The 144,179-nt window shown below is 36.5% G+C and overlaps 1 protein-coding gene, 1 long non-coding RNA gene and 1 pseudogene across 3 annotated transcripts; 1 reads left to right on the forward strand and 2 right to left on the reverse strand.

Annotated features, from left to right (window-relative positions):
• Window positions 1-4,122: 4,122 nt before the first annotated feature.
• On the reverse strand, window positions 4,123-4,833 carry Ppp1r2c (PPP1R2 family member C). Its single transcript, XM_090327082.1, has one exon. The coding sequence runs from the start codon at window positions 4,831-4,833 to the stop codon at window positions 4,123-4,125; it is 711 nt and encodes a 236-aa protein (XP_090183208.1).
• Window positions 4,834-4,907: 74 nt separating this feature from the next.
• LOC150040612 (uncharacterized) lies at window positions 4,908-120,491 on the forward strand. Of its 2 annotated transcripts, XR_016533844.1 has the most exons (4): window positions 4,908-5,024; window positions 95,884-95,958; window positions 96,123-96,171; window positions 120,363-120,491. It is a non-coding gene; the product is annotated as an uncharacterized LOC150040612 (long non-coding RNA). The 2 variants fall into 2 exon arrangements; XR_016533845.1 differs by lacking the exon at window positions 120,363-120,491 and having other exon boundaries at window positions 96,123-96,271.
• On the reverse strand, window positions 89,421-90,033 carry LOC150040613 (large ribosomal subunit protein eL29 pseudogene; annotated as a pseudogene).
• Window positions 120,492-144,179: the final 23,688 nt, after the last annotated feature.

Here is a 144,179-nt window from a genome sequence, read left to right on the forward strand (position 1 = left end):
TCTGAGAATTAGATTCAAAGATAGCCTGGGAAGTCCATGAGACTCGTATCACCAAGTAATCACTAGACAACTGGAAATGGAACTGTGGCTCAAAGTGTTAGAGTACTAGTCTTGTGCACCAAAGCTCAGGGACAGCATCCAGGTCGTGAGTTCAAGCACCATGACCAACAAAAAAGAGAGAGTTTAAGGTAAGATTTAAATGGAATATCAAAGACTGAGAAGGCTCTTAAGAAAAACAGGAAGACATATATTATAGCAAATAACATAGACTTATGTGCTGGGTGCTGGTTGTTCACACCTGTAATCCTAATTCTTCAGAAGGCTGACATCTGAGGCTGGTAGAGTGACATCCTTGAACAAATCAGCCAATTAAAAGCTTGAGTTCAAGCCTCAGTACTGACACAAAAATTGGGAAATGAAAGAAAAAGAAATAAGTTTCAGCAAAGCTGGAGATTTTGAAAAATCCTGAGATTGTATGTTAGCATTGGAATGCCCCCACACCAATGTATGAATAGCATGGGGTACTGGTAGCAGAGGATGAACAAATATGGAAATCATTTCATAGAGAGATATTAAGTATATCTGTGAACTCAATGTGGCAGCATACCTGTGAAAAATCCCTAGCAACACTATGTGCAGTCCTAAAATTCAATGTGATGAATTTTGCAAAATTGTGTGCATATTATAAACACAGAGAGGAATAGTGAGAACTATCTCACAGGGCTGAGTTTGGCTAATTAAAAAGTTGCATTATAGAGCAGTGGATCTTCAACTTGAGCATCCAGCAGAATCCCCTGAGAAGCTTATTAAAGTGCAGATTGCTGGGCTCCATTCCTGAGAAGTAGGTTTGAGGTACGACTCCAGAATTTGGATTTCTAACTAGCTTCTGGGGGATGGCAGAGTGGTGTGACTTGGCTATGAGTACAAGGTAAAGGCATTTGCCCTTAAATTTTACCATCTTTTTTTTTTTTGCCAGTTCTGGGCTTGAGCTCAGGGCCTGAGCACTGTCCTTGGACTTTCTCAAGGCTAGAGCTCTACCACTTGAGCCTCAGTACCACTTCCAGCTTTTTTCTATGTATGTGGTACCGAGGAATCGAACCCGGGTCTTCATGCATGCTAGGCAAGCACTTTAACCACTAGGCCAAACTCCCGGCCCCAAATTTTACCATCTTTACCTACCCACAATCGATGTCACATGGTTTTATTACCTTCAGTTTTGTCCTTCCCACTCTGTTTGGTTCAAGGCCTTAACTTCAGCCATAATAATCTCTGAAAAACATTAAGTCTAGAGGTCAAGCTTCTGTTAAGTGGTAGAATAATTACATAGCCAAGCTCAAGGCTCTGGGTTCCATCCCCAGCACTAAAAAAAATCTAACTAGGCCAATCTCTTGCTTAAAAATATCACTGGCTCCCTTTGCCTTTGTTTAATGTGAATGCTTTCCTAGCTCTTTATTTCGCAATCAGACACCCTTATGGGTAACCTTGAAACCGCCTGAACAAGTCACATGGTCTCTTATCTACATGTGGAATTACACCTGGAAGACATGTCTTCCTAGGACCACCTATCTTCACCTGGTTAAATTGTATTTCTATTTCAGACATTATCCTCAAAATCAAGTTTAAAGGAAGCACTTAAATTTTGGCCAATGACCAGTGACCCTCAAGAACCCTTGCAGAACACTCGTGAAAAGGATATAAATGGCCTGGTATCATAACTGAACTCTAGTAAACTGCAATCTCCTTGAAGGTAGACATTCTCTTGGCACTCAGTGCATGAATAAATAATTTAATAAATTGTCACTGAATGGACCTGGCAAGAATGAACCATCTTTTCCTGGGTCAAAAGATAGATTACATGCTTTCTTTGATCTTCCATAGGAAAAGCTTATAAATAGGGTGAGAAAATGACAACATGCCATTAATAACCCAGAATAAGCTGCTTCTCTTCTTAGAACTTTTCTATCTGGGCATTACAAACCACAAAACAACCTTGTGTCTCCACAAAGAACATATTCTTTCACAGCACACTTTCCCAAAAGGACACTCCTTCATTGCATTTTGATCTATCCTGATGTAATTTACAGATTGAAGATGGGACCTTATCTATCCATGGCTGAACCATTGTCTCATAGAAATGCAGTTAGAAACTCATTAATAGGGTAGCCTGTATATTATAACTTGGAAGCTCTGGGTTATCACTGATGCTTGCAATTGCTATGGAAACCAGGTTCCTATGTACCTTTGAATAGTCTGCTTTAAAACAGGGGAAAAGATGAAGAAAAGGAAGGTTCCTTGGAAGAATTAGCTATTTAGTACCCAGCATGCATAGGCAGGCTCAGTGATGCAAAAGTGCTCTGCCTACACAATGATAAAAACAAATCTTTGTGTTTTTCAGGAGCTAATAATGTATAACCTTGTATTAGAGAATTGTGTTTATACTGGTAAGAAAGAGTACCTTAGGCAGTCATGCCCCTCCCTTCATGCCCACACATAGACTCACTATCACAGACACATGAACAAGATGTGCATCCAAAATTTTCAGTATCCTCAAGGTCTTTGCAGTCTGCATTCCTAAGTTCTCTGAAGTCTTCTGTACATATAACTTCAGTGCTAAGGCTCAAAAGCTGTGGGCACTGTTGGGCACTGTGCCTCACGCCTATAATCCTGGCTACTCAGTAGGATGAGATCTGAGGATCAAGGTTCAAAGCTATCCCAGGCACAAAAGTATCTGAGCCTCTTATCTCCAATTAACCTCTAGAAAATGGGAAGTGGGGCTTGGCTCAAGGGTAGGGCAGTATCCTTGAACTGGAGAGCTCAGGGACAATGCCTAAACCCAGGGGTAGGGCAGTAGCTTTGAGCCAAAGAGCTCAGGGATAGCGCCCAGGCCGAGTTCAAGCCCCAAGCCCCACAAAAATGTGTGGGAACTGGTGGAGAATTCAGTATTCTCTACATCTTGTTGCTTATGCACTGGGCTTTCCAGTTATACCATAGTAGTGCTACTTTGGTTACTTTTTTGTGTAAACAAATTTTAGGTCGCATTACTTGCTAAATTTGGAATTTTTCCCCATCCCTCTTCTCTCAAGCCATGTTTCTCCCTAACTCTCGAAGTATTGCACTGGGGAAAAATAATGTGAACATAATATGGTGGAAAAGGTCCTTCTAATTCTCACCCCAATATGTTATCTCTTTCAATGTTATCTCTCTGTACCTCCCCGTGTATGTGATTAAGATTTCCCTTTAATTCTTCTGCATCTTTCCCCCCCAATCCTAGCCACAGATGAGTTGATTCTCTTGGTTTTCTGACCAGGACCAAAAAATTGAGGTGAGCTCCCTTTGTTTTCACCTTCAGACAGAAGGAAATTCGACCAGCTCTCACCTTGAAAGCTAACACTCAGTGGTAATTATCTAAAAACCATGTATTCACATTCAAAAAGGTTTGTGATCCCAACTGGAACTCTTGCCCTTCTTTTAATATAGAGATCGTCTTCTCTAGGATCCCTTCATGAATACCATTTTAATGTCAAACAGCAATACACATCTCCCTCCCCTCCTACGATCTATCCATTCTCCTTCCTCCAGCCACTCCATTGTCTTCCTCCATCTCTGTTCCCCTATCAGCATCTACAATTCCCCATCTCTCCCTTCCCTTTCCCACCATCTCCCCTTGCCCATCCTTATCATCATCTACCCTCCCTTGTCCCTTCTATTATTCCCCTCCCAAGCCCTTTCACCATCTCCCTATTTCTCTTCTCCATGTCTTCCTCCAACCTCTCTCCCCCTCCCCTCCCACCAAACTCCCTCCCCAAGCCCTTCCACCTCTTCCCGCATTCCTCCTCCCTGTATCAAGTATTTTCCCATCACCACAACCCACATCCCCCTTCTTGCCCTAACACAAGCAACTGCTCCAAAGGAAAGAAGCACAAGCACATCTATTTTGCCATTCTCTAAGATCACCATTTATTTCCTGAAGAACAATGACACTCATAAGTATTTTGGTAGCTAAAGCACGACACCTAAAGAAGCAGGATATTAGTAATGAGGTTGTGATGGTGGCAGCAAACGCAGGTGTTGCAGGCGTTGGGCAGTTTATTTGGGGAACGTTCCTCTATAGTAGTGTTTTCATCATGAAGAAATGGTAGACAGTTGTGTTTCGTCTTCCTCAACTTCAGATTGAAGCTCCTCCCAAATCAGTTTTCTTGCTAACTGGATGTTAAATCCTTCACTGCAGTTAAGTTTTCTTCTCATCTCGAACTGCCGTTGTCTCTCTACTTTGGTCAGGAGGTGTTTGTTGGAATGTGCTCGGGTGTTCTCGGAATCTTTCTTCTGACAGCGGGTCCCAAAAGCGTTCATTGCGGCTAGATTTTCTGCTAATGTGTCTGGAGTCAAGGCTTCCGTTTCGTCTGCGTTCATTAGATCTTCCTCATCCTCTCGGATCTCAAGATAAGGATTAACTGGCTCGTTCACGTTCTTTAAGTTGTAGTCATGGTAAGATGGATTGCATGTTGCCAAGATGCTGGCCTCATCCCACTTCTGGGATTTCTTACATTGTACTTCCTTGGCATTATTCTCTCTGTATTGCTGAACTGGAGCCTCCACTGGACAAACTGATGGCACTTTATTCTTCAGAATCCCCTTGATGGGCCTATGGGAACCAGTGGAGGCTGACATTTCTGAGAAGCCAGGGGGCCGCACTAAGATTGGGCAGCGAAGCAGCTGACGAAGATAGGGCTGCAGAGCAGCTGCTTGCCGCGCTCCGGCCAGAAGCAACAGCTGATCAGTCTGAACCTCAACTGCCAACTTCCTGCTGGTAACATGAAGGGCCGGTAACGTCATAAAGGATCACATATACTACGCCACTAAGGGCTTTTCCTAGGTCACTGTTATCATCAGCACGTCATCGAGGCCCACTCTGGTAGCCGTTTTTCTTCCTTTGTAACGAAATAAGCTAGTGAGCATCCATTTGTAGCAAATGTAAAGGGCGGATGGACTGTTCTGTATCTTCTCTATTCCAGGTCGGCGTATAGGTAAGCTAGGATGCTATATGCAATATACTATTTGTATATATAATGTACTGGCCCTAGGGCTTGAACTCAGGGGCCTAGGCATCGTCCCTGAGCTGTGTGTGTATGTGTGTGTGTGTGTGTGTGTGTGTGTGTGTGTGTGTGTGTGTGTGTATGTGTGTGCCCGCGCACATGCACTCCAGTACTGGAACTTAAACTCGGCCTTGGAGCTGTCGCTGAGATTTTTTGCTCAGGGACAAGGCTAGCAGTCTACCATTTCAGCTACTACTCCACTTCTGGGTTTTGGTGTATAATTAGAGATAAAATCTTTCAGAATTTCCTGCCTGGGCTGGCTTTGGATTATAATACTCAGATCTTAGCCTCTTGAGTAGCTAGCACTAGAGTTATGTCCCAATAACACCAGGGTATAAATGTATTTCTTTTTTTTCTTGTCATAATGATTTTTTATTCTTTTTTTGTCACCCACCACCTCCTCTCTGTCTCTCCCTGTCTCTGTCTGTCTCTGTCTGTCTCTCTCTGTCTCTGTCTCTCTCTCTCTCTCTCTCTCTCTCTCTCTCTCTCTCTCTCTCTCTCTCTCTCTCTCTCTCTCTCTCTCTCTCTCTCTCTCTCTCTCTCTCTCTTTGAGACAGGCTCTCACTATGTAGCTCAGGATGGCCTTTTTCCTGTCCTAGCCTCTCCAGTGCCAGGTGGGCACTATGTCACTACACTCTTACTTGATTTCTTTACCAGTTTACTATTTCATAGTGTGTATGGACTCCATTTGATGGACATTTAGATTCTTATGAGTACTTTTCACAATCCATACTGTACCTAACATTGCTGTGTGAAATATTTGTATAAATCTACAATTTGGGGTAAAAACTATATTCCCCCCCCCAGAAAAGCCAAGTGGCACGTTTTCTAGCCCCACCTTCTTTTTTTTTTTTGAAATTTGATAGGGAAGGGGGGAAAATCACGACAGGGGATGGGGTGGGGGGAGGGTAATGGGTACCAAGACATGTGAAAGGGTATCAATGTATGTGAATTAATGCACCTTCTATCTGGCAAATATCATGTAACCCTTTTATTAATTAAAATAAAAAATATAAAAACATAAATAAATGTATTTCTTAAAAAGAAAATTTGAAAGATACTATTTCAGAGAGTCCCCCCTCTTCCAGCAGCCCTTGTATTAACTTGGAACCAGGAAGGGGTTTTCAGGTCATTCATACTATTCACTATAATCTATCCCTCTGGTGTTAGCCTTCACAATTACAGAAACTTCCACCTTGTTTCAAGTCACTATCATCACTTGTGCTGACTATGGCTGAAACTTTTGAACTGGTGTTTCTGTATGTATACGAATACACATTTATATCCATAAATATGTACACATGCACACACACACACATATATATACATATACATATATATATATATATATATATATATATATATATATATATAACCTAGACTGGAAAACCTTTCCTGGCTTGGTTTTTAACTCGGAACTACATGTTTCTGATTAATTCTTCTTCTCCAATCTGATGCCTTACTTTTTCAAAATCCACACTAACTAAATGTTTAGTCAGCCCTGACTTCTTCCTTTCATGCAGATATGGTTTTGCTGAATTAGAATAATTTGTAACTTTAGCCATCTCTGAGAAACCTGAGCTCCTCTAAGGGACTCATCGTACTTTCCCTTTTCATCACTTCCATTCTTCCTCTTACTATCTCCAGCCTTCTTTTCAGTTACCTTTAGTCCTTTATAATGTTCCATTTCTTACCTGCTTCAGTCTTCTGACTACCCCTGCTAGATCTTATCCTTCCCACTGCACTTCTTCAGCTCCATGGATCACTTCAATTTTAGGTTCCATGAAAGGCTCTCAAGAGACTCAGAAATCCTTGAAAGCAACCATCTAAGAGAGGGAATAATGCCGATTGGAAACAGGACATTTCATTTTTTCAAATGGACTTTGGAGACATTCAGATATTTACTTGATGTCCCTGAAGTCTCTTTAGATGAAAACCTGGATAAGATTCCACATCAGAGCAGAAAAAAAACTTGGAAGTTTTCCCCACAAAAATTGATTCAAGAAAACCCTCCAGCCCTTATTGAGTAGCAACCTCAATTTGTCCTTTATTGTTGTTAAAAAAATAGTTCAGATACAAATATAAAGTGGAGATAAACCAGTGGGTTTTGTATTATTGTGTTACCTAATTTGTGGCCAAAGTTCTAGTATTAAAGCTATAAGATTTGTTTGCATCTCTACGTTTATGTATATGTGCATACAAATGTGTATACATATCATATACTTGATATTTCTTTATCACTGATTGGTGTTAACAAGTTAATTTATAAAATCTATTAAAGTCTATCCAAATTTTTATAGAGATAAATAAAGCTAATATCTGTAAAACTTTCAGAAACAGAGGAACTAATGCAAATAGTTTTAAAGTTTACATGACTTGGGTACGTCTTCAGTAAATTAGACTGACAATAGTTCTGGTTTAATAAAACTGAAAATGTCTTCTCTCTTATTAGCATTAAATAGAATATGAGTATGCATTTTATTCTGCCTGGGTTACTAGTATATCTGCTAAATTATAAAAATACAAATACAACCTAAGGTAATAGTGTACTAATCACTGTAGCTTTGGATTTGTGTATAGCAAGTATTAACAGTTAAACAAAATCCCTTACATTTAAATTTTTAGCTTTGGCTTTTGTGATGCTTGATATCACAGGCTGTAAGACTAGCTAATGAGCATCTGCTGCGGTGGCATGTGCTTATAATTCCAGCACTTGGAAGGCTGAGGCAAAGGGATTGCAGTTTTGAGGCCAATCTGAGCCACACAGTAAGATTCTGTTACACACACACATACAAGCACACAAACACACAAACACACACACAAAACCAACCAAAAACAAACAAAAGCTATTAAGGAAATAACTTCACATGCTTTTTAGTCATGTGTGATGTTAAGTCAGCTTAAAAACAGCTTCCAAGCTGGGCCAGTGGCTGATGCTTATAATCCTAGCTACTCAGGAGGCAGAGATCTGAGTACTGAGGTTTGAGATTCCATTTTCAAAGTTAGCCTGGGCAATGAAGTCCATGAGACTTTTATCTTCAGTTATCCCACCATAAGCCAGAAGTGAAGCTGTGACTCAAGTGACAGAGCTCTAGCCTTGAGCAAAAAAAGCCCAGAGACAGTTCCTAGGCCCTGAGTCCAAGCCTTAGGACCAATATTTTGGTAGTGTGAAACCATGAAGGGAGGTCATGGACATTTAGAACATATACCAATTACTTCTGATTAAGATAAACTAATTACCAAGCATTAATGATTAAACTTAAGTTTAAGTTCATATACTTTTTGATATAATTTATAGAGAAAATAAAATATATGTGAACCTCTTAGTAAAGGCAAAAATGTATTATAATGAACTAGCATATACCAGTAAGAAATGTAAGATGATATGCATAAAATTTGCTGGTCTGCTTAAGTTGAATATAGTTATCTCCAATACACATTTCACCACTATCTACTTCCTAGTTTTCTCTGTAACGGAAGGGCTATTAGTAGTTTAAATTTGCTATCAAAATACAACATTAATCTTGTGGCTCATGCCTGCAATCCAATATACTCAGGAGGATGATATCTGAGGAATATGGTTTGAAACCAGTTCAGCATTAAAGTCCATGAGACTCTTATCTCCAATGAACTACAAAAAGGACAGTGAAGCTGTAGCTTAAGTGGAAGTGGTACAGTGCTAGTCTTCAACAAAAGAAGCTCAGGGAAAATGCTCAGGCTGTGAGTTCAAATCCCAGGACTGGCTCCCAAGGAAAAATTATGGCATTAACTTACTAGAAATAATGAAGATAATGTGAAACAACTTTGTAAAATATGCCAGGAAACTAAGGCATTTTTTTTAGTAAGGAAACATATACAATTAAGGGAAACTATATTTTCATTAAGAAACAAAAAGTTATTTTAACCTAAAGTAAAATGATTGTGGTTGTTTCCCAGCAAGAGAAAAGGGAATAGGATGGGCACTGAATGGATACAAGGAAATTGTAGAAGATTTGTGATAAAGGAATTTTATGTTTGGTCAAGCTGTTAAGATTGGACAGGTTTTTTTTTTTCAATTTCCAGATGTTTATTTTATCAGGGTGTTTGATCATTAAATGTATCTTCGTCTGCAGCTCTACCTGGTTTGTTGTTTTGTGTTCAGATGTGTGTGTTTGCTTTTATTGTATATTTGTTTTCTAAAAGTCTTGAATAATTTTCTGTGGATGCTCAAATTGCTATGATATGGGTCCTGAGACAGCTCAGTGCCACAAAATTTTGAGAATTTAAATGGGTTGGGGTTCTGTCTAGTTTTTTCATTGTTGAAATTTGTGTCTTTATTTGCAACAACTGACTTTTATTTTTCTATATCTTCTAAATCTAGAGTTTTGTTCTCCCTCCCCAATTCCTTGTTCACAGTTGAATGATTTTATCAGGAAAGGCTCCTTGATGAAAAGATCAGGATAGGAGCACTCATCATTTCTTAGTGTTTTTCCCAGATTGAAAAACAAAATAAAGCAAAACAAAAACAAAAACAAAACCCAAAACCTAAAGAGTGTCTTTCCAATTTTTTAAAAACATATTTCTTGTACAGCATTCATAGTGGATAGATAGATAGATAGATTTATTTATTTATTTATTTATTTATTTATTTATTTATTTATTTATGGTCAGTCCTACAGCTTGAGCTCAGGGCCTGAGCACTGTACTTGGATGGTCTCAATTCTAGATCTCTACCACTTGAGCTTCCGTACCACTTCCAGCTTTTTTTTTTGCCAGTCCTGGGGTTTGAACTCAGGGCCTGAGCACTGTCCTTGGGATTTCTCATGGCTAGAGCTCTACCACTTGAGCTACAGTACCACTTCTGACTTTTTATATGCATGTGGTACTGAGGAATAGAACCTGTGTCTTCATGCATGCAAGCAAGCATTCTACCACTAGGCCAAACTCCCAGCCCCTTATTTATTTATTTTTTAATAAATTTTATTTTATTGTCAGGGTGATGAATAGAAGGGTTACAGTTACATTTGTAGAGTATTGAGTACATTACTTCTTGAATATTATTACCCCCTCACAAGATTTTCTCCCACTCTCCCTCCCCCCACCCCCTCCCAGGTTGTAAAGTTCATTCCCAATGTATTGTCTCTTGAATACAACTATTATTTATGACATACTTTCCCTCTTTTTCTTTGTGGCCCATACTAGGTTTTGAACTCAGGGTATTGGTGCTATGCTTTTGCTCTCAACACTGGCACTCTGCCACTTGTGCCACAGGTCCACTTCAGTGTTTTGGTGGGTAATTGGAGATTAGAGACTCATGAACTTTTCTGTGATTAAACCACCATCCTCAGATCTCAGCCTTCTAAATAGCTAGAAAATTACAAGAGTGAGCTACTAGCATCCAGCCATATTTTGGGGGGGGGCTAGTACTGGGGCTAGAGCACAGGGTCTCACTCTCTTGTCTCTCTACCTCTTGAACCACACCTCCACTTCCTTTCTCTTTCTTTTTTTTCCAGTCCTGGGGTTTTAATTCAGGGCCTGGGTACTGTCCTTGAGCTTCTCCAGGCTAGCACTCTACCACTTGAGTCATAGCATCACTTCCAGATTTTTCTGTGTATGTGGTACCAAGGAATTGATCCCAGGGCTTCATGCATCCTAGCCAAATATTCTACCACTAGGACATAATCTCAGCTCACTCCATTTCTTTATAAAGAACTCAATAATTATTAATACACATTTACAGTTGGTTTGTGTCTCTGCCAAAAGGACAAAGTTTTCTCAGATTATTGTAAAAGGCTTGTTGTTTTCATTGAGTAGTTTGCCTAGGGAACAAATACCCTATGTCTTATGTAAATAATTTCCTTAAGTCTAGAAATCTATTTGCTTCCTTCTGGACTAAACAACTGAATTTCCATCCAGTAATCTCTGCTTTTTTGTTTTCATATAATTTCCTCTCAGTAAATGCCTTCCTGGCTGCTTATACCATCCTGCAATCCTCTACCAAGTGATTGAGGGCCTTAAATGATTTAAAGGAAACAGGAATGTTTCTCTCCCCTTTCCTTGAAAAACCAGAAAAATTGACCTAACTTTAATCAGGCTCCTTTTGACTATTAGTCAAATCTAATTTATTTTCTCCACCACAAGCTTCCATTGCTGGCAGTGAGTAAAGGAAGGGGTGACCTTGTCCAAAAAGAAATGCACTCATTACCTGACTTTAACTCTAACCCCTGTGTACATCACTTTCATAATAACAATAAATAATTTTTAAAAAGACTCTGTTGCTGGGGTCCTATAGCTATTGTGATGGATAGTCCTCTATTGAAAAGATTCTCCTTCAAAGTCTATGACAAATGTCATGAACAACATTTATTTCTTTAACAGCAGAATGCTCATTTTCCTTACTTCTGCCTCCATCTTTATGATACCTGCCTCTATCTTTATTTTTTTAAATGTTGAGAAAATTGCTAAGTTTATTTCTTTGTCAAAGGCAATGCAAAGACAAGTCACCTCTAGACTTCTAATGTTCTGTGAGTAACTGTTAAATGGTTCACGACCCTTGTGTGAAAATTCACCTGTCTATAACTTTATGACATGATGATCTGTCTGGAATGAAGTTGGTATAACAAAAGTAATCATTGGATGAATATTAAATAATAGATAGTAAAGAGCTGGGAGAATGAGATTTTGGGGGTGCGAAAAATGGAGCCCTAGAGCTTTTGAAGTTAAAATTTGTCCATTCCATCACATGAACATAAGTGGAATTTAGGATATGCTACAAAGACTGTCTTTGGAACATTTTTGTCCTTCACAGGCCTCATTTTTCATAGGCAGCAACATTCTTTGAAAAGCAAAAAGGAAATTAAGATCAAGTTTCATATTTTCCCCTCTAGGTAGCATTCACAAGGTTGTTTTTTCCCCATCTGATAACATTTTGCTTCCTCTTCTCTCCCTCAAGGTCTTTTTGCATTTTAGAACACAAAAGCAAAGCATGAAAGAACCATAAAACTTTTACAAAAGTCTTAACCACCTTAATTCAGGTTGTCCTATATTCTCCAAAGCCACCTAACTTCAGGGACTCTTCAATTACTTTCAAGCTCTATATTTCATCCTAGAAAAAGAATTCCCTGATACTGTAGTCTGAAAAAAAATGGAATTGCATGGTGAGGATAATCATGGATGTAAAAGCAGATATTCAAGGCTGTAGGAAAGACTATCAGTAAGGCAAATAAATAACCCCAAACCTCCATTATACAGAAGAAACTTTTCAAAGCAAAACAGAACTGCACTCAGTACTGGTGATCACATGGATAATCCTAGTTACTCAGGCGGCTAAGATCTGAGGATAGAGGATGAAACCAAGAGTAGATAGGAAAGTCTGAGTGACTTCACCTCCAATTAATCAGCTAAACATTGGACTGGAGTCATAATTAAACTGGTAAGGCACCAGCCCTAATCAAGAAAATCAAGCAAGAGCTTGAGGCGCTGAATCGAAGCCCTAGTACCTGAAAAAAAATTCCAAGGTATCTCAAAGAAGCATACACACATTTTGTCTTTCTGGATAGTAGGCCCAGCAGGTTTGTACATGTTTAGCTGAAAATAGGATGTTTAGAGATATGAGGATTTTAGTACACTAGAATTTTGCTTTTGTGTACACATAACACTCACTCCCATACATTGTGATCTTAATACACATAAGTTGCTAAGAATAGAGTAAGTCAGACATCCAATAGGTTTTCTATGTTCAGGGCTCATCATTCAATGACACAATGGTAATTTAGGTTACTGTATGAACCATGTGTTTTGTGACCAACTGGTCACAAATAAAATCATTTAAAAACAAAAGTCCTAGGCAATATGGATTTGGTCACACATGATTTTGCGAATAATCCCTTTCACCTACTGTTTGTAAATTTTCTGCATTAATTTTTTTTTTACCAGTCCTGGGCCTTGAACTCAGAGCCTGGGCATTTTGTCTCTGAACTTCTTTTGCTCAAAGTAAATAGTCTGCCTCTTGAGCCACAGTTCCATTTCTGACTTTTTTTCAATAATTTGTTGGAGATAATAGTCTCATGGAGTATCCTGCCTGCATTGGCTTTAAACCATAATTCTCAGATTTCAGGCTCCCAAGTAGCTAGGATTGTAGTCAGTGGCACCAGGCTGAAAGCTTTTTGTTGTTGTTGCTGTTTTTGTTGGTTTTTTTGTTGTTTTGTTTTGTTCTTAATCCCCTGGAAGGTGACATGAACTTCTGAGCATTAGCATGCCACATTTGATTTTCTGTGTGAGTGCTTGTTTCACTGACTGGAATTTGGTGACAGCTTTCCTGCCCCACCTCTATGGTTGTACAATAAATTTCAATTCTCCCTTTTTCTGAGGGGTTAATCTTTTCTTGGGAAGTTAAAGAAAGGAAACAATGTTATCGATGGGAAGATCTCTCAGGAGTTAGACAGAAAGTAATGTCAATGATATCAGTTTTCTTCCATCTTTGTAAAATGATAGTCACACATCTGTAAATCATGGATAGGAATATTTTTAATTACTCTGATTTTTAAGTGACATTAAATCTGTTACTCTTTGGGCTTGTGATTATTCTCCCTAATCAAAGGCAATTATAGCTACGTGCAATCTTCCCCATTTAAAACTTATTTCTATATTAGAATATTATTGTAAAAGACAGATGAAAAGCCAACAGACAGAAATTCTCCATATTTTAATGCTTAAATAGAAATTATCACAACCCGTCTGTGCAATTCATTCATGATAATTTTCATTCCCTTTCAGGTGCAACTTCTTCCTAGAAACAAAATAAAGATGACGACTGAAACATTGTCTTGTCTCCTTCTAGACTATGGTATGTGCATGAAGCCCAAATTCTGGGTGGTCAAAAGTAGGGATTTCATTGCTAGGAAGTTGATAAGACTTTCCTGCCTTGCCTCAAGGAAGGTGTGCTTAACCATCGCATGTTTTATATATGCAATGATATGCCATATTCTATCCCAAAGTATATACAACTGTTATATAACAATTAAAACTTCAACATTTGAAAATATATTTATGCATAGACAAATGTTCTGTTACATTCCATTTGACTTGCTAGGAAAGGAGCCATTTATGAATAGAACATGTTTTTGTTAAGTATATATTGTATATGCATTAATTTATATATAATGTATATATTACATTTTATATATATATATATTATTTAGATTCCAGAATATGTTATCTGGAGTTAGGGAGAATGATAGAGAATATGCCTAGCATACACAAGGCCCTGGATTTCAACCTTCTATTGCAATATATAATATAGGTAGAGACAGATATACAGACATGCACACAGAGACAAACATAAAGATACACACATACATACAGAGGAAGAGAAAGGTGAGGGGGGAGGGAGAGGGAGAGGGGAAGAGAACCAGAAGGAGGAAGGGAGGGAGAAAGAAAATATTTGACTTAAAAGCTAAATCATCCAAGTTGCTTATTGTCTAGCTGAGAAAATTGAGGACTGAGGAGAAGCCCTTCCAGAGAAATACTGCTAAAACTCAGGACCTTTGAAACATCTATAGCAGATTAGTCTTTTATTTTCTACAAATTCCATCAAATTGTAACTCATATTCAAATTAAATAGTTCCACAAGTACACAAGTTCAGGTACTATCCCTTCCTTATCTCTGCCTCATTGGCCCCAGTCATTCTACAATAGTACTGGTAGTTTGAAAGAAGAAAAATAAAGCCAGCCAAAGTACCAGTTTTCAGAAGGATTATAAACCTCAGTCTTGTATTTCATAAATAGCAAGTTAAAATATGAGATGTCAGATTGTAAGAGGCGTAAAGAGAAAAGTTTTGGAGGCAAGGAATCAATAGGCCAGCTGACCACATTTTCTAGTTTGGGATGAGCCATTGTCAAATTTGAAAAGCAATAATCCAATCCAGGGCAGCAAAAATAAAATTTTCTCAACAATACTGAGATTCCTCAAGGCCACCCTGTCTATAAGACAGGACTATTGCCTATGTATACAAATACAGCAAGAGAGAAAAACCATGCTGAAAGATAGAATGCCATGTATGATCTATTCTATTCAGGAGATAAATTCTCTTGTTAATATATACATATTTTTTAAAAAGAGCATTATAAAAACAGCAAGAGAGTATAATAGAAAAAGAAATGAAACACTACAAGTCTCCTTTTGATGGTGTTTCACACGTGAAAAGAAAAATATCTCATAGAATCGTCAGATTTCTTAGAAGATACAGTGAATATATTGTTAGTATCTCCGTGACTCACTAACAAGAGGTTGTCTGCTGGGAGGTGGGGCACAAAGCTGTCACCAAATTCCAGTCAATGGGGAGGTGGGGCACAAAGCTGTCACCAAATTCCAGTCAATGATTTATAGTATTTGTGATGACCACATGCAAAGAGTGTCAGCTGGCAATTTATTCTGCCTGATATAACCCGACAGACTTTTCTTACTGACAACCAGTCCAGTGAGCAAGGCTAACATGTTTAAGCTCTAATAAGCAGAGGTAAACCTAAACAGCAGAATGTGGGTCTTTCCAAGTTATGCCTACATGTTGGTTATGTTTAAACAGAGCCAGCAAAACAATTCATGGGAGCCACACAGATACTCTGACAGAAAGGAAGGAGTCAGTGAGAATACAACAATGGTTCTTAAACTTCAATGTGTCATCTGAATCCCCTTGCTAAAACTTAACTGTCTGGGTCTCCATTCACCCCAGTGACTTACATAGAAAGTCTGACTGGCTTATTTCTAAAAAGTTCCTGGGTGCTGTTGTTCTCTGACCGGGGATAATTGAGAACCACTGTAAAGAACACAGCACTAAAGCCAGGTGCAGTGGCTCATGACTGTAACCCTAGCTCCTCAGGAGGCTGAGATCTGAGGATCGCAGTTCAAAGCCAGCTAGGGCACTAAAGAACAAGAAACTGTTTGCTTGAAATATCGTCACTTCTCATTAAAGCCTGAATGATAGAAACATGTCACCATACCCAGCTTTTTTTTTCCCTAGAGGTATTCTCATAGACTTTTCTGACCAAGATGGGTTGGAATTATAGCCCTCTTGATCTCAGCCTCCTACATAGCTCAAATAGCAGACATGCCATCATACACAACAATCAGTCAAATAAGGAGTCTGGTGAATTTATCTGCTAGAGCTGGTCGAGCATAGCTACTCGAGCTATGATTCTCCCAATCTTAGTCTTCCAAGTAGCCAGGCTTATAGGCTGACAAATGGCCCTGCTAGAAGGTATCTTTTGAACTAGGTATTGAATGGGAAAAGATTCCTCTTTGGGGAGAAGGCTCAGGTAATAGTACTTCAGGCAGAGGAAAGGTGAAACTGATCTTGTGGCAGATGAGTATGAATGGTCTTTGGGGTTGATTGTTAGCACACTATAGTATTGTAAGGTAACTCAGATACAAATCCAATCAGAGAAGCCATATTTTAAGAGGTGGAATTGGGGATATTTATTGAAGGCTGGGAACTGCATGGTGGACTCCTGTCTCAAAAACAAGAAGGCCAGAATAGAGCTTTCACCAAACTTTTAAAGATGAAACCTACATGCTGGGGTAGAGACAAAGCCCCCATGTAATCAAAGGCACCAGGAGTAGGCTTTCTCTAGGGCTAAACAACATGGGATTTGCATCTACATTTTCTCTCTCTGGGGCCAAACAACATAGAAAATCTGCAATTCAAATGATGGCTTGTCTCACCTCTGGGCTTTGGAAGCTCTGGGCCTTCGCCTGTTTAGGTTCCAGGATGGACTTATTAGACCTACTCTTTCACTTAATTCAGTAGCAGCAGGATGGTGTTGAACCCTTTTACATCTACAGAAGTGAAGGTACTATTGGTCTTTTAAAATCCAACATTTAAGTTCACTACTCATGCTGAGTGAATAAGTAGAAAGAAAAGTGAAAGAACTTGGAAAGGTGATTCCCTAGTATGCAGTCAGAGTTGCTGTCTGTTGTTACCTGCTAATGCAGGGCATGAATAATCTGTCAAAGGCAGAATCAATTTTTCTTAGGTGGGAGATCTTTATTATGCCAGGAAGTTTGCTCATCTTTGTTTAAAATTATCAAGAGTCCACTAATGGTTGAGAGACAGCCTCAGTGTGGTAAAGAAAGCACCACTGGGTTCATATCCATGTTAAGTTACCACACGCAAATATCACAACCTCTTTGAGCCCCAATTACTCACCTATAACATGAAATAATATTTTAGTTCTGAGATAAGTTGCATGAGACAAAATAAGAAGGTTGATCATAAACTATAAAGGGCTGTATGTGATGCTAATACAGTAACTAGGCTTGTGCATTCATTTTGGCCTTTGAAGCCCAAAGACTTAGAAAATCTGCTTGAATGACTCATGGCTTTAAGAGCTGATTCTACCATGGGAGATTCTACAAAAACATGGAGTAAACAGTTCTGTAAATGTTTGTTCACAGCTGGGCTCTGGTGGCTCACAGCTGTAATCCTAGCTACTCAGGAGGCTCAGATCTGAGGATCATGGTTCAAAACCAGCCTGGGCAAGAGTCCTTGGATAAGAGTCCATGAGACTCTTCCAATTAATCACTAGAAAACCAGAAGTGGGGCTGTGGGTCAAGTGGTAAATCAATAGCCTTGAGCTGAAGAGCTCAGCAATAGCTCCCAGGGCCCAGAGTTCAAGCCACATTACTGACAAAAAATACTGTATCTGACTTTGTTACCTGGTATATTGTATGTTTATTTGAAATAGGAAAGGGAAGGGGGAAAACAAGATGATTGGGAGGGGGTGGGGGGAGGGAAACGAGGACAAAAACAAAAGGGGTATCAATATGCCAGAAATAATGCAACTACTACCTGAGGAATATAACTTTGACCCCTCTATACATTATCCTGACAATAAAAAACAAGAATAAAAAATTTAAAAATGTTCAAATGAAAACAAGCAAATGCATATATGTATATAATTTAAATTTCACACAGTCTTGTTTATTTCTTCTTAGTCTCCATCCATCCTCCCAATTTTAGGATTCCAATGTGTAGCTGGACATATTCTCACCTAGTAAAAGAAAGTATTGCATGTTCCATTCTTTTCATGTGTGGCCATGAAATTACATTCTGTCCTAAATGTCTCAAGAGGGACAGAGTCCTTAAAGAGAGCTAACTCAGCTGGGAAGGGTGATGATTTGTCTTCTCTCTTTTTTTTCTGATGCTTAGCCATATGTGGATGTAACATGTGGAGTGCCAATAGCCACCTTAGAAAACTATGAACTTTAAAATTAGGAGCTTTGCCTCGCACCATCTGTAATCCTAGCTACTCAGGAGGCTGAGATCTGCGAATCATAGGTTGAATGCCAGCTTGAGGAGGGAAGTCTGTGAGACCCATCACCAAAGAAGACCAGAGTCAGAAATGGAGTTGTATGATGTACATTGAATTTTTTCCATATATGTTTATTGTAATTAATAGAAGGGTTACATTATATTCACCAGATGGAAGGTGCCTTACTTCCCAAACATTGATACCCTTTCTCATGTCTTGGTCCCCAATTCCCTCTCCCCACCGCTGCCCCTCGTCTTGTTTCCCCCCCTTCCCTATCCGATTTCAAATAACCAAATAAACATATATACAATATATCAGATAACAAGGTGAAATACTGTAACAATATGAGATAACCAAGGAACAGCAAAAGAGATGAGAGATAACATAGTACATTAAGGACAACAATCACTCATTATATGGCTTTTCTTCTATATCCTGGAGGTCCTTTCATTTAGTGTCATACTATATGGCCTTATGTATCTAGGTTTTGTTCTATTGTAAATCTCTGCTAGGAAAGCCCAAGGTTCTAGTGATTATGACAAATGAAGGAAACCATTGCGCCTATATTTCTTTCGTGCCCAATCTCATTTGTGCACTGAATTTTTAAATGCATTCTTATCCCCTTCTCTCATTTATTTGTCTACTTTCATCTTCATGACCCTGCTTCCTTTCTATCTAACATATTCCTTTTCTTTTATTTGTGGCTGAGCTTCACATTATCTGATACACATGGCTTAAATTATCTATTGTTGGTAGTTACATGAGTCCCTTGTTATTGTCATACATGGTTCCTACTGTGACTCTATTGGCATCACATTTCCAAGCTTCACTATAACTATTTATAATGCAGGATATGCTAATTCTAGGCATAGAGAAGAGTTGTTGAGTCTCTTTTTCTGGTATTTAATCAGTCAGGTAATATTTTAGTCCTGGATTGAACATGTTTGTTTTTCTTTCCTTTCATTGCCCTTCCTAAAGATTCTTGAGAGAGTCAGCTGATTGCAGATAAGATGCTGCTCAAATCCCAATTATATTAACACTATTTAGTGTGATAACTTTCCCTGTGGCATTCTCATTGCAATAGGTCACATAGTTCTAAGAATATTTAATAGAAGATCATAGTAGTGGGATTTCAGGTATGTGAGAGTGGTTGTAGGACCTATTTATTTTGGATAGCCTGATGCTCTTAGCATTCGTGAAATCTCATCCTATCTCATAATTGGTTTGGTCATAATTGTTCGAGCATGTTTGATCCATGACATTCAATGGCAGTGATCTAACCTCTTGGCTCTGTCTTCAGAGACCCCAGTTGGACCTGTGAAAGAAAATACCTCCCAGATAGGGATTATGTTTCTTATGTCCTGATGTCTTTTGTTTCCTTAGTGCATCTTGATGTAAAAAAATAAATAAAACAAACCAGACTGGACCAATACTCTCATTAATAAACAGCTGCTGCATCTATCAAACAGCAATTATTTAGAACCATTGCAACAGATGGCTGTTTTAGCCCTAATACAAAATCCTGCAGTGAATAGGAAATGATTCTTCAAAGAAATAAGCCCCCATTAAAATCTAAAATGCTTTCTTTACCTACATCCTACCCTCTACTCTTCCTTGTAGATAAGCACTTGTACAATTTGAAAAATAAATGACTGTGTACAATAAAAAATAAAATGTTTTCTTTAGATAATTGTGCTCCAATTGATGCTTTATTACCCAGATTTTTGAAGAATATACACTTAAAAGGGACAAAACAGAATATTACTTCAAGGCTCAGGCAGTATATCTTTGTCTGTATTGTTTAAGTCTTATTAGGGTTGGTCATGCCCTAAATTATTTCATTTCCTATTGCTCCCAGCCATTAGCGTTTCAAACATACTTTAAAAAAACCTTGGTTTTTTTTTCATTTACTTTTTCCTTGGGGAAGTACTGAGTATGACAGGGACTGTCACCACCTAATGAGAAATAGCTTTTGGGCCACTTATGATTATTATTAAGATGACATTTTCCCCTCCAAGCATAAGCAAGGAACTGAGATACATGGGCATTTCAACAAAACAGTAAAGGACCACAGAGAAGATAATAGTCTAAGAAAAATGGAAGAATCCATTTGTATGAATTTAGGATTAAACTGGTAACATTTTCAAAGGTGTCACAAAAATTTTCCCTCAAAGAAAAATTAGAGAAAGGCAAAGAGACAGGAGGAAAGTGAGATTTGGCACATAATGGCATTTATTACTTTTCAACAGATTTCTTGCATTAGTGACCCAATCTTTTCACAAAGATACAAGTCCCTCTCATTGTCTCTTCATCAAAGAACCTGTAGTAGAGAAAGGTCAGCTCCAATCTGGCTCTGAACTACAGGAAGAATGAGTCATTAGTATGACATCCATGCATAAGTAATATAGTGGTGCACACTCAGCCTGTGATCACACTGCAGACAAGGAGTCATGCATTAGGAAGCCACTATAAAGTATCAAACACTTAAAAGCACTGGGTTTTCTTTCTTATTTTTTCCTGACAACATAATGAAACAATTGGAGCTCCTCTTGTCTTTCAACTCATGGTACCAGTTTATTTCGATGGTTTCATTTCTAACAGATCTTTAGATATAGTCTAAAAGTCTAAAAGTCTTGAAGATAAGGACTGGTATAAAGATGGAAACAAACTCAAAACTGTCACCAGTAATGCTTGGAATCTTGAAAGTTAGACCTGGGAATTGCAGGTTGGTGTGAAAACAATCTGTCAGTAACTTAATGCCTATTATCACGGCTGTTCTCCAGAAAAATGGCCTGTTTCCTTTGGTGGTATGTCTACGCTATATGGATGAAAGTTTATCCAAAGTTTGAGAGGCATCAAAGTAGGGGAACATGATCACACTTAATTGCAGGTACCTATGTCATATCTGGTTTTGTCGTGTGTGTGTGTGTGTGTGTGTGTGTGTGTGTGTGTGTGTGTGTGTGTGTGTATGTGTGTGTGTGTGTGTGTCTGTGTGTTCCTAAACTCAGGGCCTGAGCACTGTCCCTAAGCATTTTTGTGCAAGACTATTACTCTGCCACTTGAGCTACACCTCCATTTCCAGCTATTTTGGTTGGAGGTAAGAGTCTCAGCAGGCCTAAACTGGTGCCTGAAGATCTAGTAAGTTCTCAGGATAAAGTCTAGTGCTAGTCTTTGGAGCCCAATTTGACTAGTAATAGTGTCTTTTTTACTTATGGTGTTTAGACATCTCATTTCTTTATTGCCAGTACTGAGGTTTGAATTCAGAGCCTGGATGCTGTCCTTTAGTGTTTTTTGGTCCAAGCTAGTACTCTACTTCTTGAGCCTCAACTCCACTTTGGCTTTCTTTTGCTGACTAATTAGAAAAGAGTTTCATAGACTCTCCTAACCAGCTGGTTTTGAACTGAGATCCTCAGATTTTAACCTCATGAGGAACCAGAATTGAGGGCATGAACCACAGGTGTCCGGCTTACATTCCATTTTTAGTCATTATTTATGTTACATTTATTTTGTTCCTAATGCTACTTAAATCAGCAAAGTTTTCTTCCATTGTAATTGCACCCATGAGAGCTATGGCTACAATATAGTTCTATCTATATTATTGTATTGGTCACTATTTGCACCAGTATCACTGAATGGAATGAATTCAAGGTTATGTATTGTTATATTAATTTTACTCTCTTTGAAATCAAGCTCTGGACACACTATCACAACATGAGAGAAAAAGTAGATTCCTGCTAAGGAATCATACATAGAACTGATTAGAATATATTATATCTCTAAATGCCATCTTCCTTGAATGGAGAAAAGATTGGGAATCTAATCTAGTTCAGACTTCAGACTGAAGGTTTTATGTGCTTTATTGTATGCCTGATCTTTGCTTGAATACACTTAGATATGACAACATCCCCATTGGAAGTCAGTATAATGTATCTTCGTGAAACTTCAGGGGATAGAAAATACAATATAAACTGGGAGTGGTGATGCACACCTGTAATATCAGCACTAAAGAGACTGAGGAAGGAGAATCAGGAGTTCAAGGTCGACATTTTTGTTTTAACAAACAAAAAGCAAGTAACACTCTATATCATACTATTAAATCAACATATTGTACACTTGTCGCTATTTTTTAAGCTAAAAAGGATATGATACATATTTCTTTGTGGTAGATCATAAATTATCAGCTCTTAAACCTAGTTTCTTCAACTATAATACAAATGTGTAATGTAAATGGAATGGAATATAAGATAAACTTTTTCTGCTTCCTATATTTAGGCTTTTCAGGATCTTGTCTCTTCTCAAATTTAGTTTGTTTTTTGCCAGTCCTGTGGCTTGAACTCAGGGCCTGGGCATGGTCCTTGAGTTTCTCAAGGCTATCAATCTACCACTTGAGCCACTGCTCCACTTTCAGCCTTTTGAGTGCTTAATCAGAGATGAGTCTCATGGTCTTTCCTATTTCTTGGGTAGCTAGTATTATGGGTATGATCCATTGGCATCCAGTCATAATTTTCTTGTGTAGACAAGACAATTGCAATACATTTTATTGGTCAAATATCTATCTTAAGTGATTAAACAGTTCATATTAAAAGATATCATCATTGATTCTAGTGCTTTACTCTTTCATTCTCTAAGGATATTTGAAATTGCTTAGTGAAATAGCACATTCATTTTCAATTTTGCTATTGACAATTAGTCTTAGGTTGGGATTTAATAATTTTAACTCCTAAAACACTGTAGAGAAATGATTGTTTTCCATGATCTTGCTAGTTCAGTTTGTTATGAAAGTTTTAATTTCTGTCAAGTGAATGCGTAAAATATATGGTGATATAGTTCATTTTATATGTTTCATTGAGGTACCACAACTTCAACTCCATAAACATTCCATTACAAAGAACTTAAAACAGTCTAAAAATGTATAAATATATAGGTTTAATTTATATATGTTTTCTTGTTTCAAAGAAATTCATCTTGGATTTTTATGTCCTATAACCATTTTCATTAGAAGATTTGCTTTTTATTTTTTGTCTTTATTAATTTCTGACAGTGGTGGCAATTGTATGCTACTTTTTGTTGTTTGTGCCTATACTGTGGCTTGAACTGAAAACTTGAACACTCTCCCTTAGGTTTTCATTCAGTGCTGGCACTTTTCAACATGAGCAATAATTCCACTTCAAATCTTTGTTTTATTGATTTGAGAAAGGTCTTCATTTATTATATTTAATATTAATATATTAGCCCTATGACTATGACTTAGAAGAATTTTGTGGCTACTTGTCTTTTTGAATGACTGTTTTCTCTTTTCTATTTCATTTTAAGAAAATGTAGTCTAGCTTGACAGCAGTGGATCACACAACTAATCCTAGCTACTTACGTGGCTGAGATCTGATGATCATACTTTGAAGCAAGCAGAGGCACAAAATGTCTATGAGATTTACCTCCAATTAAGCTAAGAAGCTGAAAGTGGAACTGTAGCACAAGTGGTAGAGTATTAGCCTTGATCACAAATCTCAAGGACAATACCCAGAACCATATATATATATATATATATATATATAGTCTTCAAAATTTATTCATTATCAACTGATAACTATTTTATAGTAACTTAATTATTGATTTACTTGTACTTTGTCTCTGCCAAGAATGTACTTAACTATAAAAAATTTCAAGATGGTCTGAAGCTGTTCTAAAAGCATTTAAAATATAGACCATGTTTTTTTTTTTCTCCATGAGCTTGAAACGTCCAAGTTTTTCCTTTGTGTTTGCACCGGATTTCCTTATTTGACCCTGCTGATCTGCCTATCACATGCCAATGTGGATGACAAGAAAAAATATTGAATGATAAAAGACTAAAAAACAAACTTGCAAAATATAATAAATTTCAAAATATTCTTAAGGAACTCCAAAGAAAACTTGCACAAATGAAAAGCAATGCTATGTTCATGAAGAAGGACAATCAATACTGTGAAGACATTACCTCTTTTAAAAATAATCAATGAATTCATGGTTAATCTCATTACTGTATCTGACTTTGTTACTTGGTATATTGTATATATGGTTGTTTATTTATTTGAAATAGGAAAGGGAAGGGGAAAAACAAGATGACTGGGAGGAGGTGGGTTGAGGGAAATGTGGATAAAATCATGAGAAGGGATATCAATGGGTGAGAAGTAATGCACCCACTATCTGGTGAATGTAACTGTAACCCCTCTATACATGACCTCGATAATAAAAAATAAAATGGAACAAAATAATCAATGAATTCAATACAAACCAATAGGTTTTATGAAGGATAACCAGACAAATATCTTGAAGTTTATGTAGAAAAATAAATGAGTAAAAATAGGCAGGAAAATTCTAAACAATAAAGTATAATCACAAAGTATAATGACACAGTATGAATAGCTAGTTCTGACCAGTAGATACCGTAATGACAGATGAAGGATTGCTCTTGTGACAATACTTTTGCCCATGAGAACAAGAAGTGAATTTGACAGATATTATTAAGCTAAACAAGTCTTTTCCATCCTTTACTTTTAAGGGGCTTGAACTCAGGAGTTCATGCTCTGTCAGCATTGTGGCTCAAGTCTGAGATAAAAAAAAAGTCTTACAGACTTCACTGCCGGGACTGGCTTCAAACTGTGATCCTTAGATTTCAGCCTCCTATGTAATTAGGATTATAGGGCTAAGCCACCAGTGCCTAGCTAAAATGAAACTTTTTAAAAGTAAGCATAGCTATTGCTTTGCAATAAGGTTTTTATTTCCTATTTTGTCAGTCCTCACAAAATCACAGTCTTATTTGAAATATACTACCAAATTTTTTTTGGTCAGTCATGGAGCTTGAACTCAGGACCTGGGTGCTGTCCCAGGGTTATTTTTCTCAAAGCTAGCACTCTATGCCTTTGAGCCACTGCTCCAATTCCAGTTTTCTGGTGTTTTATTGGAGATAAGAGTTTCATGGACTTTCCTGCCTGGGCTAGCTTTGAACCATGATCCTCAGCTCTTAGCCTCCTGAGTAGCTAGGATTACAAGCGTGAGCCACCATGCCTGGCATAGAATAATTTTCTTGAACTTTTTTTTTTGTTTGTGATTCACCACCTACTTCTTACCAGTCCTGGGGCTTGAACTCTGGGCCTACACATTGCTCCCCAAGCTTTTATATTTAAAGCTAGTTCTATACCACTTGAGCCACAGCTCCAATTCTTACTTTTTGTACTTAATTGGAGATGAGAGTTTCAAAGACCTTCCCTCCTTGGCCGGATTGGATCACGAACTATTTTAATTAAGAGAAGGATCAACATCAGAGAGAGTATTTTCTTTGGACACTAGAATACAAGTGCTGGTGAAGGTCAATGTTTTGTGTGTGTGTGTGTGTGTGTGTGTGTGTGTGTGTGTGTGTGTGTGTGTGTGTGTGTGTGTGTGCTGGTTGGTCCTGAGACTTAAATTCGGGGCCTGGGTGCTGTTCTTGAGTTTTTTGCTCAAGGGTAGGGTTCTACCTCTTGAAATAAACTCCACTTCTGGCTTTTTGGTGGTCAATTGGAGATCACAGTCTCATGGACTTCACTTCCAGGGCTAGCTTCACACATTGATCTCCCTCATGTAGCTATGTGTGAGCAACTGATACCCTGTCACAGGTCAATTATTCTTACCTGGAACAGATATATCACAATGTACTACCACAGTGTTAGGAACTTTCTGGTAAATATCTAAGGAATTAACTTCAGCTAGTCTCAACAGAGCTGAGGATTAACAGGGAGACTAGAATAGGCTACCTGAGGAAAGGACACCCAATAACTATTAGATGCTTTTGGGAGCTAAAGACATGGGTTCCTTGAGAAATCCTTTCACCTCTGTCACCTCTGCCTGACCACACGAGGCTTTGGAAAACATAGTTCTCTAATCTTAGCTTTTGAAGCTAGAACAAAAGCTCATATAGCTTCAATTGCAAACCACACTCCTTCATGTAAAATGCGGAGTTGGCCACATCCTGTTGCTAGCCTTTCCTCTTTGCAACTGCTTATATTAAAAATTCACTGAACTACAATGTGGGCTGCTTCAGTCTCCAAAACATTTGGATGCTGACAGCCCACTTGGTCCAAATTTTCTCTGTTATGTGTGTGTCTTTTCCTCAGTGTTCTACCATCTTCCCCCAGAGACAGCTTGATTCAGCTACTCTGTGGAAAAACACTTGCTTTAGATATCATCTGGTAGAATTCAACTTGCTTGTTGTGTAAAATAGTTTATGACTAAATTTTTGTTTGATAGTGACATATAGAAAAATTGTTCTTGATCCTAGCAATGTGACAAAATAGTCACTTATTTTATTCACCTTTTTAATGTACTGAGATTAGCCTAAGGAGAGTAATTAATGTTTCTAATGGAGAACACTATGTAATTAACTAAATCCTGTCTTTTGATTTAGTGATATCCTATTTCCTTATCAAATGGCTCATAATATATGCAGAAATATATATATATTTATACGTGTGTAAGAATATATAATTTTTACTCAGTTCTTTTCAAACTTCAGAAGGTATTTATTCATTTAATGAATCTTTCTTTCCTTTCTTAAATCTTGTGGTGCGGGAATGGATCGCAGGGCTTTGCATATGATAGGCAAGTACTCACTCAATCACTCAACTACATTCTAAGAACCATCAAACACACATTGTATCATTAGCGCCAGAACCTATGGACCATATTTAGGTCATAGCAATACAATTGAAGTAAGGAAGCTGAATCTAAATAACTTCTTACAGCCATCCTGGTGCCTTGTTGGGTGGAGGGGGCTTTCCGTCTTGTTCTGAAAAGCCTAGAGGTAACAGAGGCCATACACTGAATTGTAGATGTCATGCTGTTTAGCCTTAGGAGAGTTTTGCCAATGCTCATCCTTGATTACCTCTCTAAATGATTTGATTCCTTTACCTCTGAGTATACTCCTTTATGGAAAGTCTAAGCTGACCCCTGAGCTACTTCCATAGATGGATAATTTTGCTGGTACCTGAGCTACTTCCTAATGTGGTCTTCCTCATATGGTTTGTTGGGTTTGAATGTCCCCACCTAAGCATGTGATTTTTGTCCTTGAAAGCTTGGTTGAAAGTCTGTACTGGGCTGCAAATCTTTGAGACAGGAGATGACCTGCAGACTCTGTCTCTCCAATACAGACTGTCAATTTGATCTCTGAAAATGTGGCTTCTTTGTTTCTCACAGACTGAGTTTTCTTACAACACTGTCCAAGTAGGAGCACAGGATGGAAGAAAAACAAAAACAAGAACCCTCAACTTTACCACAGTACTTGTTAGGAAAATGGAGGAGAAAGGAAAAAGCTGGACTTGATCTTCAATAGGCTTGGATTGTTTGTTGAAGCATGGCAAGGGGCATAATTTTCCCATAGAAATGAAGGTTGTGGATGGAGATGGGGTTGGAATTGGGTCCAAGCAAGGACAGAGAGGTTATTAAAAAGCCTACTGGGGGTGGGGAAGTGGCGGGGGGTTTTCGGTTAGGCCCACAATGGAATATTGATGGCCAGTCTTAAGTTGTATTGCCCTGCCTGCACATCATGCACGTGGAGCACACGTGGGATTTTGCCTGTATACACCTGGGAAGATAGGGTGAGGGTCAGTCTTTCATATTCGATCTTTAGATGGATAAGAATATTGGGACAAGTGAATCAATTTTTTGAGTTGTTGATATATTTTAGATATAAGGCCTTTGTCCGTTGTTTGGTTGGTGAAGATCTTCTCCCACTCTGTAGGCTTCCTGATTAATTTACTAGCTATGTCCTTTGCCATACAAAAGCTCTTCAGTTTAATGCAGTCCCACTTATCCAGCCTTTCTCTGATTTGTTGTGATTCTTGGTCCTTATTAAGAAAGTTTCGACCTGTGCCAAGGAGGCCTAGTGTATCTCCTATTCCTTCCTGTAAAGTTTTCAGTGTGTCAGCTTTTACCTCCAGGTCTTTGATCAATTTGGAGTTAATTCTAGTGCAAGGTGACAAAGAAGGATCCAACTTTAGTTTTCTGCAGGTGCTTAACCAGTTCTGCCCGTACAACTTGTTGAAGAGGCTGTCTTTCTTCCAGTCTATTTTCTTGGCTCCCTTGTCAAAGATTAGGTGGCCATAGGTCTGTGGTTCAATATCTGGGTCCTCAGTTCTATTCCATTGGTCTTCAGGCCTGTTCTTGTGCCAGTACCAAGCATGAAGAAATGCTTAACATCTCTGGTTATAAAAGAAGTGCAAATCAAAACAACTCTAAGATTCCACCTCACTCCAGTTAGAATGGCCAGGATCAGGAAAACGAATAACAACAGATGCTGGAGGGGATGTGGCCAGGAGGGATCACTACTACATTGTTGGTGGGAGTGCAAACTCGTTCAACCACTATGGAAAGCAGTGTGGCAGTGCCTCAAAAGGCTAAACATAGAACTCCCCTATGACCCAGCAATTCCACTACTTGGCATTTACCCAACCATCCAGAAACAAGGGCACACTAAATCCACTAGCACAACAATGTTCATTGCAGCACTATTCAACATAGCAAAGATATGGAACCAACCTAGATGTCCCTCAGTTGATGAGTGGATCAACAAGTTGTGGTATTTGTACACATTGGAATTCTATGCTTGTGTCAGAAAAAATGACATCGCCCCATTTGTTAGGAAATGGAAAGACTTAGAAAAAATCATATTAAGTGAAATAAGCCAGACTCAGAGGAACTTAGGCTCAATGGCTTCCCTCATTTGTCATAATCAGTAGAAACCTTGGGCTCTACTAGTAGAGATCTGCAATAGAGCAAAATCTTGATACATAAGGCCATATAGTATGAAGCTAATTGAAAGGACCTCCAGGATATTGAAACAAAAGCCATATAACGAATGATTGTTGTCCTTAATGTAATATGTTATTTATCATCTCCTTTGCTGTCCTTTGGGTATCTCATATTGTTACAGTATCTCACTTTGTTATCTGATATATTGAATTTATTGGTATTTGGTTATTTGAAATTGGATAGGGAAGGGGGGAAAACCAAGACGGGTGGGGGGGGGAGGGTAATGGGTACCAAGACATGTGAAAGGGTATCAATGTATGTGAATTAATGCACCTTCTATCTGGCAAATATCATGTAACCCTTTTATTAATTACAATAAAAATAATAAATAATAATAAAAAAAGAACTAAAAAAAGAACATTGGGTCAAGAGGGAAGAGATAAGTCCTTCACCTAGGGTCTTTGGAAGGATAAAAAGATTGGGCTGGAAGCGGAGACCTGGAAAGAGGTCAGATTTTTTGGGGGGAATTTCTTTGTCCTATTCTGCTTGGAGTTTACTGCCCAAATGGTTCTGTTTGTCAGATTTTATGGTAGAGGTTTCTTCCTGACACTAGCCATCTTGCTCTTTCAGATAAGGCCAAGAGTGAAGTTTCCCTGAGAACCAGGAAAGATCCCCAGGGGAGGGTGGTCAATGTGCCATGGGAGCAAAATGGAGTAATGACAACAAAGCAGAATCCCATTACTGGAAACCTTTATCACACACAAATTGCAAATAAGAGGAATCTGAGTACTCATTTTGAGAATCAGGAGAGAGTTGCCTGGCCTTGATTTGCACTGGTAACCTTTAACTGCACTTTTCTGTGGCCTTTGGATTCATCTAGGAACAAACCTCAAATCATTTCATTTTCAGAGGATCTTAGGACATCTAGAAGTCAGTCTGAAGTTGTTATGTAAAGGAAGGGCACAAAGATTTCTCTGCTTAGGAGGAATTGGTTTCAAAAATTCACTCATGCTTTGAACATGTTTAGATATAGTTCTTCACCTTTTAAGACACAATTCACCCAGATAAACGAGAGATTTGTTGAAAAATACTATGGGCTTTGGAAGTTAAATGAAAGGCCTATTTTCAAAATATGCCTTATGCAGTGTGGGTCAAATCAGGTAATCCTCTTTTTATGTTATTTGAACATAATAAAAGAAAATTCTAAGACACTGCTGTTTTATGAACAGAAATCAGTAAGGATGAAGGCCACATTCTAACAAGCATATCTGTAGCAAAAGATCTTTGTATATTAGAACATGTTATTTGGTCATTCAGAGCCTATTCTCCATTCACAAAATGAATAGATGCTCACATCTTTTTGCCAGAGTTGTAGAGAGGATCAATGAAATATTGTATGGAAACCTAGCAAGCACGTGGCACACAGCAATTGGTCAACAAGTTAGATAGCACAGCCACTTGCCACTTACCAATATTCTTACTGCTAATAATAAAATATGAAATAAAATAATAACAATAAAATAAAAATGAAGGCATGTCTTTTCTGCTCTAATATGACCAGCATTACAGTTTGCTAACATTTTGGTTACAACTTGAGGGCCAGAAAAATTGAAGAACATAGAAAAGTAAAGTAAATTATTTAACAATAGAATTTTTATATTCTCTAGCCTTGGGTCTGCTTGATTGTATATTATCAGAGTAGAACTAAAGCCATCCTGCGCCTTCATTGGTTCAAACATGGCTGTGAAGAATGGACTTGTATTAGCAACAAGCTCACTCTAAGTCATTACATTTTCTATAGTTAAGCAGTTTTGAAACACATTTTCTTTAATGGACAGATTATTTTAGCTCCTTTAGAGCCATTTCCACCTATGCTGAGCAATATTAATATTCAACTGTCATCAAATTAATATGTGTATGAATACATGTGTATTAGTAGTAGTAGAAACTGATATGAAGTATATGCGCTGAAGTTTTTGGTATAGAAAAACAAATAATCACGATCTCAAAATGTGACTATGTAGTTAGAAGGCATAGAATTTCTTTGTTGCTTTTTTTTCTGGAATTTGCAATACTGGAGATAAAACTCAAGGTCTAGCTCTTCCTATTTAGATGCTCCAGCATTTTAGTCATACTTCCAATCTCTTTTTCTACTGGTTATTTTATTTTTTGCCAGTCCTGGGCTTAAGCTCAGGGCCTGAACACTGTCCTTGGGGTTTCTCAAGGCTAGAACTCTACCACTTTGAGCCTCAGCACCAGTTCCGACTTTTTTCTAGATATGTGGTACCAAGGAATCGAACCCAGGACTTCGTGCATGCTAGGCAAGCACTCTACTACGAGGCCAAACTCCCAGCCCTCTACTGGTTATTTTTAAGGTAGAGTCTAACTTTCTGTCTCAGCCAGCCTGAGTAATTATCCTTCTACTGGGCTTTCCTCATGTCCTTGGGGATGATAGGGATGTGTCACTGCACCCAGTTATAGTGCTTCCTCCATAGCTAGGATCACAGGCTAGTGCCCCCCCCCCAACCAGCTATTGGTGGAGTTCCATGAACTTTTATGCTTGAGCTGGCCTCAGTCTACAATTTCCTATCACTGCCTCCTAGCATAGCATTATTGATGTTTAATTAAGTGCTCATGGGTTCAAATGTTCTTAAAGATAGCATAAGATTTTCATTTTATTTTCATCCTCCAACCAATTCTTGTCTTTCATTATTATAGGTCTTGCAAAAAGGGAATGAATTTGGCTTCCAACTCATTCTTTCTAGTCTTTCAGGCTAGGTCTTACATTAACCTGGAATAAATAATCAAATAAACAAAACCATGTTTGTAAAATAGAAATCAGATTGTGTTTGTTCCTTCTAACATCCATTTTCTAGGAAGAAGCCAAAATTCTCATTTCAAAAAGCAAAGCAGATTAGGTTATTTCCTTGTACAAAAGCTTCTATTGCCTTCTAATTAAGCCAGTAAAAGAATCTAAATTTCAGGGCTAGGACATGGCTTATATACTAGAACAATAGAATAATACAGTACTTGCTAGTCTGAGACCCTGAGTTCAAACTGAGTATGAATCTGGACAGGCCTTATATTATCTGGGTCCTGCTTCTCTTTTTATTCTCATCTACTACCTTCTCACTATCTTGCCATTCCTGAAAGGTACAGTTGGTTTTAATCATAGGGACTCTGTCTTCTGTCTGCTCCTAGTGCTCTGATTATTTACACTGAAAGACTTTCAGATTTCAATTCAATGGGTTCTTTCTTGGTGCTGCCTTCCTTGTCTATTTATTCAAAAGTAGCAACAACCTCCAAACACTACTACACCTGTGATTTTTTTTTGCCAATCCTGGGTTTGAGCTCAGGGCCATCACAGTCCTTGGACTTTCTCAAGGCTAGAGCTCTATCACTTGAGCCTCAGCACCAGTTCTGGCTTTTTTCTATGTATGTGGTACTGAGGAATTGAACCCGGGTTTTCGTGCATGCTAGGCAAGCACTCTACACTAGGCCAAACTCCCTGACTATACTTGTGATTGTTTTGTATTCCTTAAGGGTGTTAGGGTTTGAACCCAGGGTCTCACACCTACTAGGCAAGTGCTCTTGAGCTACGTCCTCAGCCCTTTACCTGTTATATGTATAACCTTTAATTCATCTCCAGCCCTGTATTTTCTTCTATTAGTTGTTTATAGGATAGGATACTGCTTTTTGCAAAGAGTCCATAACTATTTCAACCTACCTTAGGCTTTACCATGTTCAGCTTTCCTTCTGTGGATGTACAGTCTCATGGACTACTCTTCCTAGGCTGGCCAGAAATTTCAGTACTTCCAATCTCAGCCCCCCATATCCTTGAGATCACATGCCATTGCCCAGCTATCGGTTGAAAAGGGATATCTTGAACTTTTCTTCCAGGGCTTGTATCACACAATGATACTCTCCAATTCTTAGCCTTCCAAACAACTGGGATTTGCAGGCATGAGCCACTGCCATCCAGCTGGAACATCTCTATTTTTTAATATTTCGAAAAGACATAAAAATCTTATATTTTATTGATATCATTATATTCAGAGAGAATAAATACACGTTAATTTTCACTTTGTCAGGAGTATGGTTTCACTTTTTCTTATTAAATATTCATCAGAGTCTGAGATTTTCAAAATGCAAGTTAGTAGCAACACTTATACCCTTACTTCCTCAAATAGGAGAAAGCTGCATAATTCTTAACAGGAAGACTATAATCTTTGTTTTCTTTCCTTCATATATTTTTATTGTAATTAATAGAGGGGTTACAATTATATTCACCAGATAGAAAGTGCATTACTTCACAAACATTGATACCCTTTCTCATGTTTTTGTTCCCATTCCCTCTCCCCATCTCCCCTCATCTTGTTTTCCCCCTTCCTGTTCCTATTTCAAATAAACAAATAAATGTATGTACAATATACCAGATAACAAGGTAAGATATTGTAACAATATGAGAATAACCAAGGGACAACAAAAGAGAAGAGAAATAACACAGTACATTAAGAACAACAACCACACATTAAATAGCTCTTGTTTCGATATCCTGGAGGTTCTTTCATTTAAGGAAGACTAGAATCTTCATCAAGTCTATATAGCCTTGCATGGGCATGGCCTGGCCTCTAGCTTTCCTTTTTTCCATGTTAGTCCATGCTCATCTAGATCACTTTTCTTTTAGCACAGGTAATTTTTTTCTGATTCATCAAATAGATCCACTCTCTTTTGTCTTAAGATATTGGCAATGAACCCCTGTGTCTGTCTCCAGGATGAATAACTGCAGTCTTCCTTCTGATCTTAGCTCAGGTATCACTTTCTCATGAAACTTTTTCTAATTTGTTGACCAACTCAAGTCCCCGAGTTATGTGTATGACATAACATCATGTATCATCTTTCAGTTCTAGAGTGGATATTTGTCTTCCATATATTTTCCTCTTGGCAGGCTACTAGTCAATCTTTTCAGTCAGGAAATCCCTACTGTGGATATTCTGGATCAACATATTATGTAACAAACTAACAGCTAACTTGTTATAGATATATTTCAACTTGTGAGGACAAGATCACAGTAAATCCAGGAAAGGCTGTAACTCCCATTCGTAACAGAGATTTATACTGTCATAACAAATGATCGCCAAGTTGATGGATTAAAATGACACACTTAAATTTCTGGATATCAGAAATTTAAATTTTCACTAGGCCAAAATCCAGGAGGCTATATAGCCTTAATCTATAAAAGACAATAGAGGGATTTCTACTACTTTGACTTTTCTTCTAGAGCTACATTCCCTATATTAGTTGGTCTTGATCCCTGACTCCATTTTCTTTTTTTTCTTCTATGTATATGGTACCGAGGAATCGAACCTGGGCCTCTGTTCATGCTAGGCAAGCACTCTACCACTAGGCCAAACTCCCAGCCCCCCTGACTCCATTTTCAATACGAGCATAGAACCTTGTGTCTTGATCACACTGCCTTTGTCCTTTCATTTAGAAAGCACCCGTCTCTGCCTCCTTCTAGGATAATTGTGACATACTGGGCTTATCCAGAATAATTTCTCTATCCAAAATCCTCAGTCCTTATCCTTTTGCCTGCCCAAATTGCCAGCATCACAATTCTGATAATTTTGGGTGGTTAAATGTAATAGTCTATCTGATAACCAAAATAGCTACAAAGCAATCACCGAGGGAGTAACATATACAGCATGGCTATGCTATACATAAAGATGATTATATGTCCCAAAGGACAAAGCAGAAAGGTACACAGTTCTATCACAATTCAGCACAGCTTACAAATTATGGAACTCAGGAAAAGTTAGTTTTAATTTTTGTATCTTTTGTAAAATGGGGATCATTCTGCTTAAACATCTGTTCTTAAGGAATAAATTACACAGTAGAGGGAATCACACAATGTATCCAAGACACAAGTAAATGTTAGTGACTTGTCATTGACTTTATTAGTTGGCGAGATCATTATGCATTTGGATGCACGTTTTTTAGCTTTCTTCCCAGGCTGATAACTATACCAGCAAGAAAATTTCTGTGGAAGAGACTACCAAAGGATGATGCAATGTCATAAAAACTTGGGATCTTTTGGAATTCTTAAGAATAGATTTAACTAAATGCTGACCTCAGATTACTTGTAAGGACAAGAGCAGCTTATTTGCCTTGATAATTCCATATCAAAATAATTTATAGCTAATAGAAATAAGAGGCAATTATTTAGCAATTTGATTTTTACATTTAGTATTTATCAAGAAAAGCATCTTAGAGAACTTAGTTCTTTTTGTCCCCTGAGATTGAAAAGTCGTAATTCACTAATATTGAGTAAATGTCTCATCGCAGAGATGAATCATAAAAATGATAGCTTAGAGATTCCTGTCAGAAAGCCTCTTAATATTTATTCAACACAATGCAGAAGGAAAGAAAAGATCATGTACCCTGTGTAATCTAAAAAAATTGCCAACATCACTAATCTAAAATGGAAGAAATAAGGAGGTCTTTAAAGCGCTCATTGTAGACAAAGAAAAAAGTAAGTTTCCAGGCAATCAGATCTCAGGCACTAGGATACTTATATAATGCTATTCACTGTAGAATTATTTATAAAAGAAAAAATGTGGTGCATTCCAGCTGACCATTAGTAGATGATTGATTAGATAAACCATACTGTAGATTATGATACAACATTATACACACTGATATAGGTTCTAGTGTATACACAAAGTATACAGGTACAGTAATCACATGAGATTAATCATAAAGGGAAAAAAGAAAAGAAATAACTTCACATAGTGCATTAAGAACAACAATCACAAAAATAAACCTCTTGTTTTCATATCCTAAAGTTCATTTATTTTCTTCTTCATATTGTATATATGTTTATTTGAAATATGAAAGGGAAGGGGAAAACAAGATGATTGCAAGGGGGTGGGGGGAGGGAAAGGGGCACAAATACATGAGAAGGGTTATCAATGTTTGAGAAGTAATGTACCCACAACCTGAAACTGTAACTGTAACTCCTCTATACATTAGCCCGACAACAAAATACAATAAAAAAAACAGATGTGCTCCTAAATTGAAGTCTTTATTCAGAAACAAAATAGAATAATATTTATTTATATAAAATATCAAAACATACACATAGTATAATGGTAGAAGTAATTGTCTCTGCTTTTGTTCTAGGAAAAGTGCATCTGTGTTTCACTATAAATAACAAGAAGCAATTTTTAAATATAAAAGTGTTTGGTAGTTATTAACTAATTGTTACATTCTATTTTAGTTGGAATAGAATTGTAAGTTTCTTCTCAATATTTTAAGTTTACTCCATTATTCTGACATCCAGTGTGAATACTACATAAAAATTAAATTAACTTTTCTTATTAACATAACTTTTTTATTTCTGAAAAGTTTTGGAATTTTCACTCTTATTTCCCTAGTATTTTGAAATTCTGTACTGTTTTTAGTTAATCTGTCTGAAACTACACACTGCTTTTCTGTATCTCTAAAATATTTTTTCATGTAATTTACCTTATTCTTTAGAGTCAAATTTTCTGGGAAATCTTCTAGATTTTATTTATCAACTTATTCAATGCATTTTAATAATCATAAATGTAATTTCAGAGAGATATTAAATAATCTTAGAATGCTCCTTTACTGCTGAATCCAGTTTTGTTTATTGTATACAATAACACCATCAATTTCTCATGACATCTAGTGACTTTTAGAGGATCCTACTAAAGAAGGTGGCGGGAGCTAATGTTTTCATCCCAGCATACAGTGGGGTATTTCTGGATTAATGTTGCTTAGGGCTGACAGAGGAGGGAAAAAGGTTGTAGAGAATACATGGTTACCATGGGGCTGTCATACCCTAAAGTCAGGGTTAACAAAATAAATACCCATGTAAACAAATGGGAGAAGATTGCTAGAAGAGTATTCATTAAAGAGATGTTTCCTGTTCAGAAAGACAGTTCCCCACACACTCAGTAAAATATATTCAAATGGAAGTAATATAGCAAGGAACGTGTTGTGTGCTGCTGGCTGCGATGTTGATATACAAGAGATCCTCTGGGACAGTTGCTCCAAAAGGCTATGTATGTTCACACTGGCTGTATTAAACTCCTGTCCTACTAAACCTGTAATAAACTTCTAATTCATAGAGAAAACGTCAAGAAAGAGGCTGTGGATATAACTTGGTGGTAGTGCACTTACTGAGTATTCATGATGTACTAGATTCCATTTCCAACCTTATCCCATCCCCATATCCTTCCAGCACTACCACCATGACCACCACCACCCAAAGCAACAACAACAACACCTAAACAATAGAAACAATAACAATAGAAAGGACTATATAACAGAAAAGGTAGGCACTTGTATATTACAAATGGAAATAATTAAACGTTCTTCCCTTCACCTAGACAAATCCTAATTATCCACCAGATAAGCAGAGTAAGTTTGATCAATATCGGCAACGAGGACATTTCTACTATATTTCTTGTTGGAATCTACATCTAAGACAAATGACCAAAGTCAGTATCTCCATAGGCCTCTATAAAAATGCCTGATACAAATGTGAACTCCTCTGAATGTATGTCTCATGACTATTAGGGGAAGGAGGGAGGGGAAGACATTTTCTGGACGAAAATAGAAGACATACATTTCATATCATTTATATTGTCCATCAGTTCACCTGAAATTAATTCATTGACATGGAGATCACTGGGATTCATCAAATGCCTCTTTAGGCCCATTATTCATAGTTTCTTTCTATCAATAATATCAGAGAAGATATATCAGCAATGAAAATAATACAGTGCATGCACTTAAAGGCCCATCTACCTAAGAGGCCTCAATTATGATAAGATAACCACACATTTTGCTTTTGCTCTCCAATATTTGGCACAACAGTAATATTTGACAGCATAAGATTAACAGGAGAAACAAGAGGGGAAAGAAGCAGCTTAGGAAGAAGATTAAAATGAATTTTTCAGTCACTTACATGCTACGTGATTCAAAAGACAATGTTTTTATTCTTTCATTAAAATTTTAATAATTTACTAGAAGGATACAAAGATGAATTATGAACTTCTTCATAAAGGCAGCCTGGTCTCCTTTAGGCACAATTTTCTCTGTATTTCTATCTATTGTGTTTATGTCTCTACTACAGAATAGATTCAACTACCCTCTGAAAACTAAGAAATACATTATAAATATATACATATATAAAACATATACAGGCTTATATGTACCTATACACAAGTTGATTGAAGTATGGTATAAACAAGGAAGAATTCTAATGATATGACTCCTTTGAATAACTCACAGTTCAAAAAAAATGAATCCAAGGAAGCTAGAATTTGTGTGGTGTTAGGGGAGGTCTAGGGGCGATCCAGGCTAGATAATGGAGAAATGGGTGGGAAAATACAATAATCATATTTAATGGAGATAAGTGAAAATGGAACTAGGTAATTTGAAGGGATGGGTAGGGTTGGGAGAATAATGATGGAAGGGGTGACATTTATCTATATGCAGTCTAACTAGGCACTGGTGCCTCATGACTGAAATCCTAGGCAATCAGGAGGCTAAGAACTTTGGGTGGTGGTTTGAAGCCAGTTTGGGGAGAAATATCTGCCTCTTTAATAAATCACAAAAAAATGAAAATGGAAATATGGCTTAAAGTGAAAGCGTGCAACCTTTTGAGGAAAGAAAGATCAAGGACAATGTCTGGGCTCTGAGTTAAGTTCCCATGACCAACAACAAAATGATGTATTATGTCTAGAGACCTGTATAATATATCATGTCCCAGTGTACTTTTTAAATCATCCATTGTATTTACTAGATTTATAGGCACATTCTAGTTACTCCAGATGAGGGAAACCAGAAAACCTGTTTCTTTGTATGTGACTTATTTCGCTTAGTGTACTTTTCTAAGACTATCCATTTCCTTATAAATGGTACAATATCATTCTTTCTAATTGAAGAGGGGAATTCCATGGTTTGTATATTCCACATTTTCTTGATCCATTTGTCCACTGAGGGGCATCTGGGTTGATTCCATATCTTGGTTATGGTAAACAATGCTGCAATGAATATGCTTGTGTTGTTGGCTTTATTATGGCCTTGTTTGTGTTCCATTGGAAAAATGCCCAGGAGTGGAATTGCTGGATTATATGGAAACTCTGTGTTTAGTGTTCAGAAGAACCTCCATATTGCTTTCCAGAGTTGTTAAACAAGTTTACATTCTACCAACATTATAGTAACATTCTCTTTTGGTCATATCCCTGACAGCATTTGTTATTGTTAGTTTGCTTGATAATGACCATTCTAACTGTAGTGGATATGGTCATGTAATCATATAAAATAATTCTTTACAAAATGAACTCGAAGTAAACGAAACAAGAGATTTTTGTTATTGTTGCTGTTTTTGTTGTGTTTTCCTTTTGTCTTGTTTGTTTATTTGTCTTAGGGAGAGTAAGGGGAGGCACAAAAAAGGTGGAACAAAGTGTGAACAATAAAACAGTTGTATTCACTAGGCACTATGTGGAAAATGAACTGACCTTCTTGTGTATAGGGACAAGAAAACAAACTGGGAGAGAGCAGGAAGGGGGAAGGGTGAAATAGTTCAAAAAGAAATATGCTGATTACCAGACTTATGTAACTGTAACCCCTCTGTATACCATATCTATAATAACAATAAATATATTTTATAATACCTTTATAACAGAATTAGAAAAAAGATGCATTGTATTCAAACTGTCATGTTGAATTGAAAGCTCTTTGGTACATATACTTAAAGAAAGTCACTAAATAAATAAATACTGTGATATATTAGATTTCAGAATCAGTGTCCTATTCTTTATACTTGATCTAGCATTAGCATAGGAATGGGCACATTTGCTAGAGACACATTTGAATTAATTAGCTAAATACTTATTTTTAAGGAAAGCTTCCATTTTGTTACTAAGCTATTTTAGTAGACTGTGATGAGGTTGGATTTTTTAAAAGCACAAAATAAATTATTTTAGAATAAGAATATTTGTTCAAATATAATTAATAAAGATTATAAAATCCATTTCATTTAGTGAGAGAACTACTAGGAGACAAAAGACTGCATGAACGATAAGTGGGAATATATTAAGGTCAATGCTTATTTCCCAATCTAGGAAAACATACGACAATGATCAACTTACGTTACAATATATTTATCCTTCCAAACAAAAGACAATAGGGCTGCTTTAGTGGTTTAAGTAGTAGAATGTCTGCCTAGCAAGCATGATCATCAGAGGCCCTGAGTGTAAACTTCAGTAAATACAAAAAAAGGAAAGAAAACCCAGGTATGGAATCAGATGTAGTGGCACACACCTATAATCTTAGCACTAATGGGGATGAATGAAGAGGTTTATAGTTTTGAAGCCCACTTGAGCTATATAACAAGATATTGTCTTGAAGGAAGGAAGGTAGAAAGGGAGAGAAAGAGAGGAAGGGAAGAAGGAAGGAAGGAAGGAACGAAGGGAGGGAGGGAGGGAAGGAGGGAGGGAGGGAGGGAAAAAGAGAGAAGAGGGAAAGAGTTAGACAGAAAGAAAGAAAGAAAGAAAGAAAGAAAGAAAGAAAGAAAGAAAGAAAGAAAGAAAGAAAGAAAGAAAGAGAAAGAATTAAGGAGAGGGAAATGGGAAGGAAGGAAGGAAGGAAGGAAGGAAGGAAGGAAGGAAGGAAGGAAGGAAGGAAGGAAGGAAGGAAGGAAGGAAGGAAGGGAGGAAGGAAGAGATGAAGACAGAAAGGAATGACAGAACCCATCACAGAGACAGCAATGAGACTAGTCAAGTATATGAAAGTTTGGCAAGGACTAGATAGCGTGTGTCATGTTTAGGGTGCCTGTCCATATTGGTAATGCAGTAAAGAAAAAGGAAAACATTATGTGATAATAAACTGTACAGTAAGCAGGGACATGGAAAACAAGGTCTAATGAGCTCCAATTTAGGAAAGGACTGGGGGTGACTGTGGGGAATGAATGGATTCTATCCCAAGGGAAATTGAAGAAGAAAGACAAAGGAAACTTGGTGATAATAAAGAGAGATTGCCTAATAGCTTGTTGCTGCTGGCTCATTCATGTAATCCTAGCTCTTTGGGAGGCTGAGATTTGAGGATTAACATTTGGAACCAGCTCAGTCAGATGAAAACTAGAGATTCTTATTTTTCAATTAACCATGAAAAATGTTGGAAGTGGAAGTGTGACTCAATAGAGTGTTAGCCTTGAGTATAAAGACCAAGCAAAAGTGCAAGGCCCTTAATTCAGGCCTTAAGACTAAAAAATATGTAAGTGTGGGGAGTAATAATAATAGATGAAAGAAAGCCTATTCAATTTTCATTCTGTTGTCAATATTTCTCTAGAAGAATGTTCTTCAAGCAGGAAATGTAGAAAAAATAACTGACTCTGATATTTGAAGAAGCAGTAAACAATTTTCTATTTTAACTTATTCAGTGCACTAGGTCACAAGTAATGTGCTTGGACAAAATTGAAACTAATCCATTACCAAAACAGATAGGTAATTGAAAAACCAAAAATAAAAACCCACCAAATTTTATGCAGGGATTACTAAAAACCCTTTTATTTAGGTTTGTAGACAAGAGCTAATGGCTAAGCTTTGAAAGAATTCAATGAATTGCATTAAGAGGTCAAGTCCCTGTCATTGTAGTAAATGAAATAGCCTATGAACACAGATGTGGTGCCACATGACTGTAATTTCAGCACTTGGGAGACTGAGGCAAGAGGATTACAAATCCAAAGCCACCCTTAGCTATAGAGTCTGAAAGAGAGCCCCTATCTCAAAAAGACAATCCAAAATAAAACAGAAGTTGAATGGAATATAAAAATGATGTTATGAGCCACCCCACCCAACAGAGGCTCAGGGAAGAGACAACACCCAAACTTTTGGACTCTTACCCTTGGCTTTGAAACTTACATTCTTTGTTTCCATTTGTCTTCTGCAATTTCCACTTCTCTTGCCTTTGTTTTCCTTTTAAGTATTTCTGTAAGTTGTATTATTGGTAAGTTGTGTATTACATTAAAAATTAGTTTAATTGTTAACCTCTAATTGCTTCAAAAGCTTAACCTTTAATCACTTTAACCAATATAATTTTAACAGCTTTATTTGAGGTCTAATTTACATGCCATAAAGTTCATTTGCTTATAATGCACATTTTTACATTTTAGTATATTCATAATGTTGTAACTATCAGCCTAATGTAATTTTAGAACACTTTATTCACCCTCAAAATGAATCCCAAATTACTATGTCATTTCCAATCATTACTGCCTCACTCCCCATACAAATATTACATACAAATATTAAGCATGATGAAATTACTTTATGCTTCTATAAATTTGTTCATTCTACACACTTTACATAAATAGAAAAAGTAGATTATATAATATGCATTCTATTATCACTGGCTGTTTTTCTTAGTATAGGATTTTCAAGGTTAATCCCTTAGCATATTTCAGTAGCTTTTTCATGGGCAAATAATATTCTATATTTGTATATGGATATATCACAGTTGTTTATCTATTAATCATTTTTTCCTATTATGAGAACTGATGCTATATTTATTTATGCACTGTTTTTCTGTGGAATATATATAAGTTAATATATATTATGTATTATATAGAATATATATAGTTTTATATGTGATAGTATATAATATAACATATCATTGTACTATGTTTTTGTGAATCCTGGGTCTTGAAATCAGGGCCTGAACACTATCCCTGATCTATTTTCTCACTTGTGCCATCATTCCACTTCTGGTTTGTTTGTTTATGCTTAATTGGTGATAGGAGTTTCTTGGACTTTCTTGCTGTCACTGGCTTTGAACTAGCATCCTCAGATCTCAGTATCTTGACTAGCTAGGATTGCAGGCATGAGCCACCAATGCCTGGCCCTGTGGGTAATAGTTTTACATTGCATGAGTACCTAAGAAGTGAACTTTCTGGGTAATCCTACTCTGTGTTTTAACATTCATATAATATAAAGCTGTTTTCTGAAGTAGTTATACTAATTTACATCCCTATTAGTAATTTACAATAATTGTCTATCACTTCCTACACATGATACTGACAATGCATTTTATGCTATTGCTAATAGTTTTTGGGGGTCATGGAGCTTGAACTCTGGGCTTGGGTGCTGTCCATAAGCTCTTCAGCTCATGGCTACTGCTCTACCCCTGAGCCACAGCCCCACTTCCCATTTTCTTGATAGTAGTTGGAGATAAGAATCTCATGTTATTTAGTGCCCTGGCTGGCTTTGAACCATGATCATCAGCTCTCAGCCTCCTGAGTAGCTAGGATTAAAGGTGTGAGCCACCTCACCCAGCTCTTGCACTTTTTTTTAAAATCTTCAGTTTTCTTTCCTTTCATGTGTCTGGATTCAGTACTAAATGATTCTGGCTTTATGGAATAATTTAGGAAGTATTCTCTTTTCTTCTGTTTGTATCAGTTTGTAAAAGATCTGATGTTAATGTTAATTTTATTTCCATATCTAGTAGAATTCACATGTGTACTTATCTGGGGCTCTATTTAATTTTGTTGGCTGTGGGGCTTAACTCTCGGCATAGGTGTTGTCCCTGAACTACTAAGCTCAAGGCTAGCATTCTACCACATTGAACCACAGTTCCACTTCTGGGTTTTTGGTTGTTAATTGGAGATAAGAGTCTCATGGACTTTTGTGCCTGGGGTGGCTTTGAATGGCCATCCTCAGATCTCAGCCTCCTGAGTAGCTAGGATTAGAGGCATGAGCCACCAGTCCGTGGCTGGGGCTTTTGTTTTTAAGTTTGGTTATTATTGTTGTTAACTGATATATAACCTTTGTACAAACTGAAAATTACTATTCTACTTCTTTTCATGATTATAAATTTTCTTTCTTCTTGAGTGAGTTTCAGTAGATTGTGTTTTGCTTGGGATTTTCTCATCACATTATAAAGTTATTGATTTTATTGTCATACAGTTGTTTGCAGTGTGTTCTTATAATCATTTTTATTTATATTAAATCAATAATGATTTACATTCTTTATGCCTAATTTTATTCATTTGAGTTCTGTTTCTGTTTGTTGTTTGTTTATGATAGGGTCTCATTATGTAGCCTATGTTGGCCTTGAACTCACCAATCCTCCTCCCTCAGCATCTTGAGTAAATACAATTATAGATGTATATCACTGCATTGGGCTTAATAATTTGAATTTTATCTGTTGGTCAGTCTAGCAAAGGCCTTCTAAATGTTGTTGATCTTTTAAAAGAACTAGTTTTTGGTTTTGTTGTTCTCTATTGATTTTCTATTCTTTATTTCATTTGTATCTGTCATAATGTTTATTATTTCTCTCTTGCTTGCTTTAGGCTGCTTTCCTCTCTCACTAGAATTTCTTAAGGCAGAGCATAAGGTTATTGATTTGAGATTATCTTCTTCAATGTGGGCATTTAGAGATATAAATTTCCCTTGAAAACACTGCTTTGATGTTTTGCTCTGTTGACTTTTCATTTTTGTTCATTTCAAATTGTTATAGAATTAATCTTGTGAATTCATCTTTTCATTATTTGCTATTTAGGATTATGCTATTCAATTCCTACATATACGTTAATTTTTAAATTTTACTCCTATTATGTATTTCTATTGTGAAATTTCTTATAACTGCAGAACATTTTTTGTATATTTTCAGTCCTTCATGTGTGCATATGTGTGTTTGCCTGGGGGCTTGAACTAAAGGCCTGGGCACTGTCCCATAGCTTTTGTGCTCAAGGCTAACACTCTACCACTTGATCCACAGTTCCACTTTCAGCTCTTGAATGTTAATTGGAAATAGGAGTCTCAGAGATCTTCCTGCCTGCACTGGCTTTGAATTGTGATCCTCAGATCTTAGCCTCCTGAGTATCTAGCATTTCAGGCATGAGCCACTGGTATCCTAATGACTCAGTCCTTTGAAACTAATTGGGATTTCACACATAGCTTAAAAATAGTTGGTCCATGATGGTTCAGAAGAACATATTTCCTGTGAATGTTATTTATAGTGCTTTTCTGTAGTACTTTTTGAGGGATAGGCAAAGAAGTTCAAATAATAAGAATGTTCTGACAAGAGGGCATTATAAATACTTTATATCTAATTATTTTTATTTCCCCAATGGCTCCAAAACTGCTATTTTTCTCAGCTACCATGGTTATGAGGCTGTACATTTTCATAAATGGCATGGAACTGAGGACATTTGGGAAAGTGGGGATGAATTAAAATTCCTTGAAGACTTGTTTGCCAGACTGGAGGCATAGCTCAAGTGGTTTAGTGCCATCTGTGAAGAAACAAACTGAAAGAGTAAAAGGGTCTGAATTCAAGCCATGGTACTATAGTGCAAAAAGGCTGTTCTCACCAAAACTAAGACTGTTATTCTCAGCAATTTTTATTGAACTAATGGGTTTAAGGCTGGTATAAGCATTCAGTTAATTTTAAGAGTCATAAAAATTATTTTGATAAATTTCACAAGAATTATCAGTACTTATGTAGAGGAACAAATTTACAGAAGTCCTCAATTCCCTGATCCAAAAGTCCCGTTATTCCAAAAGGAATGTTTGGGTTTTTTTGTTGTTGGTTTGTTCATTTTAGCCATTTTTACTAATTATATTATGTGCCTTTTATATTTTCATTTTTCATCTTTGTATATTTTTGTCTTTTGTTTTAGGTGTTAACATTTTCTATCTGACTAGTACTGCTTTAATTTGGAATTTCTTTCTTTTTTATTTTTTATTGTTGGGATAATGTAAAGAGGGGTTACAGCTACATTGGTCAGGTAGTAGGTGCATTACTTCTCACAAACTGATACTCATTCTACTTTTTTTAGTAGTATTAAATTTTATTCAATTTAAGATAATTCATTTTCACTTTTTCTTGTTTCTTTTTCTTTTGTTGTATTTTTCATTTCTTTCTTTCCTCTTCTTTTCCATATTCAGTAATTTGGTTATTTGTGTTCTTAAGAGCTGGTGAAAGTTTAGTTGCACAGGTATCATTTCACAAACCTAGGCTATTGTTCTGTATTAGAGTATGCATGCTTATTTCCCCTCAGCTTTGCCATGTTGCAACAAAGCTGCTGTCAATTCAGGTCTGTGGGTAATGAGTTACCCTAGAAAATTAGAATCTCAGGCTTATCCTATGCAGTGTTAATTGGATGCATACACTGTATAAGTGTGAAGAAATTAACTTTAAATATCCTTTGTAACTTGTTGGAAAAGTGTGTTACTGATTTTCAGATACACAGGAAGCTATATCTAATAGTGGTGATAATTTTCTATGTCACTTACAATGAAGTATCATAAACTGGGTGGCTTAAAACATCAGAAATATATTTCATCACAAATTTGTAAGGTAGAAGTATGAAATCAAGGTAGAAATGGGAATGATTCCTCTGAATGTTCTATTAAGAACTATGTCCTCCCTCCTTCCCTCCCTCCCTCTCCCCCTCCCTCCCTCTCCCCCTCTCCCCCTCTCTCCCTCTCCCCCTCTCCCTCCCCTCCCCCCTCTCCCTCTCCCTCCCTCCTCCCTCCCTCTCTCTCTCTCTCTCTCTCTCTCTCTCTCTCTCTCTCTCTCTCTCTCTCTCTCTCTCTCTCTCTCTCTCTCTCTCTCTCTCTCTCTCTCTTCTCTCTCTCTCTCTCTCTCTCTCTCTCTCTCTCTCTCTCTCCCCCCCCCCCAGTCCTGAGGCTTGAACTCAGCGCCTCCACTTGAGACACAGCACCACTTCTGGCTTTTTCTGTGTATGTGGTACGGAGGAATCAAACCCAGGGCTTCGTGCATGCGAGGCAAGGCAAGCACTCTATCACTAAGCTACGCTCCTGGCCGACGACCTTTTTTTTTTTTTGGTGGGTCGTGGGACTTGAACTTGGCCTGGGCACTGTCCCTGAGCTCTTCAGCTCAAGGCTACCACCCTACCCTTGAACCAAGATCCAATTCCTGTTTTCTAAAGGTTAATTGGAAATAAGAGTCTCAGGTACTTTTGTGGCTGGGCTGGCTTTCAACCTTGATCTTTAGATCTCAGCCTCCTGAGTAACTGGGATTACACGAGTGAGCTACAGCGCTGGCCCGACTTCTCTCTTTTTTTAATCTCCTAGCTTCTGGTAGTTATTTGCTGTTTTTGATGCCCCTTGATTTATAAATGTAACTTTGATCTTCGTCTCCATTTTGCATAGTGTTTTTCCGTATTTGTATTTATATCTAGTGTGTGTGTGTGTGTGTGTGTGTGTGTGTGTGTGTGTGTATCCAAATATCCCTCATCTTAAAAGAACATCACTCATTTGGTTAGGGCTTACTGTAATGCAGTATGACCTCATCAGAACTAAGTCAAACTGCAAAGAACTTATTTCCAAATAAATTCACCTTCTGAAGCTCTGGGTGAACATGGATTTAGGAGACAGGATCTTACCTAATGCAATTGTCTTGATTAACCAAGAGCTCAGAGAGTTATTACCATAAATTCTACTTGCTAAAATTACTGGAAAATAAATTTAAGACAAAAAACAAATGAGCAAAATAATCATGGAGGAACAACTTTATAGTGAATACTAAATATATTCAACAGTAGAAGAAAGGATAAAAATACTTATAAAAATAAACTATGTGCTAAAATAAAACAGCTAGACATGATAACAATGGAAAAGTTAACTTTGTCACTGCAGGCTTTCCACTTCAGGTCCTTCTGACTCGCATCTATCAATACATGTATCTTTCTAATATTCAAGAAGTGGTAAGGAATTAAATCTCCCCAGGAGCTAGGCACTGCTAACCTTAGATATTCAGTGGGATCTGAGGATTCAAAGCCAGTCTATGCAGGACAGCCTGAGAGATTCTTAGCTTCAACTGACTAGCACAAAATAGAGCTTAGGAGATATACCACTAGCATTTAACATAAAACTAAGGGGCACCACGTAGGCCCTGAGTCCAAGCCCCAATATAGGAATACACCACACACACACACACACACAATTTTCCCCTTAGGAGAAGTCTTCAGTTAATAATAATTGATACTTGTTTGGAGTTGGTAAATAAATACCTTAGAGCCTTTGATTGTTGAAGAGATGATTCTCTGAGTTTTTTTTCACAACATTAACTATTAGTCACCCACAGAGCTAACTATCTTAATACCACTTTCATTGGTTGCTTTGTCTTTCTATGTATTTCCTTTCTTCCCCTTTCTTCCTTTTTCATCTTTCACCAAAAACAAAAACAGACTTAAATCATTGTTTCCTTGTCTGCCTGCCTCTGAGGGAACTGAATTTAAGATAATATAACCAGCCAAAATTGATTGAGAAAGATAAAGTAGGAGGTATTGTGCGTATCTAATTGCTTCATCTGTAATTGCTGTGAGTCCAATGAGATAATTTTAAGCTGTAAATGAAGTCATAGAGGCATGCATAAGCATAGTTAAATATAAATGGTAAACAAAAAGTAATATAATTAACTAAAATTGACTAGTAGAACTGAAGCAAGAAAAAGAAAATGAAAAAATAACTATCATTGCTCAGATTTCATAAATCAAACAAGTGGAAAATTAATGGTATTATAGAAACTCACAGTTAAAGAATTAAGATGGCACAGTAGAGCTACTTACAACTATCTTCCCCATAAAAAAAGTCTAGCAAAGATGAGCACAATCAGCTTTTCCTGAATTTTGCAATCCAGAAAAGAGTTATTCAAGATAACTTGGCTAAGACTGGCCACAGATGACTGTAAGCCCATGAGTCAGGTAGCTGGGGAAGGAGGCTCTGCAGTAGGAGGCCAGCTTGAAATACATTTCAAATTCAAAGCCAGACTGAACTCAAAAGAAATGAAAAAAGTCCTGGAGCCAAGATGTGTCAGTTTGTGACCTGCCTGTTGGTTTACCGTTAGACCATATTTGCAAGCTGTCTGCATCTCACCTGACTCTGATTACCCAGTGTGAAAAGCCTTTTCCCTGAGGACGCGTAAGGACACGTATGAAAAAGAAATCACAGACAATTGCTTAACACCTTGGCTGCTTGAAGCAGTGGATAACAGTTAAAGCAAATAATAGGCTAATCAAAAAGCTGGAGAAACTGAGGAATGACACTCCACGGGGACTTTCAAAACTTCTAAAACAGTACTGGATCTTTAGAAGGCAGGCACATGCCTAAAGCTATTTACATGCCCAGGGAATGTGTAAATGCTCAGGAAAGGCCTGAAAAGGCCATACACTCTCACTTCTGGTTGACTATGAGTTATTGTACAAGTAGTAAATGAAGGTTAAGGCAGAATTATCAACAAGTTGAGTTTCAGAACCTCTCAGCAAATGCTCTGAGAGATGTATTGGTCCCAAACATGTAAGAAAACTCTATCCTATCCTGGCACAGTTAGCAGAGCTGTATGCTCAGAACTCAGGAGGCTGACGCTTGAGGATCATAAATGTGAGGCCAGCTTGGTCTATAGTGAATTTCAGGCAAGCCTGGTCTATATCGCAAGACCCTACCTCAAAAAAAGAGAGAAAAATCAAAGAAGAATCAAAGCAAAGGAGATAAAAATAAAACATAAGGACATAAAGAAAAGGAAATAGAAAGGAAGTCTCATGATTCACTACTAAGTCAACCAAGCAGTGACTCCCGTGGCCCCTCATGACAAGGACACAGATGTGGTTCTTCTTAGGTGTTGACTGAATTCAGGGTTACCTAGATAATATGTAAAGTACTACTTACAGTAATTCTGTTGTTTGTTAGGTATTTTGTTCATTAGTTGGTTAGTTGATGAGTTTTTGCCATGTTGTCTTGAACCCAAGGTATTACTCCTGTTCGACAAGTGCCCTATCATGGAGCTCCATTCCTATTCCAATTTCTGGATGTTTCTTTGAGGATGTAAATGAATATAGTGAATAAGAACAAGAATCATCCCTTCTGAACAAGAATTATTCAACCGGCTAGATAAGGACAGGTAAAGAGATAGGAAAATGGAAATTTCTTTTTTTTTTTTTTTTGCCAGTCCTGGGCTTGAGCTCAGGGCCTGAGCACTGTCCTTGGACTTTCTCAAGGCCAGAGCTCTACCACTTGAGCCTCAGCACCACTTCCGGCTTTTTTCTATGTATGTGGTACCGAGGAATCGAACCCGGGTCTTCATGCCTGCTAGGCAAGCACTTTAACCACTAGGCCAAACTCCCGGCCCCATGGAAATTTCTTAACTGTTGGAACTCAGCCACTTTTTAATCTGTTTCTGGGCATCAGAAATCCAGACTCTCTAAACTTTGAACTCTAAAACTTACCCAAGAAAATCCCTCTAGGAGGCCTCTGACCTCAGACTGAGACACATAGACCCTCATCTCAATTAAGAAGGTGCACCTGGTGGTTTAGGCCTTTTGTCTCAGCTTTGCGGGAGGCATAGCAAAAAGATCACAGTCTGAGGTGTGGCCAGGACACAACAGGAAATACTACTCCCCAAAATAATCAAAGCAAAAAAATGACTAGGGAGAGTGTGGCTCAAGTAGTATAGTGCCAAACTAACAAGCACAAAGACTTCAGTTGAAACCCCAGTACTGCCAAACAATTTGCCAAAATAAACACATATCTAGACACTTAATAAAAATTAGGCAGAACGATAAAAACAAAGAGAAAAATGATATCAGTCAAAGAAGAAGCTAGAAAATAGCTAGAAGGAAAGACAGCAAAATTTGGGCCAACTAAGAAAAGTTTTATTTCTTCCACAATTCTGTCTCAAATAAAGGCATTTTAGTTATAACTGGGAAAGTACCATTCCCAGAAGATTGCAGAAAGAACAAAAATATGCTTAAGCAGTATCACAAAAGTACACGTTAAAAATAGGACACATACAAAAACATAATATTGTGAAATGTTCTGGTAAGAATGGTAGTAATTCTAAACAATTATAGAATATAAAGAGGATAAAAGGCTACATTTTGTTTGCTAAGGTTTTAGTGTGTTCCCCAGAATTTATATATTGGAAATTGAATCCTCAAAGTTAAACATGGGGACTGTTTTTGGAGGTGAGGCCGTTGGGTGGCATTTAGGATTAGATAAGGTCAGAAGAAAGAGATTCCGTAAGACTTAGAAAAAAATCATATTAAATGAAGTAAGCCAGACTCAAAGGAACATAGGCTCAGTGGTTTCCCTCATTTGTCATAATCAGTTGAAACCTTGGGCTCTCCTAGCAGAGATTTACAATAGAACAAAACTTAGATACATAGGCCATATAGGATGATGCTAAACGAAAGGACCTCCAGGATATAGAGACAAAAGCCATATAATGAGTGATTGTTGTCCTTAATGTACTATGTTATCTCTCATCTCTTTTGCTGTCCCTTGGTTATCTCATATTGTTACAGTATTTCACCTTGTTATCTGATATTTTGTATATATGCTTATTTGGTTATTTGAAATAGGATAGGGAAGGGGGAGAACAAGATGAGGGGTGGGGATGGGGGGAGGGAATTGGGGACCAAGACATGAGAAAGGGTATCAATATCTGTGAAGTAATGCACCTTCTATCTGGTGAATATAATGTAACCCTTCTATTAATTACAATAAAAATAATTGAAAAAAAGAAAGAGATTCCATGATTTCATGGTGGCTTTAGATAAACAGGAAGATGTCTATTTGGCATCATTCTGAGCCATTTGATAGTTCCCATAAGCAAGAAAACTCTCATCAAATGTGGCCCTTTGACCACGAACCTCTAGAATCATGACCTGATTCTAAAAGATACATTTATTCATGCGTTCAGTTTTTTTTTTTGAGAGAGTGCCACACTATGTAGCCTGCGCCTCAAATTTGTAATCCTGCTTTGTAATCCTTTCTAGTGAAGGGATTGCAAGTGTGCAACAGTACTATACACACTCATCTTTTCTCTTCTTTTAATTCTTCTGTTTTCGTTTCTCTTTCTTCTTTTCTTTTCAATATATAACATATATCCCATCTGTGGTATTCAGTTACAGAAACTGAAATGGCTTAAGAATGTGTTTATAATAAAAGGGTGCTACTATCCAAAACTAGGAAAGTGAGACAGTAAGTTTTCTGAGTTCATTCTATTGCTCAGACTAGAAATGAAGAAGATTCCTCAGTATCTATGTCAAAGTCTTACTGCAGAACCCAAAATGCTAAATTACTCAACATCTTCCTAACATTCAGATTTACATTATGATAAACTATTAGTAGATACCAAAGAATTAAAGGAAAGATGGAGACCAGCCCACCTTCTTTTCTCTGTTTAGAGAATACAAGAAAACACTGCCAAATGTTGATAGCTATTCTTCTCAGTTTGCCTCATTTGGAAAAATAATCTTATGCTCTATTGAATTGCTTCTTTGTTGCATTGCTCAGTGATCAAATTTACATCAGTGGCACATTTTTCTTCTTTTTCAAGTGTCTATTTTCAGAATTAAATCAACTTAGGGATGGGTGTGGTATTATATTCTTCTAACTACTTGGGAGGCAGAATATGAGGCCAATCTGGGTAAAAATTTGACAAGATCCTCTGTAAAACAAATAGTTTGAGAGTATCGCTCAAGTGGAGATCAACCTCCAATTCCACCAAAGTATTTTAAAAGAAAATAATGGGGACCAAGACATGTGAAAGGGTATCAATGTATGTGAATTAAGGCATCTTATATCTGGCAAATATCATGTAACCCTTTTATTAATTACAATAAAAATATCAAAGAAAAAAATGAGTATAATTAGCCTTGTAGAAAAGATTCAAAGTTAGGAAACATGAATTTTGAGATTAAATGCATAATAGACTACATTTAGCTTGTTATTTTTTATATTGCTTCCGTTCAGTGGACTTTATGGCCTCTCTATAGTTACCTCAGTTGACTTGCTGAAATAACTTGCCTAGGTCCAAGGACTAAAACATGTAAAGTATTGTGTATAGTGACATCGTATTTTTCAGCCCTTGGGAAGGAAATCTAAAGTTTGTGTCTGATGAAGTCCTGTAATTCCAAAAGAGTATTTAACCATCCAACTACCGTGAATTTCAGAGGTTATGAAGGACTGGGAATTTCAGTTGGTGATCATCTCTGGATGTTGTAGAATCAGATTAATTGCTTTGCTCCTAAGTACACATGTCATATTTTATCTCCAGAGCCTAAGAATATATTCCTGCCTTCTTTATAAAGATGACCTACAATTCCAGATGTTCAGTGCTGAGGCTTCTACAAATTGGAAGGAAAATAAGGCAATCTCCACATTTCATTGCCTTAAAAAAAGATTGGTAGCATTTTTCTGAGTTGGTTGCTGAGAAAGCCTCATAACTCCTATATCTGAGGTAATTAATCTTAAATTAACGCTCTCACTGGTCAGCATGTCCACTCTCACATAAGTATGTCCTAGCTCTGGTTCAGAACTAACTTCCAGGTGATATGCAGAAAAGTAGTACTTAAAAATATTGAAATTACAATTTCCATACAAAATTTGGTTTCCAAAGCATATGCCAGTACTGGGTCTTGAACTAAGTGCTTAGTTCCTGTCCCTTAGGTTTTTTTGCTCCATGCTGGAACTCTACCATTTAAGGCATACCACCACTTCTGGCTTTTTCTTGGTTGATTGGGGATAAGAGTCTCATGGATTTTTTTTCTCTATGGGTTGGATTTGAACTGAGATCCTCAGATCTCAGCCTTCTGCTCGATTACAGGTGTGAGCCACTAATACCCAGTCAAAGCATGTATTTTTATATTATCTATGAGTGCACAGTTGTAATTATTTTTTGTTTTTTATTATTAACTGTTTTTTATTTTATGATTTACATTCAGAACCATTTTTATGGAGTACAAGGTAATATTTCAGCACATGTATACAACATGTATTGTTCAAATCAGGCTAATTAGATTTGCATTTTCTTAGCAGTTTTTAATGTTTGGGTCCTTCAAGCTTCTCTCTTCTAATGTGTCATAAAATATACAGCATGCTGTTATGAACTATAATCACCTCAGTCACTATGCTTTTTCAGTGGAGAAAATATTGAATTGCCTCAGGAAATGGACCCACATTTCTCTTGATAATTCCCTAGCCTATATATGTAACCAAATAGGGAACAATGTATTCAAAATTTTACATATAGGCTGTATTATTGAGTACCAAGGGAACAAATGAGACTATTAAATCTCCATGCTTATACACATCTATAATGCTGGTGGCAAATGGCAGCTGAAGCAAGAGGACTGCAATTTTGAGGCCAGCTTGGACTATGTTGCAAGATTCTATATTAACAATTAAGAAATAACAACAACAAAAAATCTATGTCCATACTGATATTCTCTCTACTAATTCTTATCAAGGTTCAAAGCCCAATAATCTCCCCTTGGCAAGCCATTCTTAGCACAGTAGTTCTACTCCTGATTGCCCATTGTGGGCACTAATTCTAAGGCAATGTCTGTCTTTTGATGTGTCCCAGGAAAATCCTCTCCCTAATTTACACCAGTATGAGAACTCTCTGTCATTTTACCTCATCTTTTGGAGTCCTACTGTCAAAATCCAAGCATAAAAGGCAGAAGCAGACAATGGCTTTCCACTTTTATGCCTGTCTTAGCAATTCTCTGAGAGATATTTTGAAGCTCCTCTTGAAATAACTGTGCCAAAGACCTGGTAATTGTTTTTTATGGTTTTCCAATGAAGTGTGAAGTCCTTCTAATAGCTGTCAATAGCTTTCTCTTCTCTGTAGCTGTGAACACTAAGAATAGGACTTTAACAACTTTTGTGAATTTTTTTCTCTTCTTTCATCACCACTTTATAACCATGTCTGGTTAGTTTGGTTAGAGACTGAACAGTTGGTATTAAATCCCTGAAAGAACCTAAGAAGGTTGGTAAGACCAATTCCATTGGATCCTCCTGGCTTTCAAACTAATATTTAAAAGGCACAAGAAATATCTCTTTAGTTGTCTAATAAAAATTTATTGATGTCTTATTCTGTGCCAGTCACATTGCTAGGAGCTGAAAATAGCAAATAATACAGACTCTCAAGTTTGTTTTCTATGAAGATTAAAATCCCTCCTGACCTAGGAGTGTGACTCCATGATAGGTCATTTGACTAGCATGTGTGAAGTTCTGGGTTTGATCACCAGCACTGTAAAAATAAATATGATAAGCAAAGCTAATCCTCCTAAATATTTATGCAAAAATAATTTGTTTTCATTTGGCTATTCCAATATTTCCTTTTTGTTTATCATTTAAAGACATTTTTTCACTACTGGGTTTCATCTTAGAGCTTCACACTTGTTAGATAGGCATTCAACATTTTGAACCATGCCCAGGCAGTTTTGTTCAGATAGAGTCTTATACTTTTTGATCAAGCTGGTCTCAAAGTGAAATCCTTCATCTTAGGCCTCCCGAGTAGCTGGGACTATAAATGAGGATCACCATTTTCAGCTTGTTTTGAGATGGGAGCTCATTAACTTGCTTTATTTTTGTTCAACATAATACAAAAGCACATATAAGTTGCCAGTTTTTGGATCTCATTTCTATGTGGTCCGAATGTCACCTAAAACCTAGGCAACTGTTTATGATTTTTCTCTTTGTAATCTATCTTATGTCAGCTTAACTCTCAGCTTAAGCTATTTCATACCTAAGAGTGTAGTGGTAAAGATTTACAATACAATGTTAACATCAAACAGTGCCATTCTGTGACCTGGATGGATCAAGGCAAGTGCTAGAACACCTTGAAATTGTATCTAAACAGAGATAGAGACAAACTCTGCTAGGTGAAAGTAATAAGCAGGGATCCATGAGTGCCTACTTTTTAAACTTGTTTGCTTGCTTTTTCCAGTTATAGCTTTGAACTCTCTAATCTATCCTCTTTGCAGAGAGATATAAGAGAATCACATATTTACCCATGTTTCCTGAGAGCATGAAGTCAACCAACACAAGCCAAATCCTACAAGTCCTTACAGTGGCCTTTCCTGAGATGTCCCCTTGTTATGTGCATTCTCCCTCTTTGCAATAAGTGATTAATTCATACTCTTCACATGTATGTGTGTTCCTGGTGGCATATAGATAACAGGCACTGATCTTTCAAATTTTCCAAATAATTTTTATTTGTGTAATGGTAGGAAACATTTTGGCTTATCAATTTGATTCATTTTGGGAATGGCCTCCTGATATTTCCTATTATTACGTTTCCAAAAAACAGTATTTATAAAAGAATGAATTTTTTCCACTTTCTCATTTCACCATTGATTTCTCTTATTCCCACTAACTATGTTTGTAGTAACTCATGAGTACTTTGTCATAAAAATGTTCCTTTTCCTCCTCTTCCTTCTGCCTTTCTTGTGTTCCACCTCCTCTTTTTCCTTATTCTCTCCCTTCTCCTAGTAGATATTTCTGGTGATAATAGGTATCCTGACCTTGATTTTACTTTAATGAGCATTTTGTTGAGTTTCTCACTATTAGTCATAATGCTGGCCCATAGTTTGAGATGCAAATTCCCTAAGGAATTGTGCTGCTTCAAATTCATCTCTATGCTCTGTAACTTAGAGCAAGCTATTTACACTTTGAGCACTAATTTGCCTATCCAAATATTATGGCATATAGCTTTGTCACAAATTAAGTTTTTCCTATATTTTTGTTATATTCTGTGCCAGTCACATGTTCAAAACATTAAAAAATGCTTACAATAGTTCTTGAGCCTTCCAAATTGTGATATAAATGGTTGAATTGTATAATATACAAGAATACAATAAAGTAGGTTTAGAACATATAGTAAAAACAATACCTCATTTATTATATTATATAATTGCTACTTCTAGCTTCCCGTTTCAGAATTTTTGCAGCGTTCGAGTTTTCTCAAAGGTTTTTGTAGCTTGAGGTGTGGTTCAGTGGAAGAGCATTTGCCTAGCATAGATAAGGATGCGTATTTGATCCTCAGGACTACAAAAGGAATGTCTTTGTGGGATCTTTAGCAGTATTCATCTGGCATATTATCCTTCCCTTCCCTTTCCCTTCCTTTTCCCTTCCTTTTCCCTTCCCTCCCCTCCCCTCCCCTCCCCTCCCCTTCCCTTCTCTTCCCTTCCCTTCCCTTTTTTTCTTGTTGGTTGTGGGGCTTGGACTCTGAGCTTGTGCCCTGTCCCTGAGTTCATCAGCTCAAGGCTACTACCCTACTCTTTGACCCGCAGCGCCACTTCTGGTTTTCTAGTGATCATTTGGAGATTAAGAGTCTCGCGATCTTTAGTGCCCTGACTGGCTTTGAACTGTGATCTTCAGATCTCAGCCTCCTGAGTAGCTAGAATTACAGGGGTGAGCCACTGGGCCCTGATGGCATATTATCTTCTGACCATCATCGGATTTTGTTCGACCCCCCAGAATTGACTGTGCTCACATAAGATAAATACTGTGTAATTCCTGATCAAGATATTCAAGAATGTGTAGTATATAAGCCTACTGTTTGTCGCCAGCTTTTTCTACTTCCTCCATGTAATCTTCTGCCCTGGATAGATTCAAGTATATCCTACATAGAAGTATTATAAACTAAAGGAATAGTTTAATCTGGTCTTTGTTCAGAATATTAAGTGCCTTATACATTTAAAATTTTTGTGAAACCTATGGAAGTAATACCTGGAGTTGTGTAAATGCAATGAAACTTTTCCTGTAATTATTTACTGTTATTATTTATTTAACTGATAGTTTTATCATTAACAGATGTTTAATTTGATCAAGTTCCTTTTGGCATTGAAAGAGATGATTTTGGTATTCAAGGAAATATTATATTGCATGGATACGGATGGAACTTAAAACCTAACACAATCTAGGCAAGTACTGTATCACTGAGCTACAACCCATGCCGAGTTACCTTTCGTTAATTTTGGATGAGCTGGGTATTGAACTACATGTCTGAATATACACCAACTTGGAATAAACTCATCACTGAACATGAAGCAAAACATTTAAGATATTTCATGAGTTGACTCTGATTTTCAGGGACTTGACTGTGGTCTATTAATTACTTATAATTTTTCTTTTAATTCAGAAATATTCATCAGTCTGTGAGTTTTTCAGTCTTTTTGTTGCTTTCTTGGGTCCTTAGTGTTGGTGCAGATTATAAGGCAAAAGACAGCATTAGAGATGTCGGATTTTTATTTCTTTAAGCCTTTTAATTTGGCAAAATTTTTTATTGCCAATTTGTGGCCAATATGTGCTAACCATTTTGCTTCTTGCTTATGAGTATGACTTTCATACTGCATATGTAAGAATTCTAAACATATTAAAAAGACTTCCATCTCAGTATTTAGGTTTCTAGTTTATATTTTTCCTGGATTCTTAGCATATATTATAGACAACTAAACAATATTTGGAGAATCACTTAAGGCTGCCTAAAAATTCAGTGTTATATTGAAATCACATCAGCAATTCCTTCCTTTCATGATATTATGCCATAGGTTTATAATCTGTCCTAAGGAAAAAAATGAATTTTTTGATGTTCTTGTGAGTCAGGAGAGAAAAAGGTAAACTCCTTCTCTGTACTTCTAGAGATAATAGGTTGGAATATGATTGGGTGAAAATTGTTTTTTCACTCAAGGTCATTCTACCTCACATTATCACCACTGAGGCATGCCTTTGAATACAGGAACATGCCCTCAGACAAAGATTAATTAGATGCAAAAGTTAAAAGAGAAAAATAGATGAATCCTCAGAAAGGCAGTCCGTGTTAATGTCATAGCCAGTTTTTAAAGCTAGCGTTTGAACTCATCTTATTATGCATTTTGTTTAAAAGGCTTGTATTCTTATTAGTGAAATTTTTAAAGTGAAAGAGAGACATCCACTGGTCCCAAATTTATGTAAAGGAAATGATTATTTACCACAAAAGACTTCATTCACAAATGTCACGTAAGGAGACAAACTGAAAAGAAATCCCTGTTTTCCTCAGCTTCTTTCATCCAATTATAAGGTGCTATTGTGCTAGCATAAGTTGTACTGGAATTGCAAGGAGGGTTGTAATGGGCTTCTACTACTTGATAACAAGTTCTTAAGAGCAGCAACCATGATAAATATACATGTATCTCTTATATAATGTAGGAGGTGCTAAGAAGAACATGACAAATTCTTTCTTTTTTGTTTAGTCATGGGCTTGGACTCTGGGCCTCGGCACTGTCTCTGAGCTCTTTAGCTCAAGGCTACCACTTAAGCCATAGCACTACTTCCATTTTTCCTTAAGATTAATTGGAGAAAAAAGTCTCACTGATTTTATTGCCGTGGCTGGCTTTTTTTTTTGCCAGACCTGAACCTTGAACTCAGGGACTGATCACTGTCCTTGAGTTTTCTCTAAGCTAGAGCTCTAACACTTGAGTCACCGCAACACTTCCAGCTTTTTTTTCTATGTGTGTGGTACCAAGGAATCGAGCTTGGGTCTTCGTGCATGCTAGGCAAGCACTCTACCACTAGGCCAAACTCAAGGTCCCCTGGCTGGCTTTGAACCGGTATCCTCAGATCTTAGCCTCCTGAGTATCTAGGATTTCAGGTGTGAGCCACTGGCGACCCACGACAAGGCAAATTTCAAAGGACAGAAGGGCTAAATTGCCTGTTTTGATCTGGTGCTTTGCCTTAATTTAGTATTTTACCAATGTTTGAGGCTAGGTGTGATGGCACATTCATGCCTGTCCTCGCAACTACTCGGAGGTGGAAGTAAGAGGATTAAGTTTCCAGGCTAGCTCCTATAAAAGTTATCAAAATCCTATCTTGTACACAAGCAGGTTTGGTGATGCATGCCTGTGGAAGGTGGGGTAGGAGGATGGGTAGGAGGATAGCAGAAGTCCTAAGCCAGCCCAGGCAAACTGTGAGCTACTATCTAAAAAAAAAAGAATTGAAAGTAACAAGCCTGGGGGAATGGCTTCAATGATATAGCACTTGCCATACAAGCCGATAGTTCTGAGTTCATTACCCAGTACAAAAATAAAACAAAACAAAAAACAATAACAACCTCCCACACAGAAATCCAAACAATGAATTGTGTGTGTGTGTGTGTGTGTGTGTGTGTGTGTGTGTGTGTGTGTGTTTTGGACATAGTGGATACCAAATCAGATGGTTTTTTTTTTTTTTGACAGAATCTATTATGCCTGTTTTCCCTGGCATTTTAGCTACAGACACATAAACACTGTGGCCTCTCTGGAAATAACACTTAGCCAAAAAATGCTGTATCATTCAAAGTTGCATTTTTGATTGGTTAATCTATTGTTGAGAGGCATAACTTCCTTCCCTCCTAGTGTAGTACCTCCAAAAGGCCATCTTGGCTTTAGCTTTCCCTGATGGATTGGGCCAAGCTACTGGGTATAACTCATTTCATATTTCAACCTCTGCCTCTGCACCATCTTGCTTCCCTTGTTCTCCTATAGACACTTTATCTTGGAACATTCTCCAGAAGTTCTATTACGTACAATCTCAGCATCTCAGGCTATTTCTCCAGAAACCTGACATGTGCCAAGATACACAGTAGGAGGTATTAGTTGGTCAATTTTTAATATTTTGGATCACCAATAGTCTAGCTAACAATATTTCAGTGGAAGAGATAATGGGTTCAGAATGTGTGATAGTTTAAGGTGGCACAATTACTAAAACTTTCACCAATAGGAAATTTGTGTGGGTATTGGTATGGCAGAATGCACTAGCAAGTGCAATATCATAACCATTTGAGACGCATTGGGTTAGGTAGTAGTTACAAGTATTATGGGACTGAGTAGCTGATGTTGGGGATCATCGTATCAGATAAAGTGAATGCAATATTGAAATGGATAAACCAATAATTAAAAACTAAATGTGAAAGTCAGATGGTCTCCTGGGTAGCATACAAATCCTGTCTTATAGCCATGTAGTAGAAAAAGTGGAGAATTAGGTCTGGGACTTAATTATAAGATGCTATGGTTTGGATGTAGTTCATTTCCTCCAAAATACGTTGAAATTTGGTCCCAATTGTAACAGCATTGAGAGTTGGTAAGGCCTTTAATCAGTGATTACGTTTTTAAAAGGAATTAATGCCTTTCTTACATGAGTGAGTTCCTGCTCTTATACAGGAACTAAATTAATTGCCATGGGAACTGGTTGTTATAAGTCAAGGCGACCTCTCATGTTTTGTGTCTTTTGTGCATGCTTGCTTAACCTTCAATGTTCCCTTCATAATATAAGTAAGCACAAGGTTCTTGACTGATGTGGCTTCCCAATCTTGTGCTTCTGACTTCCAAAACCATGAACTAAATAAACAAATTATAAATCATATTATCTTAGATATTCTGTTATAGTTACAGAAAATGGATTGAGACTAATCTCCACAGGTCGTTCATTTCTCAAAAGGGTGTTGTTGCAAGAGTACAGGTCAAAGATCCATAAAAACTTTCTGAAGCGGAGGGAGGTTAAAATGGTTATATTTTAAAACAGCTACCCATGGATTTCACATTTAATACTCTTTCATTTAATATTTTCTGACCCAACAACATTGTTGTAATAGGTAAAGAAATTAGAAGACTATGACCATATTCCTTCAAAATCAATCAATCAATCTATCTATCTATCTATCCATCCATCCATCCATCTATATATTTGAAAAAGACAGTCCCAAATCCTTCTTAACCCTTCTTATCCCTATCCCCTCATTTCTCTTAATCTTAAAAACTACCTGGAAAGTTTTATCTTATTTTTTAAAATCTGATACCATCCAATTAGTTTTGAAAGTTTTAGAAGTATTTGTAGGATGAAGATTCAGGAAAATATTTCAAAGATTACTGAATATAATGTAATCATGACATAGAGACAATACACTCTCTCCAATATTTTTCATTAGTTAAAAAAAGAACTTATCAATTCATCACAACAGAGAGCCTGAAAAATAGAGAATTCATTTGAAGCAAAAATGCATATGGGAAAATGGAAAGGGGCAACATGGTATTGAGAACAGGAAATTAATACTAAATGAAAAAGTAAAATAAAAGTGTATAGTCAACAATGTCCTGGAGTTTTATTACTAAAGCTGCTTCTCAGAACCCTAGCCTACACTGAAAGGAACAATTTCCTAAAAAGTCAATATTGACAGAACAGAAAAGATTACATTTACTTGCCTCATGGGTCTAATGTAAGCATTTTTATAATCACGTTAGCCAGAATATATTGTTCTTTAGTTTTCCATCACCTTCCTTCCTAAAAATTAAACCAGAAGTAGAGTTGCCAGTAATAACTAATATTGAGACATTTTCTTGTACTTTTACATTTGTAAGTGCTGAACTTTCAGAAGGTGAAATGACAAGAAACCTCTAGGATGTTGGCTCTGCAAGGACAGAAGGATCTTACAGCATAGATATCTTACTCGTTAGTACAAGTGTGTGGTGAATTATAAGACAACATGTCAAATACATTCTTGCCTATCCAAGGCAAATAAATCCATATTCAAAATCTTCCTCAGTTTTCATTAAAAAAAGAACAAAAAGATGCCATTTAACATTGTATAACCAGTTTGCAGCACTAGAAATTGCAGTACTGAATGACATATGACAATATATATAAAAGAGTCCAAATTTGTATCTTTTCCATTATTAGAGTTTACTTTTCTGTAACTTCACCGAATATTGGAAATCTCTGTAGAGAGTATACCAGGTGGAAAATATGACTGTTTCACTCATAATTCCAAACTTGACTCTCAAATCTTGACTCTAAAAAAGTGAAATATTCTCTAAGGAATTTCCACATCATGTATTCAACAGATTGGAAGCCTTATTTTACCCAGAGTATTGTATTCAGAGAATATAGGTACAGGAACAGATTTTGTTAATGCTAACAGTTATTGAAGTCTGCTATATCATTTCACTGGGTGCTGAACTTAGTGTAAAATTCAAGGTGTGAGGTTCAAGGATTCTTTTCATTACATTGTTTAAAGCTTTTATTCCTTATTCCTTGTTCATTGAAGTTTCTTATTTGTACAGTCCTGAAGAATTTGATAGAAGCATGTAAAAGTTGCCAACAGAATTTTCCACTTGGTACTGTGTTGCCTGGCACCTATTCAACATTTTATAAATGGATCAATTAAGTGTATTTCTGTGATTATTATGAATCCAAATGATCTACTTTATAAAAACAAAAATACTAGCTAAATGTGGTGACTTACATTTGAAACCCTAGCTTGTCAGGAGACTGAGATCATGGTTCCAGGCAAGCCTGAGCAAAAGGTTCATGACATGTTATGTCAGCCAATAAAAGCCGGATGTGGTGGTGTGTGCCTCTCATTGCAAAACCCAGGAAGCGTACATGGGATCAGAGTCTTGGGTGGCCTAGCATAAACCTGAAACTCTAGGGGAAAAAACCAGAAGACTTTTCTTTTTGTTATGACAAAAATGCTGGACAGGCACAACATAAGAATCCATATATACTCTCTCATAGTGACCAATTTTCTCCAGCTAGGTTTTACCACCTAAAGTTTCCATAGATCCCCAAACTAGTTCCATCAGATGAGTCTCAGAATTTAGAACCTGAGCCTATGGGGGACGTTTCATATACAAGTCATAACAGACTGTGCGAATCACGGTTATGAGAATGTTGGGAAAACACAAGGAAATTCTTAAAGTGAAGAATAAGCGGTATGGGCTGATGATGTAGTTCAGTGGTAGAGCACTTGACTTAAAGCCTCGAGTTCTATTCCCTGCACCACCAAATGATTGAATAGTAAATTGTGAATGAAAGAAATCACAATGTGAATGTATTGAGTTACCCTGGGCACTGTAATAAGAGTGGAAGAACAATGTATAAGAGAAGGGAAATAAAGATATTTGACAATAAGCAGTGAGCAAATTAGCAAGCAGTGGGAGGTAAAAGTGATTTCAAAGTCAAAGTAGCTAAGAGAGACTCTAGAAATATAATTGTGTGGTTATGTCTTATCCAGAAGCAAAGGTGGGCGAGCCTCAAACATGAAGCAGAGATAAGGTGCCAAGAACAGGTATGGAGGATACTTTGGCTTTAATCTTAGAATATATGGGAAAAGTATGAGCACAGAAATATAAAAAGGTTATTCTCATGGTCCTAAAGAAGTCATTGAAGAAGTTATTCAAATTTATTGACAGCTTGATTTGAAAGTTTCAGGTATAATCCTAGAAGCTTATGGCTCACACCTGTAATCCTAGCTACTGAGGAGGCTGAGATCAGAGAGTTGTTTGAAGCTAGCCCAGGCAGGGAGGTCCATGAGACTCATCTCCAATTAACCACCAAAAATCTGGAAGTGGAACTATAGCTGAAATAGTGGAATGCTAACCTTGAACTGCTCAAGGACAATACCTAGGCTCTGATTTCAACTCCAGGGCCTATGTGCACATGCACGTTTACATGTGGGCATATGCACATGCACACACACTTACACATGCACAGTTTCACATATTCACCTCTCAAATTACTGCTGGGGCAGGAGTAGGTCTGAGGTAGTTATAGCTTTTTTACTATTCTATCCAAGTTGGGAAATCTGCTCTTAGGTTTATGTCCAAATGAAAATTAGTGTTGTTGACAGAAGGAGAAGTGTTTATAGTACTACTGCCAGTTCATTACTCAATTGGAGTTGAGCAACAAAGCAGCAAGTGGTCTTTGGGAAAGGGGCTGAAGGAAGCAAAACCAAGAAAACAGTTAAACCACTCTCAGAATAATGAGCACATGGCAAGAGATGTGAAGGGTTCTCATACAGTTCTTTGAATTGATTGCATATTGGTTTCTGAGAATCTGAAATAATTAGTGATAAAAGACTAAGACAAGAGAGCCGGTTACACATAGGGATCCAAGTGAGGCCAAAACAGCGTAAGTTATGGGAAAGTGAGTCTAACTTGCAAAATAGCAGGAAAGATCAGTAAGAATCAAGTTGGAATATTCCACCAGGGATATTTTACCACTGTCTAGACAGAAAGAATATTCTTCCTCCAATATCAGAGCAAGTAAATACCATCTGGCTAAAATAAAACAAAACCTGTCATATTTAATATTCCTTTCTTCTGGGAGGGTATCCTTAAATATTTCATTGCTTAAATTTAGGCATTGTATCTATCAACAGATGTAACTATTTAGCAATCTACTTACCTTACCATTCTATAATTTAGATATATGGATTGTTAAAAAAAAACAGTGTCCAGCATAGAGATATTGGGAGATCATACTGGTTTAAGAAGCTTGGACCTAGGGGAAGGACTTGGGTCACTGAGGGCATGCTCTTACAGGCATAGAAGTAATTAAGTGTATCAGAACCATCAGAACCCAGATTCACTCTGCTAGCTTTCTAATCACTAGAAACTATGAGAGAGAACCCGTCTCACCTAGAATTCAAGTCAATTTTAATTTCCAAGATCACTTCTAATAAATAAAGAGCAATGTTTTGTTTACCCAAATTCAAATAGAGAAATCATTCAGTGTTTCCAAATCCCAGCCAATATATATCAAATACATTCATTTTCTACTTTGGAAAGAAAGCGGGGGAGGTGATTTATTTGTGGGAAGATAATAAAGAGAGACTATGTCAAAATTTATTGAGTCAAATATTTACAATAGAGCCTTATCCTCACCATTGGCTTTTTATTTTTTATTATGTATGTTTTTCATAACTACCATTTATCCCATTAGACAGACATGTCCTAATATTATAGTATTTTTGTAATTGCAATTCAGCAGCAGAGACATACAGAAAGCACAAAATCTTAATATGTTTCCCCCTTTGATATTATTTGAGTGAACACTCTATAGAAGACAAATCTATTTGGATATTGCTATTTTTACTTTCTCTTGCTTCCAAAATATATGAGAGATGGTATATTATTGCAAAGTGCATACATTTAACAAATCAGTATTTCTGCAATTTCACTGATTACACTACATGTTAGAATTTATATTGGACATTATATTTCTCTTCAAGTTATAATTTCCTCTTTTTTCTTTTTCAAAGACTTCTGGAAATTTTATGCTAAAAATAACAGACTTAATGTAACAGGTTAAAAAATGAAAGTTGCTATAGAAACAGAATGCACATTTCAGAAAATGGAAGTACAGGAAGAAATGATATTTATCAGTTGCAATAAACTGGCAAAAGCTTATATATCCCATAGTCTGTTGTAGGTAGGCTTGGCAGCTCTTAATAGCAATATTTCCCAAATTTTCTCTGAGTTTTGAAAGTATGTGAAATCAAGGGTACTCAAGCAAGTGATAATTTTTTTAAATGGCTGCTTCATGGATTCCTGCTGGATTTAGTATAAGCAGAAGTCAACTGGTCTCTTAATGATGGGCCTCCCCTGTCTCTTTAATGCTGTTTAATTTTGATGTCTTAACTGTTGGTATTTTCAGGGTTGTCAGAGCTATTCACATCATCAGCAGAGGAGTTTCAGAATTGCTGAGAATTATCACTTACATGGGATTTTCTGTGCTTAGTTTGCTCTGAGTATTAAGCTTGCAATGTACTTAAGGAAAACATTAATTATTGCATAGCTCTTGTTTAACTGCATTACTAAAGGTTATTTTATCTGTTATTGCTCTTTGACTGCAACCTTCATCAGAATATTGCCACAATTTGCCCACATTCTATTAAGTAAGAACAAACAACAGTTTTGATACAGTGTGGTTCCTTCTGCTTTTATAGCCTGCGTATTTTTATGCAGTAAAATTTAAAAACATTAAGAATAGCTAAGAAGATTCAGCTTCCTAAGATCTCACCAGGGCTCAGCCTGTGTTATAAAACAAAACACCATAGAAAACCTACACTCAGGCTTCATATTCTAAAGGCTAAATCCTGTTGTAAATAATTTTGGAAGAACGTCTTAGATAGTTTGCATTGAAGGTTTTCCTTCTTTAATACAGATGGCTGTTACTCTTTCTTGTTTGCCTCTTACAAATTTCAACATGCCCTCTTTCTCAGATCATTCATAACATAGACTCTGGAAAGTGCACCAGCACCAAATGAAATGAATATACTGTGGTCATTAGGACCTAGCTGGTGTCTGCCCTGAGAATATGTAAGTTAGGTTTTCCCCTTCCTACATCTAGAAAGCTTTTCTCTGTGGAATTTTGAAAGGATCATGATGGATGCTTCTTTAGACTTCATTATAGTTGCCATTGAATCTTTTTTCTTTAATTAAAAATGTGATGAACAGGGGGTTACCGTTACATAAATAAGGTAATAAGTATATTCGTTTTAAAATACTTTTACCCCATCCCTCATTTTCTTCCCCTTACGCATGTCTACTCCCCTCTCCCCCAAGCTGTTCATATCCAACACATTGGCAAGTGAGCATCAATGTAGCAATAGTTCATCATTTTACTGCAGTTTCTGTGGTTCCCTTTCCCTTCCACATATTGAATAATCTTATATACAAGAAACAAGGTACAGAACACAAAGAGAAACAAAGAAAACAAAAAGTAACTACATACAGGACATAATAAGAACCTCTTGCTTCCAATTTTAGCATTCATGTTGATATGCTTCATTGTCTATGGTCCTGGCATACTAAGCAATTGGGTTATGGAGATCTCCCGTTGTGAATAGCATAGGTATGCCAGGAGTTTGGCCTAATGGTAGAGTGCTTGCTTAGCATGCACGAAGATCTGGGTTCAATTCCTTGGCACCACATACATAGAAAAAGCTGGAAGTGGTACTGTGGCGCAAGTGGTAGAACTCTAGCTTTGAGAAAGTCCAAGGGAAGTGCTCAGGCCCTGAGTTCAAGCCTCAGGACTGGCAAAAAGTATAATAGACATATTCTAGTTCATTTTTCTTTAATCTCCCTTCTTTTGAATGGTGATAATCTTTTTTGTTGAATACAAAGAAGTCATAACTGTAGAGTTATCTTTTGAACTCCTATAACTTTTTAGTGCTACATCTTTCTCAATTGACCAACCTAACTTTTTTCCTGTAAAAGCATTGCTCTAAAAATAATTTTAAAAATCTCTTGGCATTAATGGTATTAGTCTTTCAATTTAATTCAGAGTCAGTGTGAGGTAGCCTAGGCAGGAGTCAGCAATTTATTTTCTTTCGGAAGCCGGGTATTAAATATTTTAGGCTTTTCAGCTGCATGGACTCTTAATTGTTCAACTTTTAGTATACAAAAATAACATAATAACATAAAAACATAAAGGAGAATGTATAGGTTTGTATTCCAGTAAGATTCATTTATCAAAATCGAGAGTTCTTCCTATGGAACTTATTTTTCTAAGCCTTGGATAGAAAACTTGATGGCAGGGGGAAGACATGCGAGGCAAAAGGGTAGCTATTAATTAATTAATTTTAGAGCAATGTTTTAGCTGTGTAGCCTGAAGGAAGGCTTATTTATTCATTGATCTTTTTAAACTTTTATAAATCCAAAACACATCAATGTCAAGAGAAACATCAAAAAACAAAAGAGAAATATAATTCTTCAGTAAGGCATTAGGTTGTAAGTATATCCTAGCTACTACAGAGAATCACAGATCTACAAACCCATAATAAGGAGAAAATATAACAAATAAACAAAAGACATGTATTGCTTTTACTATACTCTGCTTCACAGGTATCACATTATTCACAAAGTGAAGGTTGTGGAAAATCTGCACAGAAAACAAATCTAACTGGCACTTCTCTTCCACTAGCTCAGATTAGCATTAGCATTTTTTAGCAATCAAGTATGTTTTATTTAAGATATGTATACTGCTTTATAGATGTAATGCAATTGCACACTTAAACTATACTACAGTATAAATACAACTTTCTTATGCTCTGGGAAGCCAATAACTCAAGTGACATACTTTGAGATATCAACAGTGACCTGGAGTGGATCCCACAGTATCTCTTAGGCATTACCTATATAACAAATAGTGATGTCTTATGAAGGAAATAAATGGTTTCACTGAAGAGCAATAAGAATGATCTACTTTAGATATGGTAAGAAAGCTTCTTAGGAGAAGTAAGAATTGAGCTAAAACCTAAAAGATGAGAAGGAACTGGTCATGTGAATACTGATAATAGCATTCTAAGCAGATGGGCCAGCATTTGCAGAAGAAGTGAAGCAGAACGAGTTTACAGGAACAGTTTGGGGAACCTTAAGAAGTTTTGCGTGGCTGCAGCTTATTACCTCAATTGGGAGTGGATGGTTTGAAATGAGGTTGGATAGATAGGTGGAAACTTGGAGGACTATGGCATGAAATTTTAAATAGAAGAGGAACCCATTTGAAGGGTTTAAAGCAGGCAATATGACCCAACGGAAGTTTTAAAAGATTGCTGTTGATATGGTGTCAAGAATGTAGTTGAATGGAGCAAGAGGAGGAGGTTGTACACTAGGGAGCACTGTTGCAATACCATGGTTGAGAATTGATGAGGGGAGGAGGTGCCCTAGTCCAAGGTAGTTACAATAGAAAAGAAGAAATGAGGATACTTGAAGTATATATGCTGGACTTGCCATATGGATTAAGAGAGGACTTAGGGGGTAAGGGAAAAGGTAGAATCAAGAATAACCATCTCTGTACTGAGTTTCTGGTTGGAAATTGATATCAATTTTTAATAGAAGGGGAAGAATGGTAAGAAAATATATATTTTGGATGGGAAGTGAATTGTTCTGTTTTAGACATGTTAAGTTTGCATTGTCTCTGAGCCATCTAAATGAAAACATTGAGTAGACTGATATGTGGGATGTGTGAGTCAATAGACTTAGAGAATTCCTCTGGCAAGAGATAATATTATGATTCATCAGCAAATGATGGTTTTTCAATCCAAGGAACTAGGAAAATTTACTTTGGAATAGTGCATAGGGGGAGAAGAGATGAGGAAGGTTAGTTAAAAATACATTAGGGAGAAGGGATAGATGTTAAGAGATAGGTCATAGGAAGAATCTGCAGGAAATTGCATTTAATGAGATAATTGTAATTGAAGATAGTTCCAGGCTGGAAGTGATGACATAAACATAGAGCCCTATCACATGGGAGGTTGAAGCAAGACTATCATGAATGCAAGGCCACTCTGGGCTAGAGAAACATATCTATCTGATAAAGAGACACAAAAAGGAGAGGAAGGGGAGAGAGACATAGAGACAGAGACAGAAAGCTCTGAGTTTTGCCTGTTTGCTTGACTGAATGCTGATTTTTTCTATCAGTATGTGACATATAAAAGGAAGAGATAGTTCTAGAATGAGCAAAGCTTGATTTTGATGCTGCAATAGTAAATCTTAGATACACTGAAAGTCTAGATTGCGAGTTGATGCTTTATAAAAATCGTTCCTCTTTACTGAAGACCTAGAGCGAATGTATGGGAATGGTATATAGTTGTTTTGAAGCTGTTAGGAAGATAGAGTGTCCAAAGCAGTCATGCAGTTTGTAGAGGGCTTTTGGAAGGCTCTGCACCTCCATGAGAATCACAAGGGTAATTTCATGTACTGAGGGAAATCTTTAATCTCTGTAGGAGAACTCTGCTAGTCCAGAAAGCCTTACCTTTGCCTGGAGGATATTGTTTATCTTTTACTTCATTTAACCATCCTCACAAAAGCTTTACCTACCTAGCTGTATCTATTCCATTTTTCTGCAAACCATATCCCTCAATCACTGCTTAAATGCAGTCATCCTTTGCTCTATTGCAGTTCACTTTTCGTGGATTCTCTCTCTCTCTCTCTCTCTCTCTCTCTCTCTCTCTCTCTCTCTCTCTCTCTCTCTCTCTCTCTCTCTCTCTCTCTCTCTCTGTGTGTGTGTGTTTGTGTGTTTAAATAAGTAAATAGTGAGTGATCTCTCACCTGTCAGGGGAGTTATGATCCAGAGACTCCCTTCAACAGGTGAAAATCCATGAAGTAGCCATAAATAAATCACGTTATATGAGGGTCATCTCTGTGGTTCTGTTACTTCCCAGATTTTCTGCTGTTGAGGGGGTCTCTGAATAGTAACTCCTGCCATAGGTGAAGTATCACTGTACCCAGTTCTTGGATCCCAGTTGTTGTGTTGACAGGAGAACTAGAGAGACCATAAAGACTAGATACTAGAGTAACAAGTAGATTAATCTTACTGTTTAAAAAATAGAGTAAGAAATAAAGGAAAAAATGTTTCAGTGAAAGATGTCAATTGGTTAACTCAAAATGTATCAGAGACCTCAATATCAGACTTGAAACTCTGAAAATGCTACAAGAAAGAGTAGGAAAGACACTGGAACTCATAGGCACAGGCAAAAACTTCTTGAACAGGGTCACATAGACATAAAAATCTATGGTGGGATATATACTCTAGAGATATAATGTTATATTACATAGATCAATATGTATCTATGATATAGAAACTCTCAGATTAATTTTAATTTTGTTCTTTTTTTGACAGTTATGGGCCTGAACTCAGGGCCTGAGCAATGTCCTTGGACTTTGTTCAAGGCTAAAGCTGTACACTTGAGCCACAGCACCACTTTCAGCATTTTTTTAATGTATGTGGTGCCGAGGAATTGAACCCGGGTTTTCATGCATGCTAGGCAATCACTCTATCACTAGGCCAAATTCCGGCCCTAATTTTGTTCTTAAATGCATGTGCCATATAGAGATCCCATTCTTGAATACTTGTTAAACTTGACATTTGAAATATGATGTTAAAACACCGATGTTAATACAATCTAAAAAATTCCCTAAAATAATTTTAAATAAAGATGTCAATTGGCTCCTGAAGGCTGCTTAGTTTGGCATTTCCAAATGAATGTTAGAAATGAACTGAGTTACAATTTCCTGGCTACTTCTGTTGCTTCCAATGAAAGGGTGAAGATACCTGAAGACTTATAGTAGAATACGAAATAAAACCTTGTCTTGATCGTACGGGAAATTGACACCAAAGATGCTTCTTAGTAAAATTGGCTATGTTCAGCATTTTAGATGTGTGCAGCGAAAAGTGAAAATTAAGAGGAAAAAAATCTCTCTCTAATTTAGATATTTTCTGAGGCAGACTTTTCTATAACAATAAGATTTTTTTTAAAACTAAGAAGCTTAAAATATGAGAGGAAGGGGTGGTGACATTGATAAAATTAAGTAAAGCTCAATCTTCACTGATCTTCCTTGAAAAATTAGATGAAGGAAAACAGGTCCACTTTAGAGTTTTAATTATGAATAACTACGCTTCAGATCTTTTGCATTGGAACCGTTTCCTTTTGGTGTCAGTTCTGACCTTAGAGCCCTGAAGTTTGTGCTAACTAATTTGGTTTTTTTAAAATATGTATTCAGTTATAGCTACTCAAAAATAATTTCCCTGGTGGAGCAGCCACTTTTCAAGTGGTAGTCAAATGTGTTTCATTGAGGTATAAAACATCCATTGATTAAGGAGTACAAAAATTTTGGTTGAAACTTCATTTGAAAGCTAAAGGTTTGAGTGCATAGAGGCTATTTAAAAATGATAGAGCTATATGCCAGCATTTCCGTGATGACCCACAGCTTCCAAACACATGTATCTCTCAGTATCACTAGGGGATGGTTGGTTTCAGGGTGCCCAATGCGAACTGAAAGCTACCATGCTTAAGTTCTCATGTAGCATTTATATATGGTCTTCCATATATTCTAAATAGTTTTTACATCGTGCATTATGTCTAAGTCAATGTAAATGATATGTAAATACACCATTATATGATTTAGAGAATAATGCTCTAAAATTCTGAACATGTTCCATAAAAATATAATTCTCTTTTTATTTTTCAAGACATTTTTAATCCACAGTTCTATCTATGGATTCAGGAACAATCAATATGGTGAACTGACAATACATTTAAAATGATAATTGATCTTATTATAGATATAATTTTGCTTAGGAAAAAAGCCCAGTTACTGGAACTAAAACAACAAGAAGGAAAGTGCAACCTCTTCAAAGTTACAGATGTTGGGAATGGCATCTTAAGTCTCAGACCCAAGGAAATAGGAAAGAGTTTGACAAATCTATCTTTTCCTGAAATTTTAACTTCATAAAAGATATAGAAATATTACCAAATACGCTTTTTATAAGTTGCACATGGTGTGGAGGGTTTCAATGCATAGCCTGTATTATTTTTCTCAGCCTACTGTAACAGATCAGATGGGATAAACAATAAGAATATATTCTTTCACAGTACAAAGGGTTAGAAGTCCAAGATCAAATTCCAGCTAGTTTGGTCTCTTGTGAGGGTGTTCTTTAGGAGGGGCAGATATACTCTTCCCATGGCCTTTCCTTGAGTGTACCAAAGGAGAAAAAGTGTCTACTTACAAAAATAAAAACTCAGTCAGATCAGAAATCTATACTAATGGAATCATTTAAGCTTAATTATTTCCTCAAAAATCTCACCTTCAAATACAGTCATTCTCAGGAGTTATCCCTTCAGCATATATATTTGTAAGACACATGGATACATACACCACAACGTGGATGTGAAAGAAGGTTGGTTGAAGTAGAAGATTCACTGGGAGTCCATGGGAGTAAGGTAAGGCAAGGCGTCCTAGTGTTTGTGCAGAACCAACCAGACCCTTTTAGGCTATTTGAACTATAAGAAACCACAAACTCCTTTCTGGAGTAGAGAGGGAAAGCTGTAAGCTTAAAAGAGAAAAACACTATGAGGCCCCAGTGCGGTCTGGATAAAACTTACCTTGCCCCCAGCCCAGGGTTGTTTTAGCCCGAGACCAGTAACACCTATCTAGAAAACAATGCCATCTGGAAAAAAGTTAAAGGGGAAAAAAACTATTATCAGGGCTACACAGCAACTTCATTTTATAGGGATTTCATTCTCTTTTTTTTTTTTTTTTGCCAGTCCTGGGTTTGAGCTCAGGGCCTGAGCACTGTCCTTGAACTTTCTCAAGGCTAGCACTCTGAGCCTCAGCACCACTTCCGGCTTTTTCTATACATGTGGTACCAAGGAATCCAACCCAGGTCTTCGTGCATGCTCGGCAAGCACTTTAACCACTAGGCCAAACTCCCAGCCCAGGGATTTCATTCTCTAAGTGAAGAACTCAGAGGACATGTAATCGGCAATCCTGCAAATTCATCAGTTCCCAGAGGCCTTTTTAAGTATCTAGAGCAGGTGGTGCAAAAAAGGATACAGAGTTTAGCCTAAACATACATTCTGGGATGGAGAGTTTTTTTTTGCTGTGGAGGGCTGTCCTGGGAAGTGTTACATGTTGGGCAACATCCTAGCCTCTATGCATTAGATGCCAGTAATACTGCTTCCCAGAGAGTGTGCCCCATGTATAGTCAGTGTTGAAAAACACTTGCCTAAAGACAAGGCTGTTAATAGAAGCAACTTGTGAATCCAAATAAAATGAACCATTCCTATATGGAAGTGAAACATTAAAGACATAAGTCCACAATAATGCTATAAAGACAACACAATACAATTTACTATAATATAATCATATTAATATGAATCAGTTTCCCATAAAAAAATAGAAGAGATAGGGATGGGAGACTGGCCTGATGGTAGAATGATTGCCTAGCACGCACATAGATCCGGGTTCAATTCCTCTGTATCACATATACATAGAAAAAGCCAGAAATGGTGCTGTGGCTCAAGTGGTAGAGCTCTAGCCTTGAGAAAGCAAAAGAACAGTGCTCAGGCCCTGAGTTCAAGGCCCAGAACTGGCAAAAATGTAGAAGTGATTGACAAATTGCTCAACTAAGAAAAGCTACAATAATTCATTATCAAACTTTTCGATAGAGCCCCCTGACTGGATGATTTAAGAGGTTATCATAAGGCTGGAGATTTATCTCAGAGATAAAGTACTTTGCCTAGTGTATTTGAGGCTCTAGATTAGAATCCTTGGACAACAAAAACAAAACAAACCAAGAATTTTTTTCCAAGTTTTTAAACCAGAACAATGGGACATAGGCTCAATGGTTTCCCTGGTTTGTAATAATTACTACAAACCTAGGACTCTACTAACAGAGGATTACAGTAGCTCAAACCCTAGATACATAAGGCCATATAGGATGATGCCAAATTAATGGACCTCCAGGACATGGAAATAATAGCTTAATTATGAGCAACTGTTGTTCTTAATGTACTATGTTTTTATCTCTTCTCTTGTGTTGCCTTTTGGTAATCTCATATTGTTACAGTATCTGACTTTGGTACCTAGTATATATATATATTATATAATATATAGTATATAATATATAGTATATATAGTATATTATATATATTTATTTGTTTATTTGAAATAGGAGGGGAAAAATGAGGGGGGGTGAGGGGAGGGAAATGGGGACAAAAACATGAGAAGGCGTATCAAAGTGTGAGAAATAATGCACCTTCTATCTGGTGAATATAACTTTAACCCCTCTATACATTAAAATTAAAAATAAAATAATAATAAAAAATAAGAATGACTGGCACTGGTGGCTCACACTTACAATCCTATGTACCCAGAAGGCTGAGATCTGAGGAGTCAGCACGCTCAGAAAAATCTATGAGCTCCTTATTTACAATTAACCAGAGTTAAGAGGTGTGGTTCAAATGGTAGTGCCAGCCTTGAGTGAAAAGGCTGAGAGTATAAGGACTTGAGTTCAAGCCCCAGTACCAGCACACATAAAAACGAAGAAGTTACTATGCTACTTTAGTCTGCCTGAAATGTATCATATCCAAATATAAAATGTGATGAATTTAATAATTTGATGCTAAAAATGTAAGCAACCATGGTGTGTAGGTTAAGGAACATAAACTATTCAGACCTGAAGCCTGAGTCTTTGGGGGTGATTATTTTGGGAAAATGACTGGTGCTTTGTTGGATTTTCCTGTAAATATTCAAATATGCACAGTTATTTCTATATAATTACTTCCATCCAGAGGTTTCCAGGTTCAAAAATCATGTCCTAGGAGAACAGGAGAGCATAAACTCAGGTCAGAGAACCTTCTCATGTCATCTCCTCTTACCAGTAACTTTGATAGTTGGGGAATATTTTACTTCCAGTGGAGAGCATGATGTGCTAACTTTTGTTTCTACAAGCATCTCTGTAAGATTTTGTGTCTTTTTACATTGCAGAAACTTTTTATCTTCTATAATTTTGTCCATCGGTGTCTTTCTGTCAATCATATCAGTGCCCTGTTGTGATGACTGAGCAGGTGCTTTAGAATTTTCTATGCATTTTTCCCCATCCCGCAGTGCTGTGTATTAGGCACTGGCAAATGTAGAAATGAAACTTAAATTGGCATCAGTCTCTTGTATTTCCCCCTCTTTTTTCTCTTTATCTTTGGACCCATCAGATGACCTACATGTAGTCATATTGCCTTCTTTAGATTCCTCTTCTTTTTTCAGAAAAGTTCCCTTAAGTCTAGCTTCTTACTACACTGACTATGAGAATTTCTGGTACCTCTTATCTCTGTTAAACATGCTTTCTTCAATATATTTTTATTGTAATTAATAGAAGGGCTACATTATATTCACCAGATGGAGAGTGCATTACTTCACAGACATTGATAGCCTTTCTCACGTCTTGGTTCCCACTTTCTCCCCCCACCCCTACCTCTCATCTTGTTTTCCCCCCCTTCCCTATCCAATTTCAAATAACCAAATACAAATATATCCAATATATCAGACAACAAACTGAGATACTGTAACAATATGAAATAACCAATGGACAGTAATAGAGATCAGAGATAACATAGTATATTAAAGACAACAATCACACATTATATGGCTTTTGTTTCTGTATTCTGGAGGTCCTTTCATTTAGCGTGGTCCTATATGGCCTATGTATCTAGGTTTTGTTCTATTGTAACTCTCTGCCAGGAGAGCCCAAGGTTTCTACTGATTAGGACAAATGAGGGAAACCATTGAGCCTATGTTCCTTTGAGTCTGGCTTACCTCAATATGATGTTTTCTAAGTCTTTCCATTTCCTTACAAATGGGGTGATGTCGTTCTGACAAGAGCACAGAATTCCATTGTGTATAAATACCACATCTTGTTGATCCACTCATCAACTGAGGGACATCTGGGTTGGTTCCATATTTTTGCTATGGTAAATAGTGCTGCAATGAATATTGTTGTGCTAGTGGCTTTGGTATGTCCTTGTTTCTGGACTATTGGGTAAATGCCAAGTAGTGGAATTGCTGGGTCATAGGAGAGCTCTATTTTTAGTCTTTTGAGGAATTGCCATGCTGCTTTCCATAGTGGTTGAACGAGTTTGCACTCCCACCAACAGTGTAGTAGTGATCCCTCCTGGCCACATCCACTCCAGCATCTGTTGTTATTCGTTTTCTTGATTCTGGCCATTCTAACTGGAGTGAGGTGGAATCATATAGTTGTTTTGATTTGCATTTCTTTTATGGCCAGAGATGTCGAGCATTTCTTCATGTGTCCATAGGCCATTCTTATTTCTTCTTCAGAGAACAGTCTCTTTAAGTCTCTGGGCCATCTTTTAATGGGATGGTTGTTTCTTTTGAGATTAGTTTTGGAGTAATTCAGTTTTTTGAGCTGTTGATATGTTTTAGGTATGAGGCCTTTGTCTGTTGTATGGTTAGTGAAGATCTTGTCCCACACTGTGGGCTTTCTAGTTAATTTGCTAGCTATGTCCTTTGCCATACAGAAGCTCTGCAGTTTAATGCAGTCCCACTTATCCAGACTTTCTCTGATTTGTTGTGTTTCTGGGTCCTTATTAAGAAAGTTTCAACCTGTGCCAAGGAAACCTAGTGTATCTCCTATTCTTTCTTGCAAAGTTTTCAGTGTATTTGCTTTTACCTCGAGGTTTTTGATCCATTTGGCATTGATCCTGGTGCAAGGTAACAAAGAAGGATCCAACTTTAGTTTTCTGCAGGTGCTTAACTACAAGTGCCAGCACCACTGTTTGAAGAGGCTGTCTTTCTCCCATTCTATTTTTTGGCTCCCTTATCAAAGATTAGGTGGCCATAGGTCTGTGGGTTAATATCTGGGTCCTCAGTTCTATTCCACTGGTTTTCAGGCCTGTTCTTGTGCCAGTACCAAACTGTTTTGGTCACTATAGTTCTGTAATAGAGTCTAAAGTTTGGTATTGAAATTCCTCTTAAACTATTCTTTCTGCTAAGGATTGTTTTTGGTATACAGGGTCTTTTATTATTCCATTTGAAGTTTTTGATTGCCTCTTCTATTTCTTTAAAGAATGCCATTGGGATATTGATGGGTATTGCGTTGAATTTGTAGATAGCTCTTGGAACGATTGCCATTAACATGATGTTAATTCTACCAATCCAGGAACATGGGAGGTTTTTCCATTTCCTCAGTTATGCTTTAATTTCTTTTTTTAGTGTTTAAAGTTTTCATCAAAAAGTTCCTTTACATTCTTAGTTAATTCCTAAACATCCCCGATCCTGAGATTATAATCACATTCGATTTGATTTTTGTGTGTGCATAGGGGGGTGTGGTGGTATATATGGCTTGAACTCTGAGCCTGGAAACTGTCCCTGATCTTTTCAGCTTAAGGCTACTGCTCTACCCCTGGGCCTGGGCATTGTCCCTGAGCTCTCCAGCTACAGCTCTACTTCCCATTTTCTAGTGATTAATTGGAAATAAGAGTCTCTTGGTTTTTAATGCCAGGGCTGGCTTTGAAACCTGCTCCTCAGATCTGTGTCCTGAGTAGTCAGGATTATTGGCTTTTACTTGACTTTTTAATATTTGACTTTAATGGTGATCTAATGATGATTTAACATTTGATTTTCATGATATTCTAAAGACTAAGGTAACTTTGTTTCTATTTCCAGTGTTTCACTTTAGGTAATTACAAGAAGATGACTTCATTCGAAAGGTCCTATCAGGCTCATTTTAAGAATCTATTGTTCTTGTTGGGCAGTAAGCACAGATTGAGAGTTCAACTTGCTATTTCCTCTACATTCAGTTATGGTGTTGTTGATTATAAAGGCAGGAATGAGCCAAATATTTAGTAGAGTGAAAGATCATATAGATAGATCCCTTCCTTTCAAACCAAATATAAAAATGATAGTAGGAAATCTTAGACTATTCATGAATCATAATTGCTACAATGCTTTCATTCTATTTTAAACATGAGCTCATGCTTTCAGAAAAGCTACTAGAATGGTATAAAATATCTGATACACTCTTTGTCTTGGTTCTGTAAATGTTAACACTCTGACACATTTATTCTATGAAAATAATTTTAAGTAGAAGACACAGGCAGAAATACAAAATGATCCAATACCTGTGCAAACTATGACCTCAAATATTGTCTCTCACTTCACACACACACACACACACACACACACACACACACACACACGCACACTCACCCAAAAAACTCTCTCGGTTGCACAGCTAGACTTTGGCAGCTTCCTTGTTACCCACTTCCCCTTACATCAGACTCTGTGTTTCTGCCTCCCTCAGCATATTCTTAGCACCCAGGAGAGCAGTAACTGTCTATTATTTATCTCTCAATCCCTTGCCTGCTATTCAGTACTCTGCACATTGTAAATGTACTCACTGGGTATAAAATATATTTTCCTTTTATGAAATTGAGATTACTGCTCTATTTGTTTTAGTATTGGTTTGCTTTGGAAACAGATGAGCCCTTCATCTTCATGTTTTTGCTGTAAATATAGACCTTCAGATACATAAAGCCATAATTGATATTCCTAGGCCTAGAATCTGAAGATAGTGCTAAAAATATGTGGGCATGAGAAGTAGTTCTCATTTTAGGAAAAACAAAGGTGGTCATGATGCTAAAGAAAACTTTATGTATGGGGGAAATTATAACAATTTTCAGTGTATTCATTATATAAAATACATTATAATGTAATATTATGTATATATATATAATGTACTTTGTAATGCATGTTTTCAAACAGTTTGTCATAAAACATCAAAACTATAAATGATCACAAATTAATATGTGTTTGAATAGATCAGTATTCCTGATTAACTAAGAAAGAGGGGGTTTAGAGAATTCAACAGTGAACATTTAACCTGGTCATTTCAACTCAAAATGTACAATCACTTATTTATATATGCAGATATTCAAGTATGACAATATTGAGAAAGGCAGCATGGAGTGTAACTAAATCATGGAATGACAAAAACATATTAGGAAGAGAAAAGAAGGAGATGTGTATATTTTACTACTATGCTTTTCTATTCATATTTCTCTTTTTTACTTTATTTTATTGTAAAGGTGATGCACAGAGGGGTTATAGTTACATAAGTAAGATAAGGAGCATATTTCTTGTCAATTATTGTTACCTCCTCCCTAGATTTCTTCCACTTTCCCTCTTTCCTGACTCCCCTCCCTCCCAAGTTGTAAAGTTTATTTCCACCATATTGTCTTGTGAGTATCACTGCTGCACCGGCTTACCCTTTGTCCTTTCTCTCACATTTTGGGTTTCCTTCTCTTCCCCAAATCACTGCATTCCCCACATAAATGTATATACAAGACACAAGGTACCAAAATTAAAAACAGTGACAACAGGGAATTTAAAAACCAACGGAAAAAAAATAAAAAAAGAAATATCCATACAGTGCAATAAAAACAGAAATCCTTTTCTTTCCACATCTTGGGGTTCATTTAGATTAGCATCACTTTTTATGTGCATACCTCAATAGTTATATACATATTGTGATCCTGTGCTTGGACTCTCTAATTATTACAAATGATGCAAACCATGGAGCCTATGTTCCTTTGTGTCTAGCTTAATTCATTTAATATCATTTTCTCCAAGTATTTCCATTTCCTTACAGATGGGGTGATATCATTCTTTCTGAAGCATAGAATTTCATTGTGTATATATACCAAACTTTCTTGATCCATTCATCTATTATGGGCCATTTGGGTTCCTTCCATATCTTAGCTATAGTTTTCTACTATAATCCTACCATCCTATCATCTTTGGAAAGCTTTTCTAAGATTGAGCAAAGCTCTACCTTGGCAGTCCTGTTCATAGAGTTGAAATCTGAATTTGAATATCCCGTCTCCTTGCAGCAAGCAATGTGACTTAGGTTCTGTGATTTAAGAATATCTGTTTGAGATTGAATTTGGAAATACAAAAAGAAATAATATTGACACAGAGGTTCTGTTTGTGCCAGCACATAAAATAGCCAAGGAATTTGCAGATTTAAGGTCTTAGTGTAGAAGTAGCATTGGGACTAGCAGCAGTATTTGTTGGTATACTAGGGTCAAATGATTTGCATATGCAGTTCAGCTGGGCCAGCAAAAGTGGGGTTTTCTCAGGACATGTGATTTTATTTTGTGCATTCATGTAGGAAATGAATAATTATTTTAATTGCATAATATCTGTTATCTTCACCAGGAAATCTATTTTACAGTTAAGGCAAACAAAGTATATTTTTCTGTTTTCAACAACCTAATAAAATATGATACATAGTTTCCATGTTTAGTTCTTTTTTCAGGAGCCAAGTAATCAAGTTTGAACCTCTTGAGACAAAAGAAGAATAAATACAGCCTTTAAAATATATGGACATTGAAACTCAAGTGGAATAAAAGCATTCTTTGGTAGTTGATATTTGATTTGACTCCTCACCTCTTACCAAACACTCATTTTTAATTCATAATTGAGCCTTCATGTGAATTCTTCAGAGTTAACGCTATAAATCTTGATTAGGAATAGTTATTTTCTTTTTTTGTTTCTTTTTTATTGTGATTAATAGAAGGGTTACATTATATTCATCAGATAAAAGGTGCATAACTTCACAAACATTGATACCCTTTCTCATGACATGGTCCCCATTTCCCTCCCTCCTCCCCCGCTTATCTTGATTTCCCCCTTCCCTATCCAATTTCAATTAACCAATTAAGCACATATAAAATATATCGGATAACAAGATGAAATATTGTAACAATATGAGATAACCAAGGGATGGCAAAAGAGATGAGAGATAACAGTACATTAAGAACAACAGTCATTCAGAATAGTTATTTTCTTTTCGAATTTTATGAGGGGCTCACTGTTCTATCTTAAAAATGTTATGCCATAGGCCAGGAGTGTAGTCTAGTGTTAGAGTACTCACCTAGCATGCACAAAGCCCTGGATTTAAATCTTCGGTAGCACATACTCAGAAAAAACTGGAAGTTGTGCTGTGGCTCAAGTGGCAGAGCACTAGGCTTGGGCAAAAGTGTCCAAGACTGTGCCCAGACCCTGAGTTCAAGCCCCATACTGGCAAAAAAAGTGTTATGCCATGTTTCCTTTCTCAAAGTTGTAATTTGACTAAATGAAAGGATATAAGGGAGAGATTGTAATAGCAAGATAAACAATTGTTTCTCAAAATTTATCAAATAGGGTGACTTCAAAATAGATTCCCACTGAAATTAGTAATATATACTTAAAAGCTTTCTTTTAAAGCACTGGGGGCAGTCTTAAAAATGTAAATTTTCAAGAGTATTTTTCTTATTTTTAATTTTTGAATGGGGACAATAAAAATGTAAAGAAAAAATTATAGTGTGTAGCTGGGTGCCAGTGACTCATGCCTGTAATTCTAGCTACTCAGGAGGCTGAGATCACTCCTAAACCTTGCCAAGAGAAGGGTGTTTCTGCCATGACTCTTCCCTTCACAGGCTTGAACTCATTGTTTTGTATTATTTGAAATGAAGAGACTTATCCAATCCAATGTTTTCAAGGAGATGGTGGCTTTGTAGGTTTCAAGTCCCCTCCAATCTCACCAGTTCTAAGGTAATTGCCTGCTTGCTCTGAATTTAGATGCCATCTTCATATGTTTGGAACTTTACATGAACAAAAAGATCTCATAAAGAGCAGCAGTTCATTGCTGGAATTGGTGTTTACAAAGGTCCTTTCCTGTCTTACAAACTCAGGCTCAGCTTAGTGGCATTGAAAAGCTGCTTTCCTTCAGCAGCTGGCTGTGTTTTCACCTGTACTCATTTGCCTCACCCTGCTATTCTCTTCCACAGCACAGCCTGGAAATGTGATTTCGACTCTCCTCTGTACAGTCCCTTCTGCTAGCAACTGGGTGGCTGCTTTATTCCATGAACCCCAGCTACCAAGTTCTGTATTGCAGTTATTTCTGCTTCTATGGATCTTCACAGTTGGATACTAAAAGCAGTGATGACTAAAGCCTTCGTTTTTTTCTCCTGACACCATCTCTCCATGCTTAAGCTTTTGTGTCACAGTGGGAGACAGCCCCGCTAGGAAAATCCAGTAAGCCAGCAAAGACATCTTACAGTAGTATTTGACCCTTTCCTTTCCTTCTTTCTATAGTAGTTCAATGATCACCATAGGCCACTGAAACATGAATACTTCAAGCTTTATCATTTATTATTATAGCCTGGATCCCCTATATAGTCCAATCTCTTAGAATGGTTACCTCACTGATCTTTGTATTTAGGAGACTCATTCAACAGATATTTATTGGGAGATGAGAACACTTATTGAGAAGTTTCATCTGGATACAGACTTTCTGTCCATGTGCTCAGATTTCTGGAAATATTTTCTTTTGTTTTATGGGGAGAAGTAACTCCTTTCCTGTTTTCCTCTAAGAGAAAGGATCTACTTGTATGAGCAGGTCAAAATTCAAAGGGGTTACAGTTACATTCATCAGGTAGGGGGTATATTACTTCTTGAACATTGATACACCTTCCTATATTTTTCTCCCAATCTCCTTCTCCTCACCCTCTTCCATTCATCTTGTTTTTCCATTACCTTCCTTTTTCAAATAAATAAAGAAATGTTTATACATTATACCAGGTACACATTCTGATACAGTAACAACATGAGATAAACCATAAGGGGAAAAAAGAAAAAAATAACTTTCCATAGTACATTAAGAATAGCAATCATAAAAATAAACCTCTTGTTTCCATATCCCAGAGTTTATTTTGCTTAGCCTCATCCTATATGGCGATATGTACATAGCTTTTTAGCTATTATGATCCTCTGCTGGGAGAATCTTAGAGGTATACTAATCATTACAAATGAGGGAAACCATTGAGCCTATGTTTCTTTGGGGAGCATATGATTTTAAAACTAAGGTATCTGACATAGATCATAGTCTATGACCTGGATATCAGGGGAACCTAAGCTAGTTTTTCCATGAGAAGTTGTGAAATTGACAATATGTCACATTGTATAACTCTAATGTTTTCCTTAACTAATAAATGCCTTTATACCAGACACTCTTATATTTTGTACCATGCAACATGGTTGAGCCTGAGGATACAAAGATATGAAAGTAAAGTTTCTTCCTCTACTTACTGCACCTGTATGGCTTGAGTATGTACCCCCAAAGGTTTGTGTGTTATAAACTCAATTCTTCCATATGGTAGTGTTGGGAGTCAAGAACTGGTGAGACATGGTTCAGTCATAAGATTGTAACTGAGTTCTTACTCTTATGAGAACTTATTAATTGCTACAAGTGCCAGTTATAAAACAGTTTCAGCTTGGTCTTTACCTAACTTCTCTTCTGCCTGTACTTCCTTCCTTCTTTCTTTCATGTGTTAGTTGAAGCAACAAGAGACCCTTCAACCAGATGCAGCTGCCTTATTTTGAACTTCTCAGCCTCCAGAACTGTGGACCAAAATTAACTTTTTTTTTTCTTTGTAGATTATTCACTCTCAGGTACTTTGTGAAAGTTACAGGAAATAGACTAGCCATGCAGTTCCCCACTTTGGCTTGGCTCTCTTCCTTCTCTGCGAGACAGCCACGTGTACAGATAAACCTGCAACAACTAGATGAAGCACAGAGTTGAGTGTCAATATGGCTCCTCAAACCATCTACCAAAGGTGCCACCACTGGAAGTTCTATGAGATTCTAAATATCTCCAAGTATCTCCACTGCCTCCTACCTCCTCCCAACATATTTGAGTGTTTTTAAGCCTGAGCACATATTAAAATTACCACAAAACTCAAATGTAGCCTTTATTTGTCAGTCATAGGGCTTGAGTTAAGGGCCTGGGTGCTGTATCTGAGTTCATTTGCTCAAGGCTGGTGCTCTTCACACTTTAACCCACAACACCACTTCAGGGTTTTGAGTGGTCAGTTGAATATATGGCCTTCATGAGGACTTTTCTGACTGGGCTAGCTTCAAACTACAATACTCAAATTTCAGCATCTTGAGTAGCTAGGATTATAGATGTGAGCCACCAGCACCCAGCTTTTAAATATAACCTTCAAAATGGTATCTTTTGTGTCATGTATTATTTTATAACAATGTATTAAAAGTAGTGGGTCTTGTTAAATTGAAGCACCTTATAGAGCTCTTAAAATAATTTTAAGATTATATAAATTTTAAAAAGTAGTTGGCCCACTACTCTAAAGGAGTTGGAATATGCATTTATGTATATACTGGGATTTGAAGTCAAGGAGAAGTGCTGGTTAGTCAGGTGCTGTACCACCTTAGCCAGGCTAATAGTCCTTTGCTTTGGTTATTTTTCAGGTAGAGTTTTGAGTTTTTTCCTGGGTAGGCCTTGGAAGACAAGATCCTCCTGTAGCTGCCTCCTAAGCAGGTGTGTTACAGGTGTGCACTAAAATATAGATGACTTACTTCAAAAAGAAAAGAAGAATATGGCAAGAAGGAAAAAGCTAACAACTACACAGTAGATAGAACTGACATGGCAGAGAAATTCTGAAGCGTATCAGTGATAGTCCATGTTAATGGAAGGCATTCTTAATATGATGCTCTCATATCTACAAATCTAAGTCAATCACTCTGTAAATCTAAGCAAATTATCTGTAAATCTGAACTGTTATTTAATGAAAAGGTTTGTTTGATTGTTGTTTGTTTGTTTGGTGTGTGTGTGTGTGTGTGTGTGTGTGTGTGTGTGTGTATGTATGCATGTGTGCATGTACATGCTAGTCCTGGGGCTTGAACTCAGAGCCTGAGTGGTATCCTTGAGCTTATGTCCCATGCTCAAGACAGACACTCTACCATTTGATCCACAGCTCCACTTCTGGTTTTTTGATGTTTAATTGCAGATTCTCACTGTCTTTCCTACTCAGATTGGCTTCAAACCATGATCCTCAGATCTCATTCTCCTGAGTAGCTAGGATTATAATTATGAGCCCTCAGTGCCCAGGAAAGAAAAGGCTTATTAAACAAGTAAATATGTGTAGATCTTAAGGAATCTAGATCAACAGAGCACATATCTTTCAGCTGTGGAATCTGTGTATACATATATATATATATACGTATATATATGTGAGTATATATATGCAAATATGTGTACATATACACAGATATATATATGTGTATATGTATATATACCTAGATATAGATATATATTCCTTCAGTGGTTGTACAAAGGGGTTCAATTCAACATATCAGTTTGTGAGTACAATGTGTCAGTGTATCTCAAACAATGTCATCCCTTTCTTCCTTCTCTCCAACATTACCACCTTCACTTATCTCCTAAATTTATCTAGTTCCATTTTCATACATATACATTGAATTAGTACTGCATTTGCCCACCTTTCTCCCTTGATTCATCTCCCCTCTCCCTTTGACCTCCCCAACAACACATATTTCAGCTTCCTGGTATTCATTTTATTAAACTATGATAATGTGATTCAAAGGAGTTACACCACTGCAATCCTTCCCTATGTGTACAATGTGCATATAATATTTAGACAATGTGTTTATGAATGTATGCATATGGATCGTGTATATACTTTTATATATGTTTATAGTCCATTTTACACATATGAGAGAAACATGTTTTTCCCCTCTGAGCCCGACTTAATTTACTTAACATAATTTTTTAGGTTCATCCATTTCCCTGGAAATAATATTATAACTGACAATATTTTCCTGATAGATTAGTAATATTCATATATATATATATATATATCCCATGCTTTCTTGATACATTTATTCACTGAAGAACATCTGAGCTGTAAATTCCCCAGGTGATAAGACTTAGTGGTTCATGTGGCCCACTCCCTAGAGGTGCAGTTGCCAATGTTAGTCCATTTTTGTATTCGACTATTTTTGCCTTCCTCAACTTTAATAACTAGATTTATAGTCTTCAACTCTTTGCCCAACCATAGCCCATTTTTCCAGTCAAAGTTAAATGGGTTGAGATTTAGCTTATAATGGGAGTGAGTTCAGTCAAGGGCCAAACATCTTTGTATCCCTTTCAGATTTGGAACAGTGTTCAATATGGGTAACCTTCAGTATGGTATCTGTGGCTTCAATCAATTATGGATTATCCATATTAGGGGAAATTTTGCATGCATACTCAATACATACTGACTTTTTCTGGTGATTATTCCCTAAACAATATAGTATAACAACTGTTATCATAGCATAGCTTTTACACAGTAGTAGGCATTGTAAACAATCCAGAAATGATTTAAAGTATACAGGAGGTTATGCTTACAAAAATGGTACCATTTTATATAAGGGACCTAAATACCTAGGGATTTGGGTTTCTCTGTGGCATTCTGGATTCAAACTTATATATATATATATATATGTATATATATATATGTATATATATATATATGGAAAAAAGGATAACTGTGCTCCTTGCTTTTTCTGGCTCAGCCATGACCCACCGAGTAGGAATGTGCTTAAATATTAACTCTTTTGTTGTAGTCTTCTGGGGAAGACTTTCTCTTAGGCAGAAAGCCTTAGATTTTCACATAGGGCAGTTACCTTCCTTGATTGTTTTTTGTTTTGGCTCCCCTCATCAGTCACATTGATGGATATGGAGAAGACCCCCTAAAATGATTCACACTGACTCTATTTCACTGACTTCCAGTTGCCTGAAAGTTTCTCCTGTTAAGCTCTGTCTTCTTGCCATGAAATGTCCAATTTCCTACTGCAGGGTCTGTAGCCTCAGAGTTAGGTCATCCACTTTACACTTGGAGAGCTACAATAATCCTAACTTGACTTCATTTGCTGGCCCTCTTTTGCTCATGATAATGTACTGGTCCTGTAAACTCACTCCCATTATGATGAGTCCTGGCTTGACAATTTGTACCCTAAATGAGTCAGCCACCTGTTATCTAATATATCCATTTGGGAGCCACATGTTCATATCTAGTGCTTTCCACCAAAACTTCATCCACAACCCATACTCACTCCCATTTCACCTGGATATTCTTGCTGTTTCAGCTGCCATTAGAGAAATTCTTCTAATTCCTCTTCCCACCAATATCATCAGGTATCAGAAGATAATCTATAATTGTAGAAAACAAATCAAAAAACTTCATGTTTCCTTGAAATGAAAAATCATGCCATCAGAGTTCTTTTACTGGGTGTTGTTGCAGGTCATCAAACATGAAGCTGGCTAGGGAAGGTCTCATAGAACTGGTAAAAGAGATCAGAGCAGGGTCAGAACAGAACCTCAACAGCATCTTATATCAATATTGAAATCTCTCATTTTCCTCTATTATTCCAGCATGTATCTACTTTAATATACTAAATGATGCATCTTTTTTTTAATTTGCACTCAGCAAAGATCATTTAGGTTCCATTCACCTTAGTGATGAAAAACAGCCATGACCACACACAAGAATTCTCAATTCATCTATTGACTACACTGAATTTTTTTACTCTCTACCACTTATACTGGATTCTATTCTTGTTAGATTTCCTAAAGACATTAGTCCTTACTCAGAGTCCTCCTCACCCTTTTGTATTGGTGGTGCTGGGGATTGAACTCAGAACCTCACGTATTATAGGCAGTAATCTTTCTACCATTTGATGCACACCTCAGATCTTGTTGCTTTTTCAGTTTGTTTTTCAGATAGAGCTTTACATTTTTGCCTAGGACAGCCTCAGCTGACTATGATCCTCTAACTTCTGCTTCCTAAGGAGCATAGGTCAAAGATATGAACCCTCAGACCCAGTTGCGAAGTATCTATTTATTACTTTTCATAAAACTTAATTTTAAATTTCTGAAAAAATTAATACTTGGGATAGGTTGTTATGAAATTCAAAACATTTGAAAAAACAGCTTATTAAATTTGTATAAGCAGTTTGAAAGTTTAAAGAAGTTGGACTAAGTTTGAAAATATGAATCAAAGGCTGCAGAAAACTGATTTGTTTAAAAAGAAGATAGATGTATAAATAGTATTAAAAATCATATGCTTCAAAAACAGTCTAAAGTTTGTAATTATTCATTTTTAACTCTAAATAGCTGAAAAAATATTTTTCAATGCCTAAAATCTGCCCCCAAAGATGCAAAGTCCCTCACATGGTCACAAGTGCCCACAATAACAGAGCATGATCTTTGTTTATGAAGAATTTCTGTCAGGTTTTGCTGATGCTCTGTTGGCCATCATTTCTCCAAGACCTGTCAAGTTCCATATCTTTCTTTTCTTTTCTTTTTTCTTTTTTCTTTTTTTTTTTTTTACAAGATCCTGCCTCAGGTTTATTGGTAGAAATGACACCAGCCACTGCCCCCCTGAAGATTGCAGCTAGGGAATCACAGCAGTCCTGACATCACCGGCAGACAGAGGTCTTCACTGTGGGGCTTTCACAGGGCCCTGGGCTCCCTTAGTGACTATAGCCTGGGAAACCTTAGAAGCTGGGGCCTGGGCACCCTTAGGAGCTGGGGCATGAGCACTCTTAGAAGCTGGAACCTACACACCCATAGAGGCTGGGGGCTAGGCACCCTTAGGGGCTGCAGCCTGGGCCTGAGCTGGAGTGGCAGCTGGAGCCTGGGCTTTGGCTTGTGGCCTGGCCTTGGCCCTGGTCTTAGCCTTAGCCAGGGCTTGGGCCCTAGTCTTGTGCCAGGTTAGCCTGCAGCCCTTGGCGATGTAGGTACGGATGCGTTTCCCCAGGCTCGGGATGGGCATTGCAGGCGAGTCGCTGAAACTTGAGCTTGTTGCTCACTACTTTGGGCTTTACCGGGGCCTTGACGGCCTCGGCCCGCGAGCTAAGAGCCTTGACATTGTTGGCCTGCATCTTCTTAAAGCTCTTCTTGTTGTGCTTCTTAGCAAAACACATGTTCCTCAGGAACGTGGGGTTCACCCCCTTCAGAGACTCATATCTTTGTGATCTGGGTTTCTTGATGCCATTTCTGGGCCATTTCAGGGACTGGTTGTGTCTAGTGTGGTTCTTGGACTTGGCCATGTCTGAACAGCCTACCAGCAGGAGCCAATGCGCCTGCTCCAAGATTTCTTTTAAAGATGATGAAGAGAAAATATACCTCCAAGGGATATTTCTTTTTAATATAAGTTAAACATTTAAGCTATTTTAGTTTTTAGGAACTAAAAAGGTTTCTGTTCCCTCAATATCAATATTAACTAAAAAAGATTTCAGATTGAATTTGTAAGTGACATGGAAAAAAAAGCTAGTATATTCCTGTTGTGTGTAAATGAATACCTCATTTCACTGTGGCAAGACGGGACAAAAGCGCTGTATGTTTAGTTGCTCCATTGCAATCACAGGGAGATAATCTACTCACAGGCTGGGAAAAAAACATTGCTTTTGGAGCCTGCGCAGAGCTGTTTGGCTTTTACATGACAAGAACAGAAACAAAGAAAATAAAGAGAAGACCTCTGAAATTGTTGTTCTATGACCATAAAGTAGAGCAGGCAATAATCCTTTATTAAATTTATACTTCATAATGCCCAGCATAACCACTTCACAAAGGTCAGCCTGTATGTGTTGGTGAGGAAGAGCTTACCTAGTTGATCCGCATAACTACTTTCTGGTGTAGGTCTTTCTTTCCAAATAAAAGCTATGATGTCGAAACTGAAATCATGGTTTTATGAGCACATAACTTAGTCATACAAATCTGAGATATGTGTGCAGAAATAAATGATTGATGTCAATGTCTGCTCTTATGTCTTTCATATCACAGGATCAGAATGTTCAGGTTTTTCAGTCAAATTCTCTGCAAATATACATGCTCTGTTTAATACCATTGTCATCAAGTCATCTTGAAAATTCCATACCAAAGATAATGCTTCTGAGAAATGATCTCAAAACGTGTGTTTGTGTGTGTGTGTGTGTGTGTGTGTGTGTGTGTGTGTGTGTGTGTGTATGTGTGCACATATGCATGAGCACCCGTAATAGGGCTTAAACTCAGAATCTGGGTGCTCTGGGTGCTGTCCTTTTGCTTTTTACCTCACGGCTAGAACTCTACCACTTGTATCATGGAGAGAGGAGTCTCATGGACATCCCTACCTGGATTGGGCTCAAACAACAGTCCTCACATCTCAGCCCCCTGAATAGCTAAGATTACAGAACATTTAAATTCCTCCTTAGAGTCTGTGATCATGTGTAAGTTTGAAGAAAATTTTAACTATAAATACATGTGGGCAAAATATCATTAATCATAAATATTTGTGAACAGAATAATAGAAATAAGAATAGAGGGAAAACATTTATTACATTAAGCAAAATAACTTTTTGTACACTATGTTTGAGAACACTGTTATGAAGTAGCAATATTCACTAGCACTAAGACTTAGTAGGTGAATCTCTGTTCTTGAATCTGTGATTTGCCAATTATCCACGTATTACCACCAAGAGATACATACACAAATTACATATATGTATGTAATTCTTAACTTTGAAAATTTCATTATTTCAGTCTAGCTTTAACTTTAACAAACATATTTAATTAATGTTCTAATTAAATGACCTCAAAATTAGCTTTTAATTAAATAACATCAGTCACAAGGACTGATGGCTACATATAGCTGTGATGAGTGATCATTTTTTTGTTTGATTTAATATTTTTGAATTTTGTTGCATTGTTTTCCTGAGGCTAAACTGAATGACTAATATTCTAGGGTAGAGAATCTTTCATTTGTTTGAAGTCAGTGTCTTGCTATTTAATCCAGATTTGTCTCTATTTCTCAATCCTCCTCCTTCAGTCTCCTTGTTTAGGATAGGCACTCATGGATGCCTGTCTCTTCTTGGTATGAAAATCCTGCAAAAAAAAAAGAAATAGCTTGATTAGGTGAAAATGTTTGAGGACTAGAAATCAGGACTCAGGACTAGAACCTATCTCATGCCCTTAGACTAAGAGATGTAAGAGAGGAAAAAGCAAAAACAAGAAACCTGAATGACTGTGTTGGTGGCTGCTGATAGGTCTGCCCAAAGGAAACCAAGGAAATTAAATCTTTTCTCTCATCTTCTTTCTCCTTCCAATGCCAACAGAAAGCCAGAGGACAAAGGAAACATGAGTATACAGAGCATAGATGTCAGCATGCTCCAATAAACATGTTCTTACATTGTGACCATTGATTGGGTCCATTCATCTCTCTATCTACTACACATAGCATACACATAATGTGGAAGGAAGGTTTAAGTCCTCTTATTATTAGAAAATGATCTCATAGTATTATCTGCAGAAAATCAAAAGGACAGAACCAGAGTGTTCATGTTCTTCTTAAGTACACTGGTCCCATTTACTGAAAAATTCATTAAGTTTATGCATTGTCCAAATAAGAAAATAATGGATCCAATTCAGTCATATGTTTGTCTTCAGTTATTTGCAATCAGACACTGATATTTTTCCCTTGAAGTTATTTTTTATTTGTCTTGGCTTAAGTACCCACCTTTCAAAGCTGCACATGAAATTTAAGTCTCATTTTGAATCTGGTTTTGAGCTTTTCATTTCACAGTATTCTATTTATCCATCTTCTCTTGTATCTCCTCTCTCCTACCCAGTGGTTTTGAGTAGAAAGATGATAACCCATTTGTGAAAAAAATCCAATTAAAATATCTCTCTTCCTTCATTTTAGCCTAGTTCTGTTAGCAATCAGCAAAGAATTCTTACTTGGTTGCCCCATGCTGTGTGTGTGTGTGTGTGTGTGTGTGTGTGTGTGTGTGTGTGTGTGTGTATCTGTCTGTCTCTTTCTTTCTCTCTCTGTATTGGGAGAATGAACTCAGGAGTTCCTACTTGCTAGGCTAGTGCTCTACCACCTGAGCCAACCTCCCAGTTATACTTTGGCCTTTCTTTAACATAGCTCATGGTACCTTTATATTTGTTGTCTAGAATCTCCTGCTATCCAACCCCCAATCTACTTGCTAGAAATCTCTCATCTATCCTCTATGGCATACATGACTACATACAGTACACACAGTACTCTCATTACCCCAGCTTTTTGTGCTGGTCCTGGGGTTTTAACTAGAGACCTATGCATTGTCCCTGAGCTCTTTTGTTCAAGGCTAGCACTATACCACTTGAGCCACAGCTCCACTTCTGGCTTTTTGTACTTAATTGGAGATAAGAGTCTCTTGGATCTTCCTACTGGGGCTGGCTTCAAACTGTAATCCCTTGAACATCAGCCTCTTGAAAAGGAAGAATTAAAGGCATGAGGCACAGGCGCCCAGCTTTATTAATTCATGTCTCTTTCCATTCACCCCATCATTACGTATCTATTCAAAAGTGATTTATTTCACATTATATTATTCCATCAGTAGTAACTACTTTTTATTAAAATTATTCTTATAGCTATGATTAGCATTATTGGTTTCAAGTGTGTCTCATTCCTAATACTTGAAAATGGGTTTCTGGAAACTCGTGTTTTGTGTTTTATACTAGAGAAATTGTCTTGTCTGAACCTTCAACCCTACAAACTAACCTACTTTAAGAGGATTTTCTTTGGTACACTTTACATACTGATGATCAAATTAAGTGTTCTGCTGCAAGAGAGTAAATATCCCAGGAGGCAGTGCTGAATTAGAAAATAAATATTCTAAACAATTATGCAAAACAACATTTACCTTAGCCTTTGCATTTCTAAGAAAGTGTGCATCTAGAGATTTACAATAGAACAAAACCTAGATACATTAGTCCATATAGTTTGAGGCTAAATGAAAGGACCTCCAGGATGTAGAAACAAGAGCCATATAAGGTATGACTGTTGTTCTTACTGTATTGTTATTTCTCATCTCTTTTGTCCCTTGGTTATTTCACATTGTTATAGTATCTTACCTTGTTATCTGATATATTGTGTATATGTTTATTTGGTTATTTGAAATAGGATAGGGAAGGGGAGAAAACAAGACGAGGGGAGGGAAAGGCCGAGGGAAATGGGGACAAAAACATGAGAACGGGTAGCAATGATAGTTAAGGAATGCACCTTCTATTTGGCGAATATAATGTAACCCTTCTAGTAATTAAAATATTTCTTAAAAAATTAAAAAAAGAAAGTGTGCATCTAGAAAATGAGGTGAGTAAAGGGACATTTTTTGGCTTGTTCCATCAAGTTAAGAAAGGAAGTCACAGCCTCCCTTCCAGATGTAAACTAACAGCTTCATGCCATTGTAATAGAGCCAACTTCTGGTTGATGAAGACATTGCTGTCCTTATCTCTCTCTGGATAAACTTTCTTCTATTCATAACTACGTTAATATATCCATCATATAAAATTACAGAAGGGCATTGTTTTTAAGTGGCTCCTGCACAAGGCCCCAACAATTCAGTACAAAGGTCAGTCATACTAAATTTCTGAATCACTAGGATGAAATTAACTGTTTATCTGAACTTTTGAAATTACAGGGGGAAATCAAATTTCCTACAAAAAGCAATTTCAGTTGCTGTGACAGTAAACTTCTCTCTGCCTTAATTCTTACACACACACACACACACACACACACACACACACACACACACACACACACACACTGTGCATGTGCCAGGACTAGGGCTTAAACTCACCTTCTAGGGGGCACTGTCCCTGAACTTCATTCTTCAAGGCTAGTGTTCTACCACTGGAACCATAGCTCCACTTCTGGCTCTTTGATGTTTAGTGAGAGCCAATGTCACATGGACTTTCTGCCCAGCCATAATCTTCAGAATTCAGCCTTCTGAGAAGCTAGGATTACAGGTGTGAATCATTGCACTGTTGGGATGATGTATTGGGGGGGGGTTACAGTTACATTCATCAGGTACTGGGTACATTACTTCTTGAACATATTAGTTATTGTTCTGTTGTCCTGTCTCTCTGTCACTGCTTTACAAGGAAAGTAATGTCTGAAGTGCTAATCTGCTTTTTGTCTGCTTTCTTCATCCCATTTCTGTCTATACAACCAGATCCCCTGTTCAGCTCATTGCAACACTTACTCTTCTATGGATTGAAACATTGCCCAATTCTAGAATTGAAAAATAAAGCCGATTAAGATCTTAAAGTAAATTGCTACAATTTGGTCATTTGACAGACCTAATTGGAGATTAGGTTCTATTTAATCCTCTATCTGGCTTTTGGGGCCTTTTTTCTTGGTTCTTGGTGAACTGATTAGAAATGAGATATCGTCATTGAATGATTCTTCATTTCCTTTAGAGAAAGTACATGATTATATTTCCTTTCATAAAGAAGAGAGATTCATGGTGAACATGGATCAAGCACAGGTTTACATGGATTGAAAGCCTGTTGCCATGACAAATGCCATTTTCAGGCTGTGGAGTGTTTTGTTTGCAGATAAATACAAGCAGGTTTTTTTTTTACCAACTTGGCATAAATGTCAAAACAGAAGACTACAACTTACAAAAGGAATATAGAAAATATTAACCATGAACTCTGATGCTTGAAATAAATGGAATGTCCATCAATTAAATGGATATTATTGAAAAGAAAATTATTTACTCAAAAGATTCAAAGTCATTATTTTCTCATGCAAAACCTCTTTCTCTGGCAGAGCTCTGGGCATTTTATTTTAAAAATCAACATCATTATATTCATTATTACTCATTATTAATTGTGTACCTAGTAGGAATTTGGCTCTTATATTCACTCACTAGATGGGCATTGATCTCCCTAGACCTCTTAGCTCCCATCTGTAAAATGAGGATTAAAATAATATACACCTCATGAGATTATTGTAAGAAAAAAAGGTGTGGGGAGGTTAATATGTACAAAGTCCACATGGAAATGCTTGGTACTTCTTGTTCCCAGTGGCAGCTATTAGTTTAATCACTGTTATTATTCAATCACTTTGCTTATTTCATCTGTGATGTTTTTAGCTATGAAGCTTAGAGAAAGAAAGCAACCTACTCCAGCTAAAAAGAGGAAGATTTTTTTTCTGCACAACTGTTTTGGTAAGAATGCACTACTTTAAATTGCTTTAATATCAGGAAAGAATACATTGTTTCAACTAAGTTGAGAATAGACTATCTTATCCCATGAAATTTTCATTGAAAAAAAAATGTCCCTGCCTCTGGAATTCCCTGGCCTCATTTGTTCTTGTATTCTTCTCTTCTAGGAAATTCTCTCCCGTGACAAAGGTTGGAGGACAGGATAGAAGAAGGATGGTAAGCTAGCATCAAGTGAAATCACACTGGATGATGATGACTGTGTATTTGTCCATTTACAATCAGAACTCAATTTATCTTATAAACCAATTTAGCAAAGCATCAGGTTTAAAATCCATTCTATTGAATCAGGAATGCAGTTCATAGCAAATATATTGACAAGATACCCTTACATGGCATTAAACTTTTATATGAATATAAACAAATATTCTTTCTAAGCTCTGTGTTTCTTCGTGCCAAGGAGTCTGTCAGATTTTATGCTGTTACTTCATGCAGTAAGAAACGTGAATTTGCTGAGTACTGGTAGATCATACCTGTAATCCTAGCTAGCTAGAGGTGGAGATGTGTCTCAAATGGTAGAGCATTTGCTTCGAGGAAAACAACAACAAAAAATCTATCAAAGGCAGTGGATAGGCCCTGAGTTCAAGCTCTAGTACTAGTGCACCCCCACACACAAAGAGTTTAAAAAAGGTAGACTTGTTGATTACCTTTTTGTAGAGGAAAAGATATTAGCAGAATCATAACATTCCTTTTTAGTTCAGATCATCTCATCAACTTCTATTTACCATGTCTGTTATCAAATAGGTTCCCTTAATAGAAGGTAGTTTAATATCTATTTTTAACTGTTTACTCATATATCGGTTGCTTAAAAATCTAGCTTCTTCCATCAAAACTTGACAGCAAAAGTTTACTAGCAAGCTACTTGGGTTGCCCTAATTACCAAACCCTGCAACTTGTTTTATTCTCTTCTTCGGCATTTTATTCCTTTGTAGATAATCTATATGTTTTTTTTCAATAATTTCTGTGGTAATCAGAATTCTACTGCAACCTCCAACAGAGATACCTGTGTACAAATCACTGAAACCCTTAACTGTGTTACTTTACATGGCAAAAATGATTTTAGCAGATAGAATTACATTGTGGGTCTGAGATAATCTCTGCATTATCATGGGGAGATATATATGTAATCACCATGATCTTTGTAAGAAAAACAAGAGATACAGAGTTAGAATAAGAGCAGAAAAGAGATACACACAGACACACAGACACATACACATACTCACACAATCAGAGAAAGAGGAAGAGAGAGAAAGAGAGAGGGAGGGACAGAGACAGAGAAAGAGAGAGATTTAAAGATAGTATATCACTGAATTTGAAGATGCTTGAAAGGAACTTAGCCAAGGAAAGTGAATGGCCTCTAAAAGCTAGAAAAAAATCAAGGAAATAGATTTTTTTCTAGAGCCTCCAGAGGAAATACAGTCATGCATACACTCTAATTTTAAAATGTCTGACTTCCTGAATGCCATAATAATATATCTGGGTTATTTTGAGCCACTCGGTTTGTAGCGTTCTATTACAGCAGCACTAGAAAAGTAACATGACTATCTTTTCAATTCTTTATTTCTCATTCTGAAAACTCTCCCAAGAAACAGAACTGATAATTGTCTTCTAGATTCTTGGCTATTTACCAGCATGTCAAACACCAAGCTCAACATTAAAGTTATTTCTTTCTGCTAGGTCTTGAGCTCACACTTGTAAGCTCATCACTTAGGAGGCTGAAGCAGGATGATCACAAATTTGAGTCCAACTTGAATTACATAGTGAAACCATGTCTCAAAAATTGTGTTGATTTTCTCCATAAATTCAATCCTCCCATGGAATTTTCTGACTGTTCTATGTTGACTAATTTACTGACTGTTGCTTAATTTATTTAATCACAAACTAGTGTTGGTGACTGTTTCTAATGACAAATGTTGTCTAGAGAGTGGATAAAATAAAGCTGAGATTTGAGGATCACTGTTCAAAGCCAGCCCAGGCAAGAAAGTATGAAGTCATATATTCAATTAACCACCAAGTGATAGAGCACTAGTCTTGAGCAAAAAAAAAAATCTCAGGGTTTAGCACCCAGGCACTGAGTTCAAGCCCGAGGACTGCCCCCTCAAATAAATGAATGAATAAATCAAATAAAATAATATTTTCCTGGACAGGACTTCACATTCTAGGGAAGATATAAGGGAAATGGAAATTAATAAATCAAGCAGCTCTATCCAGTGAAAAGTATCCAGAGACTTTCATGCATGGTAAGATAATAGAGGATGGTGTAAAGTAAGATACAGATGAGTGGTGCCTATTTCAAATAGGATAATCAGAGAAGGCTTCTAAGCAGGTTTGGTGCAGAGATCTAATTGAAGAGGAAGAACAACAATGAGAGTCTATGGAAGAATATCATTCCAGGAGTAATATTCTACTAGAAAGATCTCAAGGCATAAATGAATTTAGATTGTTCATACTGGAAGTGATTGTAGAGAGATGGGAATACAGTGAAAAATGTGGGAATTGGTAAAGAGAGGAGACAGGAATGTTAGAAATTTCTTTAATCATAGATAGGAATTCTGATTTTTTTCTACGTATGATGGAAAATCACTGGAAATTTTTGAAGAGGAGAGTGAAGTGATTTGACTTTGTTTGAAAAGTAAAGTGAGAGAGTTCCACAATAATGAGTGCTACTTACTTGGCTCAGAAGTCAAGCTAGTGGTCAGAATTAGGATATATTTGGAAGACAGTGCTGATACAATCCATTTAATTGTTTTACAGAATGGTACCAGAAAAGAATAGAGGATAAACTCTTAAGATTTAAACAATATGAAAAAATGTAGTTAGCATTAACTGAAATGAGGATACTTACAAGTAGCAAATTTTATGACAAACACCAAATGTTTGGTTTCTGATTAAAAAAACATTTTTGCCAGGTGCTGAGGTCTTATATTCATAATCTTACCTACTCAAGGAATTGAGATCTGAGAACCTCTGTTTGAAATCAGCATAGGCAAGAAATTCACAAAACTCGTTATCTCCAATTAATTACCACAGAGCTGAGGTGGAGCTGTGGTTCAAATAGCAGACCAGCAACCTTGAGTGAAAAACTTAACATTGCCCAGGCCCTGAGTTCAAACTCCAGGACCCAAACAAAACAACACACAAACAAAGCAAAACAAATTAATCAGTAGTTGTCTCAGCTTAACCTGGGGCTAGGAATTTCTCAGAGACAATTTCAAGAAATATTCAAACCACAAATGTTAATTTTATAGTTCTCACCATGAAGGCCTCTTTTCAGCCTATTAAAAATGTAGAGAAGCACTATAATCTTTCAAGGAACCTCCGTACTGCTTTCTAGGGTAGCTGAACAAGTTTACATTCCCACCAACAACATAGTAGTGCTCCCTTTTGGCCACACCACCTCCACCAGCATCTGTTCTTGTTCGTTTTCTTGATAATGGCCATTTCTAACTGGGGTGAAGTGAGATCTTCATTGTTTTTAATTTCTTTTATGGCCAGAGATGCTGAACATCTCTTCATGTATCTCTTATCCATTCTTATTTCATCTTTAGCTCAGTCTTTTAAGTCTTTAGCCAATCCATTAATGGTGTTGTTTCCTTGAGTGCTTGTTTTTGGGAAGCTTAAATTTTTTGAGCTCTGACTATATTTTAAACATGAGTCCCTTGTCTGAGCATTCTATTTATCTTGCTAGCTATGTTTTTGCCATGCAGAAAGTCTTCAGTCTGATTCAATTTTATTTACCAAGTCTTTCTTTGATTTGCTATGATTTGGGATGTTTACTTAGGAAGTTTTGGCCTGTGCTAAGGAGCCCTAGTATTTCCTCTATCCCTTCCTGTAATATTTTCAGGGTATCTGGTCTTACATCAAGAGCTTTGATCAATTTGGAGTTGGTTAATATGCAGTGTGACATATAAGGATCTAACTTCAGTTTTCTGCTTGTGTATAGCCAATTCATGTATATAGTACCATTTGTTGAAGAGGCTGTCTTTCTTCCATCCTGTGTTTTTTCACTCTCTTATCAAATATTAGTTGGCTATAGATCTGTGGGATTATTTCTAGGTTGTTCACTTCATTTCACTGGTCCTCAGTCCTACCCTTGTGTCATTACCAAGCTGTTTTTATTACTTTAGCCATGTAATAGAGTTTGAAGCTGCTGTTGATAATCCTTCAGCACCATTCTTCCTGCTAAGGATTATTTTTGCCATTTGGGTCTTCTATTATTTCATATGAATTTTTGGATTACTTTTTCTATATCATTGAAGAATATTGTTAGGATTTGGATGGGCATATCATTTAATTTGTAGATAATGTTGGATGCTATTACCTTTTTCACAGTGTTAATCCTTCCAATACAGGATAATGTTTTTTTTAAATTTACTTAAATCTGCTTTAATTTCCCTTTTCAGATTTTTAAAGTCTTCATCATACAGATCCTTTTTGTCTTTTGTTAAACTGGTTAATTCCTATGTATTTTTAGGCCATTAAAAAGGAGTGGCTTCTTCTCATTGTTGGCAATACAGAAAAGCTATTTATTTTTATGAACTAACTTTACACCCTTTTACTTTGCCAAAGTTTCAGATATGCTCAAGAAACGAGCTTCCCTATGACTCAGCAATTCCAATCCTGAACATCTATCCAAATGACCACAAACCAGGGTACAGTAACACAACTATGTTAATTGCAGCATTGTTTACCATAGCTAGGATAGGGAATCAATCCAGATGCCCCTTACTAGATGAATGGATCAAGAAAATGTAGTATATAAACACAATGGAAGTCCATACTTCCATCAAAAAGAAGGACATTGCCCCATTTATAAGGAAATGGAAAGACTTGGATAAATTCCTCTAAGCAAAGTAAGCCAGAAACAAAGACACATAAGCGGCATGGTTTCCCTCACTTATAATAATTAGAATATGCCTATAAATCTACAAATAATCCAAATGGATAGTAAAAGACAAATAATTACACCTGAACATGATGAACTAAACAGCAGTCTAAACATTCTTACAATGAGAACAAAGGCAGATATTCTAAGGAGAAGATCAGAAGGGCTCAATAACTATGTGCCCATGACCATATAAAATGATGCTAATGAAAATAAACTCCAAGAAATGGAAGCAAAGTTTTGTTTTGTTTACTGTTTGTACTTCTTTTTTCCTTCTTTCTTTCTTCTTTGATTTATGCCCTCCTGTCACTGTTTTTGATTTCTGTTCCCTTTGTACTGTATATAACCTTATCTGATCTGGGGAGGAGAAGGAGAAGCATAGATATGGTGGGACAAAGGGTGAACCAATTTAGCATTGAAACCTACCAGATGCTATGTTGGATATGACTTATACAAATTGGATGAGGGATGGAATTTGGGAGGTAAAAACTGGAAGAAAATGAAGGAGGGTGTGACACTGTTCAAAAGGAAATACACTCAGTTACCTAACTCAATAACTGTAACATCTCTGTGCATGGACTTTACAATAATTATTTTAAATCACTGCCCCCCAAAATATTAAAAAATAATGTATAGACTTTACTTTCAGCACAAAGAAATTCCCCATTATGAAGCTGGGCCCCAGTGGCTCATGTTATTTGGGAAGCTAAGAATGGGAGGATCATAGTAGCAGGTCAGCTTATGTACAAAGATCACAGGACTCCGTCTGCAAGGATCAAAGTAAGATAGGTGTGTCTTGTGGAGGAGAGGGGTATTATGTCAGCTGTGTGTATCAGCCATACACTTAGTGAGGAAGCAAGAACTACATCAAAAATGACCAGAAGGAGATGTTCTTAGGCCTATTCTGATTCTTGCTATGGGGTTTGGTCTTATAACCAAGGGATAAACATGATTTCTCCAAGATTCTTGATCAGAATCCTCCTCTGAACTCTAGGCCATCAACTCACTTATTTCGAAAGCTTAAAGACATCAGAAATTCACTACATTCAGCATAGCATTCCTAATCTCTAAATCCTCTGACCCCAAATTTAATCCTTTTTTTAGTTCTTCCTCTCTTATTGATTGGAGCAAATTAAAGTCCTAAAAGTTACCTTTGACACTTCCTTCTCCTTAATATATCAAATCTATTCCCACAACATAGCCCAAATTTATCTCCTTATTTCCATTTCCAACACAGCATAACTTTCAAAGATGATGTACTGGAATAAGCCATCGTACTATGTCCTCTCATCTAGTATAATAAACTTTCATCTGAATTAGGTGCTGCCATTCTTACTCCTAATACAGCACTCAAATTCCTCTTTGTTTTATAGGATAGCTTTGTCCTGACACATAGTAAGAAGTAGCCAACCTTACCTCAGGATTGCCTTAGTAACTATCACATTAACCTGTTGTATTTTCTTTGTTTCTATATAAATTAATTTCACCTATTTATCTGTTGCCTTATTTAGTACCAGTTAATCTCCTCTAAAAGATAAAAATCTGTAAGGGCATGAGCTTAATCATGTCCCCACAATAAGCTTAAGCCAAGAAAACCACATGGAGCACAGTAATCATTCACTGATATTTAGGATAAATTTAAATGATTTCTATCGTTAAATAATTACATCCCTCCTAATTCAATCCCTATAATCTCACAAAATTACTGGTAAAAGTTATCTATTATTATCTAATACACCACTTTGAATTTTTTTTATTTCTTAGTCGTTTTTTATGCTAATACCGGGGCTTAAAGTCAGGGCTTGGACACAGTCCAATAGCCTATTTGCTCAAGAATGGCATTCTACCACTTGAGCCACAGATCCACTTCCAGATTTTTTTCTAGTTGATTAGAGCATTACAGACTTTCCTTCACAAGTTAGATTTGAACTGCAACTCTCAGATCTCAGCTGCTTTAGTAGCAAGAATTACAGGATTGAGCCACCAGTGACTGATTGGAAATTATTTCTGAAATTTTTCTTGGAATTTTTATTTCTGTCTTTGCCCTTTTGGAATTACAAAGCTAATCTGATTTTGAGGAATCTAGCCAAAGATTTCAATATCAAAGCCACTTCCTAAATTTTTTCTGCATGCAAATTTATCTCAATGAAGCTATGTTTAAAGTTCCAATGCCTTTAGTGATAATTAGCATATTGTGAAATATTTACTTAGCTTTTTCTGGGAAAACACAAGTCCTTTCTCCTCTCTCACATGAACATACTCCCAAGCTGTTTTTTTTTTTAAGTCATTGTACCTTCCAGAACATGGCTTTATTTCATCTCAATACTCACTTATTAGAAAAATATCTGTTTGTATCTAAAAGATTGCCCTTTTGTTTTTCAGTAAATATATAACTAATCACTGGAGTATAGAGAAATCTTTACTTTCTTGATTTTTCTCATTGCATTATTGGATGTCATTTGCTGGGGAGGTTGGGGTAATGGTTGGTGAAAACATGCATTTCTAAAAGAATACTGCTGAGGCTGTGTGGAAAGATTAGTAATGGCTAAGAATTGCAGGCTGCTAGGTTAATTGATTTTTTTTTCTATCTAGAGGATAGCTATTCCTTTATTTTCACTGTAGTTAGTGAATAATAGACTGATCTCAAGGTACACAATTGAACTCACTCTAGTTGTGAGAACATGTGCATTTAAATGGAAAGCTTGGTACCAATTAAATAAAAAGAAATTATATGGGTTGAAATTAACCCTTCCCATTGGTTCCAATAGCATACGTTATTATTCTCATGACTAAAAGCTAACCCAGAAAACAAATAACAAAAAGACAATAAATAAGCATATTTATAGCAAAAACCACATGATTCTTTTATCACTGGATGTAGAGTCTTTGTTCTACATATCACAGGAAATAAAAGCTCTTTTGAAGTTCTATTTCTAAGGAATATAGATTATCTTTTTCTTTCAGACTATTCATGATAATAGGTTCTGCCATGTACTATTCATATCTAGGTCTATGAATCTTTACAAATATTAATTGTCAGATAGGTTGATTCCACAAATCAAATATTCTATTCCCATGTTGCCAAGACACTATGTAGTATTTTCAGAATTTCAAAGAGCTGTCCTTTCTTATTACAGCTTCCCTAAAGGATAGTTCTCAGGCAGTTTATGGAGAAAATGTCGTATTTATTTCTGAGGTAGATCAACTCTATTGGCAATTCTGAACTAAGGTTACATTGCAACCAGAAAATGTGTTAGTTATAATTAACATAGTAGTAAATAAAGCAAGCTTGCTCAAGCTATTTCATCTCAGGGACTCTCAGTTCAATTGGATCTTCCAGATCAAATAGAAAATGGTGAGAATCAGTGTTTCCAGGTCTCCTGACTTTGAATAATTATATGATTAGAATTAGTGGGTGGTATTTTATTGATGAAATGTTGTCCATAATTTTTCTATATCTCTACAAAATTTAAGGCAAAAGAAGGGACTAAATGTTTTGCAGAATGTAAAGTGCTCTAGAATTCTAATAAAAACAGTAAGAATTTTCTATGTATTTCCTCTTGCCTGCTAATAATCACAAATATAATTTTACAACGTAATTGTTATACACATTCAGGGAACATATAAAATGTCACCTCAAATTCCTAGTGGCCAATCATCTCTTCAAATATACCTCAACTTGGAAGACAATATTTTAATTAACATCATAAACCTAAAAGATGCTTAACCAAGGAAAAAATAAGGAATTTTTCAAACACCAAACCTATGTTAGGATTTTGCAGTATAACAAACTACTCCAAGCTTGGTGATTTCGAACACAAATCATTTCTTAATAAATAATTCTGGAGGTTGGTATTTAGGCTATAGTCTTTTCAGCAACCTTCCTAATGTCATTCATAAATTTGTGAATTTGCTGGAGGCTGGCTTTTCTCAACTGACTTCATTTTGGACAGTTAGTTTCTCTTCTGTATGTCCCCATAGTTTAGCAAGCTACAGAGCAAAGTTTCAAAGATTCATGCATAAACATGCAATTCCTCTTGAGGTATAGGCTTATAACTATAACAACATAATCTCTACTGAATTCTAATTACCAAACCAAATTGAACATTGGTAGATTGGAGAGTAGAGTACAAGATGTTGAAGTGGGTAGAGATATCCTGACCCAAGAATTTGTTTCAATCATGAAGGATAGAATAAGATTTCCTTCAGGCTCTAGTTTGTACAAATTACGCTTCTACTTTGATCTCATGCTCAAAATGAAATTCTGTGGTATAATTTCACGTCTCATGTCATATGCTGAGATATTCCTGATCAATATAATCTGGTGTTGTTTATAGTTCTTACAACAAATGGATAAATTGGTACTCACCACCACCCTATTTCTATTACTCTCTCACTTTTTCCCCCTCTAATTTCTATGGCAGGTAGTAGCAACTTTTTCCTCTAAAATCTGAGTTCTGTACTACCATATGTTGGAAGCATGGGATCTGAATCAGGAGTTTGGCCTAATGGTAGAGCGCTTTTCTATTATGCACAAAGACCTGAGTTTGGTTCTTAAGTAACACATACATAGAGAAAGCTGGAAGTGGTGCTGTGGTTCAAGTGGTCGAGCTCTAGCACTGAGAAAGATCAAGGACAGTGCTCAGGCCCTGAGCTCAAGCTTGGGACTGGCAAAAAAAAGGAATTAGGAATTTTTACTTTTCAGTTTGGTATAACAAATGAATATTGGTCATGTTTAGGAATACTAAAAGGCTTAAACATAGTGTAAGTTATTTTGCTAAGGCTCCACTTTTTTACATATATATTTTTACTGTAATTAACAGAAGGGCTACATTATATGCACCAGATAGAAGGTGCATTACTTCACATATATTGATACCCTTTCTCGTGCCTTGGTCCCCATTTCCCTCCCCCCACCCTTGCCCCTCATCTTGTTTCCCCCCCTTCCCTATCCTATTTCAAATAACTAAATAAGCATATATAAAATATATCAGATAACAAGGTAAAATACTGTAACAATATGAGATAACCAAGGGACAATAAAAGAGATGAGAAATAACTTAGTACATTAAGGACAACAATCACTCATTATATGGCTCTTGTTTAATAAAGAAATTGTTTTAAATAAAGAATTTTTACTAAAATGACCAATGTAGGATTTCTCAGATCAGATACATATTCTCATCTCTTCAAGTTTTTCTGAATTTCAGGAAGATGTACTTTAGTACTGAAAGGATAACACATCATGATCCAGACTGCTTATAAAAATTTCTCTCTTTGAATGAACCTCTGCTTTCCCTGGGTTTGCATGTACATGGTGTCTTCATGAATGTCCCTTCTCATAGAGCGCCAGGGGTAAGGCTCCACTTTTAATCTTCTATGCTTTGAGACAGATTGGTGGAATCACCTGGCTAGACAACTGCTACAGGCTCCTACAGCAAGAGAGTTTCAATAAAAATACTCTGCATGGGACTTTCTTCCATCTTATAATGGAAAAAAAATTGTTATTGATCCACAGTGGTGACAGAAACTCTTCAAAAATCTAGTGGCTTATAATTGTATACAGATGTAAACAAAATCATGTGCTTCTTGTGCTATTATCACTTCCACAACAATACAATGTAACTTAAACATTTATCACATCATGCAACTAATATAATTTAAATAACATTAATTTTATATAACAGATTTATTTTCCTAGAGATAAACTGTGCTCATCCTTGATATCACATACACATAGTATGCCATATGATGACTCAATTCTCCTGTTTATTCTACCTAAACAATTTTAAGATCTTTTATTTTTACAAAGAGCATTTAACTTTTTCATATATGAATGGCTCATTAATGATTCCATTCAGCTTTTTCTTTTCCATGAACCCAAGTAAAGCAGAACATTTTTTCACATAGTAGAGTCACACCAACACATCAGACTTTTATGTAAGTTATGACAAAATGAATTCTTTCACATAATAATTCTGTTTTGAATAAAAATAGGTGGTTTACATCAAAGTTGTTTAAGGAAATCAATGCTTGCATGATGGCAGAGGATAAAAAATGAATTTATAGCATTAAATGCTCTCACTCCATAATTTTTATGTATAACTATTTCAAGTGGTAGAGTGCTAGCCTTGAGCAAAATATCTCAGGGACAGGACAACGCCCAGGCCCTGAGCTCAAGCTTCAGGACCAGAAAAAAAATATATATATAGATAGATATCTATATCTATCTATCTATAAATATATATATATATATATATATATATATAGAGAGAGAGAGAGAGAGAGAGAGAGAGAGAGAGAGAGAGAATACTGTAATAAGCTCATGGACACCCAAACTTTTTTCAATGAACTAATAGAAATATAAATTCATCCACTGCGGTGATACCCTATAACTGTGGCATTTAATTTATACAAGGTTTCTTTGTGAATCAGGTAATAAATCATTAGTTTTATCCTAGAAAATATGCACATGTGTGCAAAAAGTATTTTGAATATAGTTTCAGTATGATTATTAAAGTCCTGATGCTAATCCAAAAACAAGAATAATTATATTATTTCACCGAATTCCTCCAATTATCTTGGTAAGTAGTGACCTGTAGAGAAAAATCTCAGAGTAGCATAATTATCCCTTTTGTGTGTTAATCGCTTTTCTTTCAAGATTCCCATAGGATACTTTCCCCCTTAATCTTCAAATATCATTAACTTCATCAGCTAATTTTTCTAGGGAACAATCTGATGAACCTTCACAATCAAGCTTTTTATTTCCCAATACATCCTTCTATTAAATCTTTGAATGCTTGTCCCAACTTTTCCATTTCCCTTTCATCCCAACTTTTCCATTTCTCTTTCATCTCTATTCCACATTACAAATCATCTTTTCAATACTTTTATATCTAATTGCTCTTTAATTTTATTTTGTGTGAATTTTTGGAAGATTTTTGGAAGCTTGAATTCCAGTCCCTTGACTGAGGTTCAAACATCATTTGTTTTACTTCTGGTTGCATTCATCATCACGTTTATTTCTATAAATATTTCCATTTGTGCCTCATATTTATTTTTACCTCTCATACTTTTCCATTGACAGTTTATTTTTCATCTTTTGCTTTATGTCTATTTTAAAACAATATTTTTGATGGCTATAGATTGTTTTAAGTTACAGATATTTTTAACTCTTAGATTTAAGTCACATTTATTGTAATACACTCTCCTCATTGTGTTTTTCCTTATTCTATTTTAGATTACTACTTATGACTAAGCCATTTTTTCTTGATTTTCATTTCTTTGCTTTTCCTTTTTAATGCATTGGTACTGAATCTTGAACTCAGATCTTTGTGTTCTTGATTAGCTTTTTTGTTCACAGGTAAAGCTCTATTAATTGGGCTACACTTCCAGCTTTTGTATGTATTAATTGGAGATAAGCCTTTTGAGGTTTTTTTCTGCAACAGCTGGTCCAGTACACCTTCTGATCCTCATATCTCAGGCACCAGAGTATCTTTGTTTAAACCACTGGTACCTGGCCTTTCTCTCTCTTTTTACTATTGCACTCAGGGCCTCATGCTCTCATTTGGATTTTCGGCTCATGGATGATGCTCTACCACTGGAGCTACACCTTCAGCCTATCTAGCTTATTTTGGTGGCTAATTGTTAGTAGACTATCTCAAAATTTTCTGCCCAAGCTTGCATTGATGTGAGCTTCAGATCTCAGCCTCCTGTGTAGCTTGGATCATAGGTGTGAGTTACTAATACTCAGCTCTTTATTTGTCTTTAAACTTAAATCAGCTATTGAGCTAATTTAAGAACTCTTGTGCCTGGCTTTCCTACATCCAGATACCTTAATTTAAGAATGAAATTCTCATAATTCCTGAATTATTTTTTGGTATTTGTGATTTGTAATCAAACATGATACATTTCCACTTTAGAATGGATATAAACATTGTTTTTTTTTTTAAATATACTTGCAGAAACAGGTGCCAGGAACTCACACCTGCAACCCTAACTACTCAGGGGGCTGAGATCTGAGGATTGCAGTTTGAAGCTAACCTGGACAAGAAAGTCCATGAGATACTTATCTACAATAAACTACTCAAAAAGTTGGAAATGGTAGGGCATTTGTCTTGGGCAAAATAAGCTCAGGGACAGTGCTGAGTCCCTGAGTTCAGAGTCCCAGGATAAATAAAAATATTATGTGCATTATTATTATCTTTTGTGGGTCATGGGGTTTGAACTTGGCCTGGACACTGTCCCTGAGCTCTTCAGCACAAGGCAACCACCCTACCCTTGAGCCAAGCCCCACTTCCCATTTTCTAGAGGTTAATTGGAGATAAGAGTCTCAGGTCCTTTTAAGCCCAGGCTGGCTTTGAGCCTTGATCCTCAGATCTCAGCCTCCTGAGTAGCGAGGATTAGGCATGAGCCACCATACCCGGTTTATTATTATTATTATTATTATTATTATTTACTGCAAACCATAAAAATTGAGAAAGCTATATTAATACCAAAGAGCTTTGGTTAACTTTCACTCATTCATATATCAGCTATATAAAATGACACAAACATGAAGAAAAGTGCCATGATTTTAGAAGGTAAAATTAATTATTTTATGTTGTACTCAAATTAGTTGATAGATAAAGCAAAAAACTGGTAATTCCACAGAAGACTTGAACAATATGATTCATGAAACTGCCTTTTTTTGTAACTGAAAATGGTAAATTCAAATTTTCTTCCATTTCTTTTGAAAATGATTACTGTTTTATTTTATCCTGTCATCTTTTTGACTTGCATTGTTATACTATCATTTTGATAGATTAACTCTATCATCATTAAATATTTTTCTTACTAAGAAGGGTTTTGGCTTAAAGTTTGCTTTCTCTTATATAGTCTAGTGCTACTAAAATTTTTGTGGTAAGTTATATAAATATTTTTCTACTCTTTTCTTTAAAATATTTTCTATCTTTATATTTAAGATATGTACCTTGTATACCAAATATAGTTGTATTTTTTCATCTTGTATGATAATCTCCATAATATGCAAACAACTTACATTTAATATAATTACTAATTTATATTTAAAACTGTAGTTACAATTGCTTTTCTACATATCCCACTTATTTATTTTTCAATTTCTATTTTCTTTTTTTGTACTGATTATATATTTTTGTTATTCTGATTCCATTACAAAATTTCCATTGGATTCTATTTTTATTTCTATTTTCTAGTTCCCTAGTGGATTATCTGAATATCATAGTAGCAATTATTTTAACATAGTTTTTGGTAACTCTACTATCTGAATCTTTTAAATGCCTATCTCTACTGTCTTGCTTATTTGCATACCAGACCTTTTTCTTTTTTCCAATATTATAGGGTTCTCAGGTATGCTAAGCAAGTCCTTTCTCTCACTGAGCTATACCCACAACCGGCTCTTTAATCACTGCATATAAAAACAGTAGAGGCAATTTGGAACTCTGCATTCTATTTTTTTGTCAAGTGAGGATGTGATTTTGTTTTGTTTTGTAAGGCAGTTATGATAGAGTGCCATGACAAAACATGTATCAGGATATTTTAGCTGTGGATTTGGGTCATTCTGAAGACTAAACTGTCATTCCTTATCCACTTCCTCCTCCTCCCTCTCCCCTTCCTCCCATCACATTATGTTTAAAATGAACTTGGGTGGGGGATGGAAGAATAAAACTAGGAAAAAACAAGGGAAGAGGTGACAGTGTTCAAAAAGAAATGTACTTATTACTTGATTTATGTAACTTTATCCTCTGTACTTCACCTTTACAATAACAATAAAAAGAGGAAATTATGACAGAAAACTTTATCTTTTATCCCTACCAACATGCACAAAGGAATGATGGATGAAGAAATAGTGAGGAGAAGAGAACTCTCACCAAAATAACAAGACGGTTGAAGCCTTGATACAGAACTTTAGGTCTGTAGAACTGTAAGAAAATCACACTTTGAACTTTTTCTCAGGGCCTACTTGGACTTGAATCTAGGTTATATAGAATCAAAGACAGGTGATAGAGGGTTGGTATGGAAGATTATTAGTGCCTTACAAGATAACTATCTCAGTGAAGGCCATTACAGGTACTTCTGGAAGATGGCACAAGAAGGGATGCTCATATCGGCAAAACTTGGAACTTAAGAATCTGAAGTAGAACTCAGACACTGAAGCTCCCCACATTATCATGATCTCATAAGACCCCATTCCATTGATAAGACATCATCTTTACCAAACAATGCCCTAAGTATATTCATAGAGATGCTGAATCATTCAGCAGGAAGATATCATTTTCAGAAATTTCAGCCTTGTAGCTAAAGGGAGTAAGAATTCTTTCAGGGCAGACATAGAAGCTTTGGGGGAACTTCAGATCAACGTTGAGATGTGAATTCAAATCCTGCATTTATTCTAATGACAATTTATTCCAATATAGTTAGGACCAGCCTCAATGTATTCCTGGTTTTAACTAACATGCTCTAAGGCATCAAATATGTGGTCACCCAAAACCTTGCTTTTTGTAAGTATTTGATCAACAGTATACAGAAATGGAAGCTGTCAGTTCATGGTGGAGCATGGTTGTAATTGTAGCTATCCAATTGTGTTGTGTGCATACAGGTACCACATCGTATTGTTGACTGACAATACTACTGGAAATAGATTCATTCATGTTTTGAAATCTAATTATATTAGAGAATAAAATCCAAACATCTCACAGGCAGTTCAAAATAGTCATACTTCAGGTTATACACCTCTGAATCTACTCTTACTCTCAAAATCTGTATCGATTAAGAATTTAATCAGAGGGGCCGGGAGTTTGGCCTAGTGGTAGAGTACTTGCCTAGCATGCATGAAGACCCGGGTTTGATTCCTCGGTACCCTACATACATAGCAAAAAGCTGGAAGTGGTGCTGAGGCTCAAGTGGTAGAGTGCTAGCCTTGAGAAAGTCCAAGGACAGTGCTCAAGCCCTGAGCCCAAGCCCAGGACTGGCAAAAAAAAAAAAAGAATTTAATCAGAGAAGTAAAATAACGAGGATCCCTATTCACCAATGTATCATCCATATTCATATTAGATTTTCTTTACAATGGTACTATTGACATTTAAATATGGGTAATTTGGGGATGTGAGACTATTTTGTGAATTACAGGATGTTTAAAAGAGTACCCTGTAAACTCACCAGATGTCTCTCCATAACACAATCCCTCACCCCGACAGATTTAACAACTAATAATTCTCCAGATATTTGCCCACAGGGCAACACTATTCCCAGTTGAGAGCCACTATTAATCACTATCCCTATTATTAACAGAAATATGTCTTGATCCTATTTTTTCTTTTTTTCACATATTTTTATTGTAATAAATAGAAGGGTTACATTACATTCGCCAGATGGAAGGTGCATTACTTCACATACATTGATACCCTTTCTCATGTCTTGGTCCCCATTTCCCTCCCCCCCACCCCCACCTTCATCTTGTTTTCCCCCCTTTCCTATCCAATTTCAAATAACCAAATATGCATATATCCAATATATCAGATAACAAAGTGAAATACTGTAAAAATATGAGATAACCAAGGGACAGCAAAAGAAATGAGAGATAACATAGTACATTAAGGACAACAATCACTCATTATATGGCTTTGTTTCTATATCCTAGAGGTCCTTTCATTTAGCGTCATACTATATGGCCTTATGTATCTAGGTTTCGCTCTATTGCAAATCTCTGCCAGGAGATCCCAAGGTTTCTACTGATTATGACAAATGAGGGAAACCATTGAGCCTATGTTCCTTTGAGTCTGGCTTACTTCAATTAATATGATTTTTTCTAAGTCTTTCCATTTCCTTACAAATAGGGCGATGTCGTTCTTTCTGACAGCAGCATAGAATTCCATTGTGTATAAATACCACATCTTGTTGGTCCACTCATCAACACATCTGGGTTGGTTCCATATTTTTGCTATGGTAAATAGTGCTGCAATGAACATTGTTGTGCTAGTGGTTGATCCTATTTTTCTATCTGATAGAAACTGGCCTTATGTAATTTTAGGGACTGGTTAAACCATTCTCCACATGCTTGTTTCCTCACATGCAATGGTAGGCTTCAAGTCCCCAGGGACAGCAATCAGGAAGGGAACTCCATAAATAGGCAGAAAGCAACATGCTAGAGCTGGAGCCCCATGGGGGAGTAACTAAAACTTGCAATTGCTTCAGGCCTTTGCTGATAATGTAGCTGGAATGAGGGCCTTTGTCACAAAGCTAAACATATCTACCTGGTCTAAGTTCAAAAAATGGAAGATGGATTGGGGGACAGTAGAGCAGTTGCCAGCCCATTTGTGGTTTCACATCAAGGAGATGAATCAACAGACCTGAAATCACATGTCTAAGCTACAAAGTGGCTGCTTCCCATTCAGCCTTTACACCTATCACAAGAATCTTCCTGGTGCCTGACTCTAATCAGAAATAAACAAAGGAATGAATTCTGGCAAATGTAGCTCAATCTAGACAAGCTGACACACCAAGCCACTAGAAGATGCAGTTCATTCGAAGGAGTCCAAACTAAACCTATACTCAAATGAAAATATTGACCAAGCTGGGACAATTTAGAGTTATAAAGATCAACTACAGAAGATATTAAGAGCTTAACGGGATTGAAATCATATTAAGTAGGAAACATCAGAACTTTTCAAATTAAAAGTGTGTCAAATATGGATGTAAATTGTTTTTCTTTGCTAATGAGATTGAAAAGGGATTTATCTGGCACAAATATATGACCTGCTGTATATAAAAAATGATTACAGTTTATTAGAAAGACGAACTTAATGTTAACAAGCACTTTTGATAATTGTCCCAGGAAATATTCTAGGTAATTAGATGCAAATAATTTCCACTAATATATGAGAATACATGCTTTAAATGTTCCATGGAGATATTTATTACAGAAATCCAGCAAAATAGCATTAACTCATATCAGAGTAAACAAGTTCCCTTTCAGATTGGAGAAGATGTTGAACATTCACTTGGCTATAGTATGGATATCTATCTTGTATTTTTTTATATGATTACCCAGAACTTTCCTAAGATTTATGCAAATTTCTCAACAAACATTGGTTGAGCTACTCCTATGTCCCAGACATAAATCACATGAAGAATCTGATCCTGGCTCAGGGCAAGAGCTCATACCACTAACCTCAGCTATTTAGGAGGTAAAGCTAGGAGAAATGTTGTTCAAAGACAGCAAGGGAAAAAAGTTAGTGAGATTCTATCTCAAAAGGCAATCCAGGCATGGTGGTACGCACCTATGATCTCAGATGTAATGAGGATCTAGGTAGAAGAATTGTGACCCACCCCATGCAAAAATAATAATAAGATTATCCAACAAATTATAGCAAAAAGAAAGCTGTGGGTATTATTCGAGTTGGTGAGCATTTGCTAGCAAGCATATTATACTGAGTTTAAACTTCAGTACCAATAAAGAAGGAAAAGGAATCTACTTTTAAGAAAATCTTTTAGCCAGATTGTGGGCACATGCCTGTAGTCTCAGCATTCAGAAGACTAAGAGACATGGATCTCAAATCATAGGCCCTGTCTTAAAAGGAAAAGAAAATCAACAAGTTTTTCTGTGAGAGGATATGGTTAGGAAATACATAAGTAAATATATGTGTAGGTGTGGTGAGTATTGTGAGGGAAAGAGGAACACAGTGAAATAAAGGAGTGCAATCTACTAGGGTGATTATGCCTTGTAGAGCAGGTATTCAAGAAAATCCATTGAAAAAGAGACCTATAAGTAGAGACTTGAATCAAGTGAGGAGAGGGAAATAGAGAGAGAGAGAGAGAGAGAGAGAGAGAGAGAGAGAGAGAGAGAGAGAGAGAGAGAGAGAGAGAGAGAGGAGAGAGAGGGAGAGAGAGGGAGAGAGAGAGAGAGGAGTGCAAAGGATTAGAAGAGTAGAGTAGAATTGAACTGGTGGCTCACACTTGTAATCCTAGCTACTGAGGAGGCTGAGTGAGATCTAAGGATCTTGGTTCAAAGCCAGCCCAGGCAGAAAAGTCTGTAAGACTCTTGTCTCCAATGAACCATCAAAAAGCTAGAAGTAGACCTGTTGTGGCTCAAGTGACAGTGCACCTGCTTTGAACAAAAAAGCCACACAAGAGCACAATGGCCCAAGTTCCAGCACACAAACAGTACAAGCACACAAACAAACAAAAACAGAATCATCCTAAAATAGTTTTTACATTTAATTTCTCTTCCTCTCACCTGCTTTACTTCAATAGAATAGTCTTTTATTCCTTGCACCCCCCCATCCATCCTAACACTTGCTTCTACCCATAAATGGAACATCCAAACCTCCTTCAACCTCTGGTCCTATCTTTTTCTGATTAAAACCGTTTGCTCAACCTTTCCTGCCTCATTCTACCACTTATATCAAACCCCTCATATCCTGAGACATATATTTAGAAGTGTTAGGCAGAAACTATCTGATGTAATTAATTCATATTCAAGTAGAAATGACTAACAGTCTAGAGAATAATAGCTTCCTTCTCAGGGGAGTATTTTAAAGAGCTTGAAATTACCCAAATGAGTCCTTTTCTTGTGGTGATTTTGAAGTAGTGATTAGATTTATGATCACCTGTAGATTTCTCTTAGTGATTGTCTCCACCCACACAGGAGGATTTACACTGACTACACAGGGTGAAGGAAGAATTTTAAAAAAGCAAATGATTCATGACTCATTTCTTTGTTTCTTCTCTTGCTCTTCTTTCTCACATTCTTCCTTCCATTTTTTCTTGAGGAAATGTTTTGTTATGTATATATAGCCCAGGATAGCACCCTTGCCTTAGCCTCCCCAATGCAAGGACTACAAGCATATAGTATCATGTCCAAACTATACAATACTATTTTTTTGTGCTGGTTCTGTGGACTGAACTCATGGCCTAAGTGCTATTCCTAAGCGCTCAAGGCTAGTGCTCTGCGACTTGAGCATAGCTTCAGTTTCACAGTGAGTCCCTTTTTGATAGTTAATAGGAAATGAGAATCCCACCACAGACTTTCCTGATTGGGCTGGCTTTGAACCTTTATCCTCAGAGCTCAGTCTCTTGTATAACTAAGATTATAGGCATGAGCCACTTGGTGCCCCATCAGTCATTATTTTTAAAGTGTGACTCCAGTGGGACTTACTGATCATTATTAATAAAGATGTGAAAATACAAGCAAAACCTGTGTCTCTGTTTAGAGGTAGCAATTTTGCAGTCCTTTCACAGTGGCTTTTTTGGTATAAATCCCTCCAGAAGAGTCTGGCACTTAACCTCCTTTACCATGTGAACCAAGATCCTATATGTTTCTTTTCATTTTACCTTATTGAAATATTGATTGACACATCTGGCTTTTTAGTCTCTATTATTGTTTCTTTAGAGTGTTTCTTAGGCATGAGGGGCAGGTGGAAAGGAAAAATTAGATATTTTCTGTCAAATTGGACCACAGTAAAGATTTAAAAATATACTAGCTGTGTGGGAATGCTAATGTTTACAGTTTTGGGTAGCTAGAAGCCAAAAATAGGGATGATCATGGCTCAAGGCCAGCCCAGGTAAAATGTTAGAGAGATCCCATCTGAATAGGAAACATCACTGTTCAATTTATGGTGCTAATTTTCCCTCTGTCAGTTTCAAAAATCCAGGAACCATCACAGAAAAATAGGACTGCTTCTTTTCAGTAGGACTCCTGAATATAAACTAGCAACAGTTTTGCTTCTCACTCCTATAACTTGAAACTCTGCTGGACTAAAGGCCTTAACTCCAAACAATGCTTCAACTAGTGTATAGAATCACAAGTGCACTGAGATAAAAGTTAAGACTCCTGCCTGGCCATTTAGTGTTCCATGTACCACTAGATGATCAGGCCAACACTAGAGGATTAACTAGATTACCAGGGTGAAATTGGGTTGCTTCTATTCTACCATGAGCAAAAATGATGGGAATTAAGGAGATCCACTCACACTTCTGCAATGGCTGCTAAGAGAATAGATTCATCAGGAATGAAATTTTGGAGCACTTTACAAAGTGAAGTACCAAAGGAGGTGAGGAGTTTACTGAGGGCAAAAGGGATTGTAAGAAGAGATGGAAAATGGGAATTACAACTATCAGTCCATAATCACAAGTCCATTAATTGCAGACAAGAGGACATTAATAGTGAGGAGTATTTATTCCTAATATTCATGTTTTATTTAGCAATTTAATTGTTTATATATTTTGATTCCTTTAATATTTTGATCTCTTTCCATATCCTTATTACCCAACCTATTATTAACTATATTGTACCTAATTACAAAAAGTTAGCTAGAGAGCAAGAATCTGCATATGTAAATTGTGTGTGTGTGTGTGTATGTGTATGTGTTTGTGTATGTGTGAAAAAGAGAGCGAGAGATTATGTTTTAAAGAACTGGCTTATGTGATTGTGAGGGCTTGTTATATTTATTCAGGTTGGTTTCATAAAATATAAACAAGGTTAGTTGTGCATAAACAATAGAAATTTGTCTCTCACAAGTTAATAGGTTGGGAAGTCCACAATCAAAGCACAATCATGCCAAGTGCCTGATGAGGGTGTTTCCTAATTCATAGATAGTGTCTTCTAGCTATGCCCTTACATGCTGAAAGGAATGGAAAGTCTCTCTGGCTCCTTTTATAGGAGCTCTAATACTATTCTTGAGGCCTCTTCTACAAGAGCTTTGGATGTAAGTCTTCCTAAAGTCTGCAACTACTAATACTATCATCTTTGCATTTAACATATGAATTTCAGTGGAGAAGGGGCAAACTTTCTGATAACAACAACTAGTAAGTTCGAATTCTGATGGTGTTTCCATCATACTGAAGACTAAGGGGAAAAAAATCCTGAAGTGGTCTTGGGGTAGAAATCTTTTCTTGTCCACAGAAAGTCACTCTTCACATCTTTCATCTGATTGGACGAGGCCCACTCACATTTTGGAGGATCACAAGCTTTTTTAAAATCCACACTTTAAAAAAATGTTTTTGTTGCCAGTCCTGGGGCTTGACCTCACAGCCTGAGCACTGTCCTTGGGCTTTCCTCAAGACTAGAACTCTACCACTCGAACCACAGCACCAATTTTGTCTTTTTCTGTTTATATGGTCCACAGGAATCGAACCCAGGGCTTCATGCATGCTAGGCAAGCCCTCTACTACTAGGCCATGCTCCCAGCCCCTAAAATGATAATTTTATCAACTAAATAAACAAATTACCTTTCCAAAACATATACAGAATATTTGCTAGACTATCTGTGCTTTGTGATTCAGCTAAGTTGACACAAAAATAATCATCACATTAGCTTCCAGGAAATATTTCCTGGAAAAACAAAGTCTTGCCTGACACATGACCAGCAAGTTTTGGTGTGAATAAGTTAGGAAGTAGTACAGAGAGGTCTTTGAAACCAATCTAAATCCTACAGAAGACTGTTTGAGCTGCTCCCATTGGGACTCATACATGTAGCCACTGAAAAGAAACCATTTGGAAAATCAGTTAACTTTCCTGTCATGAGGCTTTTCTCTCCTTCACTTGCTCTCCCTCTCCACTTCCTATACAGAATTGAATTCAACCTCTAATAAAAGACAGCTACAGAAAATAGAACACTTTCACATTCCCATTGTCTAATTCTAGACAATTTTGAACACTGAATCCATCTCAAGTTTTAGTGTTTGAAGAATATGTAGATCCTTCAATGAAGATCAGGTTACTAAAGAAAACCACTAAAGTTTTCAACAATCTCTAGATTTGAAAACATTCTCAAAAATTTGAACAAAATATAATGCACACTTGGAGACTCAGAAAAGTCTATCCACACGAAATAAGATTATACCAAGAAAGGTTAACATCATAAAGAAGTCTACTTACATCTTCAAAAAGATTGGTTAGAATCTTATTGAATTTTAATATACAATATTAGGAGAAATTGCATTTACATAAAAACTACAGTAACTAAACTTCAACAGGAAACAGAAGCATTAAAAAAATAGACATTAAAAATGTCCCCCAAAGAACAGACTATTTTTAAAAGCATGAAAGAATGAGAAATTAAAACTATGAATAGGTTTACAAGGGCTTAACAGCTATATGCATATGACAATATAAAATAATATTTTATGAAATGAACTCTAAAAACAGATTTTTAGTTGTCATTGTTACTGTTTTAGTTGTCTTTCCATTTGTCTTGTTGTTAGTTTGTATTTGGGAAAATGGAGTGCACAGAAAAGGTGGAACAAAGGTGAACTAACACAATTGTGATACTCACTAGACACTATGTAGAAAATAAACTGGACATCTAGTGGGTGGTGATTGGGAGACATGGTTCAAAAGGAAATGTACTCATTACTTATTACCTGATTCATGTAACTATAATTCCTCTGCATTTCAACTCTATAGTAACAATAAAAATAAAAATATTACTAAAATGAATAAAGTTATTCATTTGTGTGTTTCCCATAATTTTCATGAGATCCGATAATGCAAGATAAATGTAGAAATTTCTCCCTTCAGATCTACCTAGCACCTTCTCTGAGTTGTTACTTCTGCTCAGCGGCTGACCTATGGATATGGCTTCAGGGAGACTCTGGGATCTTTTTGCTGAGGTCCACTCACAGGAGATGAAAGTATGGAGGAAGACCAAGGACAGGCATCTATTCAATCTTGCCATAGACAACAGTGGTTTTATTCATCTACTGAAAGTGGAGGCACTGTGACAGCTACAGATCACAACTCTTTCCAGATCTAGAAACCGCTCTATTCCTTTATCCCTTTAGCCCCAGAATTGGCAAAAGAGATTCCTAAAACAACACTGTTTTGTTCCACTCAACCAATATTTATTGGAATGAGTAAGATCTAAAGATGGCTATTCATATAAGATGATTCTAAGCAAAATAGACTCCAAAGTATGGAAACAAAAGATTGTTTTTAATGTACTATGTGAAGTTGTTTCTTTTTCTTTTAATTTCCCCTCCTTTGATTTATCCCCTGCAGTTACTGTGTTTGATTTTGGTACTTTGTGTCTTGTATATATGTTTATCTGAATTCGGGAAGGAATGGGGAAAACAAAATCGCATGACAAAGGACAAAGGGCAATGCAACGGCAATACTCACAAGACAATACATTGGAAATGAACTTTACAACTTGGGTGAGGGTGTTGGGGGAAAGCAAATGTGGGAGAAAAAATGGAGGAGGTAACAATGTTTGACAAGAAATGCACTCATTACCTTACCTATGTAACTGTAACCCCTCAATACACAACCTTGACAATAAAAATAAATTAAAAACATATAAAATAATCACATGTGTGTATGCGTATGAAATTATCTATGACAGGCCTGTAATCCTAGCTACTACGAAGGCTGAGATCTGAGAATCAAGGTTCTAAGCCAGCCCAGGTACAAAAGGACCTAAGAATCTTATCTCCATTTAATCTCTAGAAAGTGAGAAGTGAGGCTTGGCTCAAGGGACAGCACCCAGACTGAGTTCAAGGCCCATGCCCCACAAAAAGACGAAGACGAAGAAGAAAGAAGGAGAAGAAGGAGAAGGAGAAGGAGAAGGAAAAGGAGACGGAGGAGAAGAAGGAGAAGGAGAAGGAGAAGGAAAAGGAGACGGAGAAGAATCACCAATTAAATTGTGGAAGCTTACTTTGCCTATCTCTCCTGGAACAGGAATGCAAGCACCTAGAAAGTATTCTCTTCACAAACAGTTCTGTGGAATATTTTTACCCAAAGAATAAACTCTGTGATTCTGCCTTCAAAAAAAAATCCCCAAATCACTATATATAATTCCAATGGAAAGAAAGTAGGATTTTTAAATCAATTGTAGTTGCTACTGAGATTACTAATATTTACAATAAATGTTGAAGCGATTTTTAACTGAGAGTGAAACACAGTAAACACCAAAACCAAACACCTGTAGCTCACACTAGCAAGTCTAGCTAAATAGGAAGTAGGCTGTCATCTGAGGACTGTGGCTCAATGCCAGCTGGAACAGGAAAGTCCATGAGACTACATTTAGTTGTCAAAAAGGCAGAAACGGGGCTGTGGTTTAAGTAGTAGATCCCTAGCCTTGAGCACAAAAGCTCAGGGACAGTGCCCAAGCCCTGAATCCAAGCCACAAGACAGAGCCCCCCCCCATAGAAATACTAATAAATATTGACTACTTTTCTAAGATATGATGTGTAATTACAAAACATCAATTCATACTTATTTATTCTAAAAATTTTGTGAGTAAGTGAAGAGGAATAGAAATACAATCTATTATTTCTATTTAAATAAAAAAATTCATCCCACTATTTTTCAGTTGTTTCAAAGGAAAACATATGTTAGTGAACAATTATCAAAAAAAAGAAACTTAAAGCCATATAATGAGTGATTGTTGTCATTAACGTACTATATTATCTCTCATCTCTTTTACTGTCCCTTGGTTATCTCATATTGTTACAATATTTCACCTTGTTATCTGATATATTTTATATATGCTTATTCGGTTATTTGAAATAGGAGAGGGTAGGGGGGAAATCAAGTTGTGTGGGGGGAAGGAGGAGGGAAATGGGGACCATGACATGAGAAAGGGTATCAATATTTGTGAAGTAATGTACCTTCAATCTGGTGAATATAATGTAACCCTTCTATTAATTACAATAAAAATACATGAAAAAATTACAAACCAAAAGAAAAAAATAAGAAATCTAAAAAAAGAATGCATTGAACTATTAATAATTCTTTCTCTGGAATTATAGAATCTTGGAAAATTTCCCTTTGCATGTCTTGATTATTTTTTGCTAGTCCGGGGGCTTGAACTCAGGGCCTGAGCCCTGTCCTTGAGCTTTCTCAAGGCTAGAACTCTACCACTTGAGCCACAGCACCATTTATGGCTTTTTCTATATATGTGGTTTTGAGGAATCAAACCCCAGTTCTTTGTGCATGCTAGGCAAGCACTCTACCACTAGGCCAAACTCCCAGTCCTCCCTTTTCATTTCTTGTTTGATTATTTTTTCTATAATGAGCTATTATACATATATAATAATTCCTCCTGAGAGTTTCTTGGCACCTAACTCTTGACATTCCTGTAATGTTCACAGTAAGTTCTTTTGCATGTTAATGAGTTGACTGATGCTGGCAGTTCCTACATAATGTCAGGATGGGGGCTATCACTGGAAAAAAAAACTATATGGAATTGGAGCTGGGGCTTTTCAGCCTCTGGGTCCAACCGCCCCAGAGGGGAAAACATCTGAAAATTAAGTTGATCAACTGTGGTCCAAGCTTTTATCAACCAAACCCAGCAAATGAACTTGGCACACACACGCCAAAAAAAGAGGTTCTGAGAGCTTCTAGATAATTGAATACATAGAAGGTTCTGGAGGTTAAAACTCTCAGAGGAGGTATAGAACTTGACACATTTCCACCATATTTCATCCTATATATTTTAGAGCCTTTTTATGAGCATATATTCTTTGAAAGGTCGAATTTCATTGTGATACTTCCTCAGAAGCATACGATTTACTCAATCACTCTCAACTCTTCCATACTCTCACTGATGCTTCCAACCACTTCCTTAAGAACAATTTTCAACAGGTTCCATTACTAAAGGTTTGTACTGGGGTTTGAACTCAGGCCCTCAGATAGAGTACTGGGCTTTTGACCCAAGACATCCCTTTGACTGCCATCCACCTACTCAGCATACCACCTAGCTGAGATTATACATGCACACCTCTATGCCGAAACTCATCCTATGTAGCTCTTCATTTGGTATTCATCTGTATTTTTTGTAATACACTTTATAGTGTTCCTGTAACTTGAATAGCTCTGTGAGCTATTCTAGTAAGTAATTGAATCTCAGAGAAGAGATTGTAGGAAACCTTATTTATAGCTCTTCAGTCAGTAGAAAATATGAAACAACCTGAGTCCTGAAAAGCCACATCTGGAGAGAGTACGAGCAGTAAAACAAAACAAAACAAAACAAAAAACAAAAAAAATATTGTAAGGAAAGACAATGGATCTGGAGCAAATCTAGAAAATTTTGTTTTGAGAGCTTCCCAAGAATAAGATACCAAAAGAAAATCTGAAGCAAATGTAATAAATAATATGATGATCTTTTTTTGCCAGTCCTGGGCTTGAGCTCAGGGCTGGGGCACTGTCCTTGGACTAGAGCTAGAGCTAGAGCTCTACCACCTGAGCCTCAGCACCACTTCTGGCTTTTTTCTATGTATGTGGTACCGAGGAATCGAACCCAGGTCTTCGTGCATGCTAGGCAAGCACTCAACCACTAGGCCAAACTCCTGGACCCAATATGATGATTTCTAAAATGGATAAAAATAAGCCTGGCACTGGTAGCTCATGCCTGTAATCCTAGCTACTCAGGAGGCTGAGATTTGAGAATCAAGGTTCAAAGTCAGACTGTGCACAAAAGTCTGTGAGAGTCTTACCTCCAATTAACCACCAGAAAACCAGAAGTGGCACGGTGGTTCAATTGGTAAAGTGCTAGCTGAAGAGCTCAGGGACAGTGCCCAGGCCCAAGCCCCCAGACCTACCAAGAAAAAAATGGGTTAAAAATCTTATGAATAACAAAAGAAAAAAATCTGATTTTTAAAACCCAACATTCCAAGATGATACTTGGTTTCTAAGAGACCTGTTCTATCCATCTTTGGGGTTTTGAGCTATATTCTATTTTTTTCTCAGAAATTTTTCTCCCATCAAGCACTGAGTGAGAGCATAAGTAGTCATATTATTAAAGTAGGATTAGCCTGGACCCCTGAACCAAATTGGGATTCCTGCTTTTACCCTGAGAGGGTCTGGATATTTCTACAGTGTATACTGGCTAGCCTTCAACTCTGGATCTTTTGGCCTCAAATTCTTTTTTTTTATTTTTTTCCATATTTTTTATTGTAATTAGTAAAAGGGTTACATGATATTTGCCAGATAGAAGGTGCATTAATTCACATACATTGATACCCTTTCACATGTCTTGGTACCCGTTTCCCTCCCCCCCACACCCCCCACCCGCCTTGGATTTCCCCCCCTTCCCTATCAAATTTCAAATATCCAAATACAAATAAATTCAATATATCAGATAACAAAGTGAGATACTATACCAATATGAGATAACCAAGGGACAGCAAAGGAGATGAGAGATAACATAGTACATTAAGGACAACAATCATTCATTATATGGCTTTTGTTTCAATATCCTGGAGGTCCTTTCAATTAGCTTCACATTATATTGGCCTCAAATTCTTAAGTGTTGGAATTATCCCTTGCAATACAGATTGCCTGAATTGGAATCTTCGTTACTATTTATGGGACTCTTAGTGAAAAAAAAGGGAATGTAAATAGTAAACTTATGATGAAGAATGAATACTTCGTTATTCTTTTGTAGTGCTGAGAATAGAATCCAAGGCCACCTCCATGACCTGGAGCTTATGATCTTCTGGCCTGTTTCTCCTCAGTGCTGAAATTACAAGTGTGTGATATCATTTCTAACAAGGAAATTTTAATGCATTCTGTATCAATAATACAATATGATGCAAAGTAAGTGCTAAATATCAAGTATTAAATATGACAAAATATATGGTATTATATAATTTTTGGTAATACTTGTAATATTTATATTCCTTCAGTCATTTGTTTTTTGTTCCTCTTTTAGTATTTTAGAGACAGAATCTTTTTGTTTCCCCTTCATGATGTCACAATCAAAACTTTAGTAACAAAGGATTGCCCAACAGGAGAAAAGTATTGCAGAATTATTTAATCAAACTTATATATGATGATGTAATGCTTTCAATAATAGAGCACTAAGGATTCAGGGAAAACTGTCCATATTTATGTGTAGATTTGATGAAGAATGGATAGTCATGTGGAAAGGTGATGGGACAGAAAGGATGTGAGCTAATATGAGAAATTGAGGTGAAACTCAAAACGATCTGTTTATTTTGGATATGTTTTGGCCTCTCCAGGTGTCATTCCTTCTTTCAGGTGTATGGCAGGCCCCTGGTGGAATGAAAACCATATGGACTACTATTATATTGTTATGGAGTCTGAGAATGAACCCACCGACACAGATATGGGATTTGAAGAAGTTTATTAAAGTATATTAAGGTGTTATCAAAGTTGACTGGCCAGGGACACAGTGTAGACTCGGGAGCTGTAACCCCAAACAGGGGTGAGAGTTGGGCTTAAACGATTAAAAAAACACAAACAGGTGCTAGTTGCAAGGTTCCAGTAACATGATGACATCAATTCTTTTGAAACAAAGGACTTTTAAAATGGTAGCTACACATTTCTCAGCAGGATGTTAGGGTACGGGTACATTCTTCTGTACACAAAATTTAAGGTAGGGTCAAGGAGAAACTGCAGTTTTCTGTTATGATTTTCCTTAGTTCCCAGTAAGTGGTCAAATTCTTGGCTCAGTTTCCTGACTTAGTCTAGAGGCTTTATTTTATTATTATTTTAATGTATATTCGCCAGATAGAAGATGCATTACTTTTCACACATTGATACCTCTTCTCATGTTTTTTCCCCATTTCCCTCTCTAGATGCTTTTTATTCTAGGGTGACAGTCTGGGAGCTCTTTTAGTCTAGGGGACCATTACAATATATGGCTAGTTGAAGAATTTCTTTATCTGACAGCAAAGCAAGAAGGTTACAGTAATATTTCCAGATTTTATAGCTGGCTTTAGGGACAAGGACTTCCATATCTTTAACCCACTTTGGAGAAAAGGGAATTCTAGTTTTGATGGCCTGCCTTAGGGGGGAAAGGAAACAGAAGAGAAAAGGGCAGGGGAAGGACAGGAAGCAAAACTGCATCTGAAGCCTTTTCAGATTCCTTCAGGTCAAAATACTTCATCATGGCATTTTTCTGAGCTACAGGGTATTTACCATAAAGAGCCCATCCAGATGTGCAAATCATTTCTGGAAGTACACCAAGAGCGGTTTTTAAAGCAGTTGGGGATCTGGTATTTGAAGATAGGACTAAAGATCCCACAAAGTAAATGAAAGGCTAGGAACTCAGTGGGGGCATCAATAAGACAGAATGGATAGATAGTATAACAGGGGAATTAAAATTTTTAAATTGTATAACAAATTAAGCTAGGTTCCTGAATTAAAGAAATCAAAGTCTGCCCTTAGTCACCCACACTTTAAATATCAAGTTAGATTTGTGTTGAATAAATAGGGAGACAGAATAAAGGGTATGTTTCATAAAGGAATTGTTCAACCAGAAAGGAATGCCCTACATGTTACACCTATTGTCTCCATGCTTTAAATAAAAATAACATCGTTTCTGGGACCATTTTCTCCTTGTTTTACTAGTAGCCTGAATAAGAACTTAGCAAAATGATTTACAGCTGCTAGATGACCACATGTCTAAATGGGTGTTCAAGCGGAATCCCCTATCTTAGAAAGTATAAATATAACCAAGAGAAAGATCATCATTTTGAGTTCCTACCTCCTGCAAGTCAGGCAGTAGGTGCTCCTATTTCCCCTTTCTAGTTCTTCATTCTGCTTTCCTAAATAAATCCGCATTGTGCTTCCTTTGTGAGTTTCCTTTTTTGTGAACCTGCTAGAAATACATTTTGTCATGAATTTCAAGTTCTAGCAATTTGAGTAGAAACTGGGAAGCTGAGTCAAAGCTGTCCTTACTTTCTCTCCTATGTTTCCTTTCTCCAGTTACAGAAGGGTTGAGGTATCAAAAAATATAAGGAGAGGTAGTCAAATATATTTGACTATGCGCTTTCTCAGTCACTGAATACAGTATCTATAACCTTTGGTTATTTTTAATTGTCATGAGTTCTTAGGCAGTTTCCAGACCATTAACTTCCTTATTTGTAAGATTTGCCTAGTAAAGAATGTGGTTTATAGAAAACTTGTGACATGAAAAATAACTTGGTATATCATGTATCTGACAAATAAAAACTTAATAAATAAGTGATTATTTCACTATTACTAACTACATTTAGATGTCCAGCTTACCAAATGGGCAAGTTTAATCAGGGAGACTTGTTAAGACAGGTATGACTCATCAGTATATGCCATTTTCTTGTTTTTTTTTTTTTGCCAGTCCTGGGCTTGAGCTCAGGGCTTAAACCCTGTGCTTGGACTTTGTCAAGACTAGAGCTCTACCACTTGAGCCTCAGCACCACTTCCGGCTTTTTTCTATGTATGTGGTACCGAGGAATTGAACCCGGGTCTTTGTGCATGCTAGGCAAGCACTCTACCACTAGGCCAAACTCCCAGCCCCGAGTACACGCCATTTTCTTAATTGTTGTGGATGTATTCTTTTTATTTCTTGAGTTCTTAGGTTTTTAATAAATGTCCATAACAAAATTTCTTCTTCAATGGTGTCTTATATCTAGTGGGTCTACTGAAGTTAATTTTAGAGGATTTGTCAGCGTTATACATTTGAAGAGAGGAGCTATGATCCACAAAGTAAAGGAATTGCTAGGAATTTAATTGCTATCTAAAATCCTTACATGACAGGAGGTTTTTCTTAAATATTTAAAAATAATACTTACGAAGCTATATTTTTGGTTGTCTTCTAGAAGGCTTTGGCAGGCCTCAGCTGAAACTCTATGTTGTTTCATTAGGTGCCCTCATAAATATTTGTAGAGTGGATGAATGAATTTATTATGCAAGTAAACTAAATCTAAAAATATGAACCCAGTGAATAAGTAACTCCAAGCACAGATTTCTTTTCAGTGCTTGAATGGAAGTCAGAGACTGACACATGCTAGGCAAACACTGTATCACTGAACTATAATCCCAGCCCCATGTAACACTAATTCTTAACTTAGGGGGACCAGAGAATTACTTAGGAAAACTTTTCAAACTACGTATTTCCAGGGTCATCTGAAGTAGCATTTCTGATAGTGAAAGCAGTTGAGTTACATTTCAAATATCTCTTCTAGTGATTCTGTAAAGCACTCAGGATTAGCAGTATAAGCCATAAGAAAGGAAGAATTCTTTGGTTGAAAGACTTTGAAAATGAAAACTATTCACAAGAGGAATAGCTCACTCAGTGTTCTGAGTGAAACTAACTCACACCTTTTATTTCAATGAGTCTCTCAGGTTATGTGTTCTTACTGGGTCTTCTTAGAGAACAGTATCAAATGGTCTAAAAATACATGGAGGTCTTTAGGAAAGAGGAAGATTTCTGAAATTTTCATTCAGTTCTAAAAGAGGAAAGCTGGCTTCATTAAAGATGTAAGAAAAGACAATTTTTTTACCTCTTCTTGGATTCATGCTCTTTAACCTTTGTCTTTGAAGTCCTCTCCTACCCTTTAAGGTGTTCCTTCCCAGCCCTTGAGCCTACCTGACTGACTTGCTCTGGTCATTATGATATTACCAAATATGGAATAGGCAGGGGCAGGGTAAAGTGCTTCATATTTCTGCTAAAATATTTTACTCCTTGACTTTTACCATAAGAACATAGCCTACTGGATATGTGGATCAAAGCTGAGTGCCTGAAGGAGTCTGGTAAATGCTACCTCAAAATATATCACTTTGGTACACTAGTTACTTACAGCTGAAGACACTTGAAAAGCATCAAGTGCAAGGAGAAGATTACTCTGAAGTACCCTTATGGGCTCAAATATAGACCCTCCAAAGGGAACTCAATTGTCATCAGTCACATTCCTTAGGGTTTCATCAACCAGGGAAGACTAACTTGTATTACAAGAGAGGAGACTAAAAATTGATCCCACATCCAAACTTTGTCATAAACTGTTGCCTGTTCTTCTAAGGATCCATTCATCCCCATATTCATCTTTTCCTCCAAATTGCCTATATTCTCTCTCCTCTGAATAGGATATACAAGTTTCTAAATATCTCTAATTCATTGGATATTTTCTTCCCTGATGTATTTTTATGCATGTACCAAATGGGTACCTATTTTCTCCTGCTAATCTACTTGTAATTTTATTTTGTAATTTCAGTCATCAAATCCCAGAGGTTAGAGGCAAACTTTGCTATTCTCTACATAGACCAATTCTTCTGACTAGGGCTATCTAGGGACAGACAGGAACTCACCAAAAGATTAGAGATTTATAGCCAACATGAAGTCCACTACCAGCATCAGGAAGGACTCCAAGTGAGACCACAAAGTGTCCAATAGCTCATGATTTAACAAAGTATTGCTGTTTTAAGGTATTATATTATGAGATGATTAGTTCTACAGAGTACAGTGTCAAGAGATGACTGATTCAAGAAAATCATGGGAAGGGGTGTCAATGTTCAAGACATAATGTACCCACTACCTAACAATGTAACTGTAATCTCCCTATACATTACCTCAACAATAAAATACAATAAAAAAGAGATGACTGATTCAGAAGAAAATTAAGGTACATACTAGAAACCATAACCACAAGAGTGATATAAAATTGAAAATTCTTTTAAGTGTTTTTATGAATCTATTTTGTATGTACCTTAGTAGTTATTAATATGTCTATAATTGTAAGGAGCTATGATAAGTATTGGTGGGGGAAGTAGTTATAAATGGAAACATCTCTTAAATGATGAGGAAATTTGTGGTTACAGGAAGATGAGAATCTAGGGCAAGAAAGAAAGAAAAATGTTGACAACAGAATGGAACATGAAAAAAAATCTTCTAGAGAAAACAGCTGTTAAATGATCTGAGACAGAATTTGGAAAACTTTTATTATTTTTGAGACAGGGTCTCATTTTCTAGCTCAAGGTGGCTTCAAACTCATAATCCTCTTGCCTTAATTCTGCCTAGTACTAGGGTTATTCACTTGTGCATCACCAAGTGTGGCTTGAATGTAGATTTCCATTTTGCTTTAAAGACTTATTCTAATTCTGAAGGCAACAGTAGACAGCCATTGTTTGTTAAAATTTGACCAACTCTGTTGCATTTCTGGATTGCAATCCTCTGCTGAGTCTTCAGACTGTATTTACTAAGACAATCCTGGATGAAGTTCCTTTAACATGCCCTTCTCCGTAGTCCTGGCATTGACAAAGCCATAAGCCATGTTGGTAGGTAGATTGTTTCAGCCCATTTGCACTTAAGTCCCAACTCCTGGTTATAGGGAATAATAGCAAATTAATATGAACAAACAAAAGACAATACTACAGAAACTAGTCATCTCAGAAAATTAGATTGTGAATTCTTACCTACTTATGAATTTTTATAATTTTAGGGAAAAAAATCACAAAATAATTAGAAAACAGTATTGTCGGAAGGTTATCCAAACGTCAAACCAAAAAAAAAAATCTGAGACTGAGAGTGTAGCTCAGTGGTAGAACACTTGTCTAACCATGCTTTAAGCCTGAGCTTGATTCTCAGAAGCACACTAAAAAGGAAAGATATTAAAAGAATAATATATCTGATAAGTAAAACCTAAAAATGATTCCAAAATGTAATAAATCAAAATGAAAAGCAAGTAACAAATATATAAAATATTTATAACATGATAGACATGATTTTGATATTTCTGATTTAAAAAACTTTTCTAAAACAATAAGAAATGGCAAATTATTGTAGTAGAATAATGGGGAAATACATAATCTGTCATTTTACATGAAAAGAAATATTAGAGCCAACAGGCATATAAGATATTCAGACTCACAAGTAATAAAGAATGCAAATGAAGACTTTTGCTTCTAGCCAAGATGCAGTAACAGGGATTAGATTTATCTCACACCTGTAATAATTTAATAAAATTAACATAAATATTAAAAAATGTTTTTTTTCTTAAGACACTACATATCACATAATGAAGGACAATTATTGTTATGTGATGGGAAATAGCCAGAGGCTATCCCACTCTGGCTATCCCAGGTTACTGACAGCAGAGAGTTCCCACACTGATGCACAGGGAGGGCCAAGCCAGGCGAAAACATGGAAAAGTTTGAGCTAAGAAAAGAAAGCTGAGAGTCCAGAGAGACCTAGATAGGTAGAATAACAGAGGTATGGGTCAGAGATAGAATGCCTAGCACATGTAAGACCCTGAGTTCAAATCCTAAACTAAGAAAAAAATAGGGAAAAATCTGAATTGGTATTTTGCCATAAAGACTATATAGAGGGCAAGTGAGCACATAAAATGAGGCTGAATAACTCAAAGGAACATAGGCCCAATAGTCTCCCTCATTTGTCATAATCAGTAGAAACCTTGGGCTCTCCTAGCAGAGATTTACAATAGAAAAAAGTCTGGAAACATTAGGCCAAATAGTACGACACTAAATGTAAGGATCTCCAGGATAAGGAAACAAAAGCCATATAATGAGTGACTATTGTCCTTAATGCTCCATGTTATCGCTCATCTCTTTTGCCATCCCTTGGTTATCTCATATTGTTACAATTTTTCACCTTGTTATCTGATATATTTTATATGTGCTTAATTGGTTATTTGAAATTGGATAAGGAAGGGGGGAAAATCAAGATAAGTGGGGGGGGAATCAAGATAAGGGTGGGAAATGGGGACCATGTCATGAGAAAGGGTATCAATGTTTGTGAAGTTATGCACCTTCTATCTGGTAAATATAATGTAACACTTCTATTAATCACAATAAAAATTATTTAATAAAAATGAGGCTGAATATCATACTTGTTATTAAGGAATTGCAAATTTAAATTACAATGATAGATACCACCAGACAATTATCAGAAAGCCCCTTTATCTCTTTTGTTTTCCCTTATGGATTATCTCATATGGTTACTGTATCTGACTTTGTTACCTGGTATATTGTATATTCATTTATTGGTTTATTTGAAATAGGGAAGGAAAGAGGAAAAACAAGATGATTGGGAGGGGGCGGAGGGAAGGAAAGTGGGGAAAAAAAAACCATGAGACGGGGCATCAGTGTTCAAGAAAGAATGCACCCACTACCTGAAAAATGTAATTGTAACCCCTGTATATGTTACACTGACAATAAAATACAATTAAAAATAAAAAAATTACTGTACCTTTGTCTTGTCTGTCTGTCTTTTGTTAGAGGGCTGTCACCTATGATTCTTAGGATAGGAATTTCACCACTTTACACATTTACATACTCAAGGTAGAAAGAGTCCATAAACCCAGCATGTATGAAAACTTGGTATGTAATAGAGTTGTCATTGCAAATCAATGGGGAAACATTTTATTTAGAATTTTTTTTCTTTTTGCTAGATTAACTAGATATTTTATTCATTTTAGCAAAAACAGATTTGTGGGAGGAGACTCCCCTCCCCCAAGCTTGCTAGGCCAATTAATTTAGGCACAGCTACAGAACTTAATGGAAGTGAGATAGCCACAGAGTGCCAGAGCAGATGCTGCATAAATTGGAATAGTTTTTCATTTTCTACTTTCCTTAAGTCCAGAAAATATGACTACCTGCCAGAGACAATCTCAAAGCAGAAAATGGATGAGTTTTCATATGCTGTTTTCCTATTTGTGCTTGTATGACTAGCCCATAGAAATTTCATTAATGAATAAGTACTTCTGTTTAAGGAATATTCACACAGGCACACACACATTTGGCTTACTTCTGTAAAAATACATTCAACAAAAACAAAATAATTCTCTTGTCTACTGAGAGAAGGTAAAATCATTGACCATATCAATACTTTAACCTCTTTCTCTCCATTCTGCTGATAGTTTGCCTCCCTGTAGACCACCTCCTAACTTTATTCTTTTAGATCAGCAGACTCTGAAACCCATCACATTTAATCCAAGGGCTATGATCTCAGATTTTTCCTCCACATTTGTCCAAATAAAAATGACAAAATATGATTTAAACTTTAAAATATTATTAAAAATAATTTCCAAGCTAGCTACCAGTGGCTTATACTGGTAATCCTAGCTTTATGAGAGGCTGAGATCTGAGTATCTAGTTCAAAGCCAGCTCAAGTAGGAAAGTCCATAGGCTCTTATCTCCAATTAACTGCCAAAAATCCTGGAGCTAGAACTGTGGCTCCAGTGAAAGAGTGCTAATCTTGAGCTGGAAAACTCAGGGATAGCACCCAGGCACTCAGTTCAAGCTCCAGGGTTGGCATCAGAAAAAAAAAATTTCCAAGTAGAATAGAAGCCTAAATATGGAAAATAAGCTAAAATTTTAGAAATTGCTTATACAGAAATATACATGTGACTTTGAGTTGAAGATTTCTTAAACCATAAATCAAAAGGTTTTACAAGGCAAAACACTGATACACACTTTTATTTATTTTTATTGTATTATATAGAGGGTTTGAAGTTACACTTGCCAGTAGTAGGTACATTGCTTCTCACATATCCCTACCCCTTCTCATGTTCTTATCCCCATTTCCCTCCCCCCACACCTTCCCAATCATCTTGTTTCCCCCTTCTCTTTCCTATTTCAAATAAACGTATATACAATATGCCAGGTAACAAAGTTAGATACAGTAACAATAAAAGATTAAGCAAAGGGCAACAAAAAGAAGAAAAATAACATAGTACATTAAGAACAATTACACAAGATAAAGCTCTTCTTTCATATGCTTTCATTTAGCCTCATCCTATATGACCTTTTGTATCTAGGTTTTAGTCTATTGTAATGCTCTGCTAGGAAAGTCCTAGATGTGTACTAATTATTACAAACGAGGGAAACCATGGAGCCTATGTTCCTTTGGGTCTGGCTTACTTCACTTAATACAATTTTTTTCAAGTGTTTCCAGTTCCTGACAAATGGGGAGATGTCATTCTTTCTGATGGCAGCATAGAATTCCATTGTCTATAAATACCACATCTTCTTGATCCATTCATCTACAGAAGGACATCTGGGTCGTTCCACATCTTCGTTGTGGTAAATAGTGCTACAATGAACATCGTTGTGCTAATAGTTTAAGTATGTCCCTGTTTCTGGACATTTGAGTAAATGCCAAGGAGTGGAATTGCTGGATCATTGGGGAGCTCTATGTTCAATATTTTATGGAACTGCCATACTGCTTTCCATAGTGGTTGAACGAATTTACACTCTCCCCAGCAGTGTAGTAGTGATCCCTCCTGGCCATATCCCTGCCAGCATCTGATCTTATTAGATTTCTTGATTATGGCCGTTCTAATTGGAGTGAGGTGGAATCACAGAGTTGTTTTGATTTGCATTTCTTTTAGCCAGAGATGTCAAGCATTTCTTCATGTGTCTATAGTCCATTCTTACTTCCTCTTCAGAGAAGTTTCTCTTTAAGTTTTGTCTCATCTTTTAATAGAATGGTTGTTTCTTTGAAAATATGTTTTGGAGGGATTCATTTTTTTTAGCTGTAGATACATTTTAGATATGAGGCCTTTGTCTGTTGTACACTTTGACTAAGCAACCATCAAAGATTTTTATATTATAGTACACCAGATTCAGATTTGATGTAAAACATAGACTAGGAAAAATAATTCTCAGTGAGTATAAATAGGAAAATATTAATTTCTAGACTGCTTAATGATGCCTACAAATCAATAAATAATGCAAATAACTCAATAGCTAATTAGGCAAAGAATATAAACAAGCCAAGTAACAAAAGAGAAAATTCAAATGGAAAATATAGATTATTTTTTAAAATCTACCTCCTTGTTAGAAATTAGGGGAAGAAAATATTGGAAAGAAGTAGGACATCATGTCAGACTTAGGCCTCATAATGATTTGTTGATAAGGATACAGAGAAAATAAGTTGCTTACATTGCAAGGAGTTTCAGTGGCTAACACTATCACCATTAATATTCTGCAACCCAGTAATTTCACCTCTTACTAAGTGGATATTTTCATGTTTTGCCCTATTTGACTTCAGGACCAAAGAAATATGATGTGTGTTGACCCCAGATCCATTGGCTGACTCCTTACATTCTGAAAGTATTAGATTGGAGACATCTGCTTTTATTCAAAGGATAATAAAAGTTAACTTTTGTTGGAACCAGAGAGATGTCCCAGAGGTTGTAAATCTAGAGCCAGAAATATTTGTCTGATCTTCCTCCTAGAAACATTTATTTACATTTCAAAGTCTAAGGGCTTTCCTCTTTCTTCTTCAGAACAATTTGTTTACATAAAGAAAACTGCACTCCTAGTTGGGAGCAGAGAGGGAAAAGTACATAAGCTCATAGATTAACATACTTTTTGGTTTCTCATCTACAACTAGAACCCTGGTGACATGTACCTTTCATGCCTCTCATGACAACATGCCAGAATAGGGGAAAGTTTTGCCAAAAGGGGATAAATGAGGTTATTCCTGGAAGTAATCTTAACTGTCTTGATTAAGAACTCTTGAGGTTACTTTCAGGGTAATGTGAATGAATACAGATGATAACATTTTATTGGTAAGTATAATACAGAAGAATGCACAAAACTCCTTTCATTTTTTGCAGTTTTATTTCTTTTTAAATTAGTATTTATTCTAGAATCTGTTAAGATAATAAGTCTAAAAATCAATTCAATTTTTTGTTTAAGTAGTTATACAAAGAGGTTACAATTCCACCAGTCAGGTTTTTAGTGCAATACTTCTTGATCAATGCCACCCCTTCCATTATTCTCCTCAATTTTCTGCCTTTCATCCTTAACCTCAAGTTATGTAGTTCAATTTTTACACAAGATCTTAACAAATGGGCAAAGAAGTTAAATGGATATTTCTCAGAAGAAACTTTTATAATAAGCAATATACATATATATGTCAAGAGAAAACTTTTGCTTACAATTTGCTGAACTTTTCTAATTTGTTAAAGTCAGATTGCATATAATGCAAGACAATGAATAAATTTAATTTCCCATGGTAACTATTAGCAAATTCTAAAGGTATAATGCATCTTTAAAAAATAGTAGGGCCTTATATGGCTTTTGTTTCCTTCTCCTGGAGGTCCTTACATTTAGTGTCATACTATTTGGCCTAAGGTCTCTAGATTTTGTTCTATTGTAAATCTCTGCTAGGAGAGCCCAAGGTTTCTACTGATTATGACAAATGAGGGAGACTATTGGGCCTATGTTCCTTTGAGTCTGGCTTACTTCACTTAATATGATTTTTTCTAAGTCTTTTCCTTGAACCATTTGGTTCAACATTTTATTTATGTGAACAGTTTATCAATATCATTGCCCATAGTAGTAGTTCATTAATTTTTTATTGCTACGTTTTGCATAATATACTGCATTGTCTATTTGGCTGGTGAATATCTGAGCTATGTTTGGCTATTGTGAAGTATACAACTACATATATGTGTTTCTTCAGGTGTTTATCTGAGAATGCAATTAATGAATTATAGCATATGCAACAAATAATACAAATCTCCCACTTTTCAAAAATAGTTGTATCAATTTACAATAATAAATATATGAGAATGAATGATAAATATATAGTAAATATGAGCTACTAGGGTTAGTAATATATAATTTTTATTGTTTCATATCATTGCCATATTTAGCATTTTCGTTCTTCTTAATTTTGGCCATTCTAATAGGTGTGTAGTAATATACTTTTTTGTAGTGCTGAGGATTGAATTCAAGTCCTCACATTTGCTGGCCAGGGACTCTAGCTCTTGAGCCATAACAAACTCCCATCTTTCTATTTTGAGTGTTTGGTTTTGAGACTGACTGGCCTGGAACCTTAGTCCTCTTATTTCTGTATCAGGAATAATTAGGATCACAGGCACCTACTTCCAGACTATTCCTGTAATAACTTATTGTGACTTCAATTTGCATTTCAATATTTAGTAAGGCTGAACATTTTTCACACATCACAAGAACAACTAAGATACATGCATGAACTTAGGGTTATAAATTCCCTCCTATGCATAACTTCAGTTGTGTTCCATAAGATATGATAGCTGATACATTGTTTTGTTTATTTCTTTTGTAATTTCTTTTTGACTCATTGTCTATTTGAATGCATGTTGCTAAATTTCCAAACTCAAGGGAATTTTTTGGATATTTCTTATTATATTGTTTGGTTTGTTCCAGACATTACTCAGAAATATTTTACTCATCTGAAATTTGTTGTGTGGGCTAGCATATGGTTAGTTCTCTAAATATTTTATGTGCCTTTGTAAAGAATGAATGCACTACAATTTGTAAGGGTCAATCTATAAATGGAAAATTAGAACTGGCTAGAAAAAGAAAACAAGTCTCTAGAAGGATTGTATAATACAAGGTTGACTTAGTTTTGCATGTGTAGAAGAAGCAGAAAACATTTCTTGGTCATAATAAACAAAAGCTGACATTAACAACGAAATGGGAAGAAAATGATATTACTACTTGTAAATTAAGATAAAGCAGGACTTGTTTCCTAAGCAAGATTCATGAGGGAAAAATCAGTGCAGAAATAAATAAGTTATATAAATGATATATATAAAATCAAAATTAAATCATTACTCAGAGAAAAAAAACCTCAGCCCTAATTACTTTTTGTAATAACCAAGAAAAATGAAAATAAATTAAACATGGTTAGGAACATAACATATTAAAACCTAAGGAATCAAAAAGTAAATGAAACCAAAGCAGAAATTATTGATAGAGAAAAAATTCTGGATTTCATATACACATCATTCTTAGGAAAAGTCAGTAAAATGGATAGTAGCAGTATTATATTAAAAAAACTAAATGTAAAATTTGTATATAAATAATTCCTAAATCATAGTGGCTTACAAAACATTTTATTTCTTTTCCTTTCCTCTTTTGTTGTGGTACTGAATATTTAATTCAATGCTTTGCTTGCTAGGACAATATTCTAATACCTGAATCATGTTTTTAGTTTTCTTCAGATAGGGTTTCACACTTTTGCCTGACTTGCTTTGAACTGCAAGCCTCCATGTGTACCACCATGTGTGGATCACCTACATTTTCCTCTGGTGCACAGAAGATTGATTTCTGTACCCTTCGTCTTATATATAAATGTATCTGATTTGGAGAGGGAAAGGGAAAGCACAAACATAATGGGACCAAGGGTAAACTCATCATTGAAACTCACTTGACAATATGCTGGAAATGAGCTTTATAATTTGGGCCAGGAGGGGAAAAACTGGGAGAAAATATGAAAGTTGACCCTGTTCAAAATGAAATGCACTCATTGTAACCCTTCTGTATATCATCTTTATAATAAAACTTAAAAAAATAAAACTGTTTTTTGAAAAGCACTGATGCCTTTCTTGTATTCACAAATCAGCGAAAAGGAGGGAAATCCTAGATTCCTTGCTTCCCTTTGATATTTGTCTCTGCTTTAAGCCATTCTCTTTACGGTCATTTTGCAATCATCTTGGGCTCCAGAATAAACAGGACTGATTGATGTTATCTTTACTGACTAGGGACTGAAACCGCCCCTAAGGAACAGCAGAGACTTGCAGGGTAACCACTCTCAAATAAGGACAATTATCTATAGTGATCAGCCTATATCCTGGCAACCAGATTGCTCCACTCAGGGATAACAGAAATAACAACTTTTCTAGAATCCTGGAAACCAGAGATAATCACTGATAATGACCAACCAGGCCATGCTTGTAACTGGGAATCTTTATGCATACCTGTTGCTCTGTATCCCTAATTCTTCCTCTATTTAAACCCTGAAGATGACAGAACTGATGAACTGAATGAAGTGATGCTTGCCCATAGCTGCTCAGGCCATGTAATCAATTTCCTAAGCCTTTCACCATGTCTCTTTATTTGGCACATAGGGATTAATGGCTACACTTGACTTATTTTCTATCACATTCGTTGTGTTTCATGTCTTGTTTGAATTCCTACCAGACACAGGATTGAGGTAGGTAGCTGTGCCGACACTCTGGTAACAACTGATATTTGGACTTAGAACCTCATGCTTGCTCCACTTACTTGCTCAGCTCCTATTCTACCACTCAATCCCTGGCTCCAGCCAAGATTTTTACAGATTATTGTAGACATGGATTGTAACAGTCTTCTCTGCCCTACTAATTTTTTTAAATTTTTTTATTTTTTCTTGTGATTAATAGAAGGGTTACATTATATTTACCAGATAGTAGGTGCATAACTTCACAAACATTGATACTCTTTCTCATGACATGATCACCATGTCATGAGAAAAGCATATACTCAGAGAGTCCCTTTATACAAAATTCATATACACCCAACACTAACCTGTAGGGTTAAAAATCAAGATATTGGTTATCTCTGTGAGTGGAGTGGATTTGAATCTGAAACAAGACAGAGGAACATTTGTGGAAGCACTGGTAGTGTTCTACTTATCAGGACAGTATCTCATACTGTGATTATTTCATGGCTCAAAACTTGTGATTTCTACTTTGTATTTCCTGCCCTTTCTTTGAAATGTTAAATAATTGAATTGGAAATTACTTTTTCCTGTGTGTCAGATATTAACAAGTAAATACTGGTATGAATAAAATTAAAGTTGCAGAGACAACCAGAAAAAAACTCTTAGGTGAAAAAAAATGAAACTTAAAATTTGAAAATGCCTGCTCCCTTAACTCCTATTAAAAATCAGAATTTAAGTTTTGAATGCTAATATGCCAAGTGATTTTCCCCCAAAACAATTCAGTTTCAATCATATTAAACATTTGCTCATTTATTTAACTCTGTGTAACTTCTTTGGTCTTGTTCACTTTATAAATTAACTTCTTTTATTCATTCACTGTATATTGAAAATTATTTGTTCTATTTTCAAAATGTATGGCAAAGGACATAGCTAGTAAACTAATCAGGAAGCCTACAGAGTGGGAGAAGATCTTCACCAACCAAACAACGGACAAAGGCCTCATATCTAAAATATATCAACAACTCAAAAAATTGAATCACTCCAAAACTAACCTCTAAAGTAACAACCATCCCATTAAAAAATGGGCCAAAGACTTAAAGAGAGTCTTCTCTGAAGAAGAAACAAAAATGGCCTATAGACACATGAAGAAATGCTCAACATCTCTGGTCATAAAAGAAATGCAAATCAAAACAACTCTAAGATTCCACCTCACTCCAGTTAGAATGGCCAGGATCAGGAAAACGAATAACAACAGATGCTGGAGGGGATGTGGCCAGGAGGGATCACTACTACACTGTTGGTGGGAGTGCAAACTCCTTCAACCACTATGGAAAGCAGTGTGGCAGTGCCTCAAAAGGCTAAACATAGAACTCCCCTATGACCCAGCAATTCCACTACTTGGCATTTACCCAACCATCCAGAAACAAGGACATACTAAACCCACTAGCACAACAATGTTCATTGCAGCACTATTCACCATAGCAAAGATATGGAACCAACCTAGATGTCCCTCAGTTGATGAGTGGATCAACAAGTTGTGGTATTTGTACACAATGGAATTCTATGCTGCTGTCAGAAAGAATGACATCACCCCATTTGTTAGGAAATGGAAAGCCTTAGAAAAAATCATATTAAGTGAAGTAAGCCAGACTCAAAGGAACTTAGGCTCAATGGTTTCCCTCATTTGTCATAATCAGTAGAAACCTTGGGCTCTAATAGCAGAGATCTGCAATAGAGCAAAATCTTGATACATAAGGCCATATAATGTGAAGCTAATTGAAAGGACCTCCAGGATATTGAAACAAAAGCCATATAATGAATGATTGTTGTCCTTAATGTACTATGTTGTCTCTCATCTCCTTTGCTGTCCCTTGGTTATCTCATATTGGTATAGTATCTCACCTTGTTATCTGATATATTAAATTTATTTGTATTTGGATATTTGAAATTGGATAGGGAAGGGGGGAAAACCAAGACGGGTGGGGGGTGTGGGGGGGAGGGAAATGGGTACCAAGACATGTGAAAGGGTATCAATGTATGTGAATTAATGCACCTTCTATCTGGCAAATACCATGTAACCCTTTTACTAATTACAATAAAAAGAAAAAAAAGAAAATGACCTGGAAATCTTAAAAAAAAAAACCAAAATGTATTAAGAATATAGTTAGCTCCAATCTCTGCCTTATTTTGCCTAGCTAAAGGCAATTAATAGCTCGTCTATATGACTAAGAGTATGCCGCCTAGTCTTTCAGCTTTTATTCTCCCAGTCTGAGGTAGTCTCTACAAAGAAACCAGGGAATTCCCATTTTATATAACATAATTAAAATTATTTATCTTCTCAAATACTCCAATGAATTCTCTCATTCACTGAAAATCAGATTTCAATCCTTTACACTAGACTTCAAGACTTCATCTCTTATACATCTGCCCTCTTAGCTCCAATCCAGCTACACTAGACAACTTATTTTTTTTTACTTGTCTAAAGTGCATAGCTTGTGTCTATCTCAGAGCCTTTGCATTTGATGTTTCTTTTACTGGGAATTTTTCATTTCACAGTCACCCATTCTGTTTGCACTTTCTTCTGAGATTTTCCCCAAAAGAGAGGGCACATTTTGCTCTGCACACAGGTAGTTGGTGGGACTACACTGCCCCAACTACAACACACCTTCATACCTACATCACCCACTGTATCTCTCCTCTTTGTTTTATTCCACAACATTTATTTCCATATATCATTGTATTGCAAAAAAGCAATCGTTTGGGTAAGCAATCATTTGGGTTTCTGTATCCTGTACTAGAATATAACATTTGTGTTCTCCTTATTTCTATTTTGCCTCTCTAAGAATGTAAGGATATAGAAATCAATTGAATTGATGAATAGTTGAATGATAGTGACACAAATCTGGAAGATGTATCTTACATGACTACATATTGACTATATGCAGACCTCACTTGAATCTGTAATGGACCATATTTCAACATTCCATTCATATATATTATTATTTTTCAGTGATAGCTATTCAATGATCAATAGCAATGACCATTTACTTGATTTGCTTTTTGGTTTGAATGGAAATACTTGTGATTAATAGAAGGGTTACATTATATTCACCGCATGGAAGGTGCATAACTTCACAAACATTGATACCCTTTCTCATGACATGGTCCCCATTTCCCTCCCACCCTCCTCCCGCTCATCTTGATTTCCCCCTTCCCTATCCAATTTCAAATAACCAATTAAGCATATATAAAATATATCAGATAACAAGGTGAAATATTGTAACAATATGAGATAACCAAGGGATGGCAAAAGAGATGAGAGATAACATAGTACATTAAGGACAACAATCACTCATTGTATGGCTTTTGTTTCTATACCCTGGAGGTCCTTTCATTTAGCGTCATACTATATGGCCATATGTATCTAGATTTTGCTCTATTGTGAATCTCTGCTAGGAGAGCCCAAGGTTTCTACTGATTATGACAAATGAGGGAAACTATTGAGCCTATGTTCCTTTGAGTCTGGCTTACTTCAATTAATATGATTTTTTCTAAGTCTTTCCATTTCCTTACAAATGGGGCGATGTCTTTCTTTCTGACAGCAGCAGAGAATTCCATTGTGTATAAGCACTCTATCACTAGGCCACACTCCCAGCTAACTTGGGTAATTCTTAACTTTGATGAACTTACACTCAAAAGGAATGTGTAAATCTTATTCTGCATATGTTGACCTCCCACATAAATTGGATAGGATCTCCAAATCCATTTTCATGTAGAATACTGAGCTTATTAAATAAAAGTAGTAAAAATAAACTAATCTTAAGCAAATACAAAAAAAATATTAAAGCCCAACAGCAACCAGAGCTATTGTTACAGTTTAAACCAATCATTTATTTGGAGGGAGAAATATTTTATCATTAACATTATGTAAAGTTCTTGTGAACAGGTGATTAAAAAAAACATACACAGACACAACAAAATCTTTTGTCCAGACATAGTACCTCATACTTAAAAATTCTACCTACCCTGGAGACAGAGATTTGGAAGATCACTATTAAAGGGCAGCCTGGGAAAAAATTCACACTTCATTTGTAACCAGTAAAATGCTAGATAAAGGTGGCACATACATATTATTCCATCTACATTGAAAGCCTAAATAGGAGGATCATAGTTCAGGCCAGCCTGGACTTAAATGTAAGATTCTAATAACTAAAGCAAACAAAGTTGGAGGCATAGCACAGAGGTAGAGTAGTAACTGCCTAGGAAACACAGAGATCAAACCCCAGTACCACAAACAATTGTCTAAAACAAAAGGAAAACAAAGAAAAACAAGATTTTTAATGTTAAATAGGAAACATACAAGTAAAAAAAAAGAAATAAAATGGCCAGGAGTTTGGCCTAGTGGTAGAGTGCTTGCCTAGAATGCATGAAGACCTGGATTCGATTCCTTGGTACCACATACAAAGAAAAAGCTGGAAATGGTGCTGTAGCTCAAATGGTAGAGCACTAGCCTTAAGAAAGCCCAAGGACAATGCCCACGCTCTGACTTCCAGCCCTAGGATGGCAAAAAGAAAGAAATAAAACACAAAGGCTTAGCAGCTGTAAAATCTACAATTTAAAATTAGAATTGAAAACATTGGAAATATCAGTATGACAGATACTGACCTGAAAGAGCCTCCACTGATTAAAAAAAAGAACATTGGCATAGTCTGAATATTAATAAAGAATAATGACTTTGCTTGAACAAAATGAACAAATAAAAATTGCTGAGTCCAGAATATGAAGGCAATATGAAGACAGTGAAAGAGAAGGGAGTGAGAGAATGAGAGCCAGAGCAAGATAAAGTCAAAGTTTGCCAGCTAGTAAATGTAAAACGAATAATGCAATTTTAAAATTACTGTTTTGAAACTTCTAACATAATACATAATTCAATAAGAATCATGGATGGATACTTAAGACTATTAGATGAAAGTTGTTAAAGAACAGAATATTTGCATAGTGCAATGTGTTAGCTCATAAATTACTTACAAATTGGAAAGAGAAAAAAATATATACTTTCACAATGGAGACACTGATAGTACAACTCTTCCTGCATCAACCCTTCAAATAAAGTCTCAGCAATAGTCAGGCAATTTGAAATTATGAGTTTTCTGGTAACATGGAACTTGAAGCACATCAAATTACCTAATCAAGCCTCTGTATTTAGCATTTTGTCCATGTAACAAACTGGGAGAAAAGAACAAATTAAATTGCACTATAAAGGAACAATTGAGCAAAAATCAAGCATTGAGATGTTAAAGAGGACATCTGGCATAGAATCTTCAATAACTGATGTCACAAAATAGCAACAGGGAAAGTCTACATACATATCATGAATTATGACTGGACCTTCATTTGAAAAAAAAAACATTGTTTCCATGGAACAAATTCTCAATATAGTTGGAGCAATCTGAATGTGATCTGGATATTGGAGGATCTTATGAAATTACTGTTAATATTGAAAGTATATTGTTTTCCTAATATACATTTCACTTCATTTTCTGTCTTGCTTGAATTCTCCATATGCAAAGACTGAGGTAGATAGCTCTGTTGATTACTTA

The sequence above is a fragment of the Megascapheus bottae genome, chromosome X, assembly GCF_031878675.1.
Source record: "Megascapheus bottae isolate mThoBot1 chromosome X, mThoBot2.hap1, whole genome shotgun sequence".
Classification (NCBI taxonomy): Eukaryota; Metazoa; Chordata; class Mammalia; order Rodentia; family Geomyidae; genus Megascapheus; species Megascapheus bottae.

Coding starts and splice junctions, on each gene's coding strand:
- Ppp1r2c (XM_090327082.1), bottom strand. CDS start 4,833: ATGACGTTACCGGCCCTTCATGTTACCAGCAGGAAGTTGGCAGTTGAG.